Raw genomic sequence first — 144,179 nt, 5'->3', positions numbered from 1 at the left:
CATCAGGACCACCTCTGACGTCTCCAAGCAGCAAGGTGAGAAGCGAGGGGGAGGCTTCTGTCCCCTCCTCTCAGTCACATTGTTAGGCAGTGTTGCCTGTTACTTGGATACAAATGTAGCATCACCTCTACTGGGTGATTTGTAGAATCTCTCATTCAGCCTGAGGCCTGTAGTCAGTCTCTATAAAATGGCTCAGCATGAGACTCTCGGCCCAGGCCTGGGAATCCCACAGGTGACAGATGCTGTGTGTGTCTTCTCTCTCTCTCCCTCCCTCCTTCTCCTTTCCCCATCTTCTTCTCCCTCTCAGCATGTCTTTCCCCCTCATGTAAATCAATTCTTGGAAGTAGATGCTTGCTGACCACCTGCCTTTTTGTTTCATGTATATGTCTTGACCAGTAAAATTTTAGCATCTGGGACCCTTACTATACTAACAATGTGTGTCATTGGTATATTCATTCAAGTGTGCTGTCTATATATAGAGTTCCAGATAAAATACAGGATGCCCAGTTAAATTAAAATGAATACTGAATAGAATTTAAAGTGTAGGAGCTTCCCTGGTTGTCCAGTGGTTAAGACTTTGCCTTTTCCAGTGTAGGGGGTGGAGGGCGGGGGTTCGATCCCTGGCCAGGGAGGTAAGATCCCACATGTGTTGCTGCCAAAAAAACCAAAACATAACAGAAGCAGTGTTGTAACAAATTCAATGAAGACTTTAACAATAGCCTACATTTAAAAAAAAAAAAAACTTAAAAAATTTTAAACTGTGAGTATGTTCCAGATGTTGCATGGTACATTCTTATACCTTATACTAAAAAAAGTATTTGTTGTTCATTTGAAATTTAGACTGAACTAGGTGTTCTGTATTTTTATTTGTTAGATATGGCAACTCTAGTCTGTTACTTTATTTTTATAATTATAAAATATTTAAGAAGCTTTTTATGATCATTCTGGATGTTAGTCCAGTTTTTTTCTTTTTAAGGTTTCCTTCAGCCAAAATCTCTCTACAGAAGTCTTTTAGAAACCCAAGCTCAAAAGTTGGAAGGTTGGTTCTCATAATCAGTGTCTTCCCCAAAGCTGAGAACCCAGCATTGGAAAGCAGAAATGAAGGAGACAGTAGGCTAGGGCTGGAGACCTGACTTCAGCAGAAGGAGGGTGGTCTGGGGAGTTTGGAGATCTTGAACATTTTTCAATAGAGCTTTGGGAACAGAGATCCCTGGGATATTGCTCATGACCTTGGTTATTGCTCAAAACAAATGTGACGTGTTTAAGGAAGATTTACCCAAAGTTAGCACTAACAGAACAGGAAATGTATGAGAGGAGCATCCAAGCAGTTCTGATGTTAACAGTTATGTCTCCTGAGTTCTCATATTACGTGTTGAAAAATTCCAAGCTAAGACTGTGGATTTATATAAAATGACAGAAAATACTTTTCCCATAGAGAGAGATAAAAATAGAAATAGTGCCTTGAAAACTTTAGTGTTAGAAATATAATCTCTATTGATCTGAATTGCTGATGCAAAAATGTTATGTTTTTATTTTTAAATCTATATCCCTCTGTCTTAAATTTTTCATAAATATTGTAGCAGAATATTAGCTTTCATTATTTATGAATCTGTTGAACTTTGCAAGGATTTGCTGACAGTTAAAAGATTACGGTTTTAAGGATAGTTCATTTTACATCATAAATAACCTAAAAGGTCGTTCAGTATTTTACAGTAACATCCAAAGAGCAGATATAGAGAGTGTTAGAAGTATTGACGATTATTTTTACAAAGATCCATTGATTAAAAGAATTTGGAAATAAAAAAATAGAAGTTCAATGAGGGTTAATATATGTATTTGCAAAGTGATTGTTTTTGTTTATGTCTTTTCTGAAAGTCCTGTTATTTTGTTAGTATTTTCCTATATTTGAGCTTGTTGTTTTCTGGTTTGTGGGCATTAATTAAGGTATAGGCTAGGCTGCTCTAACAAATGAACACAAAATGAATGTGGCTTAAGCAAAATAAAAGTTTCTCTCTTTCTCTCACACAGACATAGACACTGCAGACACACACAGACAGTCATGCATACTGACACACATTTGCTTGCCCTGCGTGCTCAGTCACTTCAGTTGTGTCCGACTCTATGCGACCCTATGGACTGTAGCCCACTGGGCTCCTCTGTCCATGGGATTCTCCGGGCAAGAATACTGGAGTGGGTTGCCAGGCCCTCCTCCAGGGGATCTTCCCAACCCAGGGATCGAACCCATGGCTTCTCCTGTGTCTTCTGCATCACAGGCAATTCTTCACTGCAGAGCCACCCAGGAACACAGGCCTAAATGTTCTGGGACTAGCCAGCACTTTTCCTTTTCTCAACCCATGGCCTCCGTGTTTGGGTCCAAGCTGGCTGTCTCGCTCAGTAATGGAAGGGTGCAAAGGAACTAGCGGATTTATGTTCAGATGTGTTGAGACCAAGACCCAGAAGCGACACAAATTATTTTTGCTGGCATTCCACTGAACAAAACAAGTAGCCACATGAAACAGTGGGAAGTATCTGGGGCCTTCTCACAGTGCTATTTTCTGATTTATTTCGCTAACAGCTGTTGACAAAATAAGGAGTGAAATTTTTGTTAAGCAGAAACTCTTTTTTTAAATATGTCTTTTAGTTTCTAATAAAATAATCTTAGTTAACTTCCATTTAAGGTAATGATAAATTAATTCTTATTATATAACTTTATAATAGTATCTGTTCATCATGCTATTTTGTAATAATTATTAGCTCCATGTAGGATGTGATTTTGTGTGTGTGTTAGTTGCTCAGTCGTGTCCGACTCTGTTTTGTTCTATTTTCTTCCTCATGTTTATGTATGTTTTTTAAAAACTAATAATCCTTTTAAAAGATACTACTGTGTGGGTAGTGAGATATAGTACATTCAAAATGTAATTATATTCCCAAACTTGAAATGGAGTCAAACCTCGTTAATAAATTTGTTGCTTATACTTCTATTTTTAATCCTCTAAGACTACTGTTGTTGTTACTCACTCAGTCATCTTGACTTTTTGCGAACCCATGGACTGTAGCCCTCCAGGCGTCTCTGTCCTTGGAACTCTCCAGGCAAGAATACTGGACTGGGTTGCCATGCCCTCCTTCAGGGGATTTTCCTGACCCAGGGATGAAACCCACATCTCCTGCATAGCAGGCAGATTCTTTACTGTCTGAGCCGTGAGGGAAGCCTAGGATGTGATTAATAAAGTATAATTGTTACCGTAAATGAAAAATAAGCTAATATCTAGATTTAATCCTAGATGGGGGTTTTACATGCTTATGTTTCTGTTGAATTTACAATTCAGTGTGGGATTTTCTGTTTTCAGAAGTCTGGTATACTGAAAGTGGTTTTCAAATATTATGCCAGCTAAAGCATTTGTTTTGACTTTCTACTCCAAAAACACTTTTGGAGACTTAATGGAAACAACTTCTCTAATGGAACACCGTTTCCTTCTATGCTGCTTAATTGTATAATTTAGTTTAAATTGTAGATGTTCTGTTACTTGGTGACATGTAAACTTTGCTGCTGAGAGTAGTGATGATATGAAGGGCTCTCAATGCTTTTGAAAGCTTGGCGACAAGGTACCACTCAGGTCAGTGCATAGGACCTGCCACCCTATTGGTTAAAGCCTAAGAGGTTTGGAGAATTATGAAAAAGGACCTAAACTGTACTTTTCCCCTAGCCTCTTGGAAAATAAAACTCTCCTGGGGGCACTTATTCAATATTTAACTTTCCAGGCCCCTCACCTGGAAATTCTGATTCAGTGGTTCAGGGTGGGGCTTGGGTGTTTGTGTGTCTGTCAACTGCTTCCAGTAGTTTTTATCATCTACTGTGCTGAAGAGCAAGGCAGCATCTTCCTTCAGGGGGTCCTGTGCTCCAAGTGCTAGGTGGGGGGCTGCCAGTCACCACCCAGTAGCTTCTTAGGCTCTTCTCTGCCATGGAAAAGCCGAGATGACCGTGGCCACTGTTCACTGCCGGCACCTTGCAGTGCACACCTTTGTTATTTGACAGGGAGTCGAAAGATAGCCTAAAATATTCTCTCTCTGGTCCCAGACTCACTACCTGATGGCAACTACTTTTTGTTACCGACCAGGGTTCTTGGACTTCCCATATCAATAGAAATTGACTTGAGACCAGACAAGAAATTCAGGCAAAGGCTTTATTAGGGCCCCTGCTGCAGCATGGGGGAGTGAGAACAAACAACAGGTTCCCTTCCTCACTTGCTTCCCGAGGTGGGGCAAGCTTGTTCCTTAAATGGGGTGAGGGTAAGGGCGAGGGTTGGGCTGGAGGGGTGGCTTAGATGTTTTGCTCATCCTTTAGGTGGTGGTGTGTACAAGGGGGCATGCACAGTACCCAGCTTTTGTTCTAGGCTCTTCAGATGTGGCAGTTGCGTTTTTTGGTCTCTGTATCTTTTATCCAGAATTTGCCCCTAGGGCAAATGCATGTGGTTATTTTTAGTCCTATATAGTTTCTTTGTATTTTGTTGCTTAAGGAGAGGTGTGTCCAGGTGCAGGCATTGTAGCACTGCAGCAAGGGGTCCGGGGTCCCAGACTGTCTCACTTTCTACAGAGAGGAAATCCTTTTATGACTATGGACGCTTCCCTAGGTGTCCATCCTTACGCCCCATTTCCGAAGCAGAGTTGACAGTGTATGTGCTTAGTCACTCAGTCGTGTCCAACTCTGCAACCCCACGGGGTATAACCCATAGACTCCTCTGTCCATGGAGGCTGTCCAGGCAAGAATACTGGAGTGGGTTGTCATGCCCTCTTCCAGGGGATCTTCCTGACTCAGGGATCGAACCCCTGTCTCCTGTGACTCTTGCAGTTTGGGCAGATTCTTTACCCAATGAGTCATTGGGGAATCTCACACTACCTCAGAATTGTGGATTCCTCAGTCTACTAACAATAGCTGTTTTACTTTTTACCATCCTTTCATCTCTAGATTCTTGGTGCCAGAACATTTTCCTCTCCTTTCTTTTTCATGTGCGGGAGCAGGGAAAGTAATGGTCTGTGTACTGAAGCTCTCTAACCTTTCTCTGGCTTCGACTAGTTCAGGTTATGGCCAGAGTCCACAATAGGGTAAAAATAGCCAGGGCCTGTGCTTAGCAGACATGTGGAGACTTTCTTCATCAAACATCTGAACTGAAAACCCCTTCTTCTTCTAAGATTCTGTATCCTTGGTCCTCCAAATGGGGCACTATTTAGAATCTGATTCTAAGCAGGGATTTTTACACAAGTGTTTCCATCTTTGCTCTCCAAGATCCAGTGCATCTGTGCTCCACAGAGTGGGGTGACCATCCACTTCGAGTTAATTCTAAGTGGAATTGTGCTGCTGTGTCATGAATAAAGAGCCTTGAGTCAATAACGAGATTTTTTTTTTTTTTAAAGCAGCATCCTTTAGTGCGGTATGCAGTTGCTTTGAATAGTAGGCAAGAACTTTGTTTTCTGATGCGGGATGACAAGTGGCTCTAAAAACACACCTCTTATTTCTTAGAGTGTCTCCTTGAGGGAAGCCAAATGGGTCAGTTTCTGTTCTGTGTGGGATAAATACCATTTTGATGAGCTGGCTCGCTAAATTTTAGAAGGCACAGAAAGAATCATTTTGAAACCCTCTTACAGTCCTAAGCAGGCACTCATATATAGTAAAATAGGGATGCAGAAAGTATGTTTTTACAAACAGCATAATGAACAATCATAAGACCCACCTTCTGGAGCACTGAAAATTATCATCATTTGTGGTAATGCAGATGATATCTTTCTTTCTGGAGAAATAGTGGCCATTCAGTAAGCATGGAGCAGCAGTCTTTCTTCTTTTGTTTTTCTTCTCCTCTCTGCCATTTCTCAAATGTGACTGTCTTCTCATTTTTATTGTAATCAAAGGGAAAGTGTTAGCAGAGAAGAGTCTGGAGGCCCCCTCCTCCCATGGGCCTTGGTTCTTTGTAAGGACACCAAGAAGAATCTACCACTGTGAGAAAGTTTATTGCTGATAAGAAAAGAAAGAATATAGAGAACACTTCAAAAGAGAGGTGGGTCACACAAAGGGAGGCAATGGCCCGGGAAGGCTGGGGTAGAGAATTTTTAAGGCAAGGTCATAAGCTAGGAGGTCATTGATTGATAGTCTGGATTGATAGCTACAGGTTATATAACAAGGTGCTCTGCTGTGCATGTCCTTCTCATAATTCAGTCTGTTATAGTCAGATGGATGTATGGTCTTCCCAGGCTTCCCTGGTGGCTCAGATGGTAAAGAGTCCTCCTGCAGTGCAGGAGACCTGGGTTTGATCCCTAGGTTAAAGGCTCAAAGAATCTTCTAATTGTGGTGCTGGAGAAGACTCCTGAAAGTCCCTTGGACAGCAAGGAGATCAAACCAGTCAATCTTAAGGGAAATCAACCCTGAACACGCATTGGAAGGATGAATGCTAAAGCTGAAGCTCCAGTATTTTTGGTCATCTAATGCGAACAACTGACTCATTGGAAAAGTCTCTGATGCTGGGAAAGATTGAAGACAGGAGGAGAGGGCATCTCAGGATGAGATGGCTGGATGGCATCACCGATGCAATGGACATGAACTGGGGCAAACTTTGGGAGATGGTGAAGGACAGAGAGGCCTGGCATGCTGCAGCCCATGGGATCGCAGTCGGACAAGACTGGGCGACTGAAAAACAGGTGGTGCTAGTGATAAAGAATGGCCTGCCAATGCCATTCAGAAGGCCAATGCAGGAGGTGCCAGAGACGCAGGTTTGATCCCTGGGTGGGGAAGAGACCCTGGAGGAGGGCATGGCAACCCACTCGAGTATTCTTGCCTGGACAGTCCCATGGACAGAGGAGCCTGGTGGGCTATGGTTCATAGGGTTGCAAAGAGTCAGACATGACTGAGTGACTAAGCACACACAGTGAGTCTGATGACCACCAAGGGTTAATTTAGTACATGTAGTGTGAGATCTGTGCATGTGCCAGGGTAGGGAAATTCCCACCAGTCAGCCGGTGGGGGATTTTTCTGACCGCCTGACTATTTTGGAGTACTGATGGGGCCATATTTGGGGCAGGGCTGGTAAATTGGTTGATGAGATTAGGTGGTCTTTGGATGGTTAGCTCTAAAGAAGGGATACCTCTTTAAAGTTAGCCACCTCTCAGCTAACTTCCTGCCTAACAAAAGAAATAATAGAATCTAGGCTCTCATTGGCTTGAAAGAATATTAATGGTTGTTTAGTTGTCTGATCATCTCTTTAATGCTGGGTAAACTCTTGCATCTCACTAAACTGCCCTACTCATATTTATCTTGCTGCAGGGAACTAGAAGCAGCTTCCTATTCTTGAGACAAATCATTCTTCTTGTGAATGACTCAGACTGTTGATAGCTTTTCTCTCAAATGAGCTGAAAACTGTTTCTAAGTTCTACCTGTTCTTTCTCTTTCCTGCATGGCCATGCTTCATGTGTTTGCTGCCACAATTGATAACTTCACATGAGTCTTTCAGTAATAACAACTGCCAGTTAGGGGCTTCCCTGGAGGCTCAGTGGTAAAGAATCTGCCTGCCAATGCAGGAGACATGGGTTCGATCCCTGGGTCAGGAAGATCCCCCAGGAAATGGCAATCCACTCAAGTATTTATGTCTGGGAAATCCCATGGACAGAGGAGCCTGGTGGGCTACAGTCCATGGCGTCGCAAAAGTGTCAGACATGACTTAGTAACTAAACAACAACAAGAAGGCTTTGTGGTTAGCAGTTTATAGGCATCATCTTGCTTAACTGTCACAAATAACCTGTTTGTCAGGTGCTGCTGTGATCTTCATGTCACAGATAAAACACTGAGGCTTACAGTGTTTAAGTGATTAGTCTAAAGTCACAGAGTTAAGAAGCCAAAGAACTGAGACTTGAACATGGCTATATCAGGGTTTGAATTTGGGTCAGCTTTACAGTGAATTTCCCATTATTTGTTTAAGAAGCTCAAGTTGCTCTCTGCTACTGGTGGCTACAGTTGACCTAACAAATGTACTTGCTAGTCTGTACTTTGCAGTATCCAGCTTAGATTTAGAAAAAAATGTCAGTTTTTGGTTTTCTGTCTCCAGCCTCACAGCCTTTCCTCCTCCTTCCTGGATTCTTCAAGATCACTGGATGTGCTTTGAACTGCTTCTAATGGGAATGAACCATGTCTACGGAAGCCTACCTGCCTGTTAATTTGCTTCAGTCGTGTCCAACTCTCTGCGACCCCATGGACTGTAGCCCGCCAGGTTCCTCTGCCCATGGGATTCTCCAGGCAGGAATACTGGGGTGGTTTGCTGTGCCCTCCTCCAGGGGATCTTTCCAACCGAGAGATCGAACCTGCATCTCCTTACATTGGCAGGCATGTTCTTTACCACTAGTGCCACCCGGGAAGCCCCGCCTACAGGGCAGGACAAGTCAGCTCCCACTCCGCCAGGCTGCTGGGTAGTGTCCGTCGTGGCCCACGGCTGCTGCTCTGCCTGCTCCTCCTTTCACTATGTGCAAAACCGTATGTCACCCAGCAGGGGAAGGGAGAAGGGTTGGAAAGTTGAGAAAAGGAATACATTTCTGTCTTGTTTTGTCCTCTCACTTGAATACATCCCGTGTGGTTTATAAACAGAATAAGACTTATGAGGTACTCAGTTTTTTGAGCAATTTTTGATATTTATAAAGCCATTGTTTGAGTATTTTACATCTCTGGGTTGACTTAATCTAGACAGATCACCCCAGCCTTTTATCAGAGAGAGCATAGTACCCTACCTGACTACTGATACATGAAGAGATTTCCCAAAAATATGGGAAGCATAAGTGACCCTAGAGGTAGGAAAAGCGCTTCCCTGGTGGCTCAGTTGTAAAGAACCCGCCTGCCAATGCAGGAGACAAGGGTTCAGTCCCTGGGTCGGGAAGTTCTCCTGAAGGAGGGAATGGCAACCCACATTCAGTATTCTTGCCTGGAGAGTCCCATGGTCTGAGGAGTCTGGTGGGCTATGGTCCATAGAGTCTCAAAGAGTCAGACATGACTGTGCACGAGAGGAGGGAAAAGAGGAAACATATTTAACCATGAAAGTAAAAACGTCAAACACATAGGTACACGATATCTGTAATTCCTCTTTCATACGATTTCTTGGGAGTAATATCTTTGAGTGATCTCAAGAGTAATTAATATTTATGTGCTTCTTTTCCACTCAGATCCACTCCTGGTGTGGCTCATGCGTACTCCGGTTCAAGTCCGCTATGCTTTCATGTGCTGTGTAACCTGTTTCCTTATTTTCTGCATTGGCTGCTCTCAGTAACGTCGGATGCAGAAGTCCTGGCTGCCCACCACGCTGGGCGAGGTGCACTGGCCATCACTACTAGTGCCTGACATCCAGAGAACTAATCCTGCTCCGGGCTCCCAAGGTGTCTCTGCCACCCCCAGGCAGGCCAAATGTTTGAATCCTATCATAAAACATGGCAGGGACTAGTTTGGGAAACGCCCCTCCCCACTGCAGAGCATTATTTATTTATTTACTTATAAGTGCCGGTGAGGTTTAGCCAGCTCTTGTTACAGCTGTGGAGAACAGTCTCATTTGTAACATGTTGATTTTGATCCTCTCGTTACTGCCATTTTATCATTTATCTACTTACTGTTTTATCATGTTCACCAAGGAGTTAGCATGGTCAGGAGGGGAAATCAGAAATCCAGTTAATTTGATTAGCAAGTTTTGTGGACTGTTTGGTGAAGTTCTGAAAAGGTAGTGCTAGCTACAAAGAGATTTTAGGATTATTCATGGGCTTTGCTTATCTATGCCTTTCCAGTCATGCACCACCGCAGATAATTGGAAAAATGCCTTGTATATACATTACCATGTCAGGACACTGCATGATGACACAGTGTGAAACGGCAGATTTGGGTGATGACAGTAGCTTGGTCTAAAGCAGCATGATAAAAATCAGTGAAAAACACATTTAGAAACAAAAAGACAAAGTTACTGAACAAAACAGAATGCAAAATTAGTTTGAAACAGTAACAGAAGAAAATCCATGTGTTTAATATTCAGTGTATGGACCCGTAAAAAGTCAATTAAAGGTTTAAAATTTCAGTGCCGATCCATATGTCACCACATGTTTCCTTAAGCCCTGGTGCAGAAATGAATATTTCCAAGAATAATCCTTTCCTCATGAGGTCCCTTAGGCCTGCCCTGCTCATGAGTTGGAGTCTGTCGGTCTAGTGAGAAGAACTGTTTGAAAAATTATAATAGTCCTTCAGATCTGAGAAATGCAACAGGAAAATGTATTGTAACCAGCACGGTTGATATTATTTTCAGCTTTAAACTATTATGGATTTTCTTTTTTACCATTGTTCGTTTGTAGCCTCCTGAGATAGTAACCTGTAGTTTTATTCATTAGTTTTTTACCCCTCCCAAAGTGGGGGTAAAAAAAGAAGTTAACTGCCAGGGACCTGATATCATAAAGATGGCAGTGAGGTAAGAGAGTTCTGAATTCAGAAAGTCTCTGCAGTAAGCAGTGCTTCATTAAGAAGGTGCACACAAAATTATTTCAACTCTAATTTCAGATTCTGCCTAAAAAAAGATAAAGGAATTTGATTTTATTATCACTTCCCTTCCTTTGGGGCTAGAGGTCTGATGACTTGAACACAGTGAAATCCACTCGATGAAAGTAGAGCTCAAAGACTCTATACCCTCCCCGCACCCACCCCTGCCACCGGGATGTGCCCAGGTAGGCAGGAACTGTCCTAAGAGCCAACACCATTGAAAGTTCACTTCTGCTGTCCCATTCTGTGCCTCTCATGGCTGTGTGCCAGGACAGAAGCACGAGCAGGAGTGACTATGCAATTACTTGATTCCTCAAAAATTCAAATGTCATTTCCAAGACACACAGGCTCCTGTCTTGACCCTGGTCCTTTGCCTTCTCAGCATGATAGAGGAGAAAGAGGAGAGGCAGCAATGCCATTTGAAGTCATCCCATGATCCTGGAATGTGGACAAGATGGAGAGAGGCTTCCGGGCATCAGTGATGGCGTCATCTCTTAGGAGATCTGCAGTCATTATTTTAAAGAGGAGAGAAGGGTGGTAGGATGTAAAGGGAGACCTGCGTGGGATGCTGAGGGATGGAGGAAGCCAGGTGAGGTCAGCTCAAAGGATTATAGAATGATAAGAGTTGGAAAGACAGGGGGGAAACATCTTTATGATCTGTTTTTGGCAGATGAAAGAACTGGGATGCACAGAGGCTGTGACTTTTCCAAGGTTTCAGAAAAGTAAGATTGATTTTTTTATGGATAGGTTTTGATGTTATGATAACAGATTCCAGCACTTCTGTCTGTAGTCTGTGCTGCAGACAGGTGTGAGTGCTCATAGGTGAGGAGGGGAGTGGGTGTGTTGAGGGTCTTCATAAGAGGCTCCATTCTTTTATTGTGTCTCCAGTCGGGGCACTGTTCTGAGGCTAGATCTTATCCAGACAACAAACTCTCTACTATTTTGAGCTTTAATTTCAGAACGGAGTAACAGGAAGCTATCTGAGCTTCAGTTTCAGTTTGCATTAGTGTTAACTGTAGATGCAAGTGACGCTCATACCATGGAGAGCAGAGACCGCCACCTCCCATACAATAAGAAAACCCTCCTTCCCCAGGCAGGACTGAGAGTGGGGTGGGATGAAAGGTATTAAGCATCCATCTTTTCAAAATGCCAGTTTTCTCTTGGTCCCGTGATTCTTCGTATAATTGGAAGAGTTCCTGGAGCAAACCAAAGCCGTGGTGGTAACTCAGTCATCCCTGAATTGGATTAGTCAGACCATTACCAATGTCTGTCGTGCTGAGATTACAAACCTCCAGGGCATGGGCTAGGTCTTCTCTTCTGTTTTATATTATTTCAAACTCAATATTGGCTCTTGATTGGTGATTTAGTGTATGATTTAATATACAATATGATTTAATCTAGTATATGATTTAGTGTTTCACCTCAACCACTGTATATAAAATATGAAAAATTTAAGAAGAGTTCTAGTTAACTCTGTAAGTGAATGTCAAATTGAAACAGAAAACTAAAACCTTCTGTGAACCTCCCGTTTTAAATTAGTGTGACATTCCAGTAGACTACTGCTTAGCTCAGTATAAAATGTGACAGTAGCTTCTAGAATTGGACCAACACCTATCATTTGACACCTGTGTCCAATTAGTTTTCAACACCTGTAGCTTCCTACATAGTATTGCTGGTATCTACTTCTTATCTATATGGGGTGATAAATGTTCACTAAACTTCTTGTGGTTATCATTTCATGATATGTGGAAGTTAAGCCATTATGCTATTCACCTTAAACCTATACAGTGCTGTATGTCAATTATATTTCAATAAAACTGCAAGGAAAAAAGTAACCAGTCATAAGTACCTAGTTCTAGATTCTAGTATCTGGCAGTTGCAGACTTTCATAACATCATATAAAATTATACAATAATTTAAAAGTTTTAATATTATATTGATTATGCTTACTAGAACTGACAACTGTCTTTATCATTCATCCACTTATTCTTTTTTATATGAAACTTGTTTTTTCTCTACATCACATTGTAATGTAAAGTCTTTCCAGGAACACAGTACTTTTTTTTTTTTTTTAAAGTTGCTGCATGCAAACTCTTGGTTGTGGCATGTGGGATCTAGTTCCTTGATCAGGGATGAAACCTGGCCTTCCTCTGCATTGGGAGTGTAGACTGTTAGCCATGGGACCATCAGGGAAGTTTTGAACATAACACTTTTAATTATAGCTAAAGGTAGTCTTATCCTTCATACTTGGTTTTCAGGTTGTGTTGGAAGCTCTGAAGTTTCTTGTGACTTTAGGGAGATCCACTGGGCTCCAAAGCTACCACAGAGGAATGCTTGTCCATCACCATCCTGATCCTCACATTTCATTGTCTCCTTGTTCTTAGTCCGCCATAAAGACAATTAACTGCCCCTTCCCTACGCTCCTTAGTTACTTCCTCTTTCTTTTGCTTGACCCCTTTTCTTTCTGTGTCCAACTGGAGCCGTTCATTAACTCTTTCGTAAATGCTCCATTAACGACCATGCTTAATCACAGCAGTTTCCCTCCATGATGCTAAACTTCCTCTGTCCTTGGGCAGTGTGTGTCTTGACCCAATTCTTGATGAGCTTGGGACGCTATTCATCTTTGAAGGTCTCGAGTAGTTAATTCCAGTGTGTGCCTCTGGTCTGGGCAAAGTCACAGCTGTCACCGTGTATATTTGTACAGGGCTGGGACCAGCACCTGGTGGGTAGTAAGTGCCCGGTAGTTCCTGAATGCATAAATAAATAAACCGTGCCCTGTATGGACTTGGTTTCCCAGCCCAGACGTTGTTTGCTTCCATTCCTTTTTGTCCTCATTAAGTCCCTGTTGGGAGCGGTAGTCAGTGGTGTGCTGCAGCAGGCTTGCACTGGGTTACCAGTAAGTTGTTAAATTTTCAGTTTTGTGAACTGGAGGTTAAACAAGGCCATAATTAAAAATTAACTTAAAATTAAATAATTTATTTTTAAAACAGAGGTAATACTCAAGACCCATCACTTCCTAGTGATATTTCTGCAATTTAATATCATCTGTATGTTGAGATTGGATTTTCCTGGTGACTCAGTCAGTAAAGAATCCACCTGCCAATGCAGGAGACCTGGGTTTGATCCCTGGGTCAGGAAGATCCCCTGGAGGAGTGCACAGCAACCCACTCCAGTATTCTTGCCTGGAGAATCCCATGGACAGAGGAGCCTGGCGGGCTACAGTCCACGGGGTCGCAAAAGTGGGGCATGACTTAGTGACTAAACCACCACCACTGTTGCCATGTGTTGAGGTTATTTATGTCTGTTGTGTCTACCATAGGTAGCTTCCAGCCACTCACTAGCACATGGCCATGGTTGCTTTCTTCAGTGGCTGTTCTTCATCAGTGGATAGAAGGACACCTCTTATACTCTTTCATATATCACTCTATACCAGCAATTGGCTTCCAGCCAATTCCAGTGAAATCTTTTTCTTCCAAAGAAAATATTTAATGTGATATATATTCAAGTATGTAAACATAAATGTGTCATTTAATAATGAATTTGCAGGAAATACCCATGAACCCAGGTCAAGAAACGGGACACCATCAGCACCTTAGACACCCCTAGATACCTCTCCACAGATCAAGGGACCTCTCGCCTGACTTGATAATTGTTTACTCACCTTTCTATAGAGTTTCACCATTTAATTCTGCATCACTGTTTGTGTCTGACTTAGAATTTTATATCACCGAAATCATGCAGGATGTATCAGTTCAGTTCAGTCACTCAGTCGTGTCTGACTCTTTGCAACCCCATGAACCGCAGCATAACAGGCCTCCCTGTCCATCACCAACTCCTGGAATCTACCCAAACCCATGTCTGTTGAGTCGGTGATGCCATCCAACCATCTCATCCTCTGTCGTCCCTTTCTCCTCCTGCCCTCAATCTTTCCCAGCATCAGGGTGTTATCAAATGAGTCGGCTCTTCTCATCAGATGGCCAGAGTATTGGAGTTTCAGCTGCAACATCAGTCCTTCCATTGAACACCTGGGAGTGATCTCCTTTAAGATGGACTGGTTGGATGTCCTCGCAGTCCAAGGGACTCTCAAGAGGCTTCTCCAACACCACAGTTTAAAAGCATCAATTCTTCTGCATTCAGCTTTCTTTATAGTCCAGCTCCCACATCCATACATGACTACTGGAAAAACCATATCCTTGGCTAGACGGACCTTGTTGACAAAGTAATATCTCTGCTTTTTATTATGCTGTCTAGGTTGGTAATAACGTTCCAAGGAGTAAGTGTCTTTTAATTTCATGGCTGCAATCACCATCTGCAGTGATTTTGGAGCCCCCAAAAATAAAGCCAGCCACTGTTTCCCCATCTATTTGCCATGAGGTGATGGGACCGGATGCCATGATCTTAGTTTTCTGAATGTTGAGCTTTAAGCCAACTTTTTCACTCTCCTCTTTCACTTTGATCAAGAGGCTCTTTAGTTCTTCTTCACATTCTGCCGTAAGGGTGGTGTCATCTGCATATCTGAGGTTGTTGCTATTTCTCCCAGCAATCTTGATTCCAGCTTGTGCTTCCTCCAGTGCAGCATTTCTCATGATGTACTCTGCATAGAAGTTAAATAAGCAGGGTGACAATATACAGCCTTGACACACTCCTTTTCCTGTTTGGAACCAGTCTGTTGTTCCATGTCTAGGTCTAACTGTTGCTTCCTGACCTGCATACAGGTTTCTCAAGAGGCAGGTCGGGTGGTCTGTTATTCCCATCTCTTTCAGAATTTTCCACAGTTTATTGTGAGCCACACAGTCAAAGGTAGGATGTATATGTTTGGCTTTTTCTTTTCAATATTATTGTTATGTGCTTCAGACATGCTGTCATTTTTGTTCAAAAAATTTTAATGCTTGTAACTCTTGTAAAAAGTGGGCATTTGATCCATTTTAATGGACTTACCCCACTGAATAAATAGATGGGGAAACAGTGGAAACAGTGACAGACTATTTTTTTGGGTTCCAAAATCACTGCAGATGGTGACTGCAGCCATGAAATTAAAAGACGCTTGCTCCTTGGGAGAAAAGTTATGACCAACCTAGATAGCATATTAAAAAATGGAGACATTACTTTGCCAACAAAGGTCCATCTAGTCAAAGCTGTTCTAGTAGTCATGTATAGATATGAGAGTTGGACTATAAAGAAAGCTGAGCGCCAAAAAATTGATGCTTTAAACTGTGGTATTGGAGAAGACTCTTGAGAGTCCCTTGGACTGCATGGAGATCCAAATAGTCCATCCTAAAGGAAAACAGTCCTGAATATTCATTGGAAGGACTGATGCTGAAGCTGAAACTCAAATACTTTGGCCGCCCGAAGCAAAGAACTGACTCATTGGAAAAGACCCTGATGCTGGGAAAGATAGAAGGCGGGAGAAGGGGAAGACAGAGGATGAGATGTTTGGATGGCATCACTGACTCAATGGATATAAGTTTGAGTAAACTCCGGGAGTTGGTGATGGACAGGGAGGCCTGGAGTGCTGCAGTACATGGGGTCGCAAAGAGTCAGACACAATTGAGCAACTGAACTGAACTGATCGCACTAAATGAAGGTGAAATTTAACTGAGGTGCTGAAAAGGGGAACCTTCATGCATTCCTAGTGTTTCCAAACTGCTCTTGGGCTCCTTCCATTTAGGCCAGGCCATGAGAACCAAAGCACCTGGCCATTTTGTGCATAATGGCCTCATTACCTACATTTTTCTCTCTCCTCCTCTCCCCTGTGCTCTCAGAACCAAAGTCCTATAGAGGTGTAGATCCCATGGCAGTCATCTAAGGGCAACACCTGGCTGGTGGCAGTTGGTCATAACCCTGGGGGCCCAGGTGGGCACTTGTCATTTAACTAAGGGATGCCAGTGTTGCTACCGAGGAAGCCTCCTTCCCACACTGTTTTAGGGGGGTCGGGTCAGGCCTGCTCTGGTTGGAGCAAGTCAGAACTATAGTGAGTGGTGGCAGGTCAGCATGCTGGTCACTGCCAAAGTGCCTTCCTTATGGTACCAAACTTGAACTCCCTGGGGCTGGGGAGAGGCATGGTACAGCAAAAGTCAGGCTTCTGCAGTCCTTGGAAAGAATCTATGTGCAGAAAGTGGAAATGTGGGGTGCTGATGTGCACAGACACTCAGTAATCAAAAAGAAATTCTCTTGTAGCACTAGAATAGAGTTCTGGAGTCCCTCTGGAGTTCCAGAAATAACTCTTTTGGTTCTGAATTGAGAGAAGTTATGATATTCCTGGGGCAGCCTCAGAAATGCTAACATAGTACATAACCCGCAAAGGAGTTGTGGCAGTGGTCTTTACCAGTGATTAAAGAGGTAACTGGGTCTTTTAATCGCTACAACCTTATTGGAGTGCAGTGGCCATACCAGCCCTGGGTATGTGTGTGGTAGGGAAAAGAGCCTGTTCTCCAAGGACCCCTAATTCTCCCTGCTGGCTTAAAAAAAATACATCTCTCAAGTTATGAAGCCAAAAATTCAAAACAAAACAAATTCACTTGACTCTATTATAGTCTCTAGCTACCATTTTTTTTCCAGCCAAGATTCACAGCAAAAGTCTCCAGTGAAGGATCTGTACAATAGTCTTAGCTTTCTTACCAATCTTCTTAGTCCCCTTTAATCTTATTACTTTCCCAGAGACAAGACTCTGAAACTAAGAATAGGCTACCTTAGGAAAGGAACTGTTAAAGAAGGGAATTTTTGGTAATTAAAAATATGGTTTTTGATTAGCAACAGTTTAAGACAAATGAAGAATCTACCCATGAGCTCCAACAAACATCTAATGAAAGTTCTAAAAATAGAAAATTGAGGGAAAAAAGAAAGAAATACAAAATAAGTATTTCTCAGGAGAGATGAAATATATGAGTGATCAAATTGAAAGGCCTATGAACTGCCATACTGAATAATACTTCTTAACATCTTATGTGAAGTATATTCCTGATAAATTTCAGAAGACTAAATTTATTCAGATGAATAAAATGAAGATTGAAAATTGTTCAGAGGAAAAGCTACTTACCTACAAAGAAAAGGGAATTACATTGGCCTCAGACTTTTTATCAATAGCACTAGATGCAGGAAGATAATGGTTCAATAACTTTAAGTCTAAAAGGAGAGATTTTTATTCTAGAATTCTCAGTTCAGTCGCTCAGTTGTGTCCAACTGTTTGTGACCCCATGAACTGCAGCATGCCAGGTCTCCCTCTCCATCACCAACTCCCGGAGTTTACTCTAACTTATGTCCATTGAGTCAGTGATGCCATCCAACCAATCTCATCCTCTGTTGTCCCCTTCTCCTCCTGCCTTCAATCTTTCCCAGCATCAGGGTCTTTTCCAATGAGTCAGCTCTTCACATCAGGTGGCCAAAGTATTGCAGTTTCAGCTTCAACATCAGTCCTTCCAGTGAACACCCAGGACTGATCTCCTTTAGGATGGACTGGTTGGATCTCCTTGCAGTCAAAGGGATTCTCAAGAGTCTTCTCCCACACCACAGTTTAAAAGCATCAATTCTTCTGTGCTCAGCTTTCTTTATAGTCCAACTTTCACATCCATACATGACTACTGGAAAAACCATAGCCTTGACTAGATGGACCTTTGTTGACAAAGTAATGTCTCTGCTTTTTAATATGCTGTCTAGGTTGGTCATAACTTTCTTTCAAGGAGTAAGCGTCTTTTAATTTGATGGCTGCAATCACCATCTGCAGTGATTTTGGAGGCCCCCCCCCCAAAATAAAGTCAGCCACTGTTTCCCCTGTTTCCCCATCTATTTGCCATGAAGTGATGGGACTGGATGCCACGATCTTAGTTTTCTGAATGTTGACCTGGCCAAAAAGACACTTCCAGAAATTCTAGCAAGAAGTCCAGAAATTTTGTCTCTCATTCATTTTTTTCTGAAGAGTGTATTTGAAAATATGTGAAGAGAAATAAATCCAAGAGAAAAGAGGATACAGAACCCAAGAAACATTAAAACTAACCAAGTAGTATGAGAAAATCCTTGGGTGACCCAAATTGTAAGATGAAGCCCAAGGTATGCAGAAAGAATGTCTTCAAGAAGAAAGCAAATTTTATCACACAATTTTTTATCAAGAAATCATATCATTTTGTTGATAAGATACTGATTTGTTTTACCAATCACAAGAAAGAAAGGACAATTAGGAACTCTGGGCAAAGGAAATTTTTTTTTTTTTTTTAAATCATAATCTAAATGTTGAGCAAAATAAAATGTGTCATGGATTTGAGTAATTGATGAATTGTAAAAAAAAAAATTGTTACTTTATTTGACCCTAATATTTGGGATATTTTCCTTCCACACAGGCTTAGCTGAGATTTGGGGTTTGTTGAGAAATTTAAATGTGATAACATTGGAATGTAACCATCATACAGTAATATACCCACTATGCAACATCTATTGTATAGTAATTTCTCAAATATCACTTCCTTCATTATCTCTACCATAACTCCTAGTACTTCTAACTGTGTGTGCTCAGTTGCTCACTTGTGTCTGACTCTTTGCAGCCCCCATGGATTGTGGCCCACCAGGCTCCTCTGCCCATGGAATTTTCCATTCCACTGGAGTGGGATGTCATTTCCTACTCCAGGGGATCTTCCTGACCCAGGGATCGAACTCTTTTCTCTCACGTCTCTCGCATTGGCAGGTGGATTCTTTATTACCAGCATATAACACTTCCCAGTTGTGTAGTTGAAATTTCAGTCATTCAGAAAAATTGTTAAATTTCCCTTTGGGAAGAAATGAGAGCAGCTTGACCAAATATGTAATCAAATGATTGCATTGGGTTGACTAGAAGGTTCTAAAGCAGAAATAATATTTAGAGAGAAGATTATTCTTATTTTTTTGATGTGGATTGTTAATGCTTTGAATACCTTAAAGGAATAAGGTAGTAGCTGAGAAGACAATATTATAACACAAGTACCTGTTCTCTCTAAAGGAAAAGCAGTATATCATGACAGACCAAAGTGATACATTTCTGATCGCTTTACTCTTTTTCTTTCTTTATAGCAAAGCATCTCTTCCCACTGCTCTACTGCTGTAGACCTTTCAAGGAGATTGGTGTGTTTCAATAGGTTTCCTGTCCTTCCTTCAAAGGAAACAGTGTGTATGAAAAATCCTAGGCAGATCATTAAAATTGTAATAATACCCCAGTGTGGAAGATGAAAGGGAAGAACTCTCCCTTATGCTGGATTTATTTTTAGTACTCAGTGGTGTGTTTTTTTGCATGGTCCTTGGATCAGGTCATCCAGAAGGAAAGGATCATATTAACATTGGTGTTTGCAGGGAGATGCAATATTATTTAGTAGGACTGTAGCCTGTGAAACCCAGATGAAAATGAATGGAGATGATGCTGCATCCAGTCCCATTTATTGAAACCAGTTCTTCTGGCCAGTGACATGCCTGACATTCAATGTAAACTCATCTCTTTCTCTCTCTCTCTTTTTTTGACAATTTATTACCCAATTTCAGATAGCAATTTATTGCCTGATACATGCCAGACCACATTCAAAGTATCAGTCATGTTCGCCAGAGAGTTTAGAGTCATAATTTTTTTGCTTCCACATCAATACAACCCTAATCACGCCTCAGAATTTTCTAAAAATGCATAGTCAATAGGGTTGGATATCCTATCTGCTGAGAAGAGGTGGCTCGGTTATTGATGGCTACTTGAGTTCAAGTGAATCCTGTAGCCACTGCCTTTCCTCTTTGTTTCTGCCTGACTTTTCTAGCTCTGCCCTTGCAGGGGGGCCTCAATAGAGTGAGATCTGAGGAATACGAATCTGCCTGTAATGCAGAAGACCCAGGTTCAATCTCTGGGTTGGCAAGATTCCCCCGGAGGAGGAAATGGCTACCCACTCCAGTATTTTTTCCCTGAGAATCTCATGGACAAAGGAGCCTGGTGGGCTACAGTCTGTGGGGTCGCAAAGAGTTGGAGAAGACTGAGTGACTAACACTTTCACTTTCATAGGTGGCCAAAGGAAGGCAGGCTAATTTTATTATATGGGGAGTTTTGGAAAAGGTTGATGAAGAGGAGGTTTTAGAAATGATCTGGAAACTAGAAATTTACTTTTGATTTGTCTACCATTATCATTGCACGTAAGAAAAGTGTTTTTCACTTAAGGAAAGTTCACTTAAGAAAAGTATTTTTCACAATGACACATTTAAAAAATCACATTACTCAAAGATGTTAATAGACAATGTTCTTTTTGCTAACTTTGTGATTCTGGCAAGATACTCAACTCACTCAGCTTTGCTGTTTAGTTGCTAAGTTGTGTCTGACGCTTTTGCAACCCCCATGGATTGTAGCCTGCCAGGGTCTTCTGTCCATGGGATTTCCCAGGCAAGAATACTGGAGTAAGTTGCCATTTCCTACTCCAGGGGATCTTCCCAACACAGGGATCAAGCCCAGTTCTCCTGTATTGGCAGATGAATTCTTTACCACTCCTCACTTATAAATATAGCAAAAATAGCACATACTTCATAGGATGGTGGGGAAGATGAACTGGGTTATAAAACATGCTTCTGGTGGTACTTGTGCATATTAAATATAAATATAATTACATGATTTAAATATTTACAGAGTTAGAGTGACAAAATATGACCTTTAAAATAAACAAACACATGCTGAATTTTTCTGCTGTTAGATTTTAATTTACAGATTTGTTAAATGCTCCCAACTTTCAGGTCTATGTAACTTAAAATTTTAGTAGCAGACAGAGTTTCACCAGATTTCTTTCTAGGCATAAAAAAGTGCTAATTATGCTTCAGTTTCATTTACTTGCCTTTCTCTTTCCTATTACTGCAATAACCAATCTGCTCTCCTCTTCCTGTATTGATGGGGGTTGCCTGTAGATTTTGACTGAGAACTTGAAATCAGTCATAAATTTATACAACTAAGTTCTGCCCTCAGGAATGCCAATTTTATTTAATCTAAAAATACTAGAATTCTATTAGAACAGCAGAAACTAAACATTATAAAGCAACTATACTCCAGTTAAAAAATAGAATTCTATTAGATAATTTTTATATTCAACCTTGTGAATCATAGAAAATGATATCTGAAAAAATATAAAATGTTCCTCAGCTGAAGTATTGCATGTTTGAAGCTTTAAAGTATGTGACTGTGTATCAATATTAACACATTTTTTTTCAAAGACTTTTAATTTTAGAGCCCATTTCACTAGATTGTTTTCTAGATCAGTCATGTTTTTTTAAAAATTTTAATTTCCTAGTCTCTTCTGTAATTTTAATTAGAATTATGTTACTCCTTATTATTTGGTTTGCCATATGTCTAATATCTGCATGTTTTGCATCCCTCTGTCTTCTCTGCTTCATTCTGGGTAATTTCTTTGTGTGTGCGTGCATGTGTCTGTGTATGTATTAGTCATTAATTCTCTCTTCATCTGTGTTTTATTTTCAGTTTAGCCCATTGATTGAGATTTTTTTTATTTCAACAGTGTATGTCTCTGTACATTTTAACGCAAATATATCTTGTCAGGGAACTAGATCCTTGTTGTTCTAAATCTAGAACAACTAGATCCTTGTTCTAGATCCAAGGTTGCTCTTAATAATCTCATTTCCGTAGTCAATCTCTGATTTTATCCTCTATTTCATTAATCATTTTGTATGTCATTCTTCTATGTTCTGTAGCAACAGCCCCTGGATCTGTTGTTTACCCTTTCTCTGAATGGTGGCTTTCTTTCAAGTATGTTTCACATCAAATATTGTGAGTTTGTTGCTTAATCCTTTATGCCTTAATTGAAAATTTGAGAAATTGCTTTGTAGTGAATTTTTTTTTCCTGCTGACTGTTTTTGTCCAGTTGCTCAGTCATGTCTAACTCTTTGAGACCCCAAGGACTGCAGCATGCCAGGCTGCCCTGTCCTTCACCACCTCCCGGAGTTTGCTCAAATTCACGTCCATTGAGTTGGTGGTGCCATTCAACAATCTCATCCTCTGCCGCCCCCTTCTTCTCCTGCCTTCAGTCTTTCCCAGCATCAGGATCTTTTCCAATGAGTTGGCTCTTCGCATCAGGTGGACAAAGTATTGGGGCTTCAGCTTCAGCATCAGTCCTTCCAATGAATATTCAGGGTTGATTACCTTTAGGATTGACTGGTTTGATCATACTGTCCAAAGGAATCTCAAGAGTCTTCTCTAGCACCACAGATAGGAAGCATCAGTTCTGACACTACCTATGCTCTGCATGTGAGATCCAAGTCCTTGTTCTGAGATTCATCCTAGCCCAAGGCTGGCTTGAGGCTGAGCTTCCTGACAGTAGCTACTACAGTAGCTGCTTTCTGGGAACTCTGCTCCTCCTGTATGTCTGCTACCAGTCTAGCCCCAGTGATGTCTTAAGAAAAAGACTATGTCCTTAGGAAGGACTTTCCTGGTGGCTCAGTGGTAAAAAACCTGCCTGCCAATGGAGGAAACGCAGGTTTGATCCCTGGATCTGGAAGATCCCTTGGAGAAGGAAAAGGTAACCCACTTCAGTATTCTTGCTTGGGAAATCCCATGGATAGGTTGCCCTGAAGCCTGGCAGGTTACAGTCCATGGGGTTGAAAAGAGTTGGACACAACTTAGCAACTAAACCACCATCACCATGTCTTTGAAAAGTGTTCCTGTTCTTTGAGGTCAGCAATAATTTTCATATATTTACATTGTTTACAAACTTCAGTTGTTCAGTAGAGGGATATTTCCTTGAATCTTCTAGTCAGGCATATTGTTGGAAATAGAAATCTATTATATGTCATATGTACACCTCACAAGCAACCTAAGCATGTTTTGCCTTATCATTCACATTTATAGGTGTTTGAATGAGTATATGTGTGCTCGCTTTGGCAGCACGTATACTAAAATTGAATGAGTATATGTTAAATAGATGACATCTCTATCATCTCTATCACTATTTTATTAAGCTTTTAAAAATCTTTTATTTGAATTTATATATTTGACTGCATGTGGTCTTAGTTGCAGCATGCGGAATCTTTTCTTTTTAGTTGCTTATGGCATGAGGGATCTAGTTCTCTGACCAGTGATCCAACCTGAGCCCCCTGCATTGGGAGCAGAGTCTTAGCCACCGAACCACCAGTGAAGTCCCTAACCTTTTCAGTAATATTATCTGTTAAATTTGAAATAGTCAGGTTTTAAAAATAAATATTCAATATTTGCTTTTATTGTTTTATAACTTATGTATATTCTTTGGTATATAACAGATATTTCATTTATCTAAAAAAAAAATTGGGTGTATAGGGTTGAAAGTAGATGTAGAATGAATTATCACTCACCTCACAGAAAATTTTGACATGCTCAGCCTGATTGTTCACAACTATTTTGTGGTGGTTTGGGTGAACACATAAAATGACAGCAAGGGGAAAGAGAACACTTGGAAATAGGATGATAAGATTATTTGATAAAACTGAGAATTACACAAAGGCTTGGGTTACATCTATAAAAAGAAGCAAATAAAAGAAAGAAAACCAGGTATGTTTCCAAGGTATTGAACCACCCAACAAGTTCAAGAATATAGATTAGCTCTGAGCCCAACTTGAGTGAATGGGCAGTGTCTTCAGAGATGGTCCAGGGCTCAGTCGACTAAATAAATACACAATAGACTTCTTTCCGGGAATCAAGCCAGCTCACTTCAAATGGCAGACTGCAAACTTCAGTAAAACTACTAAAGTATTTTATATTTGAATATTTACAGTATCATCAGTTCTTGTAAAAGAATCATCTCCATAAGGCTTTAAAATAAAATTTTTCTTTCTACCAAAATTGACGTTCCTATTTTACTCCACAATTACTGTGCTTTGCTTCAGGGTGGCATAAGCTCATACTCTGAGAAACCTGACTTTCATTTTTCATTATGTAAAAATCCCAATGAAAATCATGCATTTGTGTGAAAAGAGAAGGCTCATGATCTAGGAGTCTGTCTTTCACCAAAAACAAATTCTCAAACTATATTGAGGTCTTAGTTCATGGGAAGGATTATGGCACAGTTTGCCAGAAGTAGCCTTTCCAAAGTGCTTATCATCATTCTGCAATTGGTTTTTAAATTTTAATGGACCTGATTTTTATTTGACAATAACAGTTGTATAACAACCCTGTTATAAGGGCCTAAGGAATCCTAAGCAAAAAAGACCCAGGTTGTCTATGTTTTGTTTGCTTACAATTTGGCAAATTGCAAAGAAACATGTAAGCTGCAAATTTTATGACACATTAGGGGCAAAGAAGGTGATTTGTGATTTGCATTTGTGAATTTGAGACGGTAAGACCCAGTTAATAAACATGTGTGTAGCATTATAAAGCCTACATTTTAATAAAGTTTGAAAGAATATAAAAAAATGTGAACTGAGTGATTATTTCTGGGTGGTGGAATTATCATGCGTGAATTTTACTTTCTTTCGTCTCTTTAAAACAGATTTTCTGTAAATTACCTGTTAATAATCATTGAAATGGATTATTATTATTAGCCAACTCATTGGAAAAGACCTTGGTGCTGGGAAAGATTGAGGGCAAGAGGAGAAGGAGGTGACAGAGGATGAGATGATTGAATGGCATCACCGACTCAATGGACAAAAGTTTGAGCAAACTCTGGTAGATAGTGAAGGACAGGGAAGCCTGATGTGCTTCAGTTCGTGGGGTCACAAAGAGTCAGACAGGACTTAGCGAGTGAACAACAACAGCAGCAGCAACAGCAACAAAGTATTCCACAAGCAGTGACAGTGGCTTTTTTAGGTAGGGTTACCTTTAATCTTTAAATTGTGTCCCTAAAACAGACCACATGCTTCTTGCTGTGGATACAAAGCTAGGTTCTACCTTCATGGGGGTCTAAGAGTCCAATGGACAAGGCAGTTAAATGGACGGTTCCAAATGTGGGAAGTAGTGAACTGTAATAGGAAAGGTACAGATTTTATGGAGTTAATGACAATGATAACAGCTATATGCCAAGTATTTAAACATGTAACCTGTTAAGTAACTGTATTAAGAGTGTCTAATTATCACTCCTTTCCCAGTTTTCACTTATGGAGGAACCAAAGCTTATGGAGGTTGAGGTAAGTTGCTCAAGATCACATAGTTTATGTGCCAAAGTGTCATGAGGTCTGCGGCCTCTTTTCAGATGGTTTGGCCACAGGGCAGTGTGTGTCTGTTTGTGTGCGTGTATCTATATCCCTCTTTCTATATAGTAATAATATGGCAGGCTATTAACTGCTGCTCATTGTACTTTTCGTTCAAATTTACTATGGGAATAAAAAATTTCAAAATTAAAAGGAAGGTCACACAACTGAGAAGAGTTAGGAATCAAATACAACCCAAACTCATATGCTTAAGCATCAGCTACCGCCATCTTGTTGTATGTAATCTTTCCATTCTCGGGCTTTTGTATCATTTTGTGTGAGGAATCAGGAATGATATATGATAATATATAAACTGACTGAAAAGTCTTGATTCTCTTAGAGTCTCACTTCAGTATTTTTAAAGATTATATTCAATTGGGATGTTGGAAAAGCTGATTTGCAAACCTGTTTTGTACATGCTTTCCAATATGTGCTCAGTTTGACTGATTTGTTATTCAGTGAGTATTTGTTAACCACCTAGATATATACTCAGCCCTGTGGGAGAGGTAGCTAATATGGAAAAGTTCAAGAGTTCAAATTATCTATTTTTTAAAGCGTTTAGAGTCTGCTTAGGGCTTCCCATGTGGCGGTAGTGGTAAAGAACCCACCCACCAGTGCAGGAGATGCAAGAGACGTGGGTTCAATCCCTGGGTTGGGACCATCTCCTGAAGGAGGGTGTGGCAGTCCAGTCCAGTATTCTTGCCTGGAGAATCCCATGGGCAGAGGAGCCTGGTGGGCTATTGTCCATAGAGTCATACAGAATTGCAAATGACTGAAGTGGCTTTGCATGAACACATGCAGAGTCTGGTTAAGTAGACATGATAATAATGCCAAACAATAGTGACCGACAGCAACACAAATATATGAGCAGGATTTTGATGCAGACCCTAAGTGCTCTAAAAAGTAAGAAGACAAAAATCAGTGTGGTCTGGGGTTATTTGGGAATGCTTAATGAAGAAGGCAGTCTCACAATCTCTTTGAAAGATGTCTAAGATTAGAAGGTTTAGAAAAGAACATTCCAGATGGAAACAATACAAGCATTATACACAGGTATTTTGTGTTGATGAGGCAGTGGTGCAGCATGATAGAAAGGATTAATTAGTACAGAGAGGGTATATAATGGTGGGAAAGTTGGATTGAAAGCTGTGCTTTCTAAGGTGAGGAGTATATTCTTGTTATCACCAGAAAAAATAAACTATTGAATAAGGTTGTATTTATCAGAGGTGCTCCTGATGAAGCTTTCTTTTTGAAAATCTTTATGCTCTGCTTCTTTTGTTGTTGAGGCCTCTGTCAGAATGGCTTTCAGTGAACTGGGTGTTCTGTGTCACCATCACAGGCTTCAGTAAGACAACTGTATACAAATCAGTCTTAGAAAATGCTATATATACTTTTTTTTTTTAACTTTTTTTGGTACTGTATTCACTGCAGCGAAGTTGTCAAACGTCTTGTCTGCCACATCCCTCAGGGACCCTGATTTTGGGGAACAAGGAACTTTTCTCCAATGTTCTTGATTCCAAGTGGAGGAAGCTGCAAACTGTGTATGTCTTTGCCTCTCATTTGCTCCTCCTTTGGGGAGGTGTGAACTAATGGGTGATTTTGGAAGAACTGGGTAAGGGTAGCTCATCCCTTCTGTCTGTTCTTCTTTTTTGGGAGTGAGTCTGTACACAGAGTGTGCTTTCAACTGCCCTCTGCTCTTCTGAAAGCTGCGTGGTAGAGGGGGGGCCCTGCTTCCATGGGGCCATGGGCAGGGACTGGCAGAGGGAGTTGACCTAATCCTGGGTTCAGTGTGTGAGTGTGAAGCCCATTCGGCTGCAGATGTTAAGTTGTATTCTCAAATTGAAGCTTTATCAGTGGTAATCTTGTTATTTCACTGGTATATTCCCTTCTTCTATTTTCTCAGTTAATAGAAAACCTGGGTAAGAGACAGGGTTGCTATTTGTCAAGCTTTTTCCACACCCCAATATCTTATGAATCGAGAACAATGAATGGATAATATTTCTTCATCAGGTTGTTGAAAACTAGCTTTTTAGTAAATTAGAACACTTGTAAATGCCTTTATAATCTACATATCTATGCTTCATTGCTCTCTGATATTGTATTGTATTCTAATTTATACTTTCTATAGTTCTGATTTTTTAAATTTATGATGAACTGTTTTATGTGCTTTCTGTATGCCACTTCAAATATTTTTGTGGAATTAGGCCAAGTTGAAATCATATAATACTTCCATGATATATTGACAGATCTGAAAGATGGCTGGCTGTAGAAAATGAAGGAGAGAAATTAATTAGAAGTGTGTCAAAATCTCATCTAAATGACTCTAAGAAGGTGGCATCGCTGTGAGACCTCAGTGTTTCACAGATTGAAGGTGTTGGTTTTCAAGTGAACAAGGGACATCTGAGTGAAATAACCAGAAGATGGGGCATTTGAGAGGAGCTTAGGTAAATGAAATAATGAGAAAAAATTGATAAAAGAGCGAATAGGGAGGGGGAGAGGGGGAGAGAGAAAATAACCATATGCTTTGGAAGAATGTCCATAGTTGATGTAAATAAACAGGAAGCATGACTAGAGAATAAAGTGAGCAGGAATCAGAGAAAGCTACATTTCTGAAACCTTGGGAATGATCAGGTAATGTCCACTGTAAAGGGAAGTTTTAGGAGAATGATGCTTGTAAGCCCATTTCTAGGCAACAATCTCTTTGAGGGATTTCTTTTATCTTTCATTCATTTGTTTACCCCATTCCAGCAATGTTTATGCAGTGCCCAGCATAACGCTACATCATTTGTGCTTGGACTAGGTGAGAACTAACCACAGGATTTGATGAATGAATCTAGCCAGCTGGTGTGGTCTGTAGGGTGGTTCTTCTACATGACACTTCTCTTACACTGGATGGATGGCTGTGTGTGAATATAGTATGTGGGTACCTACCACTAGAGTGTTTGTATATAGCCAAGGAAGGAAGTATATAGCCAAGCTAGCCCCTCTCCTGGACGATTAGATAAGAAGCTCCTCATTCTGTGGTATCTCATCCACGCTAGGAACCCTGGCCTTTCCAGGCATATTGTGCAGTTTGTTTAGAGAGTGTTTCTTTGATCTTAGTCTATGGCAAAATATTGCTGCCACCAGTCACTTTACACATGTGGAAGTGGCGGTGGGTGGTGGAGGATGGGCTGCTGGTATAGCTGTTCTAGATACTATACTTTGATCACCTGACTTCTGCCCCCTTCCCACTCTAATTCAAGTTTTGGGGCTTCTCTGGAGCTGACCTGGAAAGAATATCTTCTCCATGTTTTTTTTTTTTTTTAAATTTTGTTATTAGAGTATAATTGCTTTACAGTGTTGTTGGACTCTGCTATACAATAAAGTGAATCAGTCATATGTATACATAGTCTCTGATCTTTTCATTTTATTTTGTTTCCTCTGTATATTCTGGACTGCAGTCTGTCCCCCCAAGCTCCTTCTTTTCCATCTACATAATTCCACTTGCTTTCTGTTTTTCAGAAATCATTCAAATCCCTCTTAGAGCTCTCCCTCTTAGAGCTGCTATGAATTTGTTCTCTTTTTGGCATAAATTGTCATTTCAATTAGATCTTTGCAGGAAGGGCTGGTAAATATATGATGTGTTCACTCTGCCATCTTGAACTGGCAGTCAGTTTTCAATTTAAAAATATATTGCCAAGACTCTCACTTTTTAAAATTTATTTTCCTTATGGACATTTGAAAGATCTTTATTTCTCAAATTGTGTTTATGATAATGAATTAATTGTGATGATAAAAGCATATTTTTTCCCTTAAAAATCATTATTTCTAAGGTCCAAACAGACCTTACAATCGGCAAACGTAAGCTGTGACATCAGACTGAATTGATGCAATTTCAGGCAAGAAGAAGAAGTTTGACATTTCTGTTTTCTAACATAGCTATTGTGATAGAAAATAAATTATTAATATCAAGAGCTGATTCAGATGTTCCAAACATTTATCAAAAAACAGTTACATGTTAGGCCCTCTGCTAGACCCTGGGTGTACTGGTGAATAAAATAGACGTCTGCCCCAAGGCATTTGTGGGCTAGTGATAGAGGAAGACGTTAAATACACACAAGTAGAAATAAAATTGTGGATAGTCTTTTAAAGGATAAATGTAGGTTACTATGAGGAAGCATGTTAGAAGGAACCTAACTTAGTTTGGAGGCTCAGGAAAAATCCTCTTCGGAAAGTGACATTTAAGGAGAAGCCTAAGACAAGCATTTAGGCAGAATAGCATGGGGAATACTGAGGGTGATGGGACAGCAGATCAGATCCCCAGTGGTCTGGGAATGGGCCAAAATGGGGAAGAGAGGCCCAAGATAAGGCTGGAGACAAGGGGAGAGACCCAATCAAAATCCTGCAAAGTCTTGGATTATTTTCTAAAATCTGTCAAAAGATTCTACCCTTGGCATTGGCTTGATCTGGTCTGTACTTTTAAAGATTTGCTCTCTTTTAGCTTTGTGAAGAGCAGTTTGGTAAGATGGTACTGCTGTTATAGTCCAGTTGAGAGATGATGGTGGCATGGCTAAAAAATGCCCAGGGACATTGAAAGAGATAGCTAAAATTGGAGACACACACACATACACAAATACACATGTGTTGAATTGATAGAATGTAGTGATGATTGTGGTAATTTTAGGAATGAAAGTTGAATGACTTCTAGGTTTCTGATTTCGGCAACTGCGAGGTTGAAGTTTACTGCGATGATGGATATAGAATAAAGATGAATTTGGGGGCAAAAATGAAGAATTTAGTTTTTGATTTTTCCTTGGAAGGGAGACAGATCTAAGTAGAAATGCTAAGAAGGCAGTTGGGTGTGTGAATCTGATCTCAGAAAATAGATCTTGGCTAGAGATATAAATTTGGGAATTACCATCATATCTATAATTATTTAATGCTGCAGGAGTGGAAGATATCAGGGAGAAAATGAAAATGAGAAACCAAATCCCCAAGGAGCCTCAACATTCAGAGGTTGGATAGAGAGGAGAAGCTGCTTTGAGAATTTGAAAAGAGCCAGAGAGGTAGAAGAAAAACTAAATGAGTTGATGTCAAAGATATCATGTCAAAGAAATATATGATAAACCCTTTAAAATATTGCTAACAGACCTTCTGTGTTCGAGGATCCATATTGTCTTTCTCCTATAAGAATTTCAGTCTGAGATGAAACCACATTCCTTTTAAATTTAAATTTGTTTATTTATTTAACTGGAGGATAATAGCTTTACAATATTGTGTTGGTTTCTGCTATATAGCAACATGAATCCATGTTCTAAAGTTAGGGAGAGATTCTGGGAGTGGAGCTAGGCAGGTGGTCTTGGTGGTGTGTATCAGTGGTTAATGGGAGACAAAGCAAAGAGATGTCAGGGATCTGGCTTATCTCGTGTCTCCCCTTCCTCCACCTGGCTTCCCACCTCAAACATCTTTGCATCGCAATCTCAACAACTAATATGCTAACAGAAAAATTGTTGTGAAGACAATACTATTGGAGAATTTCTCAAAGAGAGAAATTTCTGCTCTTATTACTGTCTAATATGGTGCTCTGCACCAAGTTGAGAACAGCTGGAGTAGTTAATACAGGTGGTTTGGGGGAAAAGAAAGCTCATTTCTAACTTGAGTTTTCTGGAAGATTGCACTATGTGAATCAGGTAAGTCTTTGACTGTGTTCATCTGAACACTGGCCTCCTTTGGTGGCTCAGACAGTAAAAGATCCACCTGCAATGAAAGAGACCCAGGTTTGATCACTGAGTCGGGAAGATCCCCTGGAGAAGGAATTGGCTACCCACTCCAGTTTTCTTGCCTGGAGAATACCATGGACAGAGAAGTCTGGTGGGCTGTGGTCCATGGAATCGCAAAGTGTCAGACACGACTGAGCTACTAACACTTTCACTTTCTTTTTACTTTCATCTGAACATTAGTTGAAAGTTGAATATCAACTTCTGTTGAGTCCTTCTTCCCCTGGCTAGCTTACCATACTTTATGTAGATAAGATTATAAAGTATTGTCATGGTTTTTTGCATGTAGTTTTCCAAATCAGAATAATGGACCAAATATTACCTTTCTGAGTGTTTTGTAGTTATGCAAATATAAGAGAAAATACTAGGTGAAATTATATGAAATTGTCATTTGATGAAAAAATGGCGAAATATGGGCAATTTCTTGTAGTTCAACCTAATACTTGACATGTGTCTAGCAGTTTATTCCAGAAATGACTCTTTGTTTTTGTTGTTCAAATAGTTTCTCTTAGTTATGGTGAGCTATGGTAAATTAACTTGTGCTAAACTTAATTCTGTTTTGTAGTACTGGACATAATATTTTGAATTTTTATCTCCTTACATACTTTCTTTGTTAAGTGGTTTCAGGCAGCACTAAGGAAGGAACTTCATCCAGACTATAGTGAAAAGTTTTCAAGTTTACTCATTCTTTCCTAGTCCTTTCCTTATGTCTATGATGTAAATGGGTGAGATTTCACAGAAGCTCATCATGTGCCTCAGAGCTGTATTCTAGAATGTTCTTGAGGAGTAAAGGCAACAAACAGCTCAGAAAGTTTCCTTTGCCTGTGTTGAAGGATAGTAGCTATTTTATTGTTCTTCTCCGACAAGATGATCTTTAGCTATTTTATGAGAAATTTCATAAGAGAGAAAATTTCCAGTGCATAATCTTGTTCTACAATAGGTGTTTCATTCTTGGCCAGAATCAGCTCTCATACAATTGGATTTATCTTTAAATTTTTAAATTTTTCGGTTTTTAAATCTTTTATTGAAGTATAGTTGATTTACAGTATTGTGTTAATTTCTGCTGCACAGCAGACTGAGTCCTTTATGCATACATGTGCTAAGTCACTTCAGTCGTGTCCAACTCTTTGCGATGCTATGGACTGTAGAATGCCAGACTCTTCTGTCCATGGGATTTCCCAGGCAGCAATACTGGAGTGGGTTACCATGCCCTCCTCCAAGGGATTTTCCCTATCCAGGGATTGAACCTGTGTCTCTTAGGTCTCCTGCATTGGCAGGCAGGTTCTTTACTGCGAGAGTCACCTGGGAAGCCCTATACATGCATATATAAATATATCTATTCTTTTTCATATTGTTTTCCATTATGCTTTATTACAAGATATTGAACGTAGTTCCCTGTGCTGTTTGGAAGGACCTTGTTGTCTCTCCATTCTGTGTGTAATGGTTTGCATCTGCTCACCCCAGTTTCCCAATCTGTCCCTCCCTACTCCCCCAGCAACCACAGGTCTGTGTTCTGTGAGTCTGTTTTTATTTCTTATGCTTTGTGGATTGGTTTATTTTTGTCATGTGTTACAGTCTACTTATAAATTTAACTGAAGCTGGAATTGTTTTTTGGCTGCCAGATTAGTAATTTAAAAAATTGTGAATAGATTCAGCACTTGGTAAGATTATATATTGATTTTATATATGCATGTATACACATAAAAAAGGAATGTCAAGTTTTGTTATAGCTGTAATAGGTAAGTAGCGTTCTAACTCACAGAGTTTGAGTTATATTTACTTGTGTGAACATATTTTAAATTTGAATAACTGTCATTGGGAAATACATTGAAGTTGAAGTTAGCAAGGACCTGTTAGTTCCTTGCTTCTAATATAGGCAGATCATTTGAAAAAACATAGAGTCCACAACCTGTGGATTCTAAAATGATACACACAGTTGCATTTTCTTACGATTTGTACATGTAGTATCTTTCAGAAGATTAGGAAAACAGAGATTTACTACTAAGAAATAAAACCAATTAATGTTGTGGTGTGTTTTGTTAAACACATGTAGCAGAATGTGACCACTTAGACTCTCTTGATGTATTTTTCTATACTGCAAATGAAAGATAGCATACAAATACTTCTTCTTATCTTTTGGAAGGAGTTAAAGATAAAACTTCCTCTACACTCAAGATAAGGAAAGCTACTATTAAATATTGTTAAATAACTTTTCAGTGTCCTATCTTTTTGCCTTTTCCTACTGTTCATGGGGTTCTCAAGGCAAGAATACTGAAATGGTTTGCCATTCCCTTCTCCAGTGGACCACATTTTGTCATTCTCCACTTATCAAACCCCTTATGATTATACAGTGGAAGTGACAAATAGATTCAAGGGATTAGATCTGATAGAGTGCCTGAAGAACTATGGACAGAGGTTCGTGACATTGTACAGGAGACAGGGGTCAAGACCATCCCCAAGAAAAAGAAATGCAAAAAAGCAAAATGGTTGTCTGAGGAGGCCTTACAAATAGCTCTGAAAAGAAGCCAAAAGCAAAGGAGAAAAGGAAAGATATATCCATTTGAATGCAGAGTTCCAAAGAATAGCAAGGAGAGATAAGAAAGCCTTCCTCAGTAATCAATGCAAGGAAATAGAGGAAAACAATAGAATGGGAAAGACTAGAGATCTCTTCAAGAAAATGAGACACACCAAGGAAACATTTCATGCAAAGATGGGCTCAATAAAGGACAGAAATGGTATGGACCTAACAGAAGCAGAATATATTAAGAAGACATGGCAAGAATACACAAAATAACTATACAAAAAAGATCTTCATGACACAGATAATCATGATGGTATGATCACTCACCTAGAACCAGATATCTTGGAATGCGAAGTCAAGTGGGCCTTAGGAAGCATCACTATGAACAAAACTAGTAGAGGTGATGGAATTCCAGTTGAGCTATTTCAAATCCTAAAAGATGATGCTGTGAAAGTGCTGCACTCAATATGCCAGCAAATTTGGAAAACTCAGCAGTGGCCACAGGACTGGAAAAGGTCAGTTTTCATTCCAGTTCCAAAGAAAGGCAATGCCAAAGAATGCTCAAACTACCGCACAGTTGCACTCATCTCACACGCTAGTAAAGTAATGCTCAAAATTCTTCAAGCCAGGCTTCAGCAATACATGAACCGTGAACTTCCAGATGTTCAAGCTGGTTTTAGAAAAGGCAGGGGAACCAGAGATCAAATTGCCAACATCTGGTGGATCATTGAAAAAGCAAGAGAGTTCCAGAAAAACATCTATTTCTGCTTTATTGACTATGCCAAAGCCTTTGACTGTGTGGATCACAGTAACCTGTGGAAAATCCTGAAAGAGATGGGCATACCAGACCACCTGACGTGCCTCTTGAGAAACCTGTATGCAGGTCAGGAAGCAACAGTTAGAACTGGACATGGAACAACAGACTGGTTCCAAATAGGAAAAGGAGTATGTCAAGGCTGTATATTGTCACCCTGCTTATTTAACTTCTATGCAGAGTACATCATGAGAAATGCTGGGCTGGAGGAAGCACAAGCTGGAATCAAGATTGCTGGGAGAAATATCAATAACCTTAGATATGCAGATGACACCACTGTTATGGCAGAAAGTGAATAAGAAGTAAAGGGCCTCTTGATGAAGGTGAAAGAGGAGAGTGAAAAAGTTGGCTTAAAGCTCAACATTCAGAAAGCTAAGCTCAAAAAGAAGACTAATAAAAAAAAAAAAAAAAAGAAAACTAAGATCATGGCATCTGGTCCCATCACTTCATGGGAAATAGATGGGGAAACAGTGGCTGACTTTATTTTTTTGGGGCTCCCAAATCACTGCATGTGATGATTGCAGCCATGAAATTAAAAGATGCTTACTCCCTGGAAGGAAAGTTATGACCAACCTAGACAGCATATTAAAAAGCAGAGACATTACTTTGCCAACAAAGGTCTAGTCAAGGCTATGGTTTTTCCAGTGGTCATGTATGGATATGAGAGTTGAACTATAATGAAAGCTGAGTGCCGAAGAATTGACGCTTTTGAACTGCGGTGTTGGAGAAGACTCTTGAGAGTCCCTTGGACTGCAAGGAGATCCAACCAGTCCATCCTAAAGGAGATCAGTCCTGAGTGTTCATTGGAAAGACTGATGTTGAAGCTGAAACTCCAATACTCTGGGTACCTCATGGGAAGAGCTGACACATTTGAAAAGACGCTGATGCTGGGAAAGAATGAAGGCGGGAGGAGAAGGGGATGACAGATGAGATGTTTGGATGGCATCACCGGCTCAGTGGACATGAGTTTGAGTAAACTCCAGGAGTTGGTGATGGACAGGGAGGCCTGGCGTGCTGCAGTCCTTGGGATCGCAACAAGTCGGACACGACTGAGTGACTGAACTGAACTGAACTGGAATAATTTTTATTTTTTGAGTTTGTTTAATTTCTTTATAGTTAAAGGTATGGATTGAAGGTTTAATGGGGCTTCTGGGTCTGTTATAAAAGAGAAGAGGAGTGTCAGTTTTGAGGATGGATTAAGTGTTGCTCAGGGAAGCCTGAAGAAAGAGATGGGCTATAGGAACATATGGTATGGAATGATAGTGGAGACATGAAGAGTAATAGAGCAGTGCCTGTCATGGTGGGGAATTTTGTCCCAGGATTGAGAGGGCCTGATTTCTGGAAGTCTCAGATGAATGAACCTGGCAAAATAGGTGCTGTAAGTTATTGAACCTTCCAGGACGTGCATTGGCCCTCAGTCCCTGCCCACTAATAACTTAGCCTCCAGTGACATCTTGTAGCGTCCCACTGCCCATGGCAGGGACTGTTACCCTTTTACTCTTTCCAGCAGGACCAGAGGAGCATTTGTATTATGTTTGTAGCTAGTATTATCACTCACTGACTGCCCAGCAGACGTCATCCAGTCCATGGTGGACGACTTTTCTTGGTCCCTGTTTGAGTACCCCATGTGGACACCCCTCCAGCATAGACTGGGGAGTCTTTCTTAGTTTGGCTTCTTCTAGAAGTAAATCCTGAGATGAAGACTGGACTGCAAGTAATTTATATGAGGGTGATTCCAGGAAACCCTGGTAACAGGGTGGGAATGTAAAGGGCTTCCCTGAGAGCTCAGCGGTACAGAATCTGCCTACCAATGCAGGAAACATGGACTCAATTCCTGGGCCGGGAAGATCCCCTGGAGAAGGAAATGGAAACCCACTCCAATATTCTTGCCTGGGAAATCCTGGCGGGGTACAGTCCATGGAATCGCAAAGTGTCAAACACAGCTGAGCAATTGAGCACACACGCAGACAGCCATTAAGGAGATTGTGGTCAAGCAAGTTACCTGTAGGTAACTGCAACTCACTGAGGAACTCTGGGAAACAGCAGAATGTGTGCTTGAATTATTCTCCCTTCACATGGAAGGAACCATGGCATTTATACCCCAGTTCCCTCCAGTCACTGGTTGAATGCTGCTCCTGGTGTGTGTTAATTCTCTGACACTTCAGCCTTCGCTGTGTGTGGACAGCAAGGCTTTGACCCCCAGACAGAGTCATTGCACAGTTGGAAGTCAGCTTTATGCCCTCCAGTGGTACAGTTTGAGGGTGAATGATGGTACACAGATAATCTCTGCTAGTGTCTGCCCCTTGCACTGCTCAAATACACTCCTGCTCCATAATGAATTCCTTTCTTCTGTCATTCATTCTTCAAGATGGTGGCTCGTTACAAATTCTTAAGAGTTTTCTCTTTCAACAGGTGCCCTCTAAATCCCTTGAGTCCCAAACATACTTAACCCTTTGTCCATTTTGCAGAAGTTCTAGTTCCTCATGAGAGTTGGTCACTCTTGCTCACTTTGTCTGCTGATCTTTTGTTGTTCAGTCACTTAGTTGTGTCTGACTCTTTGTGACCCCATAGACTGTAGCATGCCAGGCTTCCCTGTCCTTCATTATCTCCCAGAGTTTCCTCTAACCCATGTCCATTGAGTCGATGATGCCATCCAACCATCTCATCCTCTGTTATCCCCTTCTCCTCCTGCCTTCAATCTTTCCCAGCATCAGGGTCTTTTCTAATGAGTCGGCTTTTCACATCAGATGGCTAGGATGTTTAGGATAGTTAGGATGAACGATGAAAATGACTGTGAGGCAGTCATAGCTTTAGGCTTAATGAACTCTTGTCCTTCATTATATTTCCACTTACCCAGGAACCAGGATCTTCAGTCCAGGTGACCTTAAAGTTGGAGGAAGGGTAGGCACAAACTCCTTGAATAATTTACTGGGACTGATGGTGAGAAGGGCCACCCTTACTTTCATTCCTTGGTACCCATTTCAATTCTAGTTGTTGACACAGAGCAGCAGATGATGGCCATTGGTTCAAAATATGTACTGTATCCTAACCTCATGGGGTATCATCCCATAGCTGGCACTTCAGCTGTGCCTTTAAGATGCTGTTCAAATACCCTAAAAGGCCAATGGCTTTTGGCATGAAAGTGTATGGTGGGAACGAATGTAAGCTGCTGTCTCATCCAAGCAAATGCAAACTATTTAAGATCCTCTTTCCTGGAGGTAATTGATGAGAACTCCTTCAAACCTGTAGCTTCATTCCAGTCTGTGCTAATTTCTTCCAGTAAAGATACTACTTCTGGCACTGCTGTAGTGACTAAGATTGCCATTTAATTCAGTTTGTATATATACTCAGTTGTGCCCAACTCTGCGACCCCATGAACTGTAGCTCACCAAGCTCCTCTGTCCATGGGATTCTTCAGACAAGAATACTGGAGTGGGTAACCATTCCCTTCTTCAGGAGTTCTTCCCAACCCAGTGATCGAACCTGGGTCCCTTGCAGTCATATTCTTTACCATCTTAGCCACCAAGGAAGGCCAGAAGATGTTCATTATTGGTCATTTCCAGCCTGTCCCAGGTGCAGGCAAAGCAGATTCTGAATGCCAGAGAAAACCCTAAGGCAGTTGGAAGCCAAGCAGGTCTTACTCTGCCTTGGAAGGCCCGAGAAAAAGTGCTGGGGTGCTGACAGTGTCTACTCTGGGACCCAGAGACTCAGCACAGAACCCTGGACACTTTGTGGGCTTGTGGGTCGCGCATGTATTTTGAGGTGTCTGAACTCAACAGGCTTGAGATCCGCAAGTTGGGGCATGGCTAGATGCTGTCATATACATATACATACTACATGTCCAATTTTATATCTTTTTATCACTTAACCTTGTACCATGAGTATGGTCGGGCTTCCCAGGTGGCATGAGTTTTAAAGAACCCGCCTGCCAATGCAGGAGACAGAAGAGATGCCAGTTCGATCCCTGGGTCCTCCCTTAGAGGAGGGCATGGCAACCCACTCCAGTATTCTTGCCTGGAGAACCCATTGGCTGCGGAGCCTGGTGGGCTACAGTCCATGGGGTCACAAAGAGTGAGACACAACTGAAGTGACTTAGTGCACATGTGCGCACACACAGACACACACATGCATACACACACACAATGAATATGCTCATATTACCTGAAACATTATTAAAAAACCATTTTTAGGTGCCATCAGAAGGAGTTTCATCTTCAAATGAGAAGGCACGTTACACTCGTTTACTGACAATTCTTGGAATTTAAAAAGCATGACAGAATGTCGACAGACATATATTCATGGCTATAGACAGGTAGAGTTTTGAATCTGTGAGCTTAGAGTATGTCCCATATTTAAATTACGCAGCATGCACACTGAAGTCCAGATGTAGTTTGAATTGTACTTCATCATGGGGAGGGTTCTGTTCCCTCTCTGCCCGGGGCTCCCTGCCTGCTCTCTCCTGGCTGTAGAAGCACCATCTATGTGAGAGCTCCTGAGAGACAAATTGCTTCCTATCCTGGGCAGTAGTGCTTAAGAAATAATTGCTTCAGGGATCTCAGAGTACTCTCACCTGATGAGTTCTGGCAGCTTCTCGAGGAGTCACAGGACTTGTGACTGAGGCCCCCAAAGATTGATTTGAAACATAGGAAGCAAAGATGTGATGTCTAGGGTAGAAGGCATTTTGTGATACCCATTCCAAAGTACCAAGTTATATATGAATACTCCTCAGGTGTTGGAAGAGGAAATGGCAACCCACTCCACTTTTTTTACCTGGAAAATCCCGTGGACAGAGGAGCCTGGCAGGCTATAATCCAAAGGGTTGCAAAGAGTCAGACATGACTGAGTAACTAACACCTATGCACACACACTCCTCAGGTGTACAAGGCTAGGAGGTGCTAGTTTCCTGTAAGCTGAGATGGGGTAGGATGGCCAGGTAGATATGAGCAAGGGGAGGGAGGGCTGTAGGGAAAACAGTGCAAACCAGATGTGACAGGGAAGACCTTTAGAAACTTAATTCACCTAAAGAGTAGGCCAAGGAAGAGGGCATTCCATAATGCCTTCTTGAGGCAACATTGAGTTTATATAAGTTACCCGAGGGGATTAGCTGGATTCAGAGGAGCTGAAAAGTATGAGAATTTTGACTTGTTTCAGAAATGCCTCTTACATAGGCTTGCTGACTCTTCCCTCTCCCTAGTTCTCATATGACATTTAAAGCAGGTTTCATAGTTTTAAAACTACTTTGAGATGAATCAGTGATCCCCTTGTTTTAGTGTTAAAAGCCCAGATCGGTCTAATAATCAGATAATTCCTGTCTAGTCCACCGTTGTATAAAAAGAAAAGATAAGTCCAGTATAGTTCAAATTCACTTACTCAGCTCCAGCCTGCTTCAGGCTTGGCTTGTCAGCCTACCATGGGAGAGTGGCTGTAATCATCTTCAGGCTCTTGATGTATTTTTTTCTCCCTGGAAAGTAACTGCTCGACCCCTTCCAGAGCTGGCCCAGCCAGAGAGTAGATAGGGAGCAAAGGGGGCATTTTATGCGGAAACACAAACAGCTCTTCTTCAGAAAAACCTACCCTTTTGCTACATCAGTAGCAGAACAGTTCACTCCTGATACATCCCCCTTTCTTCAAGCCACCATCTTTAGTTTTGCCCACTGTGAATGAGTGTTTATTTTTCAAAGTTGAAGGGACACGTGTCAAGCTTTTCCCAGTGTCCTGTGATGTTCCTCTCTTTGGCTTGAGGCAATGGGGACTTCGACTTCCCTGGTGGTTAAGTGGTAAAAAAAAAATTCGCCTGTAGTGCATGAGACATGAGTTCGATTCCTAGGTTGGAAAGATTCCCTGGAGAAGGGAATCTACAGTATTCTTTCCTGGGAAATCCTATGGACAGAGGAGCCTGGCAGGCTACTGTCCATGGGATCACAAAGAGTCATATACAACTTAACAACTGAAAAACAACAACAAAATAGGGACTCATCCTCCTCCTCATTACCAGGGTAAAGAGAGGAGAGGGGCCATGGTGACCCTACAAGTCTCTCTAAAAGAAGCATTATCTTTAGTGTCCTAACTCTTTAAACCCTCAAGGTATGAGGTAGGCTAAGGTTGACAGAACTAGTTTTCTACTTTCCTAGCATGCCCCACACTTACTGGTGCTTTCGAATCTCACTTAAGGATTGGGCAGTGCTTGCCACTTTTATTATCCTTTGGAAACTCCACTGAAACAATTGTTGTTTAGTCACTCAGTTGTATCCAACTGTTGTGACACCATGGACAGTAAGTAGCCTACAATCTCATCTGTCTATGGGGTTTCCCAGGCAAGAATACTGGAGTGGGTAGCTATTTCCTTCTCCAGGGGATCTTCCTGACCCATGGATGGAACCCGAGTCTCTTGCATTGGCAGGCAGATTCTTTGCCACTGAGCCACCAGGGAAGCCAGTTGAAACTGAGATATGTATAATTTTACCACCTGTCTCCTGTGCTTTGGTGTCAGATGGAAGTAGGTTAAATGGAGGCTCTCCTGCTTGTAACTGACCACCTTGGGCAAGTCACTTAATTTCTTTCAGCTTCAGTTCTTTCTGCTGTAAAAAGGGGAAGATAATATTTCTCAGTAATAGGTTTGTGATGAGGAATGTAAATTTATGAAGTGAGGATGTGGGGCTCCTCAGATCATGAGTGTAATGATGGCACTGGCTGGGTTTCCTTAGGTTCCTGACTGTCTTCCCACCACCATCTACTAAAGAGAAAGCTGCAGCCAACGATGAGATGTCCTGCCCATGAGAATTCCCCCAGCCCTCTACTCGAGTGGTGGAAATGCCTGGGCAGTGGCAGGCACTGCAGTAGAGTCTTGGAAAGAGATGAAAAGAAGTAAGAGACGATCACAGTCCATTATTCTTTGCTCTCGTTATTCTATCATGTACCCATGGGCCGTGTTGGAGGAGTTGCCTCCCTGGACATTCGTTCTCTCACCAGCCTCCCTTACCAATCAGGAAGGGGATTCATGGAAAGCCTGGCTGGTGGCGGGATGCCAGGCAGTTTCTGCTTGCTGGAAAATTTGATGTGGCAGCTGTAGCTTATTGTCCTTGCAGCTACCCTGCAAATGCCAGAGAAAAGAGGGTTGTAAATAAGTGCGAGGAGCTGATAGCAAAAATTTGAGCCTGCACTGCAGTGCTTCGAACACCATTACAGGGCACTGATTTAGTGCCGGCTCACAGAAGGGCAGGCTACCTTGAGTACTGAATTAGCATGTCCCCAGGGTGTTCTTTGGCATTCTACCCAGGCCGCTAACCAAGTCCTCCACGCTTCATTTATGGAATCTGACACTATCACAGACTCCAGCAGTATAGCTGCAGGCTCTAGTAAACTCCTAAATTAAAAGTCAGCCTAGTCAAGGATATTTTGATGTCCAGGGCTTTGTGTACAGCTCCTGTGAGGATTAGTGCCCAAGTAACTTCTGACTTATTGAAATAAATGCAGACCCTCCTGTCCCAGCCTTATGTTTTTGCACAGGAGTTTTTTAGGGCTGAGATGAGATTTTTCATGTAGGTCAATCACTTTAAGAATGCTTCCTTTGGGGACAGGAGGCATATTACATATGTAAGGCACTATTCTGCAGAAAGGATAAAAATACTCTTCCTGAAAATAAACTCTTTCTTTAGTGTTTGGGTTTTATAGTCCACATTCTAATGAATTCCACCTAACATAGAGCCATTGAGGAAAAGGGAGAGGGAAAAGCCTGTTAATGAAACAGTCTTGAAAAGCATGGAGGTTGCTAGAGAGAAGCTCTCTCAGCTTCTTAACTCATGGATCTTCTTAATTCATTAAATGGTTTATGGGCTTCTCAGGTGGCACTAGTGGTAAAGAACCCGCCTGCCGATGCAGGAGACATAAGAGGTGCCAGTTTGATCCCTGGGTCTGGAAGATCCCCTGAAGCAGGGCATGGCAACCCACTTCAGTATTCTTGCCTGGAGAATCCCACGGACAAAGGAGTCTGGCGGGCTACAGTCCATAGGATTGCAAAGATTCAAACACGACTGAAGTGACTTAGCACGCACAGGGGGTTCATAGATCAGGTGGTTCATCAGAAGCCACCGAACACTTAACTGCAGTACAACATAAGTGTCACAGACTGATCCTGTGCCAGCTTGTTGGCAAGAGAGAAAAAAAATAATGTATGTTTCAGAGCAATGCAGCCAGCTAAAGTTTTTATTGCTTCCTTTTTCCACCCTCGTCCACGACACACTATTTAGAGTATTGTCCCAGTTACTCAGTGGTGATGTGTAATCAATGCACTCAATGGCCACGCAGGCATGTGTGAGAGAACTGCATTTAGAGGCTTTGATCTTGCACAGTCTGGTCAGCTAGCAATTTACAGATACAGTAAAAAGAAAAAGAGAAGCAAAAACAAAAATAGAGGCAGACCTTCTGAAACTTTTATTGTTTGTTGATACCTTTTGGGTGTCAGAACTTTCACTTATACTATGTTGGAAGCGGGTGATTTGGGTTCTATCCCTGGGTCAGGAAGATCCCCTGGAGGAGGAAGTGGCAACCCACTCCGGTATTCTTGCCTGGAAAATTCCGTGGACAGAGGAATCTGGTGAGCTATATAGTCCATGGGGTCGCAGAGAGTCGGACACGGCTGAGTCACTGAACACTCTGAGCTTGTTTCTGTCTCGGGGCTTCTACATGTTGCATTTAGAAGAGTTAAGTGGCTTAGAAAATAGGACTCCATGGAAATTCTGTTATATAAATTTTGATCTGTAGGGGCAATAAGTGATTTCTTTTTGATCTCCGCTACTGCAGATTATGACAAATGATTCCAAAAATTTCATTAACCAAAGAGTTCGTTTGATTTTTTTGTAAGATGGCACTAATAGCATCTAGTTGTCTTTTAACTTCATTTGAGACAATCTTGTTAGATTGTATTTTGACAGCTGTGCTATCAGCATGCATTAAAATAAAAAACCTTACCAAAATTGGTGAATTTTTGTGTAGGTATTGAAGGTGAAAAAAAAGCAGCACTTCTGGCATATTATGCTTTATTATTACAAGAAAAGTAAAATTGCAACTGAAATGCAAATAAAGATTTGTGCAGTGTATGGAGACGGTGCTGTGACTGATCAAATGCATCAAAAGTGGCTTGCGAAGTTTCTAGCTAGAGATTTCTCACTGGATGATGCTCCATGATTGATAGACCAGTTGAAGTTGATCGCACTCAAATTGAGACATTAATTGAGAACATCAGTGTTTATAGCACATGAGAGATAGCTGACCTACTCAAAAATCCAAATCAAGTGTTGAAAATCATTTGCACCACCTCAGTTAGGTTCATTGCTTTGACGTTTGGGTTCCACATAAATTAAACCAAAAAAATCCTCCTGACCATATTTCTGCCTGCGATTCTTTGCTTAAATATAGCAAAATGTTCTCTTTTTAAAACATTGTGACAGGCTATGAAAAGTGGATACTGTACAACCAAGTGGGGCTATAAAAAGTGGATACTGTACAATCATGTGGAACAGAAGAGATCATGGGTCAGGTGAAATGAACCACTACCAACCACACCAAAGATCAGTCTTCATGCAAAGAAGATGGTGGGATTGGGAGTCCTCTATTATGAGCTCCTTCCAGAAAACTGAACAGTTAATTCCAACAAGTACTGCCCCCAGTTTGACCAACTGAAAGCAGCACTTGATGAAAAGCATCCAGAATTAGTCAATAGAAAATGCATAATTTTCCATCAGCATAACACAAGACTGCCTGTTTCTTTGATGACTAGGCAAAAACTGTTACTGCTTGGTTGGGAAGTTCTGATTCATCTGCCGTATTCACCAGACATTGCAACTTTAGATTTCCATCTACAAAATTCTCTCAATGGAAAAAAAAAAAATTCAATTCCCTGGAATACTATAAAAGACACCTGGAACAGTTCTTTGCACAAAACGATAAGTTTTGGGATGGTGGAATTACGAAGTTGCCTGAAAAATGGCAAAAGGTAGTGGAACAAAGGGGTGAATATGTTACTTAATAAAATTCTTAGTGAAAATGAAAAATGTGTCTTTTATATTTATCTAAAAGCTGAAGGAACAAAGCAAGCATTTTTTATGAAAAAGGAGCATACTGCTAATTAAAACACTCAAAAAGAGGTTTGATATTGAACTGAAAATTTTAGAACTGGAAGGTATCTTAGAGAACATCTATGTAAAACTTTTTCTCCTTATCTTTGTCCCCATTCTGTCAGGAAGAAAACTAAAACCCTAAGAGATGTGGTTGCTGTCCCAATTCATAGCTCAAGGTAAGAGACCATTGTCTGAGGCTTATGGCTTTCTGATTCATTATACCTAATGGGAGAATTTTAGGACTGTGAAGAGACAAACCAGTATGGAAATATTTGACAGGGGGGGCAAGGTGGACAGACTATTTCTAAAGTTCTTATGCAGCACCAAATAGAATTGTCAAGAAAATGCTCTGAAAGAAGAGCAGTGATGGGGGTGGAGAAAGACAGGGAAGAATTAACCCTGCCAAGATGTTAAAATATGTTGTAAAGCTTTACTAATTAAAATATTAATTGCTCATTTGTGTCCGACTCTTCGCAACCCTTTGGACTGTAGCCTGCCAGGCTCCTCTGTTCCTGGAATTCTCCAGGCAAGAATACAGGAGTGGATTGCCATGCCTTCCTCCAGAGGATCTTCTCAATGCAGGGATCAAACCTGGGTCTTCCACATTGCAGGTGGATTCTTTGCCATCTGAGCCACCAGGAAAGCCCAATTAAAAGATGTGGTACTGGTTCATAGATATATAAACCAATGGAACACACTTAAATCCAAATATATAGAAATTCAGTATATGACAAAGGCATCTCTGGTAAGTAGGGAAAAAGTAGCCTAATTTAATATATGATCTTGTGACAGCTTGTCAGTCATCTGAAAAATAATAGTGAAATGCAAAAAAAAGAAACCTTAAACATTCTATAGAAGAAAAAATAGTGAATGCCTTTAGAACCTTGGTGTGGAGAAGGCCTTTTTGAGTATAACACAAAATATGGAGGCCATAAAAAGCAAAGACTGGTAAATAAAAATATATAAAAATAAATTCTTAATGGTGAGACCCCCAAGAAGGCCAAAAGACAAAAAAAAATGGTGAAAATATTAGCATTCCTATATTATATATAGAGTAACCTCCTTAATATCTAAGAACTCTTTGATGATACAAAAAGACCAACTAGATCAAAAACTAGTCCGAAGATTTACACAGAGCTTATACAGCAAAGGAAATAAAAATAACTCAAACATATAACTCTTGTCTTTGCTACCCTTTGTTATACATTCTCTCCGTTGACTATTAAGTTAATACTAAAAAGATATTCTGTGTCACTCTGATTAAGAAATACAAATGTATATCCACTGAAACATACTTTGTAATTTATTGGATTGGCACAAATGCCAAAGATCAATGACACACTTGTATAGCTGAGGCTATGGAAAAACAATTTCCTAAAGAAATACTATCTTCACCTATAGTGGGACATTTAGGACAATTTAGGAAAGTTTCTCAAAATTTAAAATGCATGAACTCTCTGACATTTTAAGTAATTCCCCTTGTATGTTGCTCTACTCTTGCTCAAAGTATGCAATGATTATACAGACATAAGTCATTATATACAGTTCTTTCTGTCCATCTATTTATATTTTTAAATGTTTTAAAGGATATTCCCTTGTGAATAATAGCAAACATGTTGAAATAAGCTGAACGTTCACCAGTAGGTGACTGGTTAAAGAAATCATGGTATGGACATGCAATAGAATATAATACAGCTGTGAAAAAAGTATAAGATGTTCTCTGCATACTGAAATGGAAAAAAACTTTCAGAAATATTAAGAAAAAGAGACAGAGTACAGGACATTGTAAAGAGTAGGTTACCTTTCTTGCTTCTTTTTTTTTTTTGGCAAATTGGTGGGGATTGGAGGAGATGTATATCTGTATTTATTTGCTTATATATAAAAATATAGGATTATTCACAAAGAAAAATCATAGTGGTTACATGTGACAGATGGTAGGTTCAGAGCTTCGAAGATGGGAAAGGGAGTTGGAAGAAATTTTATCACTGTGTACTTTTATATAAATAAAAGGAACAGGGGAATCTATTACCTTCTCAGTTAAGTAAATGTCAAAAAGAGAGAAAATATTAGAGGACAAAAATACCGCTGACCCTCTGTAGCAGTCAGAGTTCCAACAGAGAAGTAGAACTATAGAATATTTATAAAAGATTTTATTGTAAGAAATTGGCTTATGTGACTGAGAGCTGGTTAGGCAACTACATCAGACTGTCAGGAAGGACCAGCTGGAAACTCTCTGGGAGGATCTGATGCTGGGGAAGTTCTGCTTCCTCAGGGAAACTGCAGTTCTCCTCTCAAAACCTTTCAACTGATTGGATCAGGTCAACTCAGATTATGGAGGATAATCTCCTTAAAATCTATTGATGGAGGATGTTAACCTCATATCTACAGAACACCTTTACAGCAATACCTGGGTTAGTGTTTGAATAACTGGAGACTAGATTCCAGGCAAGTTGACTCAATAAAACTGACTGTTACACTTTCCCTCTTAAATCCAGTTTGGGTTTAGAGAATTACAAGGTTTGAACCTGTATATTGAACATGACAGAAAATCAGATTGCTTTTCCTGAATTTTCTGGAGTAATCCTGGGGTCAGATTGGTCAAATCTAAGATGCTATTGATTGTAAGGCACACCGTTACTTTTTGTACCACAAATCAAGAAAAAAAGTGCTATCAGTTAAACCTGCATGTTACTGATTACAAGACACACTCTTATCCTTATTTCAGTGATGTTAGAATAATAAAACTATGTGTCTATTAGCATTGATAAAAATATTCTGTGTTCTTTTTTTTCCAAATCTGTATTTTATTTTTTTAACTTTAAGCTTTTTATTTCATATTGGGGTATTTCTGCTTTATTGACTATGCCAAAGCCTTCGACTGTGTGGATCACAATAAACTGGAAAATTCTGAAAGAGATGGGAATACCAGACCACCTGACCTGCCTCTTGAGAAACCTATATGCAGGTCAGGAAGCAACAGTTAGAACTGGACATGGAACAATAGACTGGCTCCAAATAGGAAAAGGAGTATGTCAAGGCTGTATATTGTCACCCTGTTTATTTAACTTATATGCAGAGTACATCATGAGAAACGCTGGGCTGGAAGAAGCGCAAGCTGTAATCGAGATTGCCTGGAGAAATATCAATAACCCCAGATATGCAGGTGACACCGCCCTTATGGCAGAAAGTGAAGAAGAACTCAAGAGCCCCTTGATGAAAGTGAAAGAGGAGAGTGAAAAAGTTGGCTTAAACTTCAACATTCAGAAAACTAAGAACTTGGCATCTGGTCCCGTCACTTCATGGGATATAGATGGAGAAACTGGAAACAGTGTCAGACTTTATCTTTGGGGGCTCCAAAATCACTGCAGATGGTGGTTGCAGCCATGAAATGAAAAGATGCTTACACCTTGGAAGGAAAGTTATGACCAACCTGCTGCTGCTGCTGCTGCTGCTAAGTCGCCTCAGTTGTGTCTGACTCTGTGCGACCCCACAGACTGCAGCCCGCCAGGCTTCTCCGTCCCGGGGATTCTCCAGGCAAGAACACTGGAGTGGGTTGCAATTTCCTTCTCCATATGACCAACCTAGACAGCATTTTAAAAAGCAGAGACATTACTTTGCCAACAAAGGTCCGTCTAGTCAAGGCTATGGTTTTTCCAGTGGTCATGTATGGATGTGAGAGTTGGACTGTGAAGAAAGGTGTGCACTGATGAATTGATGCTTTTGAACTATGGTGTTGGAGAAGACTCTTGAGAGTCCCTTGGACTGCAAGGAGATCCAACCAGTCCATCCTAAAGGAGATCAGTCCTGGGTGTTCGTTGGAAGGACTGATGCTGAAGCTGAAACTCCAATACTTTGGCCACTCACTTCATGCAAAGAGTCGACTCATTGGAAAAGACGCTGATGCTGGGAGAGATTGAGGGCAGGAGGAGAAGGGGACGACAGAGGATGAGATGGCTGGATGGCATCACCGACTCGATGGACATGAGTTTGAGTAATCTCTGGGAGTTGGTGATGGACAGGGAGGCCTGGTGTGCTGTGATTCATGGGGTCACAAAGAGTCAGACACGACTGAGCAACTGAACTGAACTGAATAGATGACTAACCATGTTGTGGTAGTTTATTCCGTACTCTTGTTTGACTGTGGACTGCTTGACCATTATCTGACTAGTATGGTTCCATTTTGATTCGGAAAATATAATTATATTATCCATAACTCATGTTTTTGAATTGTCTGCCCTGCTTTCTGGCTCAAGAATGGAAAATGAGCTCTGTCTAGAGTCTATAGATGTGTCTCCAAAGGTGGAGTGGTGTTGGTAGCATTTTGAGATGAAGTGTGGAGGATGGGAGAGAGTCCTTTGCAGATTCTTTCCTGCCTTCCTTTCCCCACCCCCATCCTAAGCTGGGAGGAGGACCACAGCAGTTTGGGGCACTGTTTGCCACATGCTGAGACTAGTTGTAGCTAATCACTGGTGTTTGGCTTGTCCCACTTTCTTTTCTTCCTCTCTGATGGCCAGAGAGTGCAGGGAGAGGACAACCTGAGGTATCTCACATTTGTTGTTAAGTCATGTCCAACTCTGCAGCCTCATGGATTGTAGCCTGCCAGTAAACTGTCCGTGGGATTTCCCAGTCAAGAATACTGGAGCGGGTTGCCGTTTCCTCCTTCAGGGAATCTTCCCGACCCAGGGATCGAACTCACATCTCCTGCATGGCAGGCAGATGCTTTACCACTGAGCCACCAGGAAAGCCCAAATATTAAACCTTTGCTCTATATCATCATATATATATTTGTTGTTATTCAGCTGCTCAGTCATGTCCAGCTCTTTGCGACCCCATGAACTGTAGCATGCCAGGCTTCCCTGTTCTTCACTACTTCCCAGAGTTTGCTCAGAATCATGTCCATTGAGTCAGAGGTGTCATCCAACCATCTCATCCTCTGTTGCCCTTTTTCTCTTGCCTTCAGTCTTTCCCACCATCAGGGTCTTTTCCAGTGAGTTGGCTCTTTGCATCAGGTGGCCCAAATATTGGAGCTTCAGCTTCAGCATAAGTCCTTTCAGTGAATATTCAGGATTGATTTCCTTTAGGATTGACTGGTTTGATCTTCTTGATGTCCACGGACTGTCAAGAGTCTTTTCCAGCACCACAGTTCGAAGGCATCGATTCTTTGGTGCTCAGCCTTCTTTATGGTCCAGCTCTCACACATTGGTACATGATTACTGGAAAAACCTTAGCTTTGATTAGATGGACCTTTGCTGGCAAAGTGATGTCTCTGCTTTTTAATCATAGCTTTTTCTCCAAGGAGCAAGTGTCTTTTAATTTCGTGGCTGCAGTCACCATCTGCAGTGATTTTGGAGCCTAAGAAAATAAAATCTGTCACTATTTTCACTTTTTCCTCATCTGTTTGCCATGAAGTGATAGGACTGGATGCCATGATCTTAGTTTTATGGATGCTGAGTTTTAAGCTAGCTTTTTCACTCTCCTCTTTTATCCTCATCAAGAGGTTCTTTAGTTATTCTTCACTCTCTGCCATTAGAGTGGTATCATCTGAAGTTATTGCTGTTTCTCCTGGCAATCTAGATTTCAGCTTGTGAGTCTTCCAGCCCAGCACTTCGCATGGTGTACTCTGCATGTTAAGTTAAATAAGCAGGGTGAAAATATACAGTTTTGACGTACTCCTTTCCCAATTTGCAACCAGTCTGTTGTTCCATGTCCAGTTCTAACTCTTGTTTCTTGGCCTGCATATAGGTTTCTGAGGAGAAAGGTAAGCTGGTCTGGTATTCCCATCTCTTGAAGAATTTCCCACAGTTTGTTGTGATCCACACAAAGACTTTAGCATAGTCAATGAACCAGAGTAGATTTTTTCTTTTTAATTCCCTTGCTTTTTCTGTGGATCCAGTGAATGTTGGCGATTTGCTCTCTGGTTTCTCTGCCTTTTCTAAATCCAGGTTGTACATCTGGAAGTTCTCAGTTCATGTACAGTTGAAGCTAGGTTGAAGGATTTTGAGTATTACCTTGCTTGCTTGTGAAATGAGTGCAATTATATGGTAGTTTGAACATTCTTTGGCATTGCCTTTCTTTAGGATTGGAATGAAAACTGATCTTTTCCAGTCCTGTGGCCACAACTGTATTTTCCAGATTTGTTGCATATTGAGTGCAGCACTTTCACAGCATCATCTTTTAGGATTTGAAATAGCTCAGTTGAAATCCCATTATTTCCATTTGCTTTGTTTGTAGTAAAACTTCCTAAGGCTCACTTGACTTAACACTCCAGGAGGTCTGCTCTAGGTGAGTGATCACTCCTTTGTGGTTATCCAGGTCATTAAGACCTTTTTAATAGAATTCTTCTGTGTATTCTTGCCACTTCTTAATCTCTTCTGCTTCTGTTAGGTCTTTGGCTTCTCTGTTTTTTATTGTGCCCATATTTGCATGAATGTTCCTCTGATATCGCCAGTTTTCTCAAAGAGATCTCTAGTCTTTCCCCTTCTATTGTTTTCCTCAATTTCTTTGCATTGGTCACTTAAGAAGGCTTCTTATCTCTCCTTGATATTCTCTGGAACTCTGCATTCAGTTGGGTATATCCTTCCCTTCTACTTTACCTTTTGCTTCTCTTTTTTCTTAGCTATTTGTAAAGCCTGCTCAGACAACCACTTTGCCTTCTTACATTTGTTTTTCTTGGGAATGGTTTTGTTCACTTTCTCCAGTACAGTGTTATGAACCTCTGTCCATAGTTCTTAAAGCACTCTGTCTGCCAGACCTAGTCCCTTGAATTGATTTGTCACCTGTACTGTATAATCATAAGGGATATGATTTAGGTCATACTTGAATGGCCTAGTGGTTTTCCCTACTTTCTTCAATTTAAGCCTGAATTTTGCAGCAAAGAGTTCATGATCTGAGCCACAGTCAACTCCAGGTCTTGTTTTTGCTGAGTGTATAGAGCTTCTCCATCTTGGGCTGCAAAGAATATATCAATCTGATTTTGGTATTGAATATCTGGTAATGACCATGTGTTATATAAATATATTTATTTCTATCTCTTGTATGATATATATATAGGAATGTGCAAATTTCACCTAATGGTTATGAAGTACACTGGCTCCTACTTGGGGCTGGGCAGAGGAGCCTGGTGGACTATAGTCTGTGGGGTGAAAAAGTGTCAGACACAACTTAGCGACCAAACGGGAACAACAGCAACAACAACAGCAAGCTCCTAGTTAGTTTAACTTGAGAACAGAAGGGTGGCAAAGCCGCCATGCCATCCAGTTTAGAGTTACAGAAAAAAAAGCTGGGTGCCATGTTTCCATCCAGAGGGGAGAAAAGACATTGGAAAGCCAGTTGAGTGCTCATAATCAGTTATGGTGACCTACAAGCCCAAAGGAGTGGGTGGCTGGTCCATCTGTTTGCCAGGGCCAAATTTATCACCACTGTTATGAATTGGAGCTCTTACATGTTGCAGATGTTTGAATATTATCTCATTGAGGATAGCCTACTGTTTGTAGAAAACTGGTTCTGATTGCTAACTTCAAAAGGGCCAAAAAGATTGCTAACTTTAAAAGGCATGTCAGAATCATGCCTAGTTCAGCTTTACTCACCAACCTTCCTGTACCCCATTTTACTCAGTTTTATGGAGTCTACATAAAACTTGGAAGGAAATTTGTGACCAACCTAGATAGCATATTAAAAAGCAGAGACATTACTTTGCCAACAAAGGTCCATCTGGTCAAGGCTATGGTTTTTCCAGTGGTCATGTATGGATGTGAGAGTTGGACTGTGAAAAAAGCTGAGTGCTGAAAAATTGATGCTTTTGAACTGTGGTGCTGGAGAAGACTCTTGAGAGTCCCTTGGACTGCCAGGAGATCCAACCAGTCCATCCTAAAGGAGATCAGTCCTGGGTATTCTTGGAAGGATTGATGCTGAAGCTGGAACTCCAATACTTTGGCCACCTCATGTGAAGAGTTGACTCATTGGAAAAGACCCTGATGCTGGGAGGGATTGGGGGCAGGAGGAGAAGGGGACGACAGAGGATGAGATGGCTGGATGGCATCACCGACTCGATGGGCATGAGTTTGGGTAAACTCTGGGAGTTTGTGATGGACATGGAGGCCTGGCATGCTGCGATTCATGGGGTTGCAAAGAGTCGGACACGACTGAGTGACTGAACTGAACTGATGGAGTCTAGAAAGGCATCTTGTTTTTAACACCATGGGTTCAACAAAGTAAGCCATGATACTGACTACTTTTAATCTCAATTAGTAGGAATATAGATCTCAAAAAAGATCAACTTACTTTTATTCAAACTCATAGTAAAAATATAATGAGAAGATAAAAACGCAAAAACAGCTGAGTCCCTTCTAGACCCTTATTTCTGAAGAGCTCGGTAACAATTTAGGATGAACTTATGCTGTTTAAAAAGGTGGCATCATAAGCTCTCTGTGTTTTGAAATTTGCTTCTTTTCTTTATTGGTTTTCTTCTTCTGAGAAACAAACTGACAATGATTTGAATGGTGAATTTCTTCCCTAAATAACAACCACTGGAGATATTATTGTAGATACAGCATCAAAAGAAGAAAACAAAATCCTGTTAAGAAGCGGGAATAAGTACCCCTCAAACAATGAATGCTACTAAGAACCACTGTTAATATCTATTGTTGATATTAGATCTATTTCTACAATATGTATTGTTGATATTTTAAGTGTTGAAAATCTACTTAAAATGTACAGGTGTGTATAATAGCATCATAGGAGCCTGGGGAGCTCTTTTGTGTCTAGCATATAAGTCTTCTGAATGCATCAGGAACATTGTGCCTCAGAAGTATATTTTATATTAAAGGTATTTGAAGACAAAAAAGAAAAAAAAATAGCAGCAAAGGGCCAAGTCTCTCCCATGCAAAAGAGGAAAAAGTCATAAGAGGAGAGAACTGATGACCTTTGGCACTTATTTTCATTATTTTTGACAATAGCCTTCCATTATATCTCTGATTCTACTGTGAAATCTAATTTTTACCCATACCTTTGAAAATGTGGTTCTGAAATATGTTCAACATAAGAAATAAAATTTTGAGTAGGCTTGTTAAGTGAATCTGTCACCTGAAAAGGCAGAGTGCATATTCAATGAAAACACCTATTGAGCATCTTCTATGTATAAGACCCTGACTCTGGGATGTGGAAGATGCAAAGATGAATAAGACACAGTTGCTGCCTTTGTGAAGCTTGCAGAAGATGAAGGAGAGAAAACTAAAAATAATTACCTGTTGTGCTGAAAATAAGTTGTACAAATAAATGCAATGGGTATAGTACTTTCTTACAAATTCAGCCTCTGTTTAGACTTGAAAGCTAGTTGCAAATCTTATCTCCTCACTTCCCTTCTTATACTGTGAATGCAATATTCTTCATTTTGTTGTTCTTTAGTCGCTAGGTTGTGTCCGATTCTTTGCGACCTCATGGACTGTAGCCCTGCCTGCTTTGTCCGTGGGATTTTTCCAGGCAAGAATACTGGAGTGGTTAGCCATTTCCTCCTGAAGGGGATTTTCCCAACCCAGGGATTGAGTCCACATCTCCTGCATCAGCAGGTGGATTCTTTATCACTGAGCCACCAGGGAAGTCCCGTTCTTTGTTTTGGAGTCCTCCATTTGCAGAGTCTGAATTCTAAGTAACACTTGCTTGTTTCCCCCAGTTTCTAGCAGTGCTTTGAAAATGAATCCTTGAACTTCTAACTAAATGACTGTGTAAGAAAGGATCTTTTTCTTTTCTTTCCATTTAAGTATGCTTTTCAACAAAAGCTAGCAGTGCTACCTTCTCCTTTTCTATTAAGAATTGATGCCAATACATGGCATGAGTTGCAGTTTGACTATTTTCTGCACTTGTAGAGGCCACATTAGGTTTTGATTCTAGGTATCCTTTAAAAATGGCTCCCCAGGTGGCACTAGTGGTAAAGAAACTGCCTGCCAGTACAGGAGATGTAAGAGACGAGGGCTCAGTCCCTGGGTCGAGAAGATCCCCTGGAGGAGGGCATGGCTACCCACTCAATTATTCTTGCCTGGAGAATCCCATGGACAGAGGAGACTGGTGGGCTACAGACTGTTGGGTTACAAAGATTCATACACGACTAAAGTGACGTATCACACACGCATCTTTTGAAAAAATAAAAATCCTGAAAAAGAGATGGGTAAATGATTTCTCAAAATTGCTAGTTTTCTTTTTTTGGTTGATGGAACCAGACCTAAGATGGCTATGTTGATCTGAAAACTGGAGGAATGCTGCTACACTGAGGACAGGAGAGAGAGGAGTGCAAGATGGGGGAGGGAGGAGGGTAAGGATGAGGGATAGGAAGGAGGGCAGGACGGGGGAGGGAGGAGGGCCAGAAGGCATGGGGCAGCACAAGGGTTCACTTTCGTGCAGGTTGCATCATGGCATCGTGGGGAGAGTACAGATTCTGGAGTCAGCACACTGAACTTGAGGCTTGTGTATTAGTTGTGCCTCCTTGAACACTTAGGCTCTTTAAGCCTCAGTTCCCTAATATGTAAAATTGATTTAATACTTTGTAGTTGTCTAGAGTGTTGAGACAGCAAGTGATTTAGCATGGGTTACTTGTTTATTTCATGGTGTCTAGTGCATAGTGAGTACTCAGTAAATGTTTGTTTCTCTCCCAGGGCAGAGGGAAGGTACTGGAAAGAAAAAGGTTGAAGGAAATGCTAAGAGAAAAGGGAAGAAAGGATTGGAAGATGAACTTCATAAAGTAACGGGAGGTGGCATTAATTTTGAGTATCTAGTAACTGTAGAAACCTGGGACTGTCTAGGAAAATACTTATCGTTTTTTCAGGCTCACAGGTAGATGGGTTGAAAGACCACTGGATTGGGGTTTAGGAGCCTTGGGTTTTATGATCAACTGCTTCACTAAGTAGCATGGCCTTGGTCAAATCTCTGAACCCCACTGAGTCTCTGATCCACTATTAAGTGAAGAGTTCATTTAGATGATCTCTTCTGGTCCTAAAATTCTTGATGAAATATTTAAGATGAAAATAACTGAGAATCTACCTACGTACTTCATCTCAATCTAAGTAGTGACCTTGTAAAAGTCAGGAATGAGTTTAAGTAGTTTTATTTATAAAGAAACTATTTGCAACAGTATGAGTGTAGTGCTCATACTGGGACGTCCCTGCTGGCTCAAGGGTAAAGAATCCACCTGCTAATGCAAGAGACTTGGGTTCAGTCCCTGGTTTGGGAAGATCCCCTGGAGAAGAAAATGGCAATCCACTATCATATTCTTGCCTGGGAAATCCCATGGACAGAGGAGCCTGGCAGGCTTTAGTCCAAAGGGTCAGACAGGACTGAGCACAAAAGCCCTGAAATGTTGGTAGTATCAAAGAGCTCTGAAACATATGATCATTAGTTTGATCCAAGAGCCAACCGATACATATAATACATTTAGATGTTATGTAAAGCATACAGATTCTACCTGTGTTGAAAGTTCCACTCAAATTGTCTTAAAGAGGGCAGATATTTTGCTTCTGGCAAAGTAAGTTTTATTTTGATGCTCTGTGTCTTCAGGGCATTTTTGGTTATTTTCAGAGAAAATAAATAATTGCCAGTAATTGAGGGCTGTCTATGCACCAGACATTGTAAGTGTACTTCACACATGAAGTGAGATAAAAATTATGCATTTCTTCTAGATTCTAAGAGGAGTCTGGAAAGACTCTTTGGGCAGATTCTTCTTACTAAGTGAAACATTGCAAATATAAGACCTGTTTGCTGTCTCTACCTATGGGAGGGGGGATAAAAGAAAAATTTACCTAGGGATCCCAGTGGACTTTCTTGGAAGAAGGGGTATGGGAACTCTTTCAGAGATTTGAGATTTAGGAACTGGGTCTTCAAACTTTGCTCTCAAGAAGAATCTATAGGGACTTCCCTGGTGGTACAGTGGGTGTGAGTCTGCCTGTCAAAAAAGGAGAGACAGGTTCAATCCTTGGTCCAGGAAGATTCCACATGCTGTGGAGCCACTGAGCCTGGGCACTACAACTACTGAAGCCCACGTTCTAGAGCCCACGCTCTATGACAAGAGAAGCCACTGCAGTGAGAAGCCTGTGCACCTCAACGAAGAGTAGCCCCCGATCACTGAAACTAGAGGAAGGCCGTGTGCAGCCACGAAGAGACAGTGCAACTAAAAATAAGTAATTACATAAATTATTTTTTAAAAAGGAGAATCTTGTAGTGGATTGAATAGTGTCCCCTCAAATTCATGTCCACTGGAACCCAAGAATGTTATCTTTGAAATAGAGTCTTTGCAGGTATCTGGATGCTTGAGTTATTAACTCTGAATGAAAAGAGACTTGGCTGTGTGTTTATCCTGAGTTGGTGAAGCTGACTATGCTGTTTGTACCTTTATAACTTCTAGGGTAGGTGAGATATATTTATCATGTTTAGATTGTTTTGGCAACTTGGAGAGATAAGGTAAGTGCTTTACTGTCACAGAGTCTAGTTGTGAGTTCAGATCTGAATTCAGGGCTTGAGATTTTAGTTACTGTATGTTCCCTCCGCCAAATCCCACTGAGAAGCTACTGGTTCTCCGTTGTCTCATATAGAAATATATCTAGCCAACCAACGTTGGAATTGGGTGGGAGGGAGTGGTCTACACCTTAAGCTTGAAGTAGGGTCCTGAATGTGGGCCTGAGTATGGTGGAAGTTAAGAGGGGTTAAAGGGAACTGGGAAGCAGACTTGGGCTGGGCAGAATGGAATACTGCCTCAGAGATGGTGCCACCATGAGGTGGGGTTTCCTGGATAAATCCAGATGTAGCAGCCAGCTAGCAAGCGTGGCTCCGACAGGACTGGGTTGTCATGGAAACAGAGAGAGAGCCAAAGGCCAGAGCCTGGAATCCAACCAAGTCAGAGTGAGATGGTAACTGAAGCCACAGCTGGAGCACACATAGGCCGGGGCCCACAGATGTCCTCCATGTAGCTGCCTGCTGCTCTGATGTCTCTGGTCCCTGCTTACTGTCCTGGAGAGTCCTCTGGCCCTGAGGTGCCTTAAAGGCGTGCTCATACTTCTGGTAGTGCAGTAAAGAATCTGCCTTCAGTGCAGGAGACCCAGGTTCAATCCCTGTGTTGGGAAGATCCCCTCGAGAAGGCAGTGGCAACCCACTCCAGTACTGCCTGGAGAATTCCATGGACAGATGGGCTACAGTCCACGGGGTCACAAAGAGTCAGACATGACTGAGTGACTAACATACAATGTTTCTGACAAGCAAAAAACCCTCTATCACCTCTCTGTAACTGGTTTACTGGTTCTTGCTCAAATATATTCAGCAACAAGCTTCTGAGTTTAAAGGTTCTGTCTTTAAACAGTTTGTGATACAGTTTTGTTATGTGGCAGTGACATCTGCTCCTGAATCAACAGAGAGTATTTTCTTTTTCTCCTGGGGGCCAGCTCTTAAACTGTTAGTCACAGAGACTGGCTGGAGGAGTCTTCAAATTCTCAGGGCTTAAGCAGCAGAAATTTGGATTCACTTAAGTCAGAGGCAAGGCCAGAGAGAGTCTGTGTTTTTGAAAAACTCCCAAGATGTCTGCTATGTGCAACTAGAGTTGGGAACCACTCATGTAGTTTCCCTCGTTAAAATCCAACCAAGTAGTAAACATTATGAAAAGGAAGCAGTCTAACACTTGTAGAGAGCTAACCAGTTGGGCAGGGAGGGGCAATTTTGGAGTAGGGGATAGGAGGTACAAACAGTTGGGTGTAGAATATAGGCTTAGGATGCTTTGTGCAACACTGGTAATATAGCCAATATTTTGTAATAACTGTAAATGGGAAGTAACCTCTAAAAATTGTATAAAAAAAAATCTCGTTAATTCTGCCTGCCGAATGTTTCCACAAATAGCTGGCAAGGCTTGCCCTCCTTACCGCACATGCCATCTTAGTGCCAGCTCTCATCACTGCCTACCTCTGTTACTACACAGACTTCTCACTGGTCTTCCCATCTCCAGCTTTTCATCCTAATTTTAATCCATCCCTCTCACAGTTGCCAAAGTGATCTCTTACAACTGCACATATGAGCATGGCACTTCCAGTCCTATGCTCACTGGCCATGGCAATGATAAGGGAAATAAAATGAGGTGGATGAACCTAGAACCTATTATACAGAGTGAAGTGAGTCAGAAAGAGAAAGATAAATATTGCATTCTAATGCATATATATGGTATCTAGAAAAATGGTACTGAAGAATTTATTTACAGGGCAACAGTGGAGAAAACAGACATAGAGAATAGACTTAAGGACATGGGGAGAGGGGAGGAGAGGGTGAGATATGTGGAAAGAGTAACATGGAAACTTACATTACCATGTGTAAAATAGATAGCCAATGGGAATTTGCTGTATGGCTCAGGAAATTCAAACAGGGGCTCTGGATCAGCCTACAGGAGAGGGATGGGGAGGGAGATGGGAGGGAGGTTCAAAAGGCAGGGGATATATGTATACCTATGGCTGATTCATGTTGAGGTTTGACAGAAAACAACAAAATTCTGTAACGCAATTTCCTTCAAAAAAAAAAAAAAAGTAAAATAAATAGACAACCAATGACTTGTTAGGTCTCTGACTGTCTCCGTTCAGCCCTGGTGCCCTGGTCATGCCACATCACTTAAGATTCTCTGATGCTTCCTCCTTTGTCAGGATCATACCTTTGCATTCTTGCTTCGGCCAAGAATGTCCCTTTCCTTGCCTAAGTAACTTCCTGTTTGTTCTTCTACACTCGGGTTTGGCATGGCCTTCATAAATAGGTTAATCCAAGACTCTTCCTGCACTGCATCATTTGTTGTGAGATATTTTGACTCGGCTATTTTCGGTAAATTTTACCCTGAGGACATTTTGATTCCAGGAACATTTTTATACACCATCACTTACTCGAGTTCACTTTGATGGAGCCTAAAAAAGTGAACCACTAAATTCTTGACTTCAAAAATTCCTGAGAAAAAACAGTTATTCTTACCCTATTACTGACCTTTACAGCATTGCTGACCCTCCACTCTGGGGGTGGGGAGAGCGAGGAGATTTGATTTAGGGATGGTGTGAAGATGAGAGTGAGGACTGGAGTGGAGTCTGAGATGGAGGAAGGGTCCATGATGAAGGGAGGATTGGGGTCAGAGGCCCCTGCTAACGTGGGAGTATAACTTTTGTTACAGCTTCTGTTTAGATACTTACAAAATAGAAAGAAAAGGTATTTTGACATGTTGCTTTCAAATTAGCTGTGTGTTACGAGTTGAACTCTGTCCCCATCCCCCCAAAAGGTATGGAAGTCCTAGCCCCCAGTACCTATGAATGTCACCATATCTGGAAATAGAGTCTTTGCAAATGAGCAAGTCAAGGGTGGGGCTTCACTGGTTACTCAGAAGGTAGAGAAGCTGCCTGCAGTTCAGGAGACATGGGTTTGATCCCTGGGTTGAGAAGATCCTCTGGAGAGGGGAATGGCTATTCACTCCAGTATTGGTGCCTGTACAATCCCATGGACAGAGGAGCCTGGCGGGCTGCAGTCCACTGGGTTGCAAAGAGTCAGACACGACTGAGCAACTAACACACATACACACAAGTCAAGATGAGGTCATTAGGGTGGGCCCACATCCAAAATGACTGTGTCCTTATAAAAAAGGGAAATTTGGCTAAGGAGACACACATAAAGGAGAGACTATGTGAAGAGACACAGGGAGAACACCATGGGAAGATGAAAACAGAGATCAGGGTGATGTATTTACAAGCCAAGGAACACAGAATTGCCAGCAAATCACCAGCAGATAAGAAATTCATGGAACAGATTGTCCCTCTCAGCCTTCAGAGAAAACCAACCCTATGGACACATTGATCTTGGACATCTAGCTCCCAGAACTTTGAGACAAAAAAATTCCTGTTGTTTTCACTGCCCAGTTTGTGGTTCTTCATTAAAACAGCCCCAGGAAACTTAATGTAGCGTGAAAAACAACCGTATCGAGAAGACCTGGTCAAAATGTCCTGTTTCAGGGTGAGTTGTCTGTCCTCTGAACTCTCAGAGGATCATTACTTTATATGTTAATGGACTGAAAATTGTCTGTTTTGGGCACCAGACTGTTAGGTCTCTAAGATCAAAAGCTTGCTTTTATTCTGTTTTTAGTACCTGATGTATTGAGCCTAGATAATTTAAGAATATGCAGACCGTATGGGCTGAGGATCCTGGGAGGTTGAGATGAAATGGTTGCCCTGGTTCTCAGAGTGTTAGGGCTAGGATAGAACTCTGACTTGGTCTTTAGACTGTGTACTTTCCATTATGCCATGAAGAGTGCTAGCAAATTTACCTCTAGTGTTTTCCTCTTCAGACTAAATTTCCTCTGTTTCTCTAGCTTTGCCGTATATGCACAGGTCTTCAAAGCCTTCATTGTACTGGTTGCTGTACTCCAGATAGACTTAAAAAAAAATAATTTTAGGCATAAAAGACATGGGTTCAATCCCTGGGTTGGGAAGATCCCCTGGAGAAGGACATGGCAACCCATGCCAGTATTCTTGCCTGGAGAATCCCATGGACAGAGGAACCTGGTGGGCTAGTGGTCCATAGGGTTGCACAGAATTGGACACAACTGAAGTGATTTAGCACTCATGCATTTATTATTTTTGGCTCTGCTGGGTCTTCATTGCTGTGTGGGCTTTCTCTAGTTATGGTGTGCAGGCTTCTCATTGAGGCGGCTTCCCTTATTGCAGAGCACAGAGCACTGGCTCAGGAGTATGGCGCTCTGGCTTAGTTGCTCCACAACATTTGGACCAGGGATCAAACCTGTGTCCCCACATTGGCAGGCAGATTCTTTACCACTGAGCCACAAGAGGAACTCTGGATAGACTTGATTTTAAATAGTGGCATGTAAACTCACTATGGAGAACAGTGTGGAGATTCATTAAAAAACTGGAAATAAAACTGCCATATGACCCAGCAATCCCACTCCTGGGCATACACACCATGGAAACTAGATCTGAAAGAGACACGTGCACCCCAATGTTCATCGCAGCACTGTTTATAATTGCCAGGATATGGAAGCAACCTAGACGCCCATCTGCAGACTAATGGATAAGGAAGCTATGGTACATATACACAATGGAATATCACTCAGCCATTAAAAAGAATTCATTTGAATCAGTTCTAATGAGATGGATGAAACTGGAGCCCATTATACAGAGTGAAGTAAGCCAGAAAGATAAAGAACCAATACAGTATACTAACGCATATATATGGAATTTAAAAAGATGGTAACGATAACCCAATATGCAAAAGAGAAAAAGAGACACAGATGTACAGAACAGAATTTTGGACTCTGTGAGAGAAGGCGAGGGTGGGATGTTCAGAGAGAACAGCATTGAAATGTGTATATTATCAAGGGTGAAACAGATCACCAGCCCAGGTTGGGTGCATGAGACAAGTGCTCAGGGCTGGTGCACTGGGAAGACCCAGAGGGATGGGATGGAGAGGGAGGTGGGAGGGGGGATCGGGAAGGGGAACACATGTAAATCCATGGCTGATTCATGTCAATGTATGACAAAAACCACTACAATATTGTAAAGTAATTAGCCTCCAACTAATAAAAATAAATGAAAAAATAAATAAATAAAATTAAAAAAAAATAAATCTCAAAAAAAAAATAAATAAATAGTGGCATGTAAACTGAACAGAATCTCCCATCACCATTACCTCCTTTGATACAGACTCTGGGCTAGTCCTCATTTACTTACGTCTGTTTGCACATTCTGGCTTATTATGGGCTGCAGCCTACCTTCTGTGCGGTGCTTTATCACACAGGTTTGTCTATGCCTTCTTCACTCTCTTTTCAACTTTTGCAAGTTTTGAAATCAAATACACAACTTTATAATTAACTCTGTTAAAGTTTGCTGCTTTTCCCTAGTGTTCTGATTTGTTAACATAATTTTATGTTCTACACAAAATTATACATCACAGTATAGTATCTTAATTATATTAGCTCTCTCATTCAGTTTGGGCCATCTGAAAATACAGTAGGGATCTTATTTATTAATATGTTTTCAGATCACTGCTAAACATGTTGGACGGTTGGATGTTTACCCAGTACAGATTAGCTGGTTAATCATCAACTCTCAGCTGCTTTTTTTTTTTTCTGTTTAGTCTGGGCTCAAATCAGCATAGAATTGGAAAGCAGAGCAAAGCCTTTTTGATATGATGTGAGGCAGGCAACTGCGTGCACACACTTGAGTAATGTGTAGTGAGATTTTGTGACCTACAGATTTTTTTCTCATACAACTGCTCTTCCAGTCTCAGCTGGGATTGTCTGGTTCCAGTAGTCTGGCAAGAGCCCCCTCCATGCCCAGCTGTGCCAGTACAACCTGGCAGAAAGATGGCTCTCCATTCTCAAATTTTCCAGTTGTAGAAAATTTTGCCTGAACTTCCCACTTGCTTTCTTACCGTCAGTCAAAACTCCTGTTGATGGCATCTTAAGTAGTAAATTGGTCAACTCTTCCCAAACTCTGTTACCATCTCAGGTGCAAACTAATTGGTAGGGTTTCTAGTTAAGTTGGGATATAACATAATCTAATGAAGAGTGGGAATTACAGAATTTATTTCGGGTCCAATTTCAATTCTGCTAGTGAACTATGTGGCTCTAGCTAAGTTATATAGCCTCTCAGTGCTTCTGTGTTCCCATCTGTGACAAGAGGCTATGAATATCTGTTAGTGTTAATGAGTTTTAAATTGAATTAGGTGGGGTAGGTAAGCGCTTATTGCAGGGGTTGGCACACAGGAGACATTTAATCATCATCATCAACATCATTATTATTTAAGCATAAAGCGTTTACATCTTTTAAAAACACTAAGGGAACTATACACGAAGTACTTAAATTTTCCTTTACCATTACTGACATAGGAACTTAATGCCCCTATTAATCTTTGCATAAACATGAGCTTATTGAAACTATTTCACACATTTAAGGAATGCCTTCAAATAAGTGGAATGGTTCACCTAATTACCAAAGTCCTTTCATTTTGAGCAGAACTGATTCACCCTTCTAGTATGCCTTGGAGATCTGTGAAATCCAAAAAAAAAAATAAAAAATAAAAAGGATGTTGGGGTGGAGTAGGCAATCTCAAAGCAGCCCAAACCTTCTAAGACAGAAACAAACAAACAAAAAAACTGTCTACAGAGTCCTCAAAAGAATGAAGACTGGCTCTGATGAGATCCATCATGCACTGTTAACTAAACAGGAATGTTTCTTTAACATCTGTACTTTGGACCAGCGCACTTATTAAGGACAGTAGGAAAATTGTTCTTCCATGGAACTGACTTTTATAGTCCAGTTTTTATTGTCTTAACCTGCCTACTTGATTTTTCTTTTTTTTTTTTTTCCAGAAAAGTCTGGGTTTTCTTGTCAGATTAAGAAAGAGTAGCAGTATAGTTTGGTAAACTCATATTTGCCCTACGTTATGAAGATCACTGTAATAATGGCTGAAGTTGGCAGTCAAAATTCAGTTCAATTGAGTGAGCATTTATCATGTGCCTTTTTATATGCAGATGCCACATTAGAGCCTCCAGGGGGTGCAAGGCTGACCAAGAGTTGGTTTCTGTCCTCAAAGCAATTACAAATGAAGAGGGACAATTCCAGGAGAAATTGCATGAGCAAAAGCATAAGGGAGGCAATGAGGATTTGCAAGATGTTCAGAGAATAGAGCTGGAGGAGATGATTTGTTTTGGGAAGAATGAAGTTGCAGAAGGAAGGCCAGGGACCTGAATGAGGGCTTAGCTATAATTATTTTGCATGCTATTTTCTATTTGATAATTGATCTAATACACCAAGTGTCAGTTTTCATTGAACAAAACACTGAAATAGTGGTGCTCAAATGAGATGAAGTTAGTGTTAAATAGCTTTTGGTATGTGTGTCTGTTAGTTATCGCAGTATTAAATTTACTTGTCTGACATATCATTATTTATTAATTAGTGATGGAAGCATTCTAAAACTTCTAATGAAAAGCTTCACAGATTGACAATTCAAAACTCAGGCCTCTCTCTGTCTCTAAATTTAAACTGCTTTTTCCCCTTGTAACATTTGCTTCACATCTGTAAATCTTTAACCAACTCAAAGTAGATGGGTTACATCATTGTATTTCCATTGCATAGGATTTAAAAGAAATGATTTTGACCACAGACAGTTTGTGAGGATGACATGGAGCTCTGATTTTTAGGAATCATTTAGCCTTTGATAGTTACTAAGAGGGCTTTCCTGGTGGCTCAGTTGTAAAGAAACTGCCTGCCAATGCAGGAGACCTGGGTTTGGTCCCTGATGGGGAAGATCCCCTGGAGAAGGAAATGGCAACCCACTCCTGTATTTTTGCCTGGGAATTCCCATGGTCGGGGGAGCCTGGCGAGCTACAGTCCATGGGGTCGCAAAAGAGTCGGACACGACCTAGCGACTAAACAGCAACAACAGATTACTAAGAGTTTCTGAGAGGACCAGTCCACAGGCAAAATAAAATCTTTATTAAAAAGGTAACCTAAATGTTAAACTCCTGGAGAAAATGTGGTAGGTCACATACTGATTCCAAGGTCCAACCCAGGGCATCCTTTATTATTCAACTGTTTGCTTTCCTGTCTTCATTCTCCCTGAGATGGTGATCCCTGTTTTCTGGACTCCCTAGCAATTTGGATAGAAGCCCCGGCAGCTTTGGGGTTAGGTAGCCCTCAGGCTTTAGGTATTTTTTTAGACACTTGTCCTAAGATCAGAACTAACATCATAATATCTATGAGAAGGCCCTGTCCACCATTAAAAAAAAGAAAAAGATCTCAAGTTAGGCAAAACTATATGGGGAAAAGTAGAATGAGCTCTCATTTGCTAATGGCTTCATAAGTCTGGTCCAAGTCATAATCTGTCCTTTTATTTTATTTTTTTACTATTATTATTTTTTTCATTTGTTTTTATTAGTTGGAGGCTAATTACTTTACAGTATTGTAGTGGTTTTTGCTGTACATTGACATGAATCAGCCATGGATTTACATGTATTCCCCATCCTGATCCCCCCTCCTGCCTCCCTCCCCATCCCATCCCTCTGGGTCTTCCCAGTGCACCAGCCCTGAGCACTTGTCTCATGCATCCAGCCTGGACTGGTGATCTGTTTCACCTTGATAGTATACTTGTTCCAAAACAACAAAGCAAATGGCAATGGGACCATTCTTATCAATTATTACCTTAAATGTAAATGGGTTGAATGCCCCAACCAAAAGACAAAGACTGGCTGAATGGATACAAAAGCAAGACCCCTATATATGCTGTCTACAAGAGACCCACCTCAAAACAAGGGACACATACAGACTGAAAGTGAAGGGCTGGAAAAAAATATTTCACACAAACGGAGACCAAAATAAAGCAGGGGTTGCAGTACTCATATCAAATAATCTGTCCTTTGAGAGAATAGGTTTTCAACTATATGCTCTACTGTATAAGAATGGACAGATTTCTTTCCCCCTTTTCTAAAAATTTTTTTATTTATTTGTGGCTGTGCTGTGTCTTCGTTGCAGCATGCGGGCTTTCTCTAGTTGCAGCGAGCAGGGCCTCCTCTTGTCTCAGTGCATGGGTCTCCCATTGAGCTGGCTTCGCTTGTGTCCCACAGGCTCTGGGCGCTTGGGCTTCGGCAGTTGCCGCACCCAGGCTCAGTAGTTGTGGCACATGGGCTTAGTTGCGCTTTGGCATGTGGAATCTTCCGGTCTAGGGATCAAACCCATATCCTCTGCATTGGCAGGTAGATTCTTATCCACTATACCACCAGTAACGTTCCCTTTTACCCTTATGTCAACTCAGATCTGCCTTTGAGCTCCTATCCTGTCGGGAATGGTGGCACATTTGACCTTTAGTGTTGTCTGCCCTCTGCTCCACCAGATTGTACGCAACTCCGGGGCGTTTATGGCTTCACCAGAATGTCAGGGAAGCTCCTCCAGTCTCACTGATGACCCCTGTGATGCCTGTTGTCCACGATCCTTCCAAGAGGAACAACTGTGCTACTTTTGTTTCAAACTTGGGGACGTGAAAATCATTACTTTTGACTTAGGGCTCAGTGTCCTTGAGTGACTGCATAGCAGTGACCTGAATTTAGCTGCCTTCTCCAGTTACCGCTATAGAGCCATGCTATCCCTTGTCCTCTTAAGACCCTGGTGTGATATCTTCAATGAAGTCACTTCTCTGCTGTCTGCACAACAAAACACTTGAATTGAGAAATCTAAAGCAGATGTCCCCAATCCCTGGGCCATGGACTGGTATCAGTCCATGACTGGTTAGGAACTGGGCCATACAGCAGGGGCAGTGGGCGAGTGTGTGAAGTTTCATCTGTATTTACAACTGCTCCCCACTGCTTGCATTTCCCCCATCCTTGGAAAAATTGTCTTCCACGAAACTGGTCCCTGGTGCCGAAAAGGTTAAGGCCTGCTGATCTAAAGGATCTGGCTACCTGCTTGGTAACATGGAAAGAAAATGGAAGGGCGATCTGATATGATTAAATATAGGTAAAATATCTTGCCTCATTCTCATTGAAGGAGGTAGGATTCTTAGTGAGACCCACTTTCTCTTTTAAATTTTTTCTTTACTAGGTTGCCTTACCTTCAGTATTTTTATAGATCCTCAGTGTTTTCTACATCTTAAAGCTACTTCAGATCTCTACTAAAAATTTTTTTGCCATTTCTTCCCCTCAATGTCTTCTTTTTGAATAATGATAATCACTAATTGCACAATATTTAACTCTTCTGTTGTGTGTATGCTCATGCAGTATATTTCTAGAGAAGAGACAACTTTACAGTTGTTGGTCATAAACATATGTTTTCCAGAGGAGGCGAGTGAGGGTGAGCAACCATTTTACTTCTTTCCTTTTCCTGTTGAGTTGCCACTTCTGAGTTAAACTTACTGGGGTTTTGCAACTTCTCTCTCCCTGTTCTCTTCCGTTCTACACAAGTCCAAGTTCTTCTGGTGCACAGAAAACCCAAGGTCATGATCACTTTTGTTTTGGACTGGAATGTCTGCTATCAATTCTATGGTTGCTTGGTAGTCATTAGAGTTGTTTCACCTCAATACTGGCAGGTGGTAGGATTACACTATCTTAATTTTGTAGTTAGGCCTGGCCGTGACTTGTTTTGACTAATGAAATGTGAGCTAAAGTGATGTGTGTCACTTCCAGGGGTAACTTTACCAACTGGTGCATGATAATTTTTGTTGCCCCATATCGTGCTGTGGCTCATCAAGGAAACCTGTTTCAAGATGGACCTCCCTTTCATCTCATCCTTGAGTGATTGGGATGACCAGAATTCCAAAGTCAGTTCACACTGGGCATGAAAGAGGGAGTGAGAAACAGATTTGTGCTGTGTTTAGTCACTGTGATTTTAGTGTATTAGTTGTGGAGTCATGTCTGACTCTTTGTGACCTCGTGGACTGTAGCCCGCCACGGTCCTTTGTCCATGGGATTCTCCAAGCAAGAATACTGGGGGTGGGTGGCCATTCCCTTCTCCAGAGGATCTTCCCCACCCACAAATCGAACCCACATCTCTTGCATCTCTTGCATTGGCAGGCAGGTTCTTTATCATCTGAATCAGTAGACACTGAGATTTTGGGGTTGATTTTTACTGAAGCATAACCTGGCTCATACTGACTGACACAATCTTCTTTAACAGTGGATTATCTGTCCTAGATTGTTTAGAGTGGAACATCTAAGAGAGATAAAATAAATAGATCTTGTCTTACTGATATCCACACACTCTTCAGTTTGAAATAAAACAAACAAAAAAAAAACCTTAAGAGTGTCTTTGCTTCTTTCCTTGGTCTTTCAAAGATTCCCTTTCCATCTGAACTAATGTGGGCGGGATGAAAAAAGATTGAGTGGGGTGGACAGTCCCTTTGTGCCACAATGGGTTTGGATGCCCCTAGTCTCCATTTTCCTAAAGCTTCATACTTCTCAAATGATATGTAGACTTTAAACCATGTACTTTATTTCTATCTTTTGATAAGTCTTTTGGTGACTCCAAGATTTTAATCTCAGGAATGCCAGTGATCTGAGATCAAAACCGAGAGCATTTCGAATGTGGGTGCTCTGTCTGTGTTAAACAGAAACTTCAGGTATAGAATGGCACACACTGCATGCTCCTCATTCAGTCTTCAGTTCAGTCAGTTCAGTCACTCAGTCGTGTCCGACTCTTTGTGACCCCGTGGACTGCAGCACGCCAGGCCTCCCTGTCCATCACCAACTCCCGGAGCTTACTCAAACTCATGTTCAATGAGTCAGTGATGCCATCCAACCATCTCATCCCTCTGTCATCCCCTTCTCTTCCCGCCTTCAATCTTTCCCATCATCAGGGTCTTTTCAAATGAGTCCTTCACATCAGGTGGCCAAAGTGTTGGAGTTACAGCTTCACCATCAGTCCTTCCAATGAATATTCAGGACTGATCTCCTTTAGGATGGACTGGTTGGATCTCCTTGCTGTCCAAGGGACTCTTGAGAGTCTTCTCCAACACCACAGTTCAAAAGCATCAATTCTTTGGCGCCCAGCTTTCTTTATAGTCCAACTCTCACATCCATAGATGACTACTGGAAAAACCACAGCTTTGACTAGATGGACCTTTGTTGGCAAAGTAATGTCTCTGCTTTTTAATAAGCTGCCTAGTTTGGTCATAACTTTCCTTCCAAGGAGTAAGTGTCTTTTAATTTCATGGCTGCAATCACCATCTGCAGTGATTTTGGTGCCCCCCAAAATAAAGTCTGTCACTGTTTCCAGTTTCCCTGTCTATTTGCCTTGAAGTGATGGGACCAGATGCCATGATCTTAAGTTTTCTGAATGTTGAGTTTTAAGCCAACTTTTTCACTCTCCTCTTTCACTTTCATCAAGAGGCTCTTTAGTTCTTCTTCACTTTCTGCCATAAGGGTGATGTCATCTGCATACCCGAGGTTATCGATATTTCTTCCAGCAATCTTGATTCCAGTTTATCCTTCATCCAGCCCAGCATTTCTCATGATGTACTCTGTGTATAAGTTAAATAAGCAGGGTGACAATATACAGCCAATATACATTCAGTCTTATAAACTTATGAATGGCCTAATATGTACTAGTGTCTTGTATGGATGTGAGAGTTGGACTATAAAGAAAGCTGAGCTGCGAATAATTGATGTTTTGAACTGTGGTGTTGGAGAAGCCTCTCAAGAGTCCCTTGGACAGCAAGGAGATACAACCAGTCCATGCTAAAGGAAATCAGTCCTGAATATTCATTGGAAGGACTGATGTTGAAGCTGAAACTCCAGTACTTTGGACACCTGATGCGAAGAGATGACCCATTTGAAAAGACCCTGATGGTGGGAAAGATTGAAGGTGGGAAGAGAAGGGGACGACAGAGGATAAGACAGTTGGATGGCATCACTGACTCAATATACATGAGTTTGAGTAAGCTCCAGGAGTTAGTGATGGAAAGGAAGGCCTGGCGTGCTGCAGTCCATGGGGTCGCAAAGAGTCAGACACGACTGAGCAACTGAACTGAACTGAACTGATGTGCTAGTGCCATTGCTAATCATAATCCGTGATAAGTGCTCTGAATAAAAGTTACACAGGGATATAAAGGCATGTATTGGGAAGAACTGATCTGTTTGGGAGCATCAGAAGGTGTCTTGAGGAAGCAACATTGGCATTGAGAGCTGAAAGATGAGTTGCATTTGGCCAGGAAAATGATGGGAAGGAGTTAGGATCCAAGGGTTTCTGCTGAGTAAGTAGCACTATCCTTGTGAGGAATCTGAGGCTGGAGCATGCGTGCTTACTAGCTCAGTCCTATCTGACTGTTTGTGACGCTATGGACTGTAGCCTGCCAGGCTCTTCTGTCCATGGGATTCTCCAGGCAAGAATATTGGAGTGGGTTGCCATACCCTCCTCCAAGGGATCTTCCCAACCCAGGGATCGAACCTGAGTCTCTTATGTCTCCTACATTGGCAGGCAGGTTCTTTACCACTAGTGCCACTTGGGAAGTCCATTGACAACATGAGATTTGGGCTTATGACTGGATTTAAGTTTGTTCATTTAGTTATTTATTCATTCAGCTTTACCATAGGAATTACAGAGCAAAGTGTTGAATCAGCTGTGTGTGTGTGTGTGTGTGTGTGTGTGTGTAAAAGTCGCTCAGTTGTTTCCGACTCTTTGCGACCCCATGGACTGTAGCCCGCCAGGCTCTTCTATCCATGGGATTCTCCAGGCAAGAATACTGGAGTGGGTAGCCATTCCCTTCTCCAGGGGATCTTCCCAACCCAGGAATCAAACTCAGGCCTCCCACACTGCAGGCAGATTCTTTACCGTTTGAGCCACCCGGGAAGTCCTATAGATGCTAACTCAGTTGGGGTTATCTTTATAAAAGTCAGAGAAAGGGCAGGGAAATTGTCTCCAACATGCTTAGTCGTCTGTGGCTTGCTTTGATGTGGCAGCTAAAGTGTTGGTCCTGGGATAGGTTTTACGTTATCTGAATTTATTGGACCAAGGCTAAGACATATAATAGTAAACCTTGTCTTTTTAATATATTCCCCAGGGACAGGCTATAATCCTAAAATATTGATTCACTAACCAGACTAATCAGGGACTTTACATAGTTGCAAGCAGAAAATATGTTCAGATGTGGATTGGTAGTACAGTTTCCAGAAGAAGGCCATAAGTTTATTTTTCCAGTTTTATTGAGGTATATTTGACACATAATATCAGCTAACTTCTAAGGTGTAAAATACCAGAATTTGATACATGTATATATTGTGAAAGGGTCACCACAATAACTTATATCACCTTGTATAGTTAACATATCACTACATATAGTTAGAATTTTTATTTTTGCTTATGATAAGAACTTTAAAGATCTAGTCTTTTAGCAACTTTCAAATGTACAATACCATATTGTTGACTGAATCAGGCCACTACTTCATATTAAACTATATCACTCAGGACTCATACAAGCTCTCCTTGACGTTTTGGTAGCAGCTGAATCATAGTTTAAAATAGTCTGAACTTAACCTCTGAGCTTTTATGGTAGGAAGCAATTCAACATTGGCAGGAAGCTGAATTGAATGCCCTATAGATCATTTCCACATATGAGTTTCCGTTGTTCCAAACAAATCCATATTCATTCCAATGATTTCCCCTTCATTCATTGCAAATTCCCGAGCAGAAAAGATTAGATTCAAGTTTCCTCTCATAAATTACACAGTTTTAACTCAGTAAATTTGCATAAGCCTTGAATACCAAAGTTCCTACTACTGGTTGAAAAAGACATAGCATTTATGTATCGCATTATCTATTCATAGATTTTCAAATTATGAATTATCTGACTTTTGTAGAATATAACTATGAGGAAGGTCAGCTTCAATTCCCACAGCAGAGATAGAGCCAGAAGGGTTATTCTACTTAATGAGCCTGAGACCCATGAATTAGAGCCCAGGAAGAACAAGGAGAGTCGAGGAACAGAACAGTATCCCAGTGGAGCCAAATTTAAAACAAAATAATCCTTTGGAGGAGTGTCTGGACATGAAGCCTTGTGTTAAGCACAGGATCCAAGCCATCCACTCATGTTCACTTCATACCAAGCCTGATATTTGATATCCTGAATTGATGATAAATTCCTCGAGGGGACTCTGGGGAGCCTTGCCTGAAGATGGGCCAGACTCAGGGCATTTGGCTGTGTGTGCCTGGCAGAGTGCTGACAGGTTCATGGTTCCTGTCCTCTTGTCTTCACCTTACGGTGCTTCACTCTTGTTGCTTCTGCCCTTCAGGTGTTCTCATTCCTCTCTTCCTTGTGCTTTTCATTTCCCCAGTCAAATGTAAATAAATGGCTTTCTTGCCTTTATTCAGTCACCTTCCGTCTTCTGAAATAATGTCTCTCATCTTCTGATCAGACCGTATCACTCCTTCTTAGACCTTCCTGAATTTTCTCTCCTTCAAAAAACCTTTTATGACTGCCATTCAGCCTGCCCCTGCTTTCCCTTTTCTCTGAATATCTATTGTTCTTATAATCAAGGGCTTCCCTGGTGGCTCAGAGGTTAAAGCATCTGCCTGCAATGTGGGAGACCTGGGTTTGATCCCTGGGTTGGAAAGATCCCCTGGAGAAGGAAATGGCAACCCACTCCAGTATTCTTGCCTGGAAAAATCCCATGGACGGAGGAGCCTGGTGGGCTATACTCCACGGGGGAAGCAAAAGAGTTGGACACGACTGAGCGACTTCACTTATAATCAAAGCACAAAATTTCCTGCCTAAATGTTCTGAATTTTTTTAAATGAGGTCTGTTGTATCTCTTAAATGAGCTATAAGCTTTCTTAAGACAGAGTCCTTGTCCTAGACATTTTTCTCTTGTTGAGCAGGCTTCAGATGGGCATGAAACGGGTACTAAAAACCTATTGACTAATTAAATTGTTTTCTCTTTTCTTCTTGTCAGGATTGTGTTGTATGATTTGAGGTTTTTAGTTCAGCTGCTTTTGGGAAAATTTTACTGTTATAGCATGGGTCTTGACAAATGCATTAAAATAAAACACTTTGCAAATGAATTTTAGTAATAATGACAAGTGAATTCTGAGTTTTCTCCATCACCAGTTTCCTGAGTATTCATTGCACTTATGTTAAATCACACCATTTTCTAAAATAATAACTAATAATTATATATATTTCAGGGTTCAGGTGATTTTCATGTCTATTTTAACAGTGCAGCTTAGGGTCACTTATGTAATCTGTTCCAAGTGGAGGAATATCTTAGATTTACAAAAAATTTTTCTTTAATAAAAAGAAGTTAAAGAAGATAAATCCTTAATTCTATAACATATTTAGATTTTAATGTATATCCACAGTGATTACTAAGTTAATAATTTCTGTTATCTGTTTCAACATTTACTTTTATCCTCTCCAGCTTATATTGGTAATTTCCATGAATTACTGATTTGCTAGGCAAAATATTACTCTGTTGACCATTGAGAGGAAAATTATATTTCTCTAAAATTCCTGATGAAATGAATTTAAGGATATGAAAAATGTGAAATTAATTTGGTCCTTTAAATAGGAAGACAGATGTTTGGTTACTTGGAATGCTCTAAAACTTATTTTCGAAGTAATGTGTGTTTATGTAGAAAATTTAAAAATATCTCCCCCAAAATTATCAATTAGCCTTTTATTAACATTTTAGTGTCCCTAGTTTTTTTAAACAAGCATTTTACCATAAAGTACAGTTGATATTTTTGTCCTTAGTATACATGGAAATAAAGATAAATGCAAATATTTATAAAATTTTTTAAGCTTGTAAAAATATGAGCATATTTTATTAGCTTTTTAAGTTTTTGCTCTGATGAGTTATAATACAAAGCTTAGCTTCTTGAGTTACAGAGTTTTAACTTTTACTACTATGTCTAGATGGAAAGTTGCTGATTCTGACCTTGAGGGTGATTAATTTTTAAAAAATACCTTGAAGCCTTCTGGGTAAATTGGCTAGAATGTATGCTGCAGTTAGAATTAGAGACACAGTGAATTTTCTCCTTCAAATTTTCAGTGAATTTTAAGTGTTTGAAAAACATGCCAGATTGACAGATTATGTTAACTCAAAGATATCATAAACACTGATAAGTACAGAGAAAACCTCTCTGCTTTGAACACACCCAGATATCATAGCAAGAACTTTTATAAAGCACAAGACACATATGGGAGAAGTGTATGAGGAAAAAATATTCACAAACAACAAAGAATTAAGGTTAGTCAATTATATAAAAATTATGGTATAGCAGACTATTGGTAATTCTTGCTTTTGTTCTTGAATGATCATGTGTACAGTTTTGAGGAACACTTATTTCTGGAAATCCATGCATATGTTGGAGGTGGGTTAGAAACAAATATTCACATCACCAGGAAAATTAGGTGTCAGGATCAAACTACAAATTCATTTAGATTGATGTGTACATGTCTACAGCATTTTGCCATGTAAGGGAACCGTATGAGCAAAGGTGACTCAAAATCCAAGACTTTCTTGGTGGCACAGTGGATAAGAATCCGCCTGCCAGTGCAGGGAACATGGGTTCGATCCTTGGTCTGGGAAGATCCCATGTTCAGCTAAGCAGCTAAGCTTGTGCACCACAACTACTGAACCCACACTTTAGAGCCTGTGTTCTGCAACAAGAGAAGCCTCCCACAATAAGTCCATACATTGCAACTAGAGAGTAGCTGCCATTTGCTGCAACTAGAGAAAGCCCACATGTAGCAACAAAGACCCGGTGCTTCCAAAAATAATTAATGAATTAAAAATATTTAAAAAACAAAATAAAAAAATTCAAATCATGTTGCTATTATAAAGTGAGTCTCCAGAATCATCTCTGTAGAACACCTCCTTCAACTATGTGTGACTAATATATTATAATAAAACATTTTGCAGACATACATTTCTAAGGTTTTCTTGTTTCCAGTTCTCTGTGGTAGACCCAGTTGATAGATGCATGTTAGTTCCTGAACTAAGGGGAGAAATTTACTTTCTCACTCACCCGATATTTCTGAAATGATTTATTCAACAAGTATGACTGAATGAATGAATGAACAAGGAAAGTAAACCCTTTAGATTATGGCAGAATCACACATGTGACGGGGAAAGCTGTGTACAACCAGAAATGAAGCTTTGGTTGCAAAAGATATGGATCTCCTCAAGAACTGTCCAATAGTTATTCTTGATAATATTTTCAAGACACCTGGTCAGACTAGTCAGAAATACAATACAGAGAGCAGTTGTGTAGAGGGAAATGAGTGGGATAATTTGATAAGCTTTAATTATATCCCAGCACAGAGAAAAAGGTCTTTCACAACACTGATTACAAGAAGAGCAGAGGCGGAGCATAGAGTCTCATTTTTGCAACCCTGATGCAGTTCACCCTTCCTTTAGATCAAAATTTGCTTGGCCTCTACATAAAACCCAGCTGTGTCTCCACCCACTGGGGGAATAGGGGAGTCAAGACAATTATGTTGCTAATCTCTCTAAAATGGACAAAATTGCAGAAATAGTTTTCTCATTTCCCCTTGAATTATCCAGATAGGGGGTCTAGAATGATTAAGTTTCTGAGGGCATCTCTCTCTCTCCTCTTCATGTTTGCATATGCAGGCTCTTTCCCCCATCTCTGCAGCTGACATTTGCCAACTGCTAAATCCTTTGAATTCTGTACCTTCACAGTTTGACCATGAGGTCACTGTATATATGTAGATCTGAGAAGTTCCATAGCTCAAACACATGCACACACACACTCATGAAATGGAGATCCAGTCCCACCATAATTCTGCTTTGATATACTCCATGTTGTAAAGGTGCCAGATGAAGAGCACAAACTTATATAAAATAGCCCAAGGTTTAGCAGAAGCCTAATGTAATCTTGTTTTTCTAAGTACATTCTCTGCTCTTTGGCAGGAATTTCCAGACCATGTTGTATATTTCTCATTGTAACCTCCATTAACACTTAACACATGTCTAGTCACATAGCTGTATTTTAATAAAGTATTTTTGGAATTGAAACCTCAGTTTGAATACATGCTGAGTCACTTCATTCATGTCTGACTCTTTGCGATCCTATGGACTATAGCCCACCAGGCTTCTCTGTTCATGGGATTCTCTAGGCAGAAAGCTGGAGTGGGTTGCCATGCTCTCCTCCAGGGGATCTTCCCGACCCAAGGATCAGACCCAGGTCTCCTATGTTGTAGGCAGATTCTTTACCCACTGAGCCACCTGGGAAGCCTGAAATCTCAGTTTAGTGCTTATTACTGTGGTGTAAGTCTTTAAGCAGAGTCTTTAACATGTTTTAAGCTCAGGTAGAGATGATCGTATGCTGTCTTAGTCCATTTCAGCTGCTATAATCAAATCTCAGGGCTTCCATGGTGGCTCAAGAAATCTGCCTGCCATTTCAGGAGATGTGGGTTTGATCCCAGGGCTGGGAAGATCCTCTGAAGAAGGAAAGGGCAACCCACTGCAGTATTCTTAACCTGGAGAACCCCATAAACAGAAGAGCCTGGTGTGCCACAGTCCATGGAGTAGCAAAGAGTCAGACACAACTCAGTGACTGAACAATCAACACCACCACCAAATTTCACAGCCTGGGTGGCTTACGAACAGCAGAAGTTTATTTCTTATAGTTCTGGAGGCTGGAAGTCCAAGATTAGGGTGTCAGCACGGTAGGGTTCTGCTGAAAGTCCTCTTCCTGGTGGCAGACTGCCTGCTTCTCACTGTGTTCTCACATGGTGGAAAGAGCAAGGAAATTCTCAGGAGTCTCTCTCATAAGGGCACTAATCCCTTTACAAGGGCTGCACCCTCATGACCTCAGTACTGCCCAAAGGCCCCACCTGCTAATGTCATCATTTTAGGGATTAGGCGTGTGAATTTTGGGGGAGTGCCCAAACATTGAATCTGTAGCACGTGGTTTTCAGAGAACTACTTAGCTTAATCTCTTCGTGCTGTGGGGAGGGCAGCAGAAGAGATTGGATGGTTCTAATAATGTACTGATTTTTAAAATTACTCCTCTGTGAATATTCCTTTAACTTTTATTTTGAGAAGTAACTGAATAAGATGTGAGAGGAGGATACAGAAAGAGAACCAGTTGTGGCAGTTCTCAGCTTTTCTAAAATAATCCCCAGAAAATCAGTTTTGGCTTGAAACTCACATTCACCTCTTAGCAAAAGAAAAAAAAAAAAAAACCCCAAACCTAAAAAACCTTGAGGTCAATCAAACATAGTCTCCTTGGAAGGAAGGCAGGGTTATCAGGCTGTTAACCTCCTCTAACCTCCCACCTTCTGAGTTTATTCTTTCCGTCTATAAGCAGTTGGCTTTGAGAAGAGTCAAGATAAAAACAAATTTCCTCACCTCATTCCTGTCCAGTGACACGTTGTGACTTCATAAATGGGTACTATGTACAGTTGCCTGGCCTGGGAACCAGCTTAGGGCAGAATCTGTGATGTGAAAAGTTTGGATCAAGAGTTTGGCTTCAGGACATGGCTGAGCCACACACTACAGTGTAATTGAAATATCCTGGAATCCATCTCTGTCCCTTCTAACCTTTACAGATGACTTTTTGAAGGCATGCAATTCAGAGATGAAAAACTCGAAACTGCTTGAATTGTAAATATTTTCTTCTTTCTTTCTGAGTTCTGCCTGCGAAAAGACAGACTTAGAAAGAGTTTGTATTCTAGACACTCTCCACAATGAATGTGGCTGAAGAAGCTGTGTCCTCGGACTTCTGCAGGTTAACTTCTCAGCAACAGGTAATTAGAAACTACCCACCAAAAAGCCACAAAGTTGCACTCCCTGATGTGTCAGATGGTAAAGAATCTGCCTGCAATGCAGAAGACGTGGGTTTGATCCTGAGTTGGGAATATCCCCTGAAGAAGGGAATGGCTACCCACTCTAGTATTCTTGTCTGGAGAATTCCATGGACAGAGGAGCCTGATGGGCTACAGTCCATGGAGTTGCAAAGTTGGACATGACTGAGCTACTAACACTTTCTCTTTTCTTTCTTCTTTATAAAATTTTACCGTGTTAATCCTTAATCATAATTCTGCTATTAAAATGTATTGGTCTGAATCTACATTAGCCTCCCGTGGGACTTAGAAGCAATTACATTTAAAAATGGAATTGTGGTCCACACATAAACAGGAATGATCTTTAAAGCAAATTAAACAAAGGCTCTAATTACAAATCCATTTAATTTACAGACAGAATTAACCTTTGGTTCACTGATGTAAACTAATATGCAGAGAAACAATAATCCACTATTTGATAACAGGAACAAAGTATTTTTTATAAGCTGCAGGGCTGATATTTGATCATAGTTTTCCGTATCGTTTCACCTTTTGAATTTTAAAAGGGTTGAGGAGAAATTAGTCTGAGCAGAGAAGAGAATGAGTTCTAAGTTAGTTTCAGGTTACTCTTCCTTTTTTATTATGTCTGGAGATTATTTATATATAAAAGACCTCTTTATGATAAAGCATGTTTACAATGGGCCACCAGTCCTGACTTGTAACATTCATCCTGTCTGGCTAAACTGTGAAGCTGTTCACATAAAAAAGGTTCTGTGGCCAAAGATTTTAAGAGTGTATCAATCAGAATGTTGCTGGGAAAATAAGAGTGACCAAAAGTGGTGTTATGGCCTGAATTGTGTTCCCCCCAAATTCATATGTTGAAGCTTGAACCCCCAGTACCTCAGAATGTGACTGTATTTAGAGATGGGGTTTTAAAGAGCTTGTTGTTATTCAGGCACTAAGTCATGTCCAACTCCTTTTGATCCCATGGACTACAGCATGCCAGGCTTCCCTGTCCTTTACTATCTCCCAGAGTTTGCTCAAACCTGTGTCCATTGAGTCAGTAATGCTATTTAACCATCTCATCCTCTGCTACCCCTGTTGTGTCTTGCCTTCAACTGTTCCCAGCTTCAGGGTCTTTTCCAGTGAGTCAGCTCTGCATCAGGTGACCAAAGTGTGGGAATTTCAACTTCAGCATTAGTCATTCCAACGAATATTCAGGCTTGATTTCCTTTAGGTTTGACTGGTTTGATCTTGCTGTCGCAGAGACTTTCAAGAATATTCTCCAGCACCACAGTTTGAAAACATCAGTTCTTTGGCACTCAGCCTTCCTTATGGTCCAATGTTATGGTGGGTTATGAATCCCATTGGATGAATCCAATATGGCTGGTGTTGTTAAAAAAAGAGAAAATTTGGACATACAGGGGAGACCCCAGAGACGTGCGTGCACAGAGAGGCAGCAAGAGGGTGGCCATTTACAGGACAAGGAGAGAAGGCTCAGAAGAAACGTGTCCCGCTGGCATCTTTTTTTTTTTTTTTTTTGACTGCGGTGGGACTTTGTCGCTGTGCACGGACTTTCTCTAGTTGTGGCGAGTGGGTGCTACTCTCTAGTTGCGGTGCAGAGGCTTCTCATTGTGGTAGCTCCTCTTGTTGCAGAGCAGGGGATCTAGAGTGTGGGCTCAGTAGTTGTGGGGCACAGGCTTAGTTGCTGCACTGTGTGTGGGATCTTCCACAACCAGGGGTGAGCCTGTGTGCCCTGCATTGGCAGACGGATTCTTAACCACTGAACCACCAGGGAAATCCTACTACGAGCATCTCGATCTTGGATTTCCAGTCTCTGAAACTGGGAGAAAATAAATTCTATTTAAGCCACCCCATCTGTGATATTTTGTTAAGGCAGCCCTAGCAAATTAGTTAAAGTATTAAGGGAAGAAAAAGTTTTCTGTATAAGTTGGAGCTTACACAAATGTCAGTCAGGGAGAAGAGTGAAGACCTCAAGAGAATCAAAGGATCAGGAAGTCACTAATCACAATGGCGCAGAACGTGGGTTCTCAGAGTGCTGTCTGGGGACATACTGGCTTTCCTGAGACCTTCTCAGGGGTCCCAAAGACACCTTTTAAGAAGTCTGTGCATGCGTGCTTAGTCGCTTCAGTTGTGTCTGACTCTTTCTGACCCTATGGACTGTAGCCCGTCAGACTCCTCTCTCCATGGGATTCTCTAGGCCAGAATACTGGAATGGGTTGCCACGCCCTTCTCTTGGGGATCTTCTTGACCCAGGAATCGAACCTGCATCTGTCTCCTGTCTTGGCAGGTGGATTCCTTACCACTAGTACCACCTGAGAAGACTCAGGAAGTCTACAAGATCAAAATATCTTAATAACGCTCCTGAGATATATTTTCTTTTTTCTCTTTCAAGTCTCTCGTGAGGATATGGTGGGAAATTTCAGAGCCTACGTGACTTGAGATCGTATTGACATGGAATGTGTGTGTGTGTGTATATATATTTTGTGTTTTATTAATAAAAATGCCTCTTATTTTTTTAATATTTATAGATATATGATCCATGTATAGTAAAACTCTTTGGGGGTCTTCATTTGTTTTTAAAAGTGTAAGAGGACAAAGTTCTGAGACCAGACAGCTTGGAGCCTCAGACATGGAGCTTTGGTGAAAATGTGCAAGTTAGAGTTTGTAGGAGAATCCCAAAAGCTGTGTGTCAGGTTGTGTTTAGTCACTCCGTCATGTCTGACCCTTTGCGACCCCATAGACTGTAGCCCGCCAGGCTCCTTTATTCATGGGGATTCTCCAGGCAAGAATACTAGAGTGGGTTGCCATGCCCTCCTCCAGGGGATCTTCCCAACCAGGGATTGAACTCTGGTCTCCCACATTGGAGGCAGATTCTTTACCGTCTGAGCCACCTCAGGTTACTGGAATGGAATTGCATTACTGGAAGGGGGTGTATTCATAGAGAAGGGTGTGGAAGCTGCTGCCTAACTGGGAACTGCAGTCAAGCATTTGGTCGTTGGCTTGGGATCTCCATCAGTGGGCAGGCTAGGGTCTTTTCAAATGAGTCAGTTCTTCACATCAGGTGGCCAAAGTATTGGAGTTTCAGCTTCAACATCAGTCCTTCCAATAAATATTCAGGACCGACTTCCTTTAGGAGTACTGGTTGGATCTCCTTGCATTCCAGGGGACTCTCAAGAGTTTTCTCCAACACCACAGTTCAAAACCATCAATTCTTTGGCGTTCAGCTTTCTTTATAGTCCAACTCTCACATCTGTACATGACTACTGGAAACCATAGCCTTGACCAAATAGACCTTTGTTGGCAAAGTTGTGTTTTTTAATATGCTGTCTAGGTTGGTCATAGCTTTTCTTCCAAGGAGTAAGCATCTTTTAATTTCATGGCTGCAGTCACCATCTGCAGTGATTTTGCGGCCCCTCAAAATAAAGTCTGTCACTGTTTCCACTGTTTCCCATCTGTTTGCCTTGAAGTGAGGGGACCAGATGCCATGATCTTAGTGTTTTGAATGTTGAGTTTTAAGCCAACTTTTTCACTCTCCTCTTTCACTTTCATCAAGAAGCTCTTGAGTTATTCTTCACTTTCTGCCATAAGGGTGGTGCCATCTGCATATCTGAGGTTATTGATATTTCTCCCAGCAATCTTGATTCCAGATTGTGCTTCATCCAGCCTAGCAGTTCTCATGATGTACTCTGCATATAAGTTAAATAAGCAGGGTAACAATATACAGCTTTGATGTACTCCTTGCCCTATTTGGAACCAGTCTGTTGTTCCATGTCCAGTTCTAACTATTGCTTCCTGACCTGCATACAGATTTCTTAAGAGACAGGTCAGGTGGTCTGGTATTCCCATCTCTCTTAGAATTTTCCCCAGTTTATTCTGATCTACACAGTGAAAGGCTTTGGCATAGTCAATAAAGCAGAAATAGATATTTTTCTGGAACTGTCTTGCTTTTTTGATGATCCAGGGGATGCTGGCAATTTGATCTTGGTTCCTCTGCCTTTTCTAAATCCAGCTTGAACATCTGGAAGTTCACGGTTCACATATTATTGAAGCCTGGCTTGGAGGATTTTAAGCATTATTTTAGTAGGAGGCTAATTACTTTACAGTACTGTAGTGGTTTTTGCCATACATTGACATGAATCAGCCATGGATTTACATGTATTCCCCATCCTGAACCCCCCTTCCTGTGTGGTAGTTTGAGCATTCCTTGGCATTGCCTTTCTTTGGGATTGGGATGAAAACTGACCTTTTCCAGTCCCGTGGCCACTGCTGAGTTTTCCAAATTTGCTGGCATATTGAGTGCAGCACTTTCACAGCATCATCTTTCAGGATTTGAAATAGCTCAACTGGAATTCCATCACCTCCACTAGCTTTGTTCATAGTGATGCTTCCTAAGGTCCACTTGACTTCACATTCCAGGATGTCTGGCTCTAGGTGAGTGATCATACCATCATGATTATCTGGGTCATGAAGGTCTTTTTTGTGCAGTTCTTCTGTGTATTCTTGCCCCCTCTTCGTAACATCTTCTGCTTCTGTTAGGTCCCTACCATTTCTGTCCTTTATTGAGCCCATCTTTGCATGAAATGTTTCCTTGGTATGTCTCATTTTCTTGAAGAGATCTCTAGTCTTTCCCATTCTATTGTTTCCCTCTATTTCTTTGCATTGATCACTGAGGAAGGCTTTCTTATTTCTCCTTGCTATTTTTTGGAACTCTGCAATCAAATGGATATATCTTTCCTTTTCTCCTTTGCTTTTGGCTTCTCTTCTTTTCACAGCTATTTGTAAGGCCTCCTCAGACAGCCATTTTGCTTTTTGCATTTATTTTTCTTGCATATGGTCTTAATCCCTGTCTCCTGTACAGTGTCACAAACCTTTGTCCATAGTTCATCAGGCACTCTGTCTATCAGATCTACTCCCTTAAATCTATTTCTGACTTCCACTGTATAATCGTAAGGGATTTGATTTAGGTCATACCTGAATGGTCTAGTGGTTTTCCCTACTTCCTTCAATTTCAGTCTGAATTTGGCAATAAGGAGTTCATGATCTGAGCCACAGTCAGCTCCTGGTCTTGTTTTTACTGACTGTATAGAACCTCTCCATCTCTGGCTGCAAAGAATATAATCAGTCTGATTTCGGTATTGACCATCTGGTGATGTCCATGTGTAGAGTCTGGTCTTGTGTTGTTGGAAGAGGGTGTTTGCTAAAACCAGTGCATTCTCTTGGCAAAACTCTATTAGCCTTTGCCCTACTTCATTCTGTACTCCAAGGCCAAATTTGCCTGTTACTCCAGGTGTTTCTTGACTTCCTACTTTTGCATTCCAGTCCCCTATAATGAAAAGGACATCTTTTTCAGGTGTTAGTTCTAGAAGGTCTTGTAGGTCTTCATCAAACTGTTCAACTTCAGCTTCTTCAGAATTACTGCTCGGGGCATAGGCTTGGATTACCGTGATATTGAATGGTTTGCCTTGGAACCAAACAGAGATTATTCTGTCGTTTTTGAGATTGCATCCAAGTACTACATTTCGGGCACTTTTGTTGACTATGATGGCTACTTCATTTCTTCTAAGGGATTCCTGCCCACAGTAGTAGATACAATGGTCATCTGAGTTAAATTCACCCATTCTAGTCAACTTTAGTTTGCTGATTTGTAAAATGTCAATGTTCACTCTTGCCATCTCGTTTGACCACTTCCAATTTACCTTGATTCATGGACCTAACATTCCAGCTTCCTATGCAATATTGATCTTTATAGCATCGGACCTTGCTTCTATCACCAGTCCCATCCACAACTGGGTGTTGTTTTTGCTTTTGTTCCGTCTCTTCAGTCTTTATGGAGTTATTGCTACACTGATCTCCATGTGACATGAGAAAGTAAAATTTTTGCTAGTAGATCATTATGTTGCGAGTAATCGCTCACATCTGTGTTTCTTGATTCCCAGGCCATGAATCCTGGCTATAGTAGAAAGAGTATTGTATTTTGTTTGCTGAATCAGGGCATATATTGACTCCTAAAAGAAACATCCGAGTTCTAAAAGCTGGCATGATAACTGAGTCTTCAAGTCACTCCCCTATTCTATCAAGCCAACGTCTTCAGAATGATGGAGAATATGATGAAAGCAGGGAATCCTTTGATCAGGAACCTAATGCCACATTTCATTCACTGGACAGGGAGCCCTTTGGTCAGAAGTAATTTGGGTTGGAATACTGTGAGAGTGAATAAAGGATCTAGAATAACCTGGAGACTAGTTTTGTCAGAGGTATGTAAGGCAAGGCAGATCCATATGAAGAAATGAAACAGATTGATGTCTCTTCTGTGATGGGTCTCATTCAGTTAATCAGCGTACCTTCAGTTCTTCTTAGTTGCCACATTGAGAGCTCAGTGTTGGTATCTGCTGATCACCGGTCATGGTTGCAGGTTGGCCTTTCTGAGCCAAAGCCGTGTTGCTGAACTCAAATCTCCATTCCTGTTGCTCTTGTCATTCTGTGCTGGAGCCCATATGGCAATGACAAAAGTGACAGGAGTAAGTGACCTTCCCAATTAGGTCGTGTTTTCTGTTTGGTTCATAAGAGCCTTCTCTGCTCAAATTACAGTGAGCATTTACATGAGGCACAGATACTCTCACATGATTTGCCAATTCTGAGAGGTCTGTCCAGATAACTCTTCCCCTGACCTTGTTGTCATCAGTGTTAGAGTTGTGCTCTTTCCAAGTCTCCAGTCACCTAGAGAAATGGTTAGCCACTGCTCCTGAATAAGTATAGATCTGTACCTCTGGAAATCATTCCTTCCAGGCAAAATGAATGTATCCACTTCTCTGCCCAAAGGTGTGCCTCTTGGGATGGTTTCCTTTCACTGCTGTCCATCCCTGAATGGACTACAGTGCTCCAACCAGCCACTTGTAGGTTGTACCAGTATTTATACAGAACCATCTGTAGAACAGGCTCACATTTTTCATTTATCAGCTAACTGACCCCTATTTTCACAAAGTTGGTGGTTTAGAAAATACTAGTTCATGATCAGTGGCTCAGATAAATTGCTAGTTCATGTTCAAGCATTCAGTTTGTAGTAGGTCCCATAAGCAAGCTAGGGAGGATAGTTAAATGGAGAGTAGTTGTATGTAGAAACTGAAGTAAAGATTAATGGCTTCAAAATACCGAAGGCCTGTATTATGATTCACCTTTAATGACTACAGGCTTCCTACTGCATCTCTTTAAGCACCATTGGATCTACTGGGTCATATGGACCAAACAGTAGGGTAGCTTGCATGATAAGCTGTATCTGGTGCAGAGCCTTCTGTTCCTGTGACTCTCATTCAAAACAGATTATTTTATGGATTACTTGGTAGATGGGCCGGAGCAGTCTGTGCAAGTATGTGTGTACTGTTGTATCTGTTTTTTAGTAACAGCAGGTGCAAGGTCAGTAGCATATCCATCTTAGAGGGGCTATCTCAACATGCCCCAGCCTTTGAACCCCTGGAAATAATAGTAAGAATTCAGGTCTGTGTATTTGCTCCAGTTAGAAAAAAAAAAAAACATCTGGACCAGCAGTTGCAATAAAGCTGAAACCTGAATTATTGTTATTCCTTAAGAGCTATTTGTTTTCTCACAGTCCAGAGAGGTGGATTAAATGGAGATTTGGTAGGAATTGGGGTTCCCTGGTGGCTCAGATAGTAAAGAATCTATCTGCGATGCAGGAGACCTGGGTTTGATCCCTGGATTGGGAAGATCACCTGAAGAAGGCAATGGCTACCCACTCCAATATTCTCACCGGGAGAATTCCATGGACAGAGGAGCTGGGCAGACTACAGTCTATGGAGTTGCAGGGAGTTGGACTTGACTGAGCGACTAACATTTTCACTTTTCTTTTTCACTTGGTAGGAATAATCATACTTCATCCTTCAAGTCCTTGATGGTAGCACTAATTTTTGCAGTCCTTACAGAAATGTACTTTACTCTTTTTGCAGGTAGAAGTTATAGAAGATTTAAAAAAAAAATCGTGTGTGCTTAATTGCTTAGTCATGTCCAACTCTTTGTGACCCATGGAGTGTAGCCCACCAGCCTCCTCTGTCCATGGGATTTCCCAGGCAAGAATACTAGAGTGGGTTGCCATGCCCTCCTCCATGGGATCTTCCTGACCCAGGGATCAAATGTGTCTCTTGTGTTTCCTGCATTGCAGATAGATTCTTTATCCACTTAGCCATCGGGGCGTTGCTTTTTAAAAAATAATTTTGTTTATTTATTTATTTTTTGTTGTTAGCGGTCCTGGGTTTTCACTGCTGTTCAGTCTTTCTCTAGTTGTGGTGAGTGGGGCTGTTCTTTGCTGTGGTGTGCAGGCTTCTCGTTGTGGAGCATGGGCTTTAGGGCACTCAGGTTTCAGTAGTTGCTCCCATGTTCTGGAGCACAGACTTGATAGCTGTGACACACGGGCTTAGTTGCCCTGAGGCATGTGGGAGTCTTCCCAGATCAGATTGAACCCGTGTCTCCTGCATTGGCAGGTGGATTCTTATCCACTGAGCCATCATGGAAAACACGTTATAGAAATTTTCACTTGCTCTTTCCCTTAATATTCCTTAGGGGATCAGTTTGGTATTAGTCTATTAGGGGTACCGTAACCTAACACCACAGACTAGGTAACTTAGACAGTAGGAATGTATTTTCTCACAGCTCTGGAGGCTGGATGTCCAATATCAAAGTGTTGGCTTTAGTTGGTTTCCCCGAGGGCGCTCCCTTCTTGGCCTGAGAATGGCCCCTTTCTTGCTCTGTCCTCACATGGCCTTTCTGTGTGCACATCATCTCTGCTGTCTCTCCTCATGTCCTAATCCCCTCTTCTTACAAAGATGTCAGTCAGATTGGAGGAGGGCCCACTATAATGGCTTCATTTTCATTCAGTCACCTCTTTAGAGGCCTGTCTCCAAATACAGTCACATTCTGAGCTGCTGGGGTTTAGGGCCTCAATATAGAAACTTTGGGGAGACACAGTTCAGTTCTTAAGGCTTATTCTGTTAATTACATTCTGTGATTGGGGAAGTAGCCATGGAGAATCATTGAGATTCCTTTGGAAGGAATCCAAGCCAAAATTCCCACCTGATTTCTCTAATTCTGTGCTCTGACTAGTAGACCACGTTTGAGTTTGGGTCCCTAGGAATTCATGTTGGATGTGAGCTACTGAACAGAAATCTCTGAAAAATGTGGGTAATTACTTTACCCATTGCACAATACTCTGGAAAATGGTTAATTGGGTAAATGGCTGTTGGTTACATTGTTGTTGTTTTAGTCTTTAAGTTGTGTCTGACTCTTTGTGACCCCATGGAGTGTAGCCTGCCAGGTTTCTCTGTCCATGGGATTTCCCAGGCAAGAATACTGGAGGCAGTGGACATTTCCTTCTCCACGGAATCTTTCCAACCCAGGGATCAAACCCATGTCTCTTATATGTCTCCGGCAGTGGCAGGCAGATTCTTTACTACTGAGCCACTAGGGAAACCTGTTGGTCTCTTTAATAAAGTGTGAAAGGAAGATTTATAGCACACATTTTAAAAGGCTTGCAAGGATCTCCTTCATGGGGACCTGGCCTTTTCTTCATCAGTGGACTCTGGGTCTGGGAGCACTCTAAAGTCTGGAAATCAGTTGAGGACCCATAACTCTGTGGAGGTTATTGAAATCACACTTTTGCTCATCAGAACAAGACAAATCAAATTAAACTCTTGTCATCCTCCCATTGGTTCTCGTCCTAGTGACAGCATGATCCATTAGCCAACATGAAAGAACTTGGGGTGAGGGTACTTTCTGATGGCTTAGCTTTGCTGCCATTACAGTAAAATTCATTTCCATACATATTTTTATTCCCCAGGTTTCCATCACTGTAAACTGGAAAAACCTGATATTTTGGCATGTGTGGGACCTCTTACTGAGCCGTGCTTTGTCCTCAGTCCCATAGATCCTCCTAGGATCTGAGGCTGGTTATAAGTGTGGAAGCAATGAGAGGTCATGGAGATGGGTGTTGAAAGAGGACCGTCATTCCCCTGCAAGGTCACTTACATCAGCAAAGATCACTGCAGTATCTTCAGATAAGGGAAAACTGCTCTCTTTGCTCTCTTTGGAGAGGAGATGAAGAGCTATTTCTGTTAGAAGAGGGAGTTCAGCAGAATTCAGGTGTCTAAGACCTGCAGCTCCTTTCTATCTGCCCAAGTTTTCAGGACCCCATTATTTTCCCAGTCAATATCTTAACTTTAACATAAGAGATCTCTTAAAGCTATGAATTTAATTTGCATTGTAATTCAATCACCTGCAGATTCAGATTTGGGGTTTCGTTTTCAGAAATAAAAACCCTGCATGAAGAGGAGAGGAGGATTTCCTGCAGAAACATTATGTTTTTTGCCTTCTTACTTGAGTCAAGATGAGAGAATTTTAAACTCAGAGATGATCATTTTCTTTCTCCGAGCTCCACTGGTAGACAAAGAACTCCATAGTCTTTATTCTGTTTCTTTCCATGATGATGTTTGATGGATGGCAGCAATTTGGTCACCCAAGCCTTGACTTTGATAGGCATGCAATTATGGGTGACTTCAGGTGATAATTTAAGTGACTTTTGCCACTGGATATCATAGAATACTATTGTCTCGTTTACTAACAGCAACAGGGTCACTCATGCATTTCTTTATATCTAATCAAAACAGAGGGGAAAAACGTCAGATTAGTGTAATATCACTTGTATGTGGAATCTATAAAAATGGTATAGATGAACTTATTTGCAAAGCAAAAATACAAGCACAGACATAGAGAATAAACTTATGGTTACCCAGAGAGGAAGGTGGGATAGGATGAATTGAGAGATTGGCATTGACATATATACACTACTATGTATAAAATAGATAACTCATGATAATAGACTGTATGGCACAGGGAACTCTGCTCCATGCTCTGTGGTGACCTAAACAGAAAGGAAATCCAAAGAAGAGGGAATACATTTATACGTGTAACCGATTCACTTTGCTGCCCAGCAGAAACTAACTCACCATTGTAAAGCAACCATAATCCAATAAATAGCTAATTTTAAAAAAGTCAGAGTCCCCTCCCTATGATCTTGTTCTTCTGAAACCACTTTCAGTACTAAACTGGAACCAGCAGTAGTCACTCAGTAAACCAACCACTAAAATACCATGGGATTTACCGTAGAAATTAGCACTTACATACTTGCAGGAGGAACCAGGAAAGTGACAATCTGGATGAGCGGAATCAGAATCAGAAAAAGCCAGTAACACAAAAGCCAGAAGCTTTAGTGTTAATGTTTGGGTCAAAACTCATGGGAAAAATCCCCCAAGCGGAAAATCCCCCAAAGTGTCTGTTTTAAGCAACATTGCAAAGATGAGTTACACTGAAGGGGAATTTGAAGGGGGAGCTGGTGGAGAGGTTTGTAGAAGCTGCCGCCTCTGTGGGAAATGCAGTCGAGGATTTGGTGGTGGACTTGGGTTACTCTTGACTGACATAGCCAGAAGCTGGGAAAAGAGCTTAAAGCTGGAGCCCTTCAGGCACTTTTACCACCTCTGTCACTGAGGCTGGCTGGCCTTAGCCCTGGAAGTTATGGGAAGGCTATCCTGGGAGATGTCATTCCCAGCCTCAGGGGAAGTGATAACACCACACTGACAAAACGCAAGTCAGCATATAGGCAGACAGTGGAATGTGGCTACTCTGTGTCATCATTTTACAAATTAGCAAGCAATTTAATATAATAGACACAGTGTAATATTTGTTTTGTTCCCATTCATCAGGGTTGTCAAGAAGGGCAATACATTTGCAATTTGGACTCCTCACTCCATTACAGGATCCTAGAGATTTTACTCAGTTCTAAGACAATTTACCCTGTTCTCAGAAAAGAGATACCCTCTGTGGTCAGTTGTCTGGCTGCTCTCAGGGCAGGGTATAGGTTTCTCAGAGACAGGCACCTCTCAGTGCAAAGTTTTACCATGGGGACATCCATCTTCCTGGTGGCCATGTTTAGGAACTCTACACTTTTTTGATGAAAGTGAAAGAGGAGAGTGAAAAAGTTGGCTTAAAACTCAACATTCAGAAAACTAAGATCATGGCATCTGGTCCCATCACTTCATGGGAAATAGCTGGGGAAACAGTGGAAACAGTGGCTGACTTTATTTTTTGGGCTCCCAAATCACTGCAGATGGTGACTGCAACCATGAAATGAAAAGATGCTTACTCCTTAGAAGGAAAGTTATGACCAACCTAGATAGCATATTAAAAAGCAGAGACATTATTTTGCCAACAAAGGTCCGTCTAGTCAAGGCTATGATTTTTCCAGTGGTTATGTATGGAGGTGAGAGTTGGACTATAAAGAAAGCTGGGCGCCAAAGAATTGATGCTTTTGAACTGTGGTGTTGGAGAAGACTCTTGAGAGTCCCTTGGACTGCAAGGAGATCCAACCAGTCCATCCTAAAGGAGATCAGTCCTGGGTGTTCATTGGAAGGACTGATGTTGGAGCTGAAACTCCCAAGGCTTTGGCCACCTGACACGAAGAGCTGACTCATTGGAAAAGACCCTGATACTGGGAAAGATTGAGGGCAGGAGGAGAAGGGGACAACAGAGGGAGAAATGGTTGGATGGCATTGCCGACTCAATGGACATGGGTTTGGGTAGACTCCTGGAGTTGGTGATGGACAGGGAGGCCTGGCATGCTGCGGTTCATGGGGTCGCAAAGAGTCAGACACGACTGAGCAATTGAACTGAACTGAACACTTTTTTCCTATGTGAGTAACTGTTTGGGGCCATGCTTAGGAGGAGTTTTGTGCTCTCTGTTACAGGGAGTCTATACTTCTCTTCCCCAAACTTGTTTACTCAAGAAGCTTCCTTCTTTAACCATACAACTCTATAGCGTCCAAAATGTCTTCTCTCCGGAGAAATTCAGCCTCATTCTTTTGAGAGACTTGAGTTTCCAAAACCAAAGAATATATACAACTGTCTTTATAGGCATCCTCTCCTTCTGTCAGCAACTCTTCTGATTCCCCCAAATTGGAAGGTTATCTTTCTCATCTGTTACTTTTTAAAAAATAAAACATAAGTGAATTTCCTAATCACTCTTCTTTTTAGTAAATAGTAATAAATATCTTATCTGTTGACTAAACTGAGAAGGTTATTTCAGCTAGATTTCTTAGAGTTTCTGTATTTGTTTTTTTGCATACTAACCTTAGAAAACTTTGACAGACTTTGATAAAATTTGGAACACTTTTAAAGGTTATAGGAAAAAAATTTAAGTTTGATTTATGGTTTGATGGGGCTTCCCTGATGGCTCAGTGATAAAGAATCTACCTGCTAATGCAGGAGACATGAGTTCAATTCCTGTATCGGGAAGATCCAGGATAGAAGATCCCCTGGAGAAGGAAATGGCAACTGACTTCAGTATTCTCGCTTGGGAAATCCCATGAACAGGGAAGCCTGATGGGTTACAGCCCATGGGATCACAAAAGAATTAGACCTGAGTTAGCAACTAAACAATAAGCATCAAGCAGTGGTTTGATCTTTGAGGATGAATTTTCAAACTAGCTTATATTTTGTAATGTGAAATGGATTTCAAAGATACTTGATATGTAGGCAGATATTATGATATTAAGTGATTGGTTTGTGAAACCTTCTAGTTTGTGATTTGAAATCATACAGACTCTCTCTTTTTTTTTTAAAAAAGCTGTGATGAACTCGTCTTTTTTAGAAAAGCATTTATTTAATTTTGACTGTGCTGGTTCTTCCTTGCTGCATGTGGGCTTTTCTCTAGTTGGAGTAGGCAGGGCTTGCTTCACTGTGGTGAGTGGGCTTCTCATTGCAGTGGCTTCTCTTACTGCAGAGCATGAGCTCTAGGGTGTGCAAACTTCAGTAGTCATGGTGCAGGGGTTTAGTTGCTCTGTTCATGTGAGATATACCCGGACCAGGGATCAAACCCGTGTCCTCTGCATTGGCAGGCAGATTCTTAACTCCTGGACAACCGGGGAAATCCAGACTCTTTGGAGATACTGTATATATAATTGCGTGTGTGTGTGTGTATTTACCTTTGTGTTTACTCATATCAATATAAGGGAAATTACCTGTCATGGAACAGCACTAAATCTACTGCTTACAGTCTGGTTCAGCACAGAGCACTCTTGTATTTTGTCAGTATTACCACAAAAGACTCTCCAGATTTGATGTCACCACTGGGGAGTTTTGTATCCTCAGGCTCTGAACGAAGTGATAAATAAAAGAAGAGAATGACAGATGGAGGACACAGTATTATCTTCAATATTGACAGTGGCTTAGAGGATGTGGCTCCGGTTCTAGTTAGCAAAATGACCTTACTAGTTCTGAACCCCAGAATTAGAAAGGCTGATGCCAACAGACTCACGCAGTGTTGGACCAAGCCAGACACATTGCCTCCACCCCTGTCTGCCTCCACCCCCATCATAGGGTAGAGGACTCTAGACTTGTTTCAGGACAAGCTGCCTCCAAAAAAGGAAGAAAGAGAGAGCTGAGCTTAGCATACCCAGATTATTATTCCCAAATTCACCAAGAAGTTGAAGCTTTCCAGCCCCCTTAAGGTGGAGTGATTATGAGTGAAGCTAACAGGAACACTGAGTTGTCCTCTTAGCAAAGAAACCTAAAGACCAGGGAATAAATTTTATCTCCTAATACTATCAGATTGGGAGGATTATAAAGATAGTGAGAGACTTAATTCTTAGGTAGGTTGATAAGGGGTCTAGCCCTCGAAGAGGAAGGGCCCCAGGGCCCTTGAGGAGAAGAAAGGGACAGACTTTTTTTATATATTGCTTTGTCTTAGACATATAAGACATTTTTCTTAAATATCGAGTTGTAAAAAAGAATAAAAAAAAAAATATCGAGTTGTTAGGACAACAATCTTTAAGACTAACTTTCTTTAAGCCCAGAGCTCATGATTACACTGGTTTTCTAAAACCAGTTCAAGCTGGTTTTAGAAAAGGCAGAGGAACCAGAGATCAAATTGCCAACATCTGCTAGATCATTGAAAAAGCAAGAGAGTTCCAGAAAAATATCTATTTCTGCTTTATTGAGTATGCTAAAGCCTTTGACTGTGTGGATCACAATAAACTGTGGAAAATTCTGAAAGAGATGGGAATACCAGACCACCTGACCTGCCTCTTGAGAAATCTGTATGCAGGTCAGGAAGCAACAGTTAGAACTGGACATGGAACAACAGACTGGTTCGAAATAGGGAAAGGAGTACGTCAAGGCTGTATATTGTCACCCTGCTTATTTAACTTAAATGCAGAGTACCTCATGAGAAATGCTGGACTGGATGAAGCACAAGCTGGAATCAAGATTGCTGGGAGAAATATCAATAACCTCAGATATGCAGATGGCACCACCCTTATGGCGGAAAGTGAAGAAGAACTGAAGAGAAGACCTTTCTATTGTTGATAACTGAATAAAAAGGTATCTAAGGCCTTGATAAGACTAGGTGAGTGGGGCACTCTCCGTCCCCCTTCTGACATCTATGTGAGAAGCTTTCTCTATCCTTTTTAACTGTAATAAAACTTCTGCCATACAAAAGCTCTGAGTGATCAAGCCGGGTCTCTGATCCTGAAGCTAAATCTAATTCAGAAATCACGAATCCAAGATCATTCACCGTAAGCTGTCAGTAGCTGGGTGGTTGTTGTTCAGTTGCTAAATCATGTCTGACTCTTTGCAACTCCATGGACTGTAGCATGCCAGGCTTCTCTGTCCGTCACTATCTCCCAGAGTTTGCTCAAACTCATGTCCATTGGGTCAATGGTGCCATCCAACCATCTCATTCTCAGTCACCCCCTTCTCCTGCCCTCAATCTTTCCCAGAATTAGGATCTTTTCCAATGAGTTGGTTCTTTGCATCAGGTGGCCAAAGTTTTGGAGCTCCAGCTTTAACATCAGTCCTTCCAATGAATATTCAGAGTTGATTTCCTTTAGGATGGACTGATTTGATCTTGTTCTCCAAAGATATCTTTGTTGTTGTTCAGTCACTCAGTTGTATCCAACACTTTGTGACTCCATGGACTGCAACATGCCCGGCTTCCCTGTCCTTCACTATCTCCCAGGGTTTGCTCAAACTCATGTCCATTGAGTCAGTGATGCCATCCAACATCTCATCCTCGTCCAAAGGTAACCATGACTCATCAGATTGCTTCAGTCTATTCTTTTGTCTGATTCCTTTAGTCCCTGAGACTATTGGCTGCTAACCTGTTATAAAAATTCAGTGGGGGTTTGGTGTAGTAGGCATGTGTATGTTGGAAAAGGTGTCTGAATCTAAAGTATCCCCTCATCTACTTTCTGTTAGAAACTACTGACTTAGATTGCAAATATGCCAGTTTATATTCCCCTGTGGCTTTCATGAATCTTCAGTTTCTATTGCTCATCTAATTCTGACTCAGCACTTCATGGACCCTGCAGGTTTGCATATATTATACTTTTCTGGTCCTGGAGTTTCACCCTGGCCTCAAGCACACTGCTGTCCCTATGACAACCAAGCCTAGGAGGATGGAAATGAGGCATGGACACGCTAGGGAGAGAGTTGCTGCCTTTACAGCTGGCCCTGATTGGAAACAGAACAGTTGGCGGCTGTAACGCTCCAACGTCAGGTCAGTAGCTTGAAGCTCTGAGCTGCCACCAAACCAAAGGACTTCTCTGGACCGGGTTGGAGCACACCAAAGAGGAAAGGATGAGATTTCAAAGGGCATATGAGAAGGACATTTGTTTAGTGAACGTTTGAATGTGTAGCAAAGAGTGTCTTATTCAGGGCTCATGAACTCACTGATGCATTGGGAAAAGAATCGAATTTGATGCCTTTTGTGACTTAGACTCTCTAGTTTGGTCCTGTCACTCTCTTCCTTTTGCCGTTTCTTTTTAAACTAGGCTGCAGTCCATGTTGATGTTATCTGTTCTGACCAAAACCCATTTGAGTTTGTTGCCCCAGGTCTACTGTGAACTTGAGATTTTTTAAATAATCCAAACTCTTGATCCTCCATCTGCAGCCATCTTTGGCTTCCTTGGGGAAAGATCTTTAATTTCTCATTGCTTAGTTCCTCCCTAAACCTCCATATAATCCTAAAATGCCTTGGCAGTGAAGTGTCAGTCAGTTACCAATTAGGATGACACTGCAGTTTTTATTTTATTTTAAAAATCTTCTTTCTTTATTTCTTTTAAAAATATTTATTTCTTTTTGGCTGTATCAGGTCTTAGTTGTGATGTGTAGGCTCTGTAGTTGTGTTGTGTGAACTTAGTTGCCCTGTAGCATATGGGATCTTAGTTCCTGGACCAGGGATCAAACCTGTGTTGCCTGCATTGGAAGGCAGATTCTTAACCACTGGACCACCAGGGAAGTCCCCGAAACCATGGTGTTTTAAATTCATAGAACATAGTACACTCTCATGTTATGGGCTGAACTGTGTGTGTTCCCTGCACTATCCCCTGCCCCCCTGCCCAAGTCCCCATCCCCTTGATCTATCTGTTAAAGTCCTAACCCTCAGTAACTCAGAATGTGAGTATATTTGGAGACTTTAAACAGGTACTAAGTTAAAATGTGGCTATTAGGCTGGGCCCTAATCCAGTCTTATGGGTGTCCTTGTAAGAAGAGGAAATTTGGACATGTGAAGGGTGTGTGTGTATGGGGTGTTCCCAGGTGGCTCAGTGGTAAGAATCCACCTGCCAATGCAGGAGACACAGGTTTGATTCCTAGGTTGAAAAGATCCCCTGGAGAGAGAAATGGCAACCCACTCCAGTATCCTTGCCTGGAAAATCCCTTGAACAGAGGAGCCTCGTGGGCTATACAGTTCATGGGGTTGCAAAGAGTTGTACATGGTAAGAAGGCCACCGTCTGCAAGCCAAAGGAAGAGGCCTCAGAAGAAACCAACAGGGCTGGCACTTTGCCCTTGAACTTTCAGCACCAAGAATGTGAAAAAATAATTTTCTGTTATTTAAACCACCCAGTCTGTGATAGTTTGTTATAGCAGTCCTAGCAAACTAATACAAACCATTTTGTGTAGGAACCTCCCATTCTGCATGTATCCTAGTGGAAGGAGAAGAGGAAGATTCTAGTATTTTTTTTTTTTTTTTTTTTTGCTTTTATCCACAAAAAGCCTTATGTAACAGTGTCTCCATTTGTGCCAAACAGCCTCTCTTCTTTTTTAGTACATGTCACTAAGCAGACTGTATTCCAAGTTCCACTCTCCAGCGCCTCTTTTTTTTTGTTTTTGTTTTAAAAAGACTATTTATTATGATATATAACTGCTAGTTAAAGACAATCTAGTACATTCGTTGGTCTGCCTGTCACTCAAACCGAATGGCTCAGATACAGTGCAAACCTGAGGGACCCCAAAGATAATCTAGGTAAAAAGTAATCTAGGTCATCCGGCCTCATGATTTTATTTCCTTTTTTCCCTATAGGTTCCTCTGCCCATATTGTATCCAAAATGAAGTAGAGGGATAAATATAGTCACATGGAATCTGTGGAAGCTAAGCATGTACAGGGGGATGCAGGAGAAAGCTGAGCAAACAGATAATAACTTTGATTGACTTGGACAGTTATCTGGGCACCTTGGGTAAAACACTCCTGTGTGCTGTTTACGGCATCTTGTAGATTTTTAGTAAAAAATAATTGTTGATTTCAAAAAGAAAACTGCATCTCTTATTTCAACATAGCATTTTGGTTCCTTCATCTTCAGACCTTCCTGTTATTAAGATTATTAATTTATTCCCTTAGCAAACACTTTGAAAGCCTTATGTGATTCTTGACATTGAAGATTAGAAAAGTATATGATACCTATGACCTGCCCTCAAGAAATTACAGTCTGGACAGAGGAGACAAACACATAAACAGATAACTGCAGTGATGTGTGTGAGGTCACTTCAGCGTACACAGATGATTCTGCATTAGTAGCTGCCAAAGAAAAACTGCGGGCATTCTTTATAGAGAATATTGTTGATATCCTCAATATAAAGATCACTCTAGATGAAGGAAATCATCCCTGAATATTCATTGGAAGGACTGATGCTGAAGCTGAAGCTCCATTACTTTGGGCACCTTATCCAAAGAGCTGACTCGTTGGCAAAGACCCTGATGCCGGGAAAGATTGAAGGCAGGAGGAGAATGGGGTGACAGAGGGCAAGATGGTTGGATGGCATCACTGACTCAATGGACATGAGTTTGAGCAAGCTTTGGGAGATGTTGAAGGACAGGTAAGCCTGGAGTGCTGTAGTCCATGGAGGTGCAGAGAGTCGGACATAACTGAGTGACTGAACAACAACTAGATGAAGATCTAAGAAGATCTTCCTCTGAGGAACCATGATGAGTTCCACTCCCTCTTTTACTTTGATGGAAAGGAAATCCAGAACAAAATTTATAATGCAATTTTAGTAAATTTATAATGAGGATTGGTAGCTGAGAAACCCCCTCCTCCTTTCATCGTCCCCCAAACACACACATACAGGCACTAGGAAGAAAGAACTTGGACTAGGCTTTCTTCTTTGTCAGAACTGTGTGAGAGGATGAGATGTGTGGGGTAGGATGGGAGAAGTAAGTGAGGAACACTGGGTGGAGCAGAGGTTGATGGGAGGGAAAGTTAAGGAGTTAGGACCTTGGAAAATCTGGTTTCTCATGTAGGATGAGAGAACTGGAAGGTTGGGCCAAGGGCTTAATTTCTGACTCAAGGGCTCGTCCCTTGCCTCTCACCCAGATAGTCTCTAAAGCTTTGAGGGGTGCTTCCTTGATGGCTCAGCAGCGAAAGACTCTACCTGTAATGCAGGAGACACAAGAGAGACGGGCTTGATCCCTAGGTTGGGGATCCCTTGGAGGAGGAAATGATAACCTATTCCAGTATTCTTCCCTGAAAAAAATCCCATGGACAGGGTTGCAAAGAGTCAGACACAACTAAGTGCTTAGACAGACAGAAACAGAAGATTTGTGACCTTTGCAAGGGCCCCTTCTATAAAGAGCTGTTTACATTGGTGAGGCTAGAGTATTTCCTTTGGGAAAGACAAGGGCTGTGGCTTTAATTCTGGTGGAGAAGGGATATCCTCTCAGTTCAGTGATGAGTGGCAGCTTCCTCTTGGAGATTCCCAGGCTGAGAGGAGCATCTACTCAGAGTCCTTACACAGTTGAGGAAACGAGGTCTGTCCATCCATAAAAATAGTTCTCGGCAAACTTTGTGGGATAGGAAAACCAAAGGTGCTTCTTTCCTGGGCCAGGACCTTAGGGCTTGACTGGAAACAGAAATCTCCTCATGATACTAGCTTCTCATTATGTGTCCCCCAAATCCATCTCTCATGTACCAATTTCATATTTTTGCCCATTTTACATTGAATACTTGTGCTGCTGTTTTTTTTTTTAAGAGCAGTGCAAGTATTCAATTTTTACTTACTGTTTCTGTGACTAAGCTCATTTTGAAATTCTAAAAAAAAAATTAACTTTGTTCTGAGTAACTAGTACTTGTGAAACCACAGATTCTATGTGCTGTTTTTTTAATTGTTTTATTATTATTTACTATTATTATTATATTACTACTATTAATATCTTACTATTAGTATAATACTTAATATTATTATGCACAGGCTTTTCTCTAGTTGCAGTGAGCTGGGGCTACTCTTGCTTGTGGTGCGCAGGCTTCTCACTGCAGTGGCTTCTCTTGGTGGTAGTGCCTGGGCTTCGGGCATGTGGGCTTTAGTAGTTGCAGCTCCCAGGCCCCAGAGCACAGGCTCTGTTGTTGTGGCGCACAAGCACAGTGGCCCAAGGGCATGTGGGATCCTCCCCGACCAGGGATTGAACCCACATCCCCAGCATCGACGGGCAGACGCCTGTCCGCTGCACCACCAGGGAAGTCCTGTGCTGTATTTTTAAAAATGCACATAAAATACAAGTAAAATTTCAAAAAAAGTGAATTTACATATCACTTAAAATCTCATGTATCAGCTTGAGTAACACTGTCATAGTGTATTTATTTAAATTTTTTTTTGTTATAAATTTAAGAACTGCATTTTCCTAAGCTATTTTAGTTCCTGTGTGGTGGATGCTGATGAGAGCGCATATAGGAAGGAAACACGGGTACCAGTGTGATGCTGTCAGGATGGAATTGGGGGTCTTGGGGTAAGTCTCGTTGGCTTCCCACCAATAGAAACCCTTTCTGGAGTTGGAGGTCCAATCTCATTTAATGATGACTCTTGTGCTCCCGATTCTCATGGCCACCTGCCCCCAACCCCGGGTTATTTGGGGGGTTCTGCCACAGTGGAACTTGTCCAAGGAGCTCATCCTTGATTTTTCTGACCCTTAAGTGAAAACCTACAAATGTGTCACGTTATCTGGAAGAACACACAGGTTGGCATTTCTAGGTACCAGGGCTGCCAGATTGCCAGGTTTACATTTTCTATATTTTTATGAAATTTTGGCCTACTTTTGACTATATTATTTCAGGCCTGCCTAGAAGAACTCATGCATAAATAGACAGGCTTGTTTTTGCCTGAATCACTATGGTGATTGCAAAACCTTTTCTCAGCTTTGGCTGGAGACTCGGGGTAAGAAGGGGAGGTTTGGAGTCTGCCTGAGTCAATCCGTGTACTTCTTTCCATCCCTTAGGCCCCCTCTGGCAGGACCCTCACCTGTGGTTTCTTTACCTGTGCCAGCCAACTTGCTTACAAAGAGACAGAGCGGCTTCTAGGAGTGAAGTCTTTTTCAAAAAGCTTTTAGAAGCAAAAATAGCCCATTTCTTTTCTGTGAGGACCCAGATTAATCGCTGATCTCTCTCTCTCTCTTTTTTTTTCCATTTGCAAAGTTCAATTGCACCTTTCCTCACAAATGTGGTCTGAACGTGCACAGCTTGGGGTGGCCTAGAATTGTCACTTATGGAAAATAAACTGGAAAGGAAGTTGGCTTAAGAAATTGAGAAGAAGCAATGGGCAGTTCATTTTAGGACCATAATTGGCCAGTGTTCCCTCCCAATGTGTGGCGGCGAGTTTTACTGTTGTACAGCAAAACCCACAGATACATTTCCCAGGCGATTTCTTAGAGATATTCCATGACCGCCTTGCCAGCTAAATACGATGCACATTGAGAGCTGGCTGCTTCAAAAAGCCCAAGATTTTGTACAGTAAGATTAAGAACTGTAACATTTTCTGTGAGCCAAACAATGGGAGGCTTTCCTTTTGGAGGAAGCACATTTTAATGGCAGACGAGGAAGAATAACCCTGCATGTTTATTTTTTCAACAGTCAACCTGAACAGATTCAATTCAGCTAAAAAGCATTTGCCTTCCATTTGCATTAAGCCATTTCTTTTCTCCACTGTGAATTGGCCATACCCCTCTGCATCACTTTCTTAAACCGACTTCATCGGCTGATGCTCTGGGATATCACATGCTTTTATTTATTTATTTATTTCTTCCATTTATTGTTATTAGTTGGAGGCTAATTACTTTACAATATTGTAGTGGTTTTTGTCATACATTGACATGAATCAGCCATGGATTTACATGTATTCCCCATCCCGATCCCCCCTCCCACCTCCCTCTCCACCTGATCCCTCTGGGTCTTGGAGAAAAGGGAACCCTCTTACACTGTTGGTGGGAATGCAAACTAGTATAGCCGCTATGGAGAACAGTGTGGAGATTCCTTAAAAAACTGGAAACAGAACTGCCATATGACCCAGCAATCCCACTTCTGGGCATACACACCGAGGAAACCAGATCTGAAAGAGACACGCATGCTTTTAGAGAAGTAGAGAGATGGAGCTTTTAATTCTGTATACAGCAGGGGCCTAACTCAGAAGGGGATGGTGCTCTCCCTCCACACCTTGACCTGCTGATCACAGTTGAAATGAAGTTGGCATCCTCTGTGGTCCTGGGTTGGAATTTTAGCCTCCATCTTGCTGCAGCAGCCTAGCGCTCGTTCTGTGGGTTCTGAATCACTGCGTCATGTAACACAGTCCCTAGAACTATCTGAAACAGCAGTATCATTCTTTTTTTTTTTTTTTCAGATTATGGTTAGTATTTTTAGCAATAAAGCATTTGTTAAAAATTCATTCTATTTATTTATTTACTCTCTTTGGCTGCGCTGTTGCTGTGTGCAGGCTTTCTCCAGTTGTGATGAGTGAGTGAGTGAGTGAAGTTGCTCAGTCGTGTCTGACTCTTTGTGACCCCATGGGCTGTAGCCTGCCAGGCTCCTCTGTCCATGGGATTTTCCAGGCAAGAATACTGGAGTTGTTTGCCATTTCCTTCTCCAGGGGATCTTCCTGAGCCAGAGAACAAAGCCGGGTCTCCTGCACTGCAGGCAGACTCTTTACCGTCTGAGCAACCAGGGAAACTTGATGACAAGCAAGAGCTGCTCTCTAGTTGTGATGCTTCTCGTTGGGATAGCCTCTCTTGCTGCGGAGCACTGGCTCTGGGGGGCACAACTTCAGAAGTTGCTGCACAGGGGCTCAGACGCTCTATGGCATGTGGAAGCGTCTCAGACCAGGGGTGGAACCCGTATCCCCTGCACTGGCAGGTGGATTCTTAACCACTGGACCACCGGTGAAGTCCTCATCCTTGTTTCTTTTTAAACAAGAAAAGCAAAGCATAGATAGGTTAAGCAACTTGCTCAAAGTTTCACAGCTTGGAAATACCTGGCTCTGAAACCTGTTTTCCTTGCACACTGTTGCAAGCACTGATGGAAGCAGATGGTAATTTCAAACACGGTGTTCAAAGTACCCCTGGCCCCCAGATGTCTTTTCCTGTGCACCTGACCAGAAACTCTCCTTTAATCAAAAGACAGGCTTTGTCCAAAATGAAAATACATTCATAGATACAGAGAACAAATGAGTGGTTGCCGGAATGGAGGGGTGTGGGGGCCAAATAGGTGAGAGGATTAAGAAGTACAAATCTCCAGTTATGAAATAAGTCACCAGGATGTAATATATAGAATAAAGAATCTGTAATACAGCATACAATATTATTATAGTAACTTTTTGTATGGGGACAGGTGGTTACTAGACTTACTGTGATGATCCTTTCATAATGTATGCAGATGTCAAATTGTTGTGTAGTACAATTGAAATGAACATAGTATTGTACACAACTATGTTTCAGTAAAAAAATAAAAGAAATTGTGAGAAGGGGAGAGGTATATGGAAACTGTCTGTGCTATCCGCTCATGTTTCTCCTGTAAATCTAAAACTGTTTCAAAAGATAAAGTATTTTTTATTGAAATATAGTTGACTGACAATTTGGTGTTACTTTCAGGTGTGTAGCAAAGTGATTCAGTTACACACACACACACACACACACACACACACACATTGTGTGTTAGTCACTTAGTCGTGTCCAACTCTTTGTGACCCCATGGTCTGTAGCCCAGCAGACTCCTCCGTCCATGGGATTATCCAGGCAAGAAGACTGGAGTGGGTTGGGTTGCCATTCCCTTCTCTAGGGAATCTTCCCAACCCAGGGATCAAACCTGCATCTCCTGCATTGCAGGCAGATTACTTACCGTCTAAGCCACTAGGGAAGCCTATATATATATATATATATACATATGTATATATATATATTCTTTTTCAGATTCTTTTCCTTTATAGGTTATTACAAAATATTGAATATAGTTCCCTGTGCTGTACAGTAGGTCCTTCCTGGTTATCTATTTTATATAAAGTAGTGAATATATGTTAATCCTAATCTCCTAGTTTATTCCTCCTCCCTTTCCCCTTTGGTAACCATAAGTTTGTTTTCTATGTCTGTGAGTCTATTTCTGTTTTGTAGATAAGTTCATTTATATCTTTTTTCCCCTTAGATTCTATGTATAAGTGATATCATATGATGTTTGTCTTTCTCTGTCTGACACACTTCACTTAGTATGATCATCTCTAGGTGCCATCCATGTGGCTACAAGTGGCATTATTTCATTCCTTTTTAGGGCTGAGTAATAGTCCTTTGAACATTTATTTATAAAACACATCTTTTTTATCCATTCATCTGTTAATGGGCATTTAGATTGCTTCCATAGTTTGGTTATTGTAAATAGTATTGCAGAGAGAACTGGGGTGCATGCATCTTTTCAAATTATACTAATCTCTGGATGTATGTACAAGAGTGGGATTGCAGGATCATATGGTAACTCAAAAAATTAAAGTCTGATTTTTTTTAAAAAAAGGCATCATCTTTAGCTGGTTCCTGAAGGCTGTCTGCTTTATTGACATCTACTTTTTCTTTATTGATTATGCCAAAACCTTTGACTGTATGGGTCACAACAAACTGTGGAAAATTCTTCAAGAGATGAGAATAGAAGAGCATCTGACCTGCCTCCTGAGAAATCTGTATACAGGTCAGGAAGAAACAGTTAGAACTGGATATGGAACAACAGACCGGTTCCAAATTGGGAAAGGAGTGCATCAAGGGTGTATATTGTCACCCTGCTTATTTAACTTATATGCAGAGTACATCATGAGAAATGCTGGACTGGAGGAATCACAAGCTGGAATCAAGATTGCTGGAAGAAATAGCAACAATCTCAGATATGCAGATGACACCACCCTTAGGGCAGAATGTGAAGAAGAACTAAAGAGCCTCTTGATGAAAGAGGAGAGTGAAAAATTTGGCTTAAAACTCAACATTCAGAAAACTAAGATCATGGCATCTGGTCCTATCACTTCATGGCAAATAGAAGTGATGGAAACAGTGTCAGACTTTATTTTTTTGGGCTCCAAAATCACTGCAGATGGTGACTGAAGCCATGAAATTAAAAGACTCTTGCTCCTTGGAAGAAAAGTTATGACCAACCTAAACAGCTTATTAAAAAGCAGAGAAATTATTTGCCAACAAAGGTCCATCTAGTCAAAGCTGTGGTTTTTCCAGTGGTCATGTATGGATGTGAGAGTTGGACTATAAAGAAAGCTGAGCACTGAAGAATTGATGCTTTTGAACTGTGGTGTTGGAGAAGACTCTTGAGAATCCCTTGGACTGCAAGGAGATCCAACCAGTCCATCCTAAAGGAGATCAATTCTGGGTGTTCATTGGAAAGACTGATGTTGAAGCTGAAACTCCAATACTTTGGCCACCTGATGTGAAGAGCTGACTCATTTGAAAAGACCCTGCTGTTGGGAAAGATTGAAAGCAGGAGGAGAAGGGGACAACAGAGGATGAGATGGTTGGATGGCATCACGAACTCAATGGACATGAGTTTGAGTAAACTCCGGCAGTTGATGATGGACAGGGAGGCCTGGCATGCTGCAGTCCATGGGGTCGCAGATTCGGACACGACTGAGCAACTGAACTGACCTAAACTGACCTGGAGGCTGTCAAAGACTCTTGTTTATACCCAGTGTTTGTGGTTAGATTTATGATGGTTCTCAAGCTTGTTCTGGATGCAGTCATCAAAAAGTCATGGTGCTTTTCTTGTGTAATACAATGAAATATGGTTATATTAGTTTTCCAACTCTGAAATAATTAGTTTTTGAGAAATGAGGGAAATAGTAATTAAGTATTAATTACCAGTGTGGAGTGGAGGGAACAGTTTGGAAAACAGGGATGAAAATGTGACTTATCTGAATTTGTGTTATGATTTTGTCTTTGAAATTGTTTTTTTTTTTTTTTTGCTATTATTAAGAAGTTATTTTAGTCTATATTTTTAAAAAAATGGTTGAAAAGTGAAAGTCACTCAGTCATGTCCAACTCTTTGTGACCCCATAGACTATACAGCCCGTGGAATTCTCCAGGCCAGAATACTGGAGTGGGTAGCTTTTCCCTTCTCCAGGGGATCTTCCCCACCCAGAAATCAAACCAGGGTCTCCTGCATTGCAGGTGGATTCTTTATCAACTGACCTATTATTATATATTAATTTAATTAATAAAATATAAGCTGAAAAACTTTTAAGATTTCACTAAAAAATATTCTTGATTTATAGGCAGGTCTAAGTATGTTTCCGCTATCCTCTTGAGATGCATGTCAGTGTAACTGTCTTTGTACATTAAACCCCAGCAAGATTAAAGGTTTAAGAAAGAAGTCCAGATACTAATTTTTGCCTAGTTTTCAAGTCATACTGTCTTTGTCCCTTATGGTTTTTGAAACCAGCTTTGTTTAGATGTAATTCCTGCTCCATACTTTCTACCCACTTAAAGGGTACAATTGAATGATTTTTAATATAGTCACAGGACTGCAATCATGACCACAAAAATCTATATTAAATGTGTATAACACTTCTAGGATCATTTTTCTTGTTCACAAAATACATAACTTGAAAGTTCCTTTGGTAAAAGTCTGTTGGTGGTAAGCTCCCTCAGTTGTTGTTCCTTTGAATGTATCTTCATTTTACTCATTTTGTACACTTCATTTTGAAGTGATAAGTTTTGCTAGATTTACAATTCTGGATTGACAGTTATATTCTGTCAGGCTCTGAAGTTAGTAATGCTCAGTCTTTGGCTTCCACTGTTGCCAACGAGGGGCAGGTTATGGGTATAATTATCATTCCTGGTAAATGACCTGTCTTTTCTCTCCATCTGCTTCGATGTTTCTTTTCTTGTTTTCAGTATTCTGTAGCCTTTTAAAAAATACCCCAGTGTGTATCTCAAGGTCTGTCCTATTTGGTTTATGTGCAACTTCTTATTTGTGTGTGTGTGTGTGTGTGTATGTGTGTGTACAGTGTATATACACTTTATCAATTCTGAAAATTTTTACACTAGTTGTATCTTCAAACCTATCCCTTCTGTGCTTTTTCCATTTTGTTTCTAAAAATCATTCAGAAGCATTGTTTAATCATGTTCTTATCAAAACAAAACCTGTAGAAAAGTTCACCCATCATACATCTTGGCAAATTATCACTTGGTTATCCATTTTATTCATTTATTTATTTAAATTTTTTAAAAATTTATTTTTAGTTGGAGGATAATTGCTTTACAATATTGTGTTAGTTTCTGCCATACATTAACATGAGCAGCCACAGGTATACATATGTCCTTTTCCTCTTGAACCTCCTTCTCATCTCCCACCCCATCCCATGCCTCTAGGTTGTCACAGAGTGCCAGTTTTGAGCTCCCTGCATCATGCAGCAGTCTCACTGGCTGGCTGTTTTGTGTGTGATGATGTGTATGTTTCCACGCTCTTCTCAATTCATCCCTCCCTCACCTTCCCATCCTGTGTCCACAAGTCTCTTCTCCATGTCTGTGTCTTCATTCCGCCCTGCAAATAGGTTCGTCAGTCCCTGTTTCATTTTAAAATGTTCTCTTCTTCTGGGACTCAATTGGATTCATGATAGACTCTCATTTCTCTGTCCTTTCATACTGTTCTTGTTTTCTTTCTGTGCAGTACTCTAGGTAATGTTTTCATATCTCTTTTCCAGTTTACCAACTTGCTCTGTTCTGATGCCTCACCCATTCACTGAGACTCCATCTTTACCCTATTTGTGTCTTATTTCTAAATGTTGATTCTCCCTTAGTTTTTCATGGTGTTTTCTGATCATTACTTCCTTAATCGTATTTTGGCCCAAATACTTTAAAAGATTGTAACGTTTTATACATGTTCATTTATGCTGTTGTTTTTTTCAGTCATTGAGTCTTGTCCGACTCTTTGTGACTCCATGGACTGCAGCACCCCAGGCTTCCCTATTCTTCACCATCTTCCGGAGCTTGCTCAAACTCATGTCCATTGAGTCTGTGATCCCATCCAGCCATCTCATCCTCTGTTGCCCCCTTCTCCTACTGCCCTCAATCTTCCCAGCATCAGGGCCTTTTCCAATGAGTCAGCTCTTCTCTTCTGGCCAAAGTATGGTTTATGCTTTGTATCTAATAATTATAAAAGCCAAGTCTTTGATGTCCTAAAACTGTTGTCTGTCTTTTCTGCTCATACTTACAGTGGGTTGAATGGCCTCTATTTTGGCCATCTCTGATTCTGAGGTATCATTATTTTGAACTTAAATTAGATCCTAAATCAGGGATATATTTCTGAATTTTTTTAAATTTATGTCTCTTATAGCCTGTATCCCTTGACAGGAATATTAGCTCCCCAAGATCAGGAACCCTATCTTATTCACACTGTATTTTCAGTGTCCTGAACAAGATCTGATAAAGAGAAATTGCTCCATCTTTGTGTATTTTCTCATCCTGTCTCTCCCCCTACCCAACACACATACACATGCTCATACTTTGTCATGAGCTACCATTGATTCTGCTTCCCAGGTGGCTCAGTGGTAAAGAATCCGCTTGCCAATGCAGGAGATGCACATTTGATCCTTGGGTTGGGAAGATCCCCTGGAGAAGGAAATGGCAACCTACTCCAGTATTCATTGTTCATGCCTAGGAAATCCCATGGACAGAGAGACCTGCAGGCTTCACTCCATGGGGTCACAAAAGAGCTGGACACAACTTAGTGACTAAACAACAGCAGCAACCATTGATTGTAATTCAGTAATGCTGCTCTAAATTCACTTGTTTGGTCATATACATATAGTTCACTCAGCTTCTAAGATGGGAAAAAGTGTGCCAAGTATTTTCAGGTCATATTTCTTTATATTTTTCCAATTTATGCCTCTGAGATGTGTGCTTTTAAACACAAGTTACTATCGATTCTGGATCAATAAGTGCTTGAAATTGCAAGCTAAAGATGTTTGCCCTCATGGCTGAAAGGGTAAATACAGTTGAGAATTCCTTACTTAATCCTGAAAATAATTTCACGTGTTTTCTGGAGAGACTTTTCTAAGTCACAGTAAGTTATTAAGATCCTCAGTGTAAATGAGCTAGGGAACAAACATTGCCTTATTAAGCTTGGAGTGATTTAAAATATAAAGATTGAATCCTACAGTCTTGAAAAAATGTTTGTGATTAAGTGGACTGCTTCAGGAGCACAGAGAAAATATAACCAAATCAATAATGCATTTATAAAACTGATATTTACCCAGGAATTTTTGTATTTAATCTCTAAAATGAGAGATTTGAAACAGTCTTATCAGGCTCACGCTTAACTTGGAATTGAAAATTATAAACTATTTCTCATTCTGAAGTCTGAACTTTGTATGTTATATCTTCTTTAGGCATTTATAAAATGCCTATGCAGAGTAGTAAGTTCAGTTCAGTCACTCAGTTGTGTCCAACTCTTTGCGACCCCATGGATTACAGCTCGTGAGGCTTCCCTGTCCATCACCAACTCCTGGAGCTTACTCAAACTCATGTCTATCAAGTCGGTGATGCCATACAACCATCTCATCCTCTGTTGTCCCCTTCTCCTCTTGCCTTATCTTTCCTAGCATCAGGGTCTTTTCTAATGAGTCAATTCTTCACAGCAGGTCGCCAAAGTACTGGAGCTTCAGCTTCAGCATCAGTCCTTCCAATGAATATTCAGGACTGATCTCCTTTAGGATGGACTGGTTGGATCTCCTTGCAGTCCAAGGGACTCTCAGTCTTCTCCAACACAGTTAAAAAGCATCAATTCTTTGGTGCTCGGCTTTCTTTATGGTCCAACTCTCACATCCATACATGACTGCTGGAAAAACCGTAGCTTTGACTATATGGACCTTTGTCGGCAAAATAATAAGTTGAGTCTCAGAAATTAAGCATTTTTCTCAATTTAATTGCTTGCATACATAGGGCACTTGACAATAACCTCCACACTATAAAGTAGGCACTAACATTCATTAAGGTCATAAAAGATAATGATAATAAGAACCCTGGGATGAATCCCTTAAGAAAAATCGTTAGGCCACTAGGGAAGTAGATTTGGGGAAATGATTTTAGGAACTGAGTGCTATGTACGTTATTAATGAATTGTATGGTAGTGGTGACAGGATAGTCGCTGAATCGTATCCGACTCTTGTGACCCCATGAACTGTAGCCCACCAGGCTCCTCTGCCCAAGGGATTTCCCAGGCAAGAATACTGGAGTGGGCTGCCATTTGCTCCTCCAGGTTATCTTCCTGAGCCAGGGGTCAAACCTGTGTCTCCTGCATTGGCAGGTGAATTCTTTACCACTGAGCCACCAGGCAAGCCCAATGAATTGCATGCTTACCTTCAAAGTATCTATCACTCATGAACTTGTAACCTGTTATCAGAAGCAGTGTTTACTTGGAACATAAATAGCTTTATAAAACATTTTGAAGACCCTGCGAAGATCACAAATGAGTTAAGTTTCTACCTTTTTCTTCCCTGAAAAATGTAAGGCCATTGGAAATTCTAGTTCTTCACTAACAACTGTGTGTTCTCTGCATTTCATCCAGTGAGAATGATTTTATGGAACCACTTTTAAAAGAAGAATTTTCAAGCCTTTGGAGAACTTCCAGATCCTTTGGGTACTTAACAGGAAGGGAGTCAGTGACTGAATTATCTGTGTCAGCGCTTCAGTGCTCTCTCATCCTCATTTTGGAGTCTCAGCTTCTAACACTCTTCCTGTTGCTTCTTCCCTCTTGCTTTATTCTTCCTGACACCTAGAGTTCAGGTGATGAGGACAGATTGAAAGTTTCTTCAGCTCACACCAGGTGAGCAGTGTTTGAAATAGTCTGCAAGGAGACATTATGCATTTCTGAAAATATCAAGACTCTTGGGAGAAGTTTCAGCCTTGGAATAGTAGAGTAGGGAATCATATCATGTTTGGTTTCATGAGTAATGACATGCTTAAGATACTTGTGAAAATTCAGGAAATGCTTATTGAATGAAAGACTTATTTTTAAAAATTTATTTATTTTTAATTTGAGGATGATTGCTTTATAATCTTGTGTTTGTTTCTGCCATATATCAACATGGATCAGTCTGAAAAACATATTGAATGAAGTTATTACATGTGGAAAACAGGATGCGGATGTAACTGACTACCTTGATGCCAGATATAAAGTAAAGCAAGTGTTTTTTTTTTGCTGTTAAAGTACCTGAATTTTTCTTCCAGAATTTTATTCAGAGATTAAATCTTTAGACCAGAAATTATAAATGAATGAAAAAAATTTTGCAAACTGAAACAAGGAGCCAGTGTAGGTTGGCTTAAAAAATACACCGAGTGAGTATCAAGTTTGTAACTCTACAAATGACTAATGAAATCACTGCCAAAATAACACAGAACTGAGCCTGGAGAATATCCAGGTAGACTTGATTATATTACATTTCCTTTATATAATTCTCCAAACCCAACTTGGCTTCCTTTCCATTCAGATATTTCCCTCTGGATGGGATTCAGTTGTGCTTTTCTGAGTTGTCATCATATTTGCCTGTTAGAGTCCCTTAAAGGACCAAGGTCTCTTTCTTCAACACTCTCAGGCAAATGAACCTTTTATAAGATATTAGGCTGCTGATAAAGTCTCCTCTACCCCTCTTTCTTTTGTGTTGAATGTACTGAGGTTTTTCACTCTCTCCCTCTAAGTTCTTTTCCTTCCTTCTGAGGCACATAGAAATATGATACAGGCCTATTACCTTCCAGCCAAATGTACTGGAAGAAATTGTTCAAAGCAAAATGTGCATGAAAGGAAGGATCATTATGAGTACTGACATCTACCTCCCATGCTTGGTGAACAAAGAAATGGAATTCATAAGCAAAAGAAAAAAATAAAGTTTTTTGATGTGGCACTTCAGTGGCAGCTTCATTGGTAATTATGGGACATTAAAGGGTTCAGTAATTATCACCATTATTAATAATAATGCCACCTGAACAACCAGTCACTCTAACCCAGTCATCTGGAAGAATCATGGCAGCCTCTTATCTAATTATCACTTCGATAAAACTGCTAAACCTTTTTTTCAGTAAGTAAAATAAAATTATTTTGTAACTAATGCTATATCTCCATCATTAATGAAACATTACTCTGAATTTGGGATGATAAAATAGTAATGATAACAACAACAACAATAATAGCAGCTCCTGTTTGATGAATGCTTCATGTGTGTCAAGCACAAGGTTAAATGATTTACATGGATTGTCTCATTTGTTTTTCTACTTACAAGCCCTCAAAGTAGGTATTATCTCCATTTTACAAGTGAAAATTGAAGCTTAGCAAGTTTAACTTGCCCAAGGCCACTTAGCTAATACGTAGAGGAACAGAAACCTCAGTCTGTATCTGATGGCACAGTCTAGTCTTTTGGCCACATTGCTGTTCTGTGTGTGTGTGTGTGTGTGTGTGTACACACGTGGTGGGATTGTCCATATACCCAGCTGTACCACATTGCTATTCTGTGTGTGTATGTGTGTGTGTGCGCGCCCACACGTGTGTGTACACACGTGGTGGGATTGTCCATATACCCAGCTCAACTGATCGTGAAATACAGTAAACATTTGTTAGCACTGGGACACTTGCCATGGCTGGAACAGGTTTAAATCTAAAAGACACAGCTTTGGTTACTGTGTAATTTCTTATGGGCACCATGTCTTTGCCTTAGAAGATGTCATCAACCACTTGATGATGCCAGCTGGGATAACCAGTTATCACTAATTAGGACCTTTCCTCAGGCATCTCTCTTTGAGAACTTTAGAGATACAGACATATAATTCAGCAATTATGTTATAGAGGTATGAAGAAACTTAACTGTTCCATCTGTATGTTTATGGTTTGTCAGTTTCCGTATGCAGGTGTTTCAGTTTCTAAGAACTATTGTTTTGTTTCACTGATGAAAAATCTGATGTACAGGCAGTTTAAGCAAGTTACCCTAAAGTGTACAGATTATAACTGGCAGAGCTGGGGTTGCAATCAGACCACTATACCACAGAGCACATGACCTATTACGGGGGAATCAGTGGTGAGAAGAACTCTCTAACCCTTAGGAATGTGGAAGAGAAAGATATAAATAGCAGTTCTCTGCTTTAGTCCATAAATACCAGTGAATTAATTTTCCAAGTCATAGCTTCATTGTGCAATAGAAACTTTCAATAGGTTGTGAGGAAACTTTGTTCCTTGTGATAATTTGCTTATTGGTAAAGTCTTGGGGCTTCCCAGATGGCTCAGTGAGTAAAGAATCCACATGCAATGCAGGAGACACAGGTTTCATCCTTGGGTTGGGAAGATCCCCAGGGAATGGCAACCCATTCTAGCATTCTTGCCTGGAGAATCCCATGGACAGAGGAGTCTGGCAAGCTATAGTCCATAGGGTCGAAAAGAGTCAGACACAACTGAAATGACTTAGCATACATGCGGAGTGTTGAACTACTCAAGGTGAGGCTGACAGTAGCACCTGCTGGATCCCTCCTTTAAGCTTAGCATGGCTTGAAATACTACACCTGCATAATTTGTGTCAAAAAAAAGGACTTTCAAGCCAGAATTTCCCAGATATTTAGCTTAGAGTAGTGGCCAATAAATATTTAGTTTGTGCTGCTATTTTTCCAAATCCGTTCGTCCCTTATGTGAGTGTGGATGGTTTGCATAACCCAGATAAAACAAACCTTGCATGTCTTCAAATGATATCTTTAAATCAAATACTCTCATGAGGTATCTTAGTGTGTTTGGGCTGCTGTAAAAAAGTACTGTAGACAAGGTGCTTATAAACATGGAAGATTTATTTGTTATGGGTCTGGAGGCTGAGAAGTCCAAGATCAAGGTGTTGACAGATCTGGTGTCTCATGAGAGCCTGCTTCTAGGTTCATGTGTCCTTACTTGGTAGAAGAGGTGAAGGAATCTCTGGACTCTCTTTACCAGGGAGAGAGTCTTTACCAGGACTCTCTTACCAGCTACATCCTCATGACCTCGTGACCTCCCAAAGGCCTTGCCTCCAAATACCATTGCACTGTGAATTTTTTTTCAACATATGAATTTTGAGGGGACACAAACATTCAGTCTACAATGTGAGGTCAAATTATAAATAAGGCAGTGAAGATGAAAAAAAATACAAAAAAACAAAAACCAAGAGCTAAAAGCAAGGGTAGAGATCAAGACGTGTTAGTCTTGATAATTGTGTAAAGACAGAGTTTATTACTTCATTTATTTATTTCCAAACTCAAATTGTCCCACAAAAGATTCGAAGTGGCTTATACAAAATGCATAAACAAGCATGTTAAAAACAACAAGAATTTTTAAATTAAAATATCAAGTAAATATACATTAGGAGATCAAGGCAAAATTATAGGCAGGATTAAGAGTTTGAGGTAATGATGCATCTGAGTCAGTTTTTAAATTGCTATATATGAAAAGGTAAGAGTTTACACTCCTGAATTAACTACATTGGGTATCTCTACCAGCTAATTTGTCTGGGTAGATGCAGGCTTCATTGGGCATTCCAGTATAATTTTTAGTACATGTGTGTGTTACAACATTGCTCTGAAAAGCACAAGCCTACTCATTCACAGAGCAAAAGCTGGACAGACATAAAATCAAGAGATGATGTCACAATCTTAGTTAAAACATCCTTTCAGCCTCATTTTTTCTTTTACTTTTGTAGACTGGGAATTTTCCACTGGAAACTGCATTGCGATTGGGAGTGCAGTAGCAACACGGACTTAATTAGCTACTGTGCATTTGCCTGCATTAGACATTGTCAGAAGGATTGGCAGTGGAATGATTCAAGTGGGTGCTTACTGGGAACCACCCACACTCCCCCACCTACCTCACTATGGCCATCAGTTCCACCACCAGGCTGGCGGGACTTGAGGAGCCACCAGTGATCACTAATGGAAAGTACTTTGTGTTCCTGCAGTACAGTCAGCAGACAACTGTTTATTACTGTTGTTGTTATCTTTATCATTATCATTATTTTTGAATGGAGTCAGGAAGGAGGAGGAGATGAGGAGGAGAATGGGGATAGGATGACGATGGTAGATGTCACACAGGAGAACAAAGAGGAGGAAAATAACAGCTCGAGGGAGGAAGCACTGATCGAAGGAGAATAGAAAGGGAAAGAGAAAAACCAAGAATGAGATCGAAACTGATGGGAAAGAAACAGATTTGCTGGGGAGAACCAGAGACACAATCAATTTGACATCTCTATTTGTCCCAGTATGATCCTACTAATTCCTGTGGATGCCAGCTTGTTCGTTTCTGGGATAATGGGGGAGGATAAGCAATGAGAGCTCAGCGGTCACTGCCTCGGTCACTCTTCGGTAACTCCAGCCTCTAGGAACCTGCAGGCAGCTGTGACCACTGTGGGAACAAAGTGCGGGGGAGGAGGAAAATCTCAGTTTATTGGTGACTCATTCTGGCACCGACTTGGCCTTCTGAAAGTAATTTAACTCAACTGGGCTGAACCTCGTCATAATTAATAACAGGATACCTGTTTATAGAGTAGGTCCAGTATTATCAACAAAGCACTGCCTCAGGCAGAGCCTGGCAAGAAGAAACAATAGCATCAGAAAAAGAAAAGGGGAACAAGAGAAGGGAGAGAGGACAGCAATAGCTTCCAACATTCTTTGGGTTGTAGGTGCCTTTCTGGGGGGGAGTGGAATTTGTGGGTTCATATGTATAGTGCAATTGAGATTTTATGGAAATAATACTTCACTGCCTATTAGGTACCAGACAGAGTGCTGAATGCTTTTTCTATGTAACTTGTGTAATCTCTTCAACAGTCCTGGGCAGTAGCTGTTATTATACTTCTTCAACTGAGGCTAGGAAAATAGCTTGCTTGATATAACAGGTTTGAACTCAGGTCTACAGGGCTTGAATCAATGCTTTGAACTTGAAAATAATTGTACAATATACTCAAAGAGACATAGCGCATATATATATAAAAGCAAGCAAATTTTCTGCCAGAGTCATTGCCTCTTTTTTCTAGTGTCTAACTTTGTCTTAAAATCCCAATGTGTCAATCTGCCCTTCAGCCTTAGAAAATACTGAGGGATTCTGGGGTGGGAAGAAAATGGAAGGAAATGAACTTCGAAGTTAGAAATCTGGCCTTGGATTTTATTCTCACAGTTAGGTGTCCTTGTGTGTATGTGTGGGTGTGTACTTAGTCATGTCTGACTCTGTGGACCCATGGACTGTAGCCTGCCAGGCTCCTCTGTCCATGGAAATTTCCAGGCACGAAACTGGAGTGGGTTGCCATTTCCTTCTCCAGGGGATTTTCCTGACCCAGGGATCAAACTTGCATCTATTGCATTGGCAGGTGGATTCTTAACCACTGCACCATTTGGGAAGCCCTAGATGATCTTTGGAATCTGTAAAATAGGATTACTATTAGGTTGTTTTTTCTAAGGATGAGTGAGTTATGGGAACATACCTAGCATGGAGCTTTTCACTTATGGGGCACTAAATTATTGGTTTCCTTTCTTGAAATTTTAGATAGGATTCATTTCTTTCATAATTTCCCAACTATCCTTTGCAGACGGTTAGGAGTTGTGAGAGATGTTAGTAATATTCATCATTAAAACATTTTTAATGGTCGGCTATGTTGGCATTAAGTAAATTATTGTTTTTCCTTTATTCTTACCCCTCCCAATATTCTACCACATAGGGCTCATTGTATTAAGAGACTAAATGTAAAAACTAAAAAATAAAACCATTTAGAAAAAAACATATAAAAATATTTATATGATCTTTTGATAGTGAGGATTTCTTTAAAAAGACAAAATCTCAAAATGTGGAGGAAAGAATTTTAACTGTATTAAACTTCTGTATGACAAAAGACACTATTAAAATATATACCAGCCATAGACTATAAGAAGATATTCAAATGTATTTTATCCACAAAGGATTAGTATCTGAACATATAAGCATTCTTATGTATTAGTAAGAAAAAGGCAAACAGTGTGATAGAAAAATAAGCAACAGGTGTAAATGGACAATTCATAAAAGGATATGTTAAATGGCCAAGAACATAAAGAAAGAATAACTTCACTAATAATTGAGGAAGTGCCAACTAATATAAAAATACTTTATGCTGATGAAATTCACAAAAATTGAAAAGGTTGACAATACATACCTTTTTATTGTTAGTTATTAATATTATTTCTACTATATTTCTGCATTTTACTAGAAGTATAGTAACATACCTCAACAGCATAGTAACATACCTCGACACACAAACACATATAAATGAGATAGATTGCATAAGGATTGGGAAAGAAGACACAAGACTGTTATTATTTATAAAAAGTGGAATATCTACCAAGAAAATCCAACAGAAACTCCAGACAAACTATTAAAACCAATAAGGTAGTTTAGCAAGTTGATAACGTTTAAGATGAAGTTTTTTTTTTTTTTTTAGATTCAATTTTGGGGACTTCCCTGACAGTCCATTCATTATGACTTCATTATGCAGTGGGCATGGGTTTGATCCCTGATTGGGGAACTAAAATCCCATGTGCCGAGTGGCGTGGCCAAAAAAAAGTTTCAGTTTGTGTAAACTGTATAGTAGTAACTACAAGAGCCTTTAATACTGTCCAGTAAATAATTTTGGTTCTGTCTTAGTACATGTCAGGGTTTTACTTGTTTATCCCTTTAAAGTTAGCTTTGATCAGATGACTGCCTGGGACCAATGAAATGTAATCAGAAGTGATATCTGTCACTTCCAGGTGAGTGAAAGCATTGGGAACTAGTATTGATACATGACTGGCAACTCTTTTTCATTGTTTCTCAGAACATGGCAATCTGCTGGATAATAGCTGTTTTATCAGTTGGGCCTTGGGGTGAGAAAAAATAGAGCAGTGGCCCACCTAATACATGTTAGACATGCAGCATAAACAAGAAATAAACTTTGTTGCTTTTAGTCACTGAGATTTTAGAGTTAAAACTTCTGTGAGTCCATAAGAATGAAATCTGTGAGGGTTGACACAGGAATAGATAAGCCAATGGAATAGAAAGGAAATTTAGAGCCAACTCTATTTTGAGGAGTGTGGTAATAAAAATTGGCAGAAACAAGATGGACTATTAAATAAATGATATTATGACAAAAATTGATATAGAAAAAGTTTATATCTGTTCATATATACAAAGTGAATTCCATGAACTAAAAGCCTAACTTTAAAAAGTAAAATAATAAAATATAGAGAAGAAACATGGGAAAATAGTATTTTAGTTATATCAGGTCTAGATTTCTTACATGTGATGTACAAGCACAGACTAATAAGGAAAATATTAATAAATCTAACTACAGAATCACTTCCATAATATACCATGAACAATGTGAAAAAAGAAGATAAAAACTGCCAGAAATTTGTAATGTATATAACCATTAAATTATTAGTATCCAGAATATGTAAAGAGCTTCTGCAAATTAATGATAGAAAGCAAACCAACCCAATAGAAAGATAGGCAAAGGCCATGATGGGCGATTCACAGAAGAAAGTGAATGCAAGTGAAATTTTGAAAAGGTTTCAACATTGTTAGTATTCAATTAAAAGTCATGGCATGCTATATCAAACTTATATAATGAATACAATGTAATAATTCTGGTGACACCTGCTGGAGAGATTATGTATTAACAATGGTGTTATAAATGTGAAAAGAGATGGGGACAGCAGAGGATGAGATATTTGGATAGCATCACCAACTCAAAGGACCTGAATTTGAGTGAACTCCGAGAGGTAGTGGAGGACAGAGGAGCCTGGCATGCTACAGTCCATGGGGTCCCAAAGAGTAAAACCCAACTTAGCAACTGAACAGCAACAAATAAATATGAGGGTACTTGTGTGCTATGACCCAGCAATTATACATTTAGGGAGAAATTCATGTATATAAGCAGACACATTATATAATTATTTCTCAACACTGTGTTATAGAGCCATACAAATAAGCAAGTTTGAACTGCAGGTGCCAGCATAGATCAATGTCAGAAATATAATTTTTAGGGACTTCCTTGATATTCCAGTGGCTGTGACTCCTCACTCCCAATACAAGGGATCTGGGTTCCATCCCTGGTCAGGAAACTAGATCCCACAAGGAGCAACTAAAAAAAAGATTCAATGTGCCACCACTAAGACCTGGCACACCCCAATAAATAAATAGATATTAAAAAAAGAAATGTACTTTAAAGAAAAGAAATATATTTTTTAGAGGGAAACAGTTAAAAGGGTATGTTTAATATGTACGAAAAGTTTTAAAGTACACTAATATTAGTAAATTTTCTTTATGGAGGTAAATGTCTCAAAACTTGTATGGAAAACATACACAACAATTTCAGCAAAGTGATTGTTTGAGAAGAAGAAGAGAGGAAAACAAGGGAGGTAGGTCTTTAATTTTAGCTGCAACATTTTATTTTTTCAAAAGGAAAAATTGAAACATATAATGGGAAACATTAACATCTGTTCATATTAGAGGCATGTTAATAGGTCACTGTTACTGTATTTCTACACTTTTCAGGTTTGAAGTATTTCATGATTAAAGTTTAAACTTGAAGTATCCTTGGATAGTATATTTGTATTGTAAAACAATTGTTCTTAAATCTTACAGCTAAGCAAAGGAGGAGGAAATGGCAACCCACTCCAGTATTTTTGCCTCGAGAATCCCATGGACAGAGGAGCCTGGCGGGCTATAGTCCATGGGGTCGCCAAAAGTCGAACACAACTGAGTGACGAATACTTTATAGTTGGTCCTTTGTTTATCATAAATAAGACAGTTTTTCCTCAGGTGTGTGTGTGTGTTTTAATCCATGTTTTAAAACAGGTGGCTTAATTATTTCTGGGATCTTTAGCAATAATTATGTATATTCTTAAACCCCACCCCCTGAGTTTATATGTCAAAGCCTGTTATCTCCATGTAATGGTCAGTTGGAGGTTTGGCCTTTGAGGGAGAATTCAAATTAGAAGAGGTCTTAGGGGTGAGAACCTTGTGATGGGTTAGTGTCCTTATAAGAAGAGAAAGAGATACAAGAGTTCTCTTTGTCATACAGGGGCACAAGAACATGGCCATCTGCAAGCCAAGAAGAGAACCTGACTGTTCTAGCACTCTGATCTCAGCCTTTTAGCCTCCAGAGCTGCAAGAAATAAATTTCTTTTGCTTATGGTAAAAAAAATTGTAAGGTCTACAAGCTTAATTTGAAGATGTTTGCTTGATTGTCACACATTCCTCAGGAAGTAGATGCTGTAATCTCTTTTTATTTTAAAGATTTTTTTTTAAGTCTGTATTAAATTTGTTACAGTATTGCTTCTGTTTTATATTTTGGTTTTTTGGAGGCACATGGGATCTTAGCTCCCTGACCAGGGATCAAACATGCAGCCCCTGTACTGGAAGGTGAAGTGTTAACAGTTGGACCGCCAGGGATGTTCCCCACCAGAATCTTACATGAAGACCATGGGACTGGGACAGATTGCCTCTGGTCTTCTATTGAAAAGCAGCAGGGCTATTCCTTGTACTTGGGATTTCATCCCTTAAATCAAAGCATCCTTTTTGCCTTCAACTGTCATTATTTTTTGTTTTCCTTTCATGCACAATGGGATCCATACTGGGCAAAGGTGACCTAGAAATACAGCTCTTTGGCCGTGGTCTCAGTGATCTCCTTTTTATTGACTATTCTAATTTGCCTTCAATGTATGAGACTGTGAGTGATTTTAAGTCCTAGCATGAAAAGGCAGACTAGAAACATTTCAAAGGAAATTTTTTTGGCAAGCATTATAAATTCTGAGGGAATAAGATATCCTTAAGGTAACAGGTATCTACAGGAAGAAGTGAGAGAGGTAAGAGCGAAATGAACCAGGGAGAGGAGGAGAGCAAGACGATGGAAGGAGAGAAGAGAGAAGAGGAGCAGGATCTAGGATGATAAAGTGCTGCTGACAGTGGCCTCATGGGCTTCTCAGTGGCCCTCAGGCGCCTTCGCGTCTGCTGTCATCCATCCTTTCTGTTCATGCAGGGTTTTCCAGGTGGGAACCTGACATTTAGGAACAAGGTTTGCAACCCAATCTGCTGCGGTCCATGCACTGACTTGCGTGTAATGCTGGCAATTGGCATTGTTGAACGTGGAAGCAGACAAGATATTAAAGGGCAAGGAAAGGAGAAAAACTTGGACACATGGGAGCTGCAAGAGAAGAGTCACTGAAGTGTGTGACATGGAGGTCTTCTCTCTGCCAGGCAGAGTTCATTAAGTGGCCAGTGTCTGCCGCTTCCAGCTCACAAACAGAAAGATGGCAGTGACAGCTCAGTTGTCACTAACAGATCAGACAGCTCTTTGCTGACACTATTCCTCCAATTAAAGAGAGTCTCAGATCCAACATTGGAAGGAATATAATTAACATGTAAGATCAGCAAACTTTCTATGTAAATTGCACTTAAAAATATCAAAGGTGAAGACATTTTAGCTAGGTTCTAAGCTGAAATTTGTATAGAAAAAGGCAGAAACAAGCTTAGTGGGGGTATTTTTCTTTTCTTTTTTTTATTTATTTTTTTCCATGTATTTTTATTTGTTGGAGGCTAATTACTTTACAGTATTGTAGTGGTTTTTGTCATACATTGACATGAATCAGCCATGGATTTACATGTATTCCCCATCCCGATCCCCCCTCCCACCTCCCTCTCCATCCCATCCCTCTGGGTCTTCCCAGTGCACCAGCCCTGAGCACATGTCTCATGCATCCAACCTGGGCTGGTGATCTGTTTCACTCTTGATAGTATATTTGTTTCAATGCTGTTCTCTCTGAACATCCCACCCTCGCCTTCTCCCACAGAGAGTCTAAAAGTACAGAGTCTAAAAGTCTGTTCTGTACATCTGTGTCTCTTTTTCTGTTTTGCATATAGGTTATTGTTACCATCTTTTTAAATTCCATATATATGCGTTAGTATACTGTATTGGTCTTTATCTTTCTGGCTTACTTCACTCTGTATAATGGGCTCCAGTTTCATCCATCTCATTAGAACTGATTCAAATGAATTCTTTTTAATGGCTGAGTAATATTCCATGGTGTATATGTACCACAGCTTCCTTATCCATTCATCTGCTGATGGGCATCTAGGTTGCTTCCATGTCCTGGCTATTATAAACAGTGCTGCAATGAACATTGGGGTGCACGTGTCTCTTTCAGATCTGGTTTCCTCAGTGTGTATGCCCAGGAGTGGGATTGCTGGGTCATATGGCAGTTCTGTTTCCAGTTTTTTAAGAAATCTCCACACTGTTCTCCATAGCGGCTGTACTAGTTTGCATTCCCACCAACAGTGTAAGAGGGTTCCCTTTTCTCCACACCCTCTCCAGCATTTATTGCTTGTAGACTTTTGGATAGCAGCCATCCTGACTGGCGTGTAATGGTACCTCATTGTGGTTTTGATTTGCATTTCTCTAATAATGAGTGATGTTGAGCATCTTTTCATGTGTTTGTTAGCCATCTGTATATCTTCTTTGGAGAAATGTCTGTTTAGTTCTTTGGCCCATTTTTTGATTGGGTCATTTATTTTTCTGGAATTGAGCTGTAGGAGTTGCTTGTATATTTTTGAGATTAATCCTGTTTCTTCATTTGTTATTATTTTCTCCCATTCTGAAGGCTGTCTTTTCACCTTGCTTATAGTTTCCTTTGTTGTGCAAAAGCTTTTAAGTTTCATTAGGTCCCATTTGTTTATTTTTGCTTTTGTTTCCATTACTCTGGGAGGTGGGTCATAGAGGATCTTGCTGTGATTTATGTCGGAGAGTGTTTTGCCTATGTTTTCCTCTAGGAGTTTTATAGTTTCTGGTCTTACATTTAGATCTTTAATCCATTTTGAGTTTATTTTTGTGTATGGTGTTAGAAAGTGTTCTAGTTTCATTCTTTTGCAAGTGGTTGACCAGTTTTCCCAGCACCACTTGTTAAAGAGGTTGTCTTTTTTCCATTGTATATTCTTGCCTCCTTTGTTGAAGATGAGGTGTCCGTAGGTATGTGGATTTAACTCTGGGCTTTCTATTTTAGTGGGGGTATTTTTCATAAACTTGTGTGTATGGATGAAATTTTAAATACAGATAGATGTTTAAATACTGCACTATTGAGGAATGCAGATTGTAAGAAAAGTAAGGAGAAATAAAATAAATATGAATGAAAGAATCTCTGTGGGATTGTTTTGCAAAACACCTATCTTGCTATATGAAAGAGGTGAATTTAATAATTGAACTATTTTTTTATTTGTTAAAATGTATGTATTAAACTCCTCCACTGAGGGTCTGTTCTGTGCTTGGCATTGTTTTAGGTATTCCCTGCTCATGTATGTCCTGCATTCTACTAAACGTAATAAATAAGCAAATTGTATAATACATTAGAAAGCAGTAAGTAATATAAAAATCAAGCCTGGAGGAGGCCAGGGAGCATGCGTGTTTGGGAGAAGGTCTGTGCGGTACAGTTTGTACTAGGTAAGGCCTCATGAGGAGGGGATACTTGAGCAAAGACATATAAGGAGCGGGAAAGGCCGTTTCCCGCTGAGAGAACAGCTAGCACAAAGCCCTCAGGTTGGAGCGTGCCTGCTGCGTTCAAGGAGCAGCATGGAGGCCAGTGATGACTGGTTCAGAGTGAGCAGGATGGCAGGTAGAGGATGATGTCATCAAGGTAACGGGGGTAGAGCGCAGGGAGCCTAGAGGCTGTGTGTGCTACGATGCTTCAGTCGTGTCCGCCTCTACAACCCCGTGGCCCCTGCGTCCATGGGATTCTCCAGGCGAGAATACTGGAGTGGGTTGCCATGCCCTCCTCCAGGGGATCTTCCCGACCCAGGGATTGAACCCGAGGAGTCTCCTACATCTCCTGCATTAGCAGGTAGGTTCTTTACAACTAGTGCCACCTGGGAAGCCCCACCTAGAGGCTGTTGTAAGGCTTTTGTCTTCAGGGGAACTCTGGGGTATTTTGAGCAGAGTGGCATGATCAGACTTTGATTTTAGAAGGCTCACTGCTGAGAATAGACTGGAATGGCCAGTGTGAAAGTACGTAGATTGATCGGCATTCAGTGCAGTAATCCGGGTCGAAGATGGTGGTTGGAGCCGGGACAGCAGTGGATCGTGGAGCCAACATGTTTCTCTGATAGAATGGATAGAAAGAATGTTGAGTGAAAGAGAAAGACAGAAATCCAGAATGACTCTTGAGGTTTTTGACAAAAGCACCTGCCAGGGTGGGATTACGGTCAGATGAGTTAGGAATCTATAGGTTTAGAGTGAAAGATTAGGAGTTTGATTTTAGACTTGTTTAAATTTGAGATAGCTATTAAATATACAGGACTTCCCTGGTGGCTCAAGGGTAAAGAATCTGCCTGCCAGTGTGGGGGATGCGAGTTTGACTCCTGGATGGGGAAGATCCCCTGGAGGAGGAAATGGTGACCCACTCCAGTATTCTTGCCTGGGAAATCCCATGAATGGAGGAACCTGGCGGGCTACAGTCCATGGGGTCACAAAAGTCAGACATGACTGAGCAACAGTAACAACATTAGATATACAAATAGATGTTGTATGAGTTCAGTTTAGTGGCTCAGTCATGTCCGACTCTTTGTGACCCCATGGACTGCAGCACACCAGGCCTCCCTGTCCATCACCAACTCCTGGAGTCCACTCAAACTCATGTCCATCAAGTTGGTGATGCCATCCAACCATATCATCCTCTGTTGTCCCCTTCTCCCCTGCCTTCAATCTTTCCCAGCATCACGGTCTTTTCAAATGGATCAGCTCTTTGCATCAGGTGGCCAAAGTACTGGAGTTTCAGCTTCAACATCAGTCTTTCCAATGAACACCCAGGACTGATCTCCTTTAGGATGGACTGGTTGGATTCCTTTGCAGTCCAAGGGACTCTCAAGAGTCTTCTCCAACACCACAGTTCAAAAGCATCAATTCTTCAGTGCTCAGCTTTCTTTACAGTCCAACTCTCACATCCATACATGACCACTGGAAAAACCATAGCCTTGACTAGATGGACCTTTGTTGGCAAAGTAATGTCTCTGCTTTTTAGTAAGCTGTCTAGATTGGTCATAACTTTTCTTCCAAGGAGTAAGTGTCTTTTAATTTCATGGCTGCAGTCACCATCTGCAGTGATTTGGGAGCCCCCCAAAATAAAGTCATCCACTGTTTCCATTTGTTTGCCATGAAGTGATGGGACTGGGTGCCATGATCTTAGTTATCTGAATGTTGAGCTTTAAGCCAACTTTTTCACTCTCCTCTTTCACTTTCATCAAGAGGCTCTTTAGTTCTTCTTCACTTTCTGCCATAAGGGTGGTGTCATCTGCTTCTCTGAGGTTATTGATCTTTCTCCTGGCAGTCTTGATTCCAGCTTATGCTTCATCCAGCCCAGTGTTTCTCATGATGTACTCTCTGCATATAAGTTAAGTAAGCAAGGTGACAGTATACAGCCTTGACGTACTCCTTTCCCTATTTGGAACCAGTCTGTTGTTCCATGTCCAGTGTTAGCTGTTGCCTCCTGACCTGCATACAGATTTCTCAAGAGTCGGGTCAGGTGGTCTGGTATTCCCATCTCTTGAAGAATTTTCCATAGTTTATTTTTATCCACACAGTCAGAGGCTTTGGCATAGTCAATAAAGCAGAAGTAGATGTTTTTCTGGAACTCTCTTGCTTTTTTGATGATCCAGCAGATGTTGGACCACAATCTAATCACATGGACCACAGCCTTGTCTAACTCAATGAAACTAGGAGCCATGCATGTAGGGCCACCCAAGATGGATGGGTCATGGTGGAGAGTTCTGACAAAACGTGTTCCACTGGATAAGGGAATGGCAAACCACTTCAGTATTCCTGCCTTGAGAACCCCATGAACAGTATGAAAAGGCAAAAAGAGGTATAGTTGGCGCCTGAATAGAAGCAGCTGGATTTCAGAAGGGCAGTCTGGGTTGGAGACATAGAAATCATCCCATGACCGAAAGTGATAGGATGAGATAAGATTTCCTGGAAAATAAATGTGGATGGATAAAGGAAAGAAGCCCAAGGACTAAGCCCCAGGATTCTCCAGTATTAAAAGGTAGAGAGAAGAGGAGAAACTAGCAGTAGCGACTGAGGAGGAAACCTTGGTAAATGGGAGGAAAACCAAGGAAATACAGTATTGGCAAAAGACATGGGAAGAAAGTGTATTAAAGAGGAACGTGGGGGATCAGGTATGTAAAGTGCTGATGGAGTTTAGCAATGGGGAGGTCGTTGGTGACATCACTGGTGACACTGTGGAGTCTTCAGGGCAAAAGGCTTGTGGGAGCAGATTGTTAACAGCTATTATATTTTACAAACCATTTTTCAAAGCTCTATTAAAGGATTACAAGCTTGTCATTTAAAGTCATTAGACTTTAAAACATGAACTTACATTCATTTGTCCAAATCATGCCCTTTTTTCCTCTTACCACTTTGTTTTATTTTGTTTGTGATGCAACCAGGAATACACAATACCCAGACTATGTCAGAATGATATTATTTGTGATTGTACTGTATTGTTGAGTTATTTTCTTATTTGCATTTTTCTTCACAGCAATAACTATGGTAATTTGGGGACAGTGTGTAATACTCAAAATTTTCCAACATGGAATAATACATTAATTGAAAAATTGTTGCTTTAACTACACCAAGCACCTTGGCTGGAAGCTTATTCCCAATATGAGAACATACGTTGAAATATTTCATCCCAAGATGTTGGTTTACTGTGATGAAACAGTATCTATCTGTAACTTTATTTATGAGGCAAAAGTTCATCGACAATTATCAGTTATTCACCCCTCCATAAGTCTACATCTTTGCAGTGCCCTTCCACCATGGTGGGAGGGATGTGTCCCAACTCTTGGCAATGGGTTCAGCCGTGTAGCTTGCTTTGGTCAATGGATGTTCACAGATATAATATAAGAAGAGGCTTGAAGAGGGCTTGTGTGTTGGGGTTTGCTCTTCTGATCCTCTGCCATCACCATGGGAACTTCCTCAGGTTGTCCTGCTAGGGCATGTTGAACCAAACCATGTCACCCCAGGAGTCATCACTGGGTGATCCAACTACCATGACTCCCAGACATGTCAGTGAGAAAAACTCACAAAAGCCACTGAAATTTTGTGGCAATAAACAACTGATGCTCTACCCTTTTCTACCCTTTTCTCAGTATACTCATGTCATTGAGAGTGGATAATTGACTTAGAGGCAATGCAGCTTAGAAAATTTTATATTTTTCTATATTGATACATTTTCAACTTAAGACCACTTACTTGTCTGTGAGCCTAGAGTTAAAACCCTGCTTGCATTCCAAGCAGGTGACTTCTGCTTTTCTGAAAAAATTAAGTTGGTTTGCACGAGCTCTTTTAATTTCTCTCCTGACGACACCTTAATTTGCCTTTCGACTATTATCTATTTTTTTGCCTTCTGTCAAGTTTGGCAGAAGAAATACATTCTTTTGATGACTAACCCTATCAAATTATTCTCTTGATTCTTCCCTTTACCCTCTCCCTGACTTTGCTCCATCAAGTATTCTTTTTACTTTCTTTTTTTGGCAGGGGTTGATTTTTTTATGTTCATTTTTTGGATATATTTTTAATTAATTTTTATTGGAATATAGTTGCTTTACAATGTTATGTTAGTTTATGTTCATTAGTTTTTTTTTTTTTTTTTTTTTTTTTTGTTCATTAGTTTTAATGAAAACCTACTCTATAGCACTGAGAACTCTACTCAATGCTCTCTGAGACCAAAATGGGAGGGAAGTCCAAGGATAATTTTTATTTTCTATCCTCACTCTATTTTGCTCCATTTGCGCCTTCCCTTCTGCATATAGATTAACTTATATTTCTTCTAAGAACATAAGCTCAGGTTTTTCCAAGTTATCCATGCCCTGAAGTTACCATTAGAACTCTCTGCATAATTTTACTTTTATCATGTCTACTTTCTCAGTTCTTACTTATTTTTTCACTCGGAGCTATGTAAATCCTGCCAACTGAAACTGTACTCTTAAAGACCACCATTGATCCTCTCCAGCCTTATAATAGGTAGCCCCTTAAGATCATATAATGCTATTGACCACTTTACTTCTTTTATGAAACTCTCTGTTATAGATTCTTGAGATGCAGCACTCAGCCATTTCTTTCCCCACCTTCTTCCTGGTTTTCTTTTCCTTTTCTAATCGCTTACATTTAAATACTCCCCAAAGCTCACCTTTTAGCTTTTCTCTTCTCTCCTTCCCCTCCTTTCCTCTTGAGCAATCTCACAGGCTCCCATGGTTTCAACTATAATCTCTATGCCTAGGACTTGTAAAACTACTTTGTCTGATTCCAGATGCGTTCAGTAAGTCCCCTATAAATGAACGAGTTCTGTTCCAAGAGCATTTTCCTAGTCCCGTTTGTCAGTCCAACAAAGTTAGCCTAGCTACCCAACTAACACAATTGGCTATGTAGTACTATACTATAATAGGTTTATAATACTTTTCATGCAAATAATACATAAGAAACAAACACAAAAAATAAAACATTTTTAATCATACAGGACAGTATATGGAAAATTGCAGTGGTACAGTACAACGGCTGGTATACAGGGCCTGGCACCAGGTGAACAGGCATGAAGAGTTACTGACGGGAGGAGGGAGAGGAGGAGGAAGATGGCAGAGCTGAAGGATCCTTAGCGACAGGAGAGAGGGTGCAAGCTGTAACATCACTCACACCTGACGCTGATGGAATACACGTTTGCATCTTTGAAAATTAGCAACTTGAAGGTTTGTATGTAGGGGGTTTAACTGTATTCCCTGTTGCTCACAGGATAACTCTAGTATTTCAAACTCACATGTTGATAATCAAATAAGTTATTTTTTCTATTTTCATTGGTTTGTGCTACAGTATTACAAACAGCATCATTATTCTCTTAAAATGGTAACTTCAGATGCATCTTTAATTCTTCCATTTAGTTTATATTCAACCTCTGATCTTTCGCTGGATATTGTGTATGTTAGTTGCTAAGTCATGTCCGACTCTTTTTGACCCCATGGATTGTAGCCGGTCAGGCTCCTCCGTCCATGGGATACTCCAGGCAAGAATGCTGGAGTGGGTTGCCATTTCCTTCTCCAGGGGATCTTCCCACCCAGGGATCGATTCAGCATCTCTCTTCTCTTTCTGACCTCCCAGCCGTTGTCTTAACTCTCATTCCCTTTCAGCTGCATTATTGCAGTAAATTCTCTAGTCTTTTCCTCATATAATCTGCCTCCTCTAAACTCTAGAATAATTTTTCTAAAGCAAAATTCTGATTAGATTATTCCTCTACTTCAAAACCTCTGTTGTTTCCTCATCACTTACACACTAGTGTTTACACACTAGGGTTTGTCAAAACATCCTAAGACAGATATAGAACAGATTAAGCTGAAATAACTGTGGAAATGCAGATTTTTGGGCACAGCCTCAGGCCCCCTGAATCAGACTCTGGGCACGGGGACCTGGAGTGGGCAATAGCCTGCTCTTTGAATGACTGAATATACTAAAGTTTGCAATTCTCTAGCTTAAATTTGCCTGCATGTTAAATTTGATACACGGATTAGTTCCTCAAATCAAGCTTGATTTGTAATTCCACATGGATTTCTTGTTATTCAGATCTACTTGGATTTTTCATATTATTTTGAAAAATAATAAAATTGTTCTTACTTCATGTGTCAAATTTCTATTTATGTTTTTATATCTAAGATGATTATATTCAAGGATAAGCACTTTATGTTATGTTTTTACAGAAGATTGTCCTTATTTTTTTTGCATCTGAGAGAGCAAAATGTCCTCCAATAACTGGGACAAGCTGTGTCTTTCCATCCTTTTTGAAGGGATGCTACTCTTCTTTCAGGCTCGGGGTCATTTCTTTTTTGCTCCCTCTTCAGTCTTCCAGGGGAAAAGAAGGACAGTAGCTCTTAGACTAATAGCTGTTGGGCTGGCCTGAGTGAATGTCAACATAGGCCAAGGTGTTCTTTAAGAGTGGGTGGAAAGGGATGAGGTTCACATAAAAGTGGTGAGTAAGAGGACTTGAACCATCTTTCATTTCCAGGTATTGAAAATTCTTTTTTTTTTTTTTTTTGAAAATTCTTGATAAAACTTGACAAAAAACTGTCTTAAGTACATAACTGAGTTCACGACATAGAACTTTACAAGTGATAGATATAAAACTGAAAATGAAAAGGAGCAAAGTGCCATGACTGCTAAAAAGTAGTCCAATGGGGCAAGGACATTACTTAAATTTGAATCTGTGTGAGTCTTTGCTTACAGTTTTCATTAAAGTGCCTCCTTCAGCATTTGATGACACAAAAGGAGACGATTTCCAGGTTATTTGATGGTTAACCACAAAGCTTTGTTTTACTTACCAGAGAGTGTGACTTTTATCTGACAGAACCCATGAATGAAGCAAAAATATATATCACAAGCAAGTAAAAAATAATTACAATGCATGTAAAGAACAAAGGGTTAGTGTTTAGAATATATAAAGATCTCAAACATCATAATAATATTAATCAACCTAACAGGAAGATGTGCAAATTATATGAATAGAGGAGAAAACTACTAATAAAACTAAAATATGCCAGCCTGCGTCTCCTGTGTTTCCTACATTTCAGGTGGATTCTTTACCCACTGAGCCACCTGGGAAGCCCTATGCTCCACTTCACTAGTAATCTAAGATTTTCAGACTGAATAAGAGTCAGATACCACTTCACATCCATCTGCTTGACAAATGTTTGTAGGACTAATGTTAGTATGTATTTGTGAGAATGTACACAGAAATAAATTGCTGTGGAGAGTAAAATTTGTTCAAGTTCTTTGGAAAGCAGTTCCCAACACCTGATAAAGTTTAAGATGCTTATGCCTTGTGATGTAGCATTTCACTTCTGACTGTTTTAGAAAAACTCTTATGTGAATTTACAAAGAGTTAATTCAAGAGTATTCACTACAGAGAAATAACAGTGAAACATTAAAAACAAATTAAATTTTCCTTATTAGTAGAAGGGAGAAATAAACTAGTATTCATTTATTCAATGTGATACTATATAGCCATTGATAAGGAGTGAACTGTGTATATATATATGTATATATATATACACACACACACACCTATAAGAATAAACCTTAAAACATAATGTTAAAGATATGGTATATTTATGTAAAATTTTAAGTATACACACTTTATTATCTACTTATCTACCTACCTATTTACCTATCTCCTCTGCCTAATTACCTTTTTACATTGCATTTGGACTAGAATCTGTTAGAAGCACCTGTTTTATAAAAAATTAAAACATTTTTTTCTGTTGTCAGGTAAATCTAAACCCAAGGTGTCTGAATCTTCCTGAGGAGCAAGAGAAACTACTCTTATATATATGGTACTGGTTTAATAAAGTACAAAATATGTGAGGACATTTATGGCTTAGATGGCCAAATTTTAATTCTTATTACAAATATATCGTTTGGTTGAACAGTTTCCTAAAACAAAATTTGGAGTTTTCATTATGCCTTCACATTCTTTGAATTTTGTAATTAAATGTTGGCTAATGTGGGGATCTACTTTCTCCTCACTGAACACTGAAGAAAGTCATTTACTTTAATGAAAATAATAAGCAAAATTTGCACAGGTTTAGATTTAAGTAATATTATTATCTCGCTTAGCCAGTGTCATAGCAATTTCTTCATTTGCTTCCAGGGGTTGTTGGAATATTAATATTTTCTAATCATGTCCTTCTTTTCCTGAAGCAAGTAATGACCAGTACAGTGGTTTGACTTTGCAAAGTACCTCTTTCAACAATGTTTGTTCAATCCAAGGTTTCTCTCAAATACCACTGTGACATAGATTTTTCTCTTAATTTTACCCAATACTGAGTTAACATTTTTAGATTTACTATTAGTATTTCCACCATTGTTGTTCAGTTGCTTGGTCATGCCTGACTCTTTGCGACCCATGGACTACAGTGCACCAGGCTTCCCAGTCCTTCACCATTCTGCCACAGTACAAGAAAGACAGACACGAGATGAGACACCCTGACCTCAGCAGAGTGACGACCCTGGGGGAGGAGAGTTAGGAGAAAATGTTTGGGGGGTGTGTCTTTTGCTCACATGTACCAACTTATCTCTTTAAAAAAGATCAGTCATCAGAAGCAATTATAGCAAAATATTAACATCTGCTTAATCTCTGTAGAGGCTACACATGGATTATTTTCTGTTTGAAAAGTTTTATAATTAGATGTTCAAAAGGGAGGGAGTGGAAGAGGAGAAATTGGACTTAGATTGGGTAATCCTGGAATGTCCTACCTACCTCAAATTAAGCACATATTAAATCCAAGATCTCTAGGTGATTAAAAATTTTTTTTTTTTTTTTAGTTTTTATAAACTGATGGAACTTTGTACCCTCTTTAAGCTTGCTTGTCAGGTGACAGGCTGTATGCTTACTGCCTTAGGACCATGCTCCTGCATTTTGCCAGCACCTGGATCCATACAGCTATAGCTCCCAATCTTATTCTTGGCCAAGCCCTTGCTTCAGTTCCTGCGTTGGTCAAGGCCCACAGTCACCTTTACAACCACTGGCTCATGACCCCAGATTACTTGACGTTGACATTGTCTCCAACTTTTAAGGTTTCTGGGCTGGATCAGTCTACTTAGTTACTAGCTTTATGTTACCTGGGTTGATGTCAGCTAGTTCTCAGCATGGCTCTTATATACACAGTCTTAGGCAGTTTGGTCAACACTTTCCCAGACTTTTTGTGAGCAGTTCCACTCACAGAGTTTTCTGCAGCTTCTGTCTCAAATTTGCTTAATCCTTAAAAGCAGCTCTTTGGTGAGCACTGGAGATTAGCCACCACAGTTTTAAAAAGACTGGGAACAAAGACTTGAGAATTATCAAGATATAGCCAATGGAATATGTAATGGGAATAAGTGAAATTATCCCAGAAGAGAGCTTAGAAATGCAAAAGGAGAAAACAAAGACTGAACTCTGGAATAACTCAAAATGTATGGCCCAAGGCAGTGGGAGAGGATTCAGTGAAGAAAACAAACCAAGTCAAATGAGAAGAAAGAACCTGGAGGGAATGCTACCTTGGAAGCCAAGACATAGAAAGTTCTAAGAAAAGACAGAGTGGTAAAAATGGTCATTGTTTTAGGATAATAAATTAGAATAATGGCATTGGAGCTGAAAATTAAGATGTCATTGGATATTTCAGCAAGAGAAGAACAGATAGGGCAATAGAAGCCAGATTGATATGAATCAAGTATGAAGTGAGGAAGTGGAAGTGAGACTAGACCATACCCCTGAGCCTCTAATGTGCACCGAAATCGTTTGGATGGCTTGCTGGAGCTGCTAAAAAATGGAGATATCAGGCTCTCACTCTCAGAAGTTTAATTTAGTCTTAGCAAGGGCCAGAAATTTGCCATTTAAAAAACTTCCCAGTTTTAATAAAGACTGGACTATAGTTTTAAAAACTGGCAATGAAACAGAGGGATTATATGGGGAAGAAGTCTAAATGTTAGAGAGGGTGACGAATACCTTAAAATTTTAAACTTGCTTCCCCTACCCCAAAAACTTTCTTCCAGGGCAATTATGTGTTGTCCAGCCAAGATAAAGAACAGCCAGCTTAACAGTTATGCTTTTCACAGTAAATTATTTAATTGATTTTTTAGTTTGAATCAATTTGGGCACCATGACCTAATATATCCTAGGGCCTGATGGCCCTTGGATAAACTGAATGTTGGTTTTTTTAAGCCGTCAAAAAACATTTATTGTTTGATTTTTAGCTCTGCAGTCCCTAGAAACCAAGTACTTGAGGATTAAAAAAAATTCTGAATTCTTTCCCGACCATCATTTTTTCAGCCTCCATTCTTGTTTGCCAAGAACAAAGATTACTAGTGATAACCTTCCAGGCAATCTTTGCAAGAAAAGCCTTTTACTGTTTTCAATCTTTCCAAAAAACCTTTTATTATTTTCAGAGTTCTTGAGAGCTTGCTCTTTTCAAACCCTTGCCATCTGAATTCTACACTTCCTATTCTGCTTAAATCTTACCATATAAGGTTACTCAGCGATGTAAAAATCCACATTAAATTTTTTTTTGTTTTTAATTTTTAACTATCCTAAAGCATTAGAAATTGTTAATGCTACTTTTCTAAAATTAACCTATTCTTTAGATGTTTCTTATTCTCCATATTGCAGCCTAATTGTGGATGGCCACAAAATACCTGATTTCCAACTTTTATGTAGTAGTCTCATCTACTCCTAAAAATACAAATGTAAATTATATGCCATTTATTTATAGAATTTTAATTTTCAGCCCTGCCTTTCTTTTTTAGTTACTATCTTTCTCCCTACTTTTCAGGCTTTTTAACTTGATTGGCCTGACGACTGTCATGTGTCTTAAATGTAGTGGTCAATGTTGAAATAAACATTCATATCCTTTAAATTCTTTTCCAGATGTTTTGCTGTCAGTGCAACTGATTTCTATATGTTCATTTTGTGTCTTGCAGCTTTACCAAATTCGTTTTAATTCTTACTTTTTTGGTGGAGTTTTTAGGATTTTTTTGTATGTAAGATCATATCATCTGCAAACAGAGACAATTTTACTTCTTCGCTTCCAAATTGAATGCATTTTCCTTGCCTAATTGCTCTGGCTAGGACTACTATGTTGAATATGAGTCATGAGAGTGGGCACCTTGTCTTGTCCTTGATCTTAGAGGAAAAGCTTTCAGTCTTTCACCACTGAGTGTGATGTTAACTGTAGGCTTGTCATGTGTGCATGCGTGCTCAGTCATGTCCGACTCTTTGCGTCCCCATGGACAGTAGCTCGCCAGGCTCCTCTGTCCATGGGATTTCCCAGGCAAGAATACTGGAGTGAGTTGCTATTTCCTTCTCCAGGGGATCTTCCCGGCCCAGGGATTGAATCCTTGTCTCCTACATTGGCAGGTGATGCTTTGCCGCTGCACCACTTGGGAAGCCCAGGCTTGTCATATGTGACCTTTATTATGTTGAAGTACATTCTTTTTATATCCACTTTGTGGAGAGTTTTTAATCAGGAAAGGATGTTAAAACTTTATCAAATGCTTTTTCTGTGTTTATTGAGATGATTATATGATTTTAATCTTTCATTCTGTTCATGTGGTATGTCACATTTATTGATTTGTTTATGTTAAACTGTCCTTGCATGCTAGAGATAAATCCCACTTGATCATGGTGTATGACTTAACATGTTGCTGAATTTGATTTGCTATACTTTGTTGAGAGATTTTGTATCTATTCTCGTTAAGTTTGTTGGCCTTTAGTTTTCTTTTTCTTGTAGTACCTTTATCTGGCTTTGTTATCAGGGTAATGTTGGCCTTAAATGAAGTTCCTGCTCTTCAGCTTTTTGAAGGAGTTTGAGAAGGATTGGTATAAGTTCTTCTTTACTTGTTTGGTAGAATTTACCAGTGAAACTATCTAGTTCTGGGCTTTTCTTTGTTAGGAGGTTTTTGGTTACTGATTTGATCTCCTTACTTGTTATTGGTTTGTTCAGATTTTCTGTTTCTTCATAATTCAGTTTAAGTAAATTGCATGTTTCTAGGAGTTCATCCATTTCTTCTAGGTTGTCCAATTTGTTAGAGTAACAACTATTTGTAGTAGTCTCTTACGATCTTTTGTATTTCTGTGGTATCTTTTGTAATGTGTCTTTTGTTTCTGATTTTATTTCAGTCTTGTCTCTTTTCTTAGTCTAGCTACAGTTTTGTCAATTTTGTCTATCTTTTTAGAAAATCAGCTCTGAATTTTGTTGATCATGTCTATTTTTTCTCATCTTTATTTCATTAATTTTGTTCTCATCTTTCTTATCCCCTTCCTTATGATAACCTCAGGCTAAGTGTGTTTTTCTTATTCTAGTTCCTGAAAAAGATACAAGGAAAATAATCTAATTTACAATATCATTAAAAATGATACAATATTTGGAAGTAAATGTAATCAAGGAGGTGAAAGGTTTATACACTTAAAGAGATAATATTTTGATGAAAGAAATCGAAGAAAACACAAATAAATGGAAAGATATCCCATGTTCATGAATCAGAAGAACTGATGTTGCTAGAATGCTTATACTATCCAAAGCCATCTATAGATTCAATGCAATCTTCATTGAATTTCTGACAGTTTTCATAATAATAAAAAAACAGAGACCCTGAATAGCCAAGGCAATTTTGACAAAGCTGGAGGCATCACACTTCTTGATTTCAAACTATATTACAAAGCTATGGTAATCAAAATATTATGGTACTTTCATGAATACTCAGTAGGAATAAAAGATAGACTCTTCAATAAATGGTGTTGGCAAAACTGGATGATCATATGTAAAATAATGAAAGTGAAAATAATTTATTGTATCATTCACAGAAATTAGCTCAAATGAATTAAAAACTAAAATGTAAGACCTGAGAATTGGGAATGTAAAACCAGTGTATCCACTATGAAAACTAGTATGGAAGTTTCTTAAAAAATTAAAAATGAAACTACCATGTGCTGTTCTTAGTCACTCAGTCATGTCCAACTCTTTTCAACCCCATGGACTGCAGCTCACCAGTCTCCTCTGTCCATGGGATTCTCTAGGGAAGAATACTAGAGTGGGTCGCCATGCCCTCCTCCAGGGGATTTTCCCAACCCAGGGATCAAACCAGAGTCTCCTGCATTGCAGGCCGATTCTTTATCAGCTGAGCTACCAGGGAAGCCCAAAGAACTACCATGTGATCTAGCAATTCCACTCCTGTATATTTATCCAAAGTAAACAAAATCCCTATCCCAAAGAGACATTTTCACTCTCGTGTTTGTTGCAGCATTATTTATAGTAATCAAGACATGGGAACAATCTTAGTTGATCCACTGTTGGATGAATGGATAAAGAAGGTGTGGTAGGTATATACAATGGAATATTATTTAGCCACAAAAAGAAGGAAATTCTGTTATTTGTGACAACATGGGTGGACCTTGAAGATACAGAAAATTACTGTAAAGTCTCACTTACATGTGGAATCTAGATAATTGAGACTCACAGATACAGAGCATAGAATGGTGGTTACCAGAGGCTGAGGGTGTAGGAGAAATGAGATACTTGTCAAAGAAAATAAACTTTCAGGTATAAGTTGAATAAATTTTGGGAATCTAATGAATAGCACTGTAGCTATAGTCAGTAACACAATATTATATATTTGAAAGTTGCTTAAAGAGTATATCTTAAATGTTTTCACAATAAAAGCAAAATGGTAATTATATGAGATAATGAAAATGTTCACTAACCCTATTTGACATTAATTTTATAATATATACATATTCAAATCTTCACCCTGCACCTTCAACTTTATGTCAATTACATCTTATTAATTCTGAAGAAAAAAATCCACCTCCCAAACTACTTCCTTTTCTTGGATTCTTTATTTATTTACTTTTAGTGATTCCACCATGCTTTCAGAAGAAAGTTACTCCTTTGATTTTATATGCAGTTAGTTGCTGACATCTATCATTTATTCCTTTTTGATGTATTTAGAATCAGTGTCAATTTCTAGTAGCAGTCACACTACTGTCAGATTTAATTTGGATATTTTTTGTAGGTTTTAGTTCAGTTCAGTTCAGTTGCTCAGTCATGTCCGACTCTTTGCGACCCCATGGACTGCAGCACGCCAGGCATCCCTGTCCATATAGGTTTATCTGGGTGTAATTACATATTATAAAATTCACTTTTTTGAGTGTATATTTTAATAAATTTTGGCAAATGTATATAGTTGTGTAATCACTGCTACAATCAAGACATAGAACATTTGCATCATCTGAAAATGTGGCAATCAGCATGTACAGTCAGTTCCTTTGCCAGCCCCCTGATCTCTAGCCCTTGGCAACTGCTAATCTGTTTTTCTGTCCTTCTAATTTTGCCTTTTTTATAAAGTCACATGAATTAGTTCACTCAGTATGTAAAATTTTTAATGAGGTTGCTTGCACATAGAGTGCTTTTGGGATTAATTCATGTCACATGTATTATTGTAATTCTTTCCTGTTTTATTGCTGAATAATATTCCACATATGGTTGCCCTGCAATTTGTTTATTGACTAGTTGATGGATACTTGGACATTTCAGTTTTTTGGCTATAATGAAAAAACCTGTTGCAAATATTTGCATGCAAATCTTTGTTTGGATATATGTTGTCATTGTAATAACACTTCAGTCATTTCCAAGCATATAGTTTCTTAAGTTCATGGTGCGTGCATGTGTGTGTGCTTCAGTCATGTCTGACTCTTTGTGACCATATGGACTCAGTTCAGTTCAATCGCTCAGTTGTGTCTGACTCTTTGCGACCCCATGGACTGCAGCACGCCAGTCCCCCCAGTCCATCACCAACTCCTGGAGTCTACTCAAACGCATGTCCATTGAGTCAGTGATGCCATCCAACTGTCTCATCCTCTGTCGTCCCCTTCTCCTCCTGCCTTCAATCTTTCCCAGCATCAGGGTCTCTCTAATGAGTCAGTTCTTTGCATCAAGTGGCCAAAGTATTGGAGTTTCAGCTTTAGCATCAGTCTTTCCAATGAATATTCAGGGCTGATTTCCTTTAGGTTGGACTGGTTGGATTTCCTTGCAGTCCAAGGGACTCTCAAGAGTCTTCTCCAACATGGCAGCTCAAAAGCATCAATTCTTCAGCTTTCACTTTGATCAGTTCTTTATAGTCCAACTTTCACATCCATACATGACTACTGGAAAAACCATAGCTTTGACTAGACAGACCTTTGTTGGCAAAGTAATGTCTCTGCTTTTTAATAATGCTGTTTTGATTGGTCATAACTTTTCTTCCAAGGAGAAGGCATCTTTTAATTTCATGGCTGCAGTCACCATCTACAATGATTTTCAAGCTCCCAACAATAAAGTCAGCCACTGTTTCCACTGTGTCCCTATCTATTTTCCATGAAGTGATGGGACTGGATGCCTTGATCTTAGTTTTCTGAATGTTGAACTTTAAGCCAACTTTTTCACTCTCTTCTTTTACTTTCATCAAGAGGCTCTTTAGTTCCTCTTCACTTTCTGCCATAACAGTGGTGTCATCTGCATATCTGAGGTTATTGATATTTTTCCCGGCAATCTTCATTCCAGCTTGTGCTTCATCGAGCCCAGAGTTTCTCATGATGTACTCTGCATATAAGTTAAATAAGCAGGGTGATAATATACAGCCTTGATGTACTCCTTTTCCTATTTGGAACCAGTCTGTTGTTCCATGTCCAGTTCTAACTATTGCCTCCTGACCTGCATACAGAGAAAGAGGCACGTCAAGTGTTCTGGTATTTCCATCTCTTGAGGAATTTTCCACAGTTTACTGTGAACCACACAGTCAAAGGCTTTGGCATAGTCAATAAAGCAGAAATAGATACTTTTCTGGAACTCTCTTGCTTTTTCCATGATCCAGCAGATGTTGGAAATTTGATCTCTGGTTCCTCTGCCTTTTCTACATCCAACTTGAACATCTGGAAGTTCACAGTTCATGTATGGTTGAAGCCTGGCTTGTAGAATTTTGAGCATACTTTGCTAGCATGTGAGATGAGTGCAGCTGTGCGGTGGTTTGAGCATTCTTTGGCATTACCTTTCTTTGGGATTGGAATGAAAACTAACGTTTTCCAGTCCTGTGGCCACTGCTGAGTTTTCCAAATTTGCTGGCATATTGAGTGCAGCACTTTGACGGCATCATCTTTTAGGATTTGAAATAGCTCAATCTATAGGAATCCATAGGAATTTCATCACCTCCACTAGCTTTGTTCATAGTGATGTTTCCTAAGGCCCATTTGACTTCAACATTCCAGGATGTCTGGCTCTAGGTGAATGATCACACCATCGTGATTATCTGGGACATGAAGATCTTTTCTGTACAGTTCTTCTGTGTATTCTTGCCACCTCTTAATATCTTCTGCTTCTGTTAGGTCCATACTGTTTCTGTCCATTATTGAGCCCATCTTTGCTTGAAATGTTCCCTTGGTATCTCTGATTTTCTTGAAGAGATCTCTAGTCTTTTCAATTCTGTTGTTTTCCTCTATTTGTATTGATCGCAGAGGAAGGCTTTCTTATCTCTCCTTGATCTTCTTTGGAACTCTGCATTCAAATGGGTATATCTTTCCTTTTCTCCTTTGCCTTTCACATTTCTTCTTTTCATAGCTATTTGTAAGGCCTCCTCAGACAGCCATTTTGCCTTTTTGCATTTCTTTTTCTTGGGGATAGTCTTGATCCCTGCCTCCTGTACATCGTCAGGAAACTCCATCCATAGTTCTTCAGGTACTCTATCAGATCTAATTCCTTGAATCTGTTTGTCACTTCCACTGCATAATTGTAAGGGATTTGATTTAGGTCATACCTGAATAGTCTAGTGGTTTTCCCTACTTCCTTCTTTTAAGTCTGAATTTGGCAATAAGGAGTTGATGATTTGAGCCACAGTCAGCTCCTGGTCTTGTTTTTGCTGACTGATAGAGCTTCTCCATCCTTGGGTGCAAAGAATATAATCAATCTGATTTTGGTATTCACCATCTGGTGATGTCCATGTGTAGAGTCTTCTCTTGTGTTGTTGGAAGAGGGTGTTTGCTAAGACCAGTGTGTTCTCTTGGCATAACTCTATTAGCCTTTGCCCTGCTTCATTCTGTACTCCAAGGCCAAATTTGCCTGTTACTCCAGGTATCTCCTGACTTCCTACTTTTGCATTCCAGAGATAATTGCATTATAGAGATAATGTAAAGGACATCTTTTTTGGGTGTTAGTTCTAGAAGGTCTTGTAGGTCTTCATAGAACCATTCAGCTTCAACTTCTTCAGCATTGCTGGTTGGGACACAGACTTGGATTACTCTGATATTGAATGGTTTGCCTTGGAAATGAACAGAGATCCTTCTATCATTTTTGAGATTGCATCCAAGTACTGCATTTTGGACTCTCTTGTTTACTATGGACTATAGGGTACCAACAGAAAAAGAGGAATACCTGTGACAGTGCTTTGTACTTCCACCAAAACTTTTAGTGGTTTTCCATTACATTAGATTACACAAAATTTATTCCTTAGATAACATTATTAGATAAAAATCAAACCACTTGTTTTTGCATTGAAGACTTCCATAACTGATCTCAACCCACATTTTCAGGAATATTTCCTACTTTATGCTCATCTGTGCTTCTGGATATTTATCATTCCCAGCATGAGTTATAATTTAATACTTCCTCTGCTTCCACCATTAATTTAAATAGAATTTAGCTAAGTAAACATTCATTGATTACCTACTATGTATAAGTTGAAATGTTTTGTAGATACTAGTATTCCTTGCTGGTCACGTCTTATTGGTTCTTGAGTTTCTTAGAGCAAATGGTGAGAATTCAGCTAGTGAAAGATACTGACTTCATCTTAAACATTTATTTGTGTATTTGTAGAAAAGCTTTTTATTTTGCTTTGGGGCATAGCAGATTAACAATATTGTCATAGTTTCAGGTGAACAACAAAGGGATTCAGGCATACATATACATGTATCCGTTGTTTACTAAACTCCACTCCCATCCAGGCTGCCACATTACATTTAGCAGAGTTTCATATGTTTTACAATAGGACTTGTTGGTTATGCAGTTAAAATATAGCAGTGTGTACATGTCCATCCCAAACTCCCTAACTATCCTTTACCCCCATCCTTCCCCCCTGGCTGCCGGCAACTGTAAGTGTGTTCTCTAAGTCTGTGAATCTCTTTCTATTTTGTAAGTTCATTTTTATCATTTCTTTTTAGATTCCACATAAAAGGAATGTCATATGATATTTCTCCTTCTCTAACTTCACTAGTTTGACAGTCTCTCGGTCCATCTATTTGAGTATTTTTGAGTTCAGATAGTGATAGGAGAGTCTCTAGCCCACGACAAGTCTCTGTATACAATGGATGTTTAGTAACTGCTTGTTGAATTAAATATTATTCATGTCAGTGGTATGAGCTTTGGAGCAGATTTCAGGTGAGTAGGGTGAGTTTATTTTTAGACACACTGAGATAGAGGCATCATGAAAACGTGGGCTAGGAACTAAAGAGAGATCTCGTTTAAAGACATCGCTTGAAGCAGCAGTCACAAAGATGTGGTAGTTGATGCCAAGGGAGTAAGGTCCCTGAGGGAAAAAGCAAAGGAAGAGGAAAGACAGAGCTGAGAAAGCTTTAGGGAATGCAGGCATTTCATGCCTGTTTGCTGGAGTGGGATAATTTAGACGCTGCGGAGTAGACAAGCATATGCAGGAAACGGGCAAGGTGGTGGAGAAGGGAGGGCCTGGTGAAAGGCTTGAACATTTATTTAATGACTATTATATGTCCGATAAGGATTAATTGGCAATTTACATAACTTGCCTCATTTAACCATAATAATATTTCTCATGAAATAGTATTATTCTCCTTTTATAGGTGAGCAAGATTATGGCTGGGAAATGCTATAGCTGGGTTAAATATTAAGCAGAGTGAGGGCATGGTGTTTCATGTCTGTCTTTACCATTGATCCCCAGAACCTAGTTTAGTCCCTGGCACAGACTGTGTATTCTGTAAACACTTATTGATTGCATTAAATCAAATTTAGGTTCATTTGACTTCAAGGCCCATGGTCTTTGCACAGTACCTCATTGAATGATCACAGAAACCAAGGAAGGTGAAAGTTTGAATATAAAAGCAAACATTAAATCATGTAGAAATGTTGAGTCATCACAAGGACTTAGAAAAATGCATTGAATTTTTCAGCATGGAAAGTAGTCGTCGGCAGCTTTTAAAAGAGCATTATTCTATAGAGGAGACCTGGAAACCAGAAGGTAATAGGCTGGAAAATGTCTTGCCCCAGTAAACACTGGGGTTTCACACTGATCCCTACACATAGCAGCAGCACGCCAGTGCTCTTAAGATAACTGCAGCTTACCAGCCTATTTCTATCTCCTCATCTTGGTGGGAGTTAGATTCCAGCCAACTGTGCTCCTCCCAGCTTCTGGGCTCACATGCTGAGTCTCAGGAGCAGACTCACTGATGCTCCCTCATGAGGCCTGAGAGCTTCCCCACCCCGACAGAAGTTGTGACTCCAAGCACCGTCTTAGAAACACTCAGAAAGTCCATCTCCTATCTCCATTTTTCATTTTTTAAAACACTTTTGATGTGGTGGAGGGATTCAGGCATTGTTTCTAATGAGCTATTTTTAAGTTATTTTTAAATTAATTAATTTACTTTTAAGACGTTTTATTTTGTATTGGCGTGTAGCCGGTTAACGGTGGACAGCACAGTGACTCAGCCCTGCATATACGTGTATCCATTCTCCCCCAAACCCCCCTTCCATCCAGGCTGCTGCATCACGCTGAGCAGAGCTCCTTGTGCCGTTTAGCAGGACCTTGTTGGTTATCCATTTTAAATAAATCAGTGTGTACATGACGATCTCCAGTGAACTACTTTTAAAATTCTCTAAGTGGTCTGGGCTTCCCCGGTGGCTCCATGGTAAAGAATTCACCTGCCACTGCAGGACATCAATCCCTGGGTCAGGAAGATCCCCTGGAGGAAGAAATGGCAACCCACTGCAGTATTCTTTGCCTGAGAAATCCCATGGACAGGGGAGCCTGGCAGATGACAGTCCATGGGGTCACAAAAAAGTTGGACAGAATTTAATGACCAAACAACAATAACGACAAATAATGGTCTAGCACCTCCTTTGGCATGTAACATCTATTGTGTTGGTGTTTCCATTGAAACTTGCAGCTTAACATCCTGTTATATCAGCAAATATTTGCAATACAGTGTAATGTGCATTATATAAGAGAGGTATGAAAAGGCGTGGGGCAAAGGAAAGAGTGATCAGATCTCCCCTGGCGTGGGGATATGATCAGGCAGGACTTCACAGGAAATGTGATGTTTGACTTGGGTTTTGAAGGATGGCAGCATGTGGGTGGCATAGGGCTTTGACAGTGGCTGGCAAATAGTGTTCTTCTTGCATCTTTCCTTCACTGGCCTCTTTCCAATCTCTTTTGGTTCCGGTGATAAACTACATGTGCATAGCATTGCATTTTTTGAGATAATTTTGTCCTTTTTTTCCCCTTTAAGTTTATATAAGAAATGGTTCTGCTGCTGGTGGTATGCTCACATGCAATAGATGGAAAATAAAAAGAAAAATGACTTAAAACACAGAGGAAGCAAAATTAGATTTTAAAAAAAGGCTGGAGAAGCCAGAGAAGAAAGCTTTTTATGAACCAGTTATGGGAAGGGTGACTATTAAAGAAATGGAGTGACTATCTAGAATGTCATTTTGCCTACTGAATTGCTTTATATAGGCAAGTTGAATCATAGACATAATTTAATGTGTTGAAATAAGTTCTCACAGATTGAACCAAGTAGATAGCATTAATATTAACATGGTAATAGAATAATATTTTAAGTCAAATTTCAGACCGTGCAGATAGAAGGAGAGACCTCCCTGGTGACTCAGTGGTGAAGAATCTACCTGCAATGCAGGAGACCGTCTGCAATGCCAGAGATGTAGCTTCGATCCCTGGACCAGGAAGATCCCTGGAGAAGGAAATGGCAAGCCACTCCAGTATTCTTGCCTGGGAAACCTTATGGACAAAGGAACCTGGTGGGCTGCAGTCCACGGGGTCACAAGAGTCAGACACGTCTTAGTGACTGAACCACCAGACAGAGAAAAAAGATTATTGAAGATACTTGTCATTCGGTGATCACAAAGAAGTTCTTTCTGAGGTGATTGAGGGTGGGGAGAGAATCAGGGTCATGGAGTGTAGACCTGCATGCAAAGTCCAGGTGTGCTAATTTCTGTGTCTTGACTTCAGGAAGACTTCTCCTTTAAAACTTCAGTTTTCTCATGTCTAAAATGCAAATGATGGCATCTTTGATGTTAGTTATGTGAATTACATGAGTTCAGGTACCTGCAGTACCTTACATAGTGTCTGGACCAAAGCAGTTGCTCAATTGCTATTGGTTAATTTCTCCCTTCTCTTTTCTTTTCCATCCTTCCCCTGTTTATCTCCTCGTGTTTTCCTTGCCTCTTCTCTTACTATTATCAAATGGGAATGAGAAGCTATGGTATATTTAAGGAAAGTCTTGGTAATCGTTAAAGAGTCAAGAATTGAGAGTCAGGACTTATATAAAAGAATGATGACATGGTAGATATCATGTTGAAGATTATCACTCTCATCTTACGTATAAGAGAACTAAGCTTTGGAGAGATTAAGTAATTTGCCAAGTTTACTCCGCAATACAAGTCAGATCTGGGACTTTATCCATCCATCTTTTTGACTCTAAAGAGCAAGCCCCTAATCACAGTTCACCCTATTGACTGATGGTAAGCTCGCCATGAACTTGACTA

The 144,179-nt window shown here is 40.4% G+C and overlaps 1 long non-coding RNA gene across 1 annotated transcript; it reads left to right on the top strand.

Moving 5' to 3' along the window:
- Positions 1-44,995: 44,995 nt before the first annotated feature.
- LOC122423767 lies at positions 44,996-119,041 on the top strand. Its single transcript, XR_006264216.1, has 3 exons — positions 44,996-45,051; positions 118,125-118,213; positions 118,879-119,041. It is a non-coding gene; the product is annotated as an uncharacterized LOC122423767 (long non-coding RNA).
- The last annotated feature ends 25,138 nt before the right edge of the window (positions 119,042-144,179 follow it).

The sequence above is a fragment of the Cervus canadensis genome, chromosome 21 (assembly GCF_019320065.1).
Source record: "Cervus canadensis isolate Bull #8, Minnesota chromosome 21, ASM1932006v1, whole genome shotgun sequence".
In the NCBI taxonomy this organism is placed as follows: domain Eukaryota; kingdom Metazoa; phylum Chordata; class Mammalia; order Artiodactyla; family Cervidae; genus Cervus; species Cervus canadensis.
Note: the sequence above shows the minus strand (reverse complement) of the source record. Positions and strands in the feature narration are given on the sequence as shown.